This window comes from Polypterus senegalus, chromosome 9 (assembly GCF_016835505.1).
Source record: "Polypterus senegalus isolate Bchr_013 chromosome 9, ASM1683550v1, whole genome shotgun sequence".
NCBI lineage: Eukaryota > Metazoa > Chordata > Cladistia > Polypteriformes > Polypteridae > Polypterus > Polypterus senegalus.
In genome coordinates, this window is record NC_053162.1 from 116,725,764 (window position 1) to 116,869,942 (window position 144,179).

Below are 144,179 nucleotides of genomic sequence, written 5' to 3' on the forward strand. Positions count from 1 at the left end.
TCCTGAATCCGAAGTTCGACTATCCGACGGACCCTCCTCTCTAGAATAGGCTTTTCCAGGGAGGCTGAGGTATGTGATCCCTGTGTAGTTGGAACACACCCTCCGGTCCCCCTTTTTAAAGAGGGGGACCACCACCCCGGTCTGCCAATCCAGAGGCACTGTCCCCGATGTCCATGCGATGTTGCAGAGACGTGTCAACCAAGACAGTCCTACAACATCCAGAGCCTTAAGGAAATCTGGGCGTATCTCATCCACCCCCGGGGCCCTTCCACCAAGGAGTTTTTTTGACCACCTCGGTGACTTCAGTCCCAGAGATGGGAGAGCCCACCTCAGAGTCCCAGGCTCTGCTTCCTCATTGGAAGGCATGTTAGTGGGATTGAGGAGGTCTTCGAAGTACTTAACCCACCGACCCACAACGTCCCGAGTCGAGGTCAGCAGCGCACCATCCCCACCATATACTGTGTTGACACTGTACTGCTTCCCCCTCCTGAGACGCCGGACCGTGGACCAGAATCTAACATGCCTTCCAATGAGGGATGAGACAAAGAGCGGTTCAACAAACCTCCGATGAAGAATAAAAACCTTGGACGACGTTTTCCCTTGCCTGGACGCGGGTCACCGGGGCCCCCCTCTGGGGCCAGGCCTGGAGGTGGGGCTCGATGGCAAGCGCCTGGTGGCTGGGCCTGCACCCATGGGTTCCTCCTCCCCATGGGCTCACCACCTATGGGAGGGGCCAAGGAGGTTGGGTGCAGTGTGAGTTGGGTGGTGGCCGAAGGCGGGGATCTTGGCTGTCTGATCCTCGGCTACAGAATACCTATAAGGGGTGACATTCTTCAGAGGGGTGTGTCAAGGCTTCTCCAAGGTCCGGCTTCTGGTTCTTCAAGGAGTCCGTCATCCTATCGACTACACCAATTGTGGTAAATAATCAAGCCTTGACACTCAAAGAGGTTTGGGGCAGCTCCTGTATACTTGAATGTTGGCTGGAAATGGAAAAAAAAGGTCTATACAGACAAGAGTCCAAAACAGAACTGAACAGGTTAGGAAACATGGCGGATTTATATATAGTTGAACAGCAGGAAGAGGGGGGATCTTGGGACTGGAACCAGAAATGACATAATCAGGCTGTGTTCTTGGAATGTGAAACTGCAAGTGACGTCTCTTGGGGTGGAACCGGAAGTGACATCTTCTGGGGCAGAACTAGAATTGATGTCTTCATCGGAGCCAGACGGAATTTCTCGCATTTGGTCTGCGGGGAGATAAGAGAAAGGATTAATGCACACTGCCACCCCGGTCTGACTGGCCCCTTTTACTGCCTCCGTGCGCATGTGTGTGACACTGGTTAATAACACTTATAAAGAGTAATTTTAATCCCCAATTGAAATTAATTAAAATTTCAAATGTCACACAACAGATGCTTTTAATTTTCCCAAGATCTTTTACTGCTTTTTTAGATCAGTCCCAACTTTAAAGCTACCTTCATAATATTTGAATTCTCTTGAGAAAACATTTGTCCTGCTTTTGTTAGGATAACTTACATACGATCAGAAAGTGATCAGACTTTGCTATTGCTTATTACTGTGTATTAATGTAAAATAGTCACTGAACTGGACTTATTGCCAGTTTAGAACAGCATTTCATTCTCTCCACTATAATTGAAATATGTGTCATATGTGTTATGTGCTTTAGTCAAACTGTAGCTTCTGTTCTTTTCAGTTCAAAACAAAACTGAACCCCTGGGAAAAAAGTGTCTATTGCTGTCTTAAGAGAAGAGGGCAAATTAAATCTAAACAGGACAGGAAAAGAAGGGGAAGTCCCTGATGTAGAACTCAGTAAAAGGATAAGTACATCAAGAGCATGTAGTATGAGAAACAAAGACATTACAGATCCTCAGTTGAATTCTTCCTTAAATACATACCAAATACCAGTGCCATCTTCAACAAGGAAAAGATGATTCAGAGATGCTGGCCTTAAGAGTCAGGGTATTAAAGAAAAAAACCATATCTGAAGCTGGAAAATAAAAATTAAAAATTAAAATGGGCAAAAGAACACATACAATGGAAAGAAGACAACTGGAAAAGCATATAATAGTCAGCATTTTGGAATCACTTTTGTATGAAATTTTCAGTTTCAATCTGTCATATAGAATAACCTTGTAATATACAATTTTAAAGATTTAACTAATAACCAATTAGCATATATACATGACTAAATAAGAATAAGCTAAGGAAGATTAAAATTAGAAACTTTTGACTGGCATTGTGTGAAATCTAAAATGTGAGTTGAAAATTATGTACTGTATTATTCACTAATATTAGAGTTTCTACTTGGGAAATTTCACCTTTCTACTTCATTGTGTTCCCAGTTATATCCAGTTAGCCAACTAAATGCATTTAAAGTTTATTCTTCCAAGTACAATTCAACCACAAAAAATATTCTGACCGATCAGATTATTTCATTTTACTTTTTACTGTATATTTTTAAGTGAAAAGTCAGCATTACCTCACAATTCTGATAATTTGAGTAGCATTGTTTTTTTGCACATTGTCCAATCCAATTAAGGGCTTTCACTTCCAAAGGCTTTCATGTGAAATTTCTGACCGGGAAACTTTTATTCTTTTCAATTTGTCCTATAACCTGTGGACACAACAATATAGTGACCAGACACAAAATGAGAGCACCCATGAGAACTAGAAACACAAAATGATGCTCAGAATAGTGTCACCATCATAGTAGTAAATTGCAAATAAAAGAAAGTAAGACACACTATTCTTTTGTGTTAAAAATTCCTTTCAGTATATTTACTTCTCTAGGAAAATCAACAAGTACCTTCCATCATCAAGCTTTTTTCCAAAAGGGTATTAGATTTACATCTAGGAGGAGTGCAGTGGCTGTGGGTTTTCATTGCAGCAACTTTCTTAATTGGTAATCAATTACTGTTTCTAATGGAATAGACTTATTTTGCTACCTGGCTTTCCAACTTGTTCTTTGGCTGCTGGTTAAGGAAAATATAAAGAATGAATGTTTCTGAATATTTAAAAGCAAGAAAAGTAGGTTCTATTAGTAGCCTTAACTGGTTACTAATTGGGAAAGTTGCTGGAACAAAAACCTGCAGCCACTGTGTCCACCAGGATCTAAGTTTGATACCCTCAATTTATTTAGTGATGAACCTGCAAAGAGTTAAAATAACAACTCTGATAACCTGTTTTATCCTTTAATATTTGTGACACAAAATTATTTGACTTCAGGTTCATTAAAAAAACACAATTGAATTTAAAACTGCAATTTTGGCGTAAGTTAAGAGACTTGTGTGCACCCAAAGGTCCTGACAGGAGGGCCTTTAAACATTTCTAAGAGAAAACAATTGGATTTTTTTCTCTATTCTAGGGCAGAAGAGACTGAAGGTGATGTACTTGATGAAATGTGGAGCTCAGATGATAAAAAGGTTGATAAATTGATTCAAATGCTGATAATCATTGTGTTCCTTTGGGACCAGGATGGCCGGCCTCCATATACTGTAATGGGTGTGTCCCTGTGACGATGTGGGTTCTGGCTCCACACTCCCATTGCTATTGGAAGCACTCGAACCTCACACCGTCGATAATGAAACCGAGTGAGCTAGTCAATGGAGGCAAATTGAGCATCTAAGCAAGGGGAAGGTAAAAAGTGCAAAAGTGCTTTTATTAAAACAGTCAAGAAATCAAAAACAGTGTTCCAATAAATAGTGCAGTTCTTCATTAAATTAATAATCCATAAAACGAACACGTGGAGGTTAAAAATCAATAAATAGAAAAAAAACACATCCTTAAAAACGAGAGGTTAAAATCTTCTTGTGGAAGCAGTCTTTAAAACAACAACAAACAAATCCGGTGCATCATTTGTTAGCGTCTCACCTGCTAATCCCGTTTGGGCATCGCAGCAGGCAAGACGCTCTCTGCAGCTGCCCTCCTGAAACACACGCACGAGACTGGAGACCTCCCAATCCCTGGCTTCGGTATGGCACTCATCCCATTCCCGGAGAACTTGGTTTCCCACAACGGCCAGGTCGCTCACGTTGGGGATTCCCACCACCAAGTCTCCCGACTTCCGCTGCCTTTCAATGGCCTCGCGCCAGTCGCCTTCCCTGGTCACTCCCGCTACCTGATCGCTCAGCGGGAGCGACATCAACACCAACACGTGGGTGTCGGCCTAACACCCAGCTTCCATGCAGCTGTCCACGAGCGCTCATTCGCTCGCCCGTCCGCTCGCTCTTCGCGGCTCTCTCTCACCGACCTGCTTCCTCTACTACTCCCGATAACCTCCGTCCTCTCCTTTCTCTCTCCGATCGTTTCTTTTTTCCCCTTCAAAACCGACTCGCGCTTCTTTTTAAAATGACGAGGGCCACAGCAGCTGCAGCATTAGCCGCGGGACAATCATGAATGTGGGCAGTTCCTCACCTGTGCATTAGGTGAGAAACGCCCACACCCTACGGATCGTCCCGCGGCTCACTATGGCTAACGTCCCCTCGCTAAGCCGCGAGCACAATGATTATTTATTTAAAAATGGCCTTTACTCAACGAGCTGTGGACCCATATCACCACAGTCCCCAGGCCTTACAAATAAGCTTTCACATACTGTAATGTTAAAGTCTGGATGGCATGTTTTTACAAGCCTGAAAATGCCAAATGTTTTCGTGACCAAAGAGGAATTTAGAGCAAAAAACAATTTTAAATGTGGAGCAAGCAGTACATGCAACCCTTAAAACATCTGTAATGTCTAGTACTGCCCCATTTCAAAAAAACATTGCATTTTAAGGTTTTTCTTTCATATTTTCACTATCTACAAGTTTTATAGTAGCTGCAAACTATAATTTCTTTATGATATTTATGGGTCACACATAAACTAGAAGTATCACGACAGTAACAGTCTCACTAGGTATATTGAGAATGTTTAAAAGCACCAAAAAAGACCAAGCTTGCTGCCAAGCACTATTTTAGTCATTACTAGCAGACGCCCGTAGTATACGGCAGTGTAAGAATGGGAATGGAAAACGGTGAGAAAGGAATTCAGAAATCAAGAAGAAAGAAATCATTTTTGAAAGACCCAGTTATGAATAGGTGTTTTGTTGGAGACAACAGATAATGAGTCGAAACATCTAACCCTAGAAAAAGCCACGTACAACTGACTGTGGCTGAAGACTGGTTGTTGTAGATTAACGCAAATCTTTGCAAACGTAATGCAAAGCGTGATGTTGGAGAATCTTGGAAAGAGCTTGAATTTCAGGTTCACCACCATAAACTCCAGATGTTGCCATGTATTGATAGTACTCATGATATGTTGTGATAATTTGACTTGTGTTGGCAAGAACAACAGAAAGAACGTCTCCAAATCTGTCCCAATGTGATGCAACAAAATCTACTAGTGAGAGTGCATTGCCTAAGTCAACCATTTGTGTCAAGAAATAACCCACTGATAGAAACAGGCAGTTGCCGGATCCCGGAATAGAGATGATGTTGTACAAAAACCCGTTGACATAGAAGATACTGTCATTCATTTTATAACAAAGGCTTAGGAAACAATCGTCGCAGTAAAATGAAAACAGCAAGGAGTGAAACCAATAGCAAGGAGCGAAACCAATGACAATGGTCGAGAGAGTACCTTCCTGTAGCAGGCTATGGAAAAGACTCCCAGGCACACATGGCTGAAGTGAAAGGTCACGCAGTCAGGGTTGATATAGGGCGGTGATGTGACACCAATCGGGTCATGAGAAAGGAGCGGGGAACACGGTAGTCTGAAGGAGGAATAGGAATCGAGAAAAGCGGTGTGGGGGTGTATGAGAGGCCGTAGGCAGTCTGGGGAAGGGTTTGGAAGAGGAGGAATAGGAATCGAGAAATGCTGTGTGGGCTGCGTGTGGGGGTAAGGTTTTGAAGAGGAAGCAGGACGAACCAGAAGAGAAATATATATGAGATTATTACTGTCTTTATTTATCAATTGCCATGATTTATACTGCTGCTGGGATAGGCTCCGTCTCCACAACTCTGTCATGAAATAAACATATTTGAGAATGGTACAGTATGTGAAAACAACATACAATGTTATCTAGCCTAGGGTGACCAGATTATCAAAGTCCCAAACTGGGACACTTGTAGGCTGACCAGAGTGTCACGGTTCTAAAACAGGACACAGCTCAATCCAGCGACTGTGCTGTGCTACACACAAATAAAAATGAAGACCAGGAGGTTGAAGAACAAGTATTTTACTTGTCATTCTCATTTGCATTTGTACCTGTTTCTTATAAATTTAAATATCCAGTTATAATAACAAATACTGTACATTATAATATATTGTACTTCATAGTGAACACAATGGTTTAACCATACCGTATGCTAGTGATGAGGATTCATCCTGTAAAAGTGTTTCTAATATTTCAGTGCTAGTCACTAAACCACCAAAAACTATCCAACGTTTAATGTGCTTAACAAACATAATGAGAGACTGTACATGTCCCGACGGCTGTGTTACAAGACGGGAACCGCCACCCCACTCCAGTTCAGGACTAGGCACACCCATGTAATCATTCCGTACACAAGTAAAGGGACACCATAACAATCCTTCTGTTGAACCCAGACAAACGTTAATTGGCAAAAGACCTTTGAAGTTGTGAGCCAGCGGCGATAGCAGCTACGACAGTTTTAATATTTTAACGCTACTCATTGACCAGAAACGCACTAAAAGAAATTAACAACTGTTAAAAAAGTTAGAAGTATTATGTTAATGCTATGCCTTTAGTCAATACCAATCCTGGAAATTCCACATTCAAAATTTAAAAGACCCATATCACTGCAATTGTTTCTTCCTTTTTACTCGGCAGGTTACAGCAATATTACGGACAATAAGACCCAGAAAGCACAACGTAAAACTTGAACTCCAAGGAAAAGCAGAACTGCGAGGAGTGTGAAGGCGGAAAACTATAGCTTTCAAGACGTAAAGGTAAAATATAAAAAGACCATTGTTTATACCCTGCTTCCTAAACTATTCGCGTTTTTCATGTGTTGTAATATTGGGCCGCGCAAACAGTGAGAGTTAAGTGCTGGCATGTAGTGTTTTTCTTTCACATATGCCGTATATTGCATAATGCTTATTAAAGTGTGGTTTCTGCACTGAGTCCAGTAATTGAAGGTCAACTTAGGTCTTTATAATTCTGATTTTACAAAAAAAGTTGTGTTTTTAATCTCTCTACCAGCGAATTTATCAAATTAATGTGCATAGTTTTAAAAAAAGCAATTTAAACTCATGTGACTTTTTTTCTTAACTGCATTTAAGTATAATTCTCAGTTACCTTTCTGCCGTTTTGTGCTTCATGTAAAACCTGGTATCCTAAAATGATTAGATCGAGTTAATAAAGTTGCACGGGTTCAACGCTAACACTAGAAATTCCAATTCCGAGTTTGCAGTCCTGCCCTGTTACTGCCTGTCTGAATTTTCTCCATGCAGTCTATTATGTTCTCACAAGCAGTTGATGAGCTACTTGACTTTTTGCTGTCACAAATCAGCTCTGTGTTACCGACTGTGTTTTCTTGACTGGCGCAATTTGCTGCTCCGTAGACCTTGTCTTGGAGTTAAGCAGAAGCGTGTGTGTATGTTAAAAATAATGGTCAGGGGTTCTTTGTCTTCTTTTCCTACAGAACAGTACATGAGTCGTTTACGTTGTGTGTAGCATTTACGACGAGTTTCAGATTGCTTAGAACAGATATGTACCATTACATAACAGAAAGCTGAGCTGGCCCCGAGGAAGAATACGAACTGCGATGATTTCTAATTTAGTGCAGGCATCGCCAAAGACACTATTGTACTTAAGTATATTAGGGCCCCAAAAATAGAGACAGGGTGAAAGAAAGAACAAAAAAAAAATCAGGTCTTTCGACCTTAATTTTGACATTTCAGCTTTTATATTGTAGTTTATTTCGTTTCAACATTTCAACTTTAATTTTATAAATCATTTCGTGACATGATTTTTTTCTTCATTTGGTCCCTATTTTTTTTTTCTTGTCTGTGGCCCAAATACACTTCATACTATTAGTGTGTTTCAGCCTCAGCAAACTTAACAGGAAAATATAAAAAAAAACGATAACTGACAATGATTTACACTACAGGACCAGGGCAGGAGACGATTGATACAAAGCTCCTATTTCAGGGCAAATCTATGTATGTCTCTCATCTTTTCATTGCAAAGAATTTCTCCTATATATTTTTTTAATTTTTTACTTACAAGCAAACTAATACAATATGCTGCTTCAACAAAGCTGACTATACCTTACACTAGTGCTGTACCGACAGCCTCCTTTTATACATGTTCCAAATTTATAAATACCATATGAGCTGCATTATCACTATGCCCTAAATGTTGATCATGGTTATTTACTTTGATATTTTTAGCTACAGTACGTATATATTTTATCTATTCAAGCCCACTTGACAATACTTTCAAGTATTTATCTATGCCCCAATTTTAAACATACAGTATATAGGTCACAGCTATTTTCCTAAACAACATTGCCAATTATTTCTGATTGACTTATACATTAACACAATCTTTGCATTGTAAATGTGCTCTCACAATTCTCACTCTTGATGTTTTCTGAAATGGTATGTCTAGTTTATCAATAAAGTCACCTCCCTTTTCTGGTTGACTTGCTTTTATCATGCCCATTTCCACTTCCCCAGTAGGCAGTACGGTGGTTGGGGGCAGGAGTCGCAAATGTCTCCTTTTCATGCGAAGAATGCCGCTTTCTGTCTGAATCAGGTAAAACCTTGGTGTGGTATACTTTTGGATTACCTTTGCAGGTGTTGTCCAACCCTGTTTGTCTAGTTTCAGCAGGACCTCATTACTAGGTTTCTTTCTTTTGTTGTTACTTTGAACTTGATTTAGATCTGGCCATTGTAGAAGCAAGTCCTTTTCAAGAGTCGGGATGGGTGTCCTCAGGTGATGCTCAAGCCTTAACTGTGCTGGGTTAAAGCCAGTTGCTTGGAGGGATGTCCTGTAGGTCTATAACTCAGCAAAGCAAGAAAATGATCTTTTTGTTTCAGGATGTGTTTGATTGTTCATACAGCTCTTTCAGCCTCTCCATTGGCCTGCAGTAGGTGAGGGTTTACAGCAATATGTTGTAAAACGTAGATTCTTGAAAATTCTTGCCAAAAAATTGAGGGTCATTATCTGTCACTAAGATGGCTGGACATCCTTATCTTGCAGACATATTAATTAGGCAGAACTGCACAGTCTTGCCTGACATATTTGGCAAGAATGCTGCTTCTACAGTATATATCTGGAGAAACAGTTCACTACCACAAGATAATTAAACTTCGCAGAGATCAGCAGCAGTTCTCTCCCAAGGTTGACTTGGAGGGGTGTTGAGATGGGTGGTTCTCTCTTTTGTGATGGCCTTGTTGTCAGACAGTCTCTGCAGGTTTTGAGATGCGTCTTAATATCTTTGCTTGTGTCAGGCCACCCAACGCTCTGTTTGGCATGTTCATGGCACATGCCAATTTCCTAGTAACCATCATGAATTCTTCCAATGATTTCAGCACATAGGACTTGCGGTCACCATGCAGTAGTAATCCATCTCATGGAGTGAATATACATCTATGGCTTGAAAATAAGCCTTAATTCTGTAAGGCACTTTAGAAATGTAATTCGGCCATCCTCTGTTAACTAACTGTATAACTAACTATAATACAGGACCTTTTTTGTTTTGTAACCTTGTCAAGGTGTGAATGAGAGATGGGCCAAGCTGCCTGTATTTCTTCTTCTTGTGCTTCATCATATCCGCTCATCTGTCTCTATTTGGAGAGTGTTTGAGAGATATCATAAGAGTGGGTCAGCTTTCACTTTCTTGCTGTCAGGTTTGATGCCATGCTCATCCACACTTTGCCCCAGGATACGAAGCTGCTTTTGCTTTAGCAGACATTTTTCTTTTTTGAGTTTTAATCCAGCCTTGTTGATTGTTTGCAGAACTCTCCTGAATCTTCTCTCATGTTCCACTGTAGAGATAAGAATGTAATCCATGTATGTTTCAACACCTGGGTGATCTTTGAAAAGTTTTATCATCTGCTTTTGAAAATCTCAGGTGCACTAGTGATCCCAAATGAAAGGAAATGGAAAAAGAACCTTCCTAAGGGAGTAGTAAATATTGTGAGTTTGGCATTATCTTTGTCTAAAGGAATTTGCCAAAATCTGTTTGCTGCATCAAGCAATGAGAACATTTTGGCATTTGCTAGTTTTGGAAGTTGGCAAGATATATTTCTGTCTTTGTACGACCTTCTTAAGATGTTTAAGATGCACACACATTCTCACTAACCCATTTTTTTACCACTGGAAACACTGGCATACACCACTCTGTTGTTTCAGTTATCTCTTCGATAACTAGCCCAAGGTTAGTGGTCCCCATATAGCTCCCCTACTTGGTGTATTAGACCCATTGCGACAGCTGCATTGTGACCTAATAAGTTGCAAAGAGCTACCCTAAGCATGGAATCCTTCCTCCAGAACTCTCCAAAATTGCTCCAGTACCGCTTAACTGTGCCTAAATGTTCAGTGTGCTTAGTGTTGACTTAGATATTATTGATGTGTCTGCCACTGTATTTATTTTAAAATCTATTTCATTGTCCTGAATGATTAGCTGCACTCTCCACAGCTTACAGGTGTATTGCATATTAGTTATGGCCCCAAGAAAAATGTTTTTTTGCCACTCTGTGCATTACAATACAATAAAATACAATTGACTCTCAAAGAAGACAAAGGAAAAACTCCCAAAAAAACCCTAGTAGGGAAAAAATGGAAGAAACCTTGGGAAAGGCAGTTCAAGGAGAGACCCCTTTCCCGGTAGGTTGGGCATACAGTAGGTGACAAAAAGAAGTGGGTAAATACAATACAATACACAGAACAAAACACAAGTAATCCTGAATACAATATAACAGTAAAATAAAAAAATTGCAAGTACAGAGCAGAATTTAACAGTTGATGGTATCCCATGATATGATTTGGATTTGTTTAGAGTCCTGGAGACCTTGGCCATCAACCTGCCTCCCCCTGTTGGCACTTCCACAGCTGAGACAGCGCTTGGCCAGCCAATCCAATGCAAGGACCCCTCTACCCAATGTTTCCTGCAATCCTCCATTGGAGATGACTTTACCTTAGGGAGGCAAAGCAGCTTAGGAGGGTTTAGGAACTAGAGTTATGTGTTAGTACTTTCTTGTTCTTGTAATGATTCTTGCAGCAGCATTTTGGATTAACTGGAGGCTGTATAAAGAACAATTTGAACATCCAGTGAACACAGCTTTGCAGTAGTCAGTCCTACTAGAGATAAATGCGTGAATTAATTTCTCAGAATCCTGTTTATTTAGAAAGCTCCTTAATTTTCCAATATTTTAAGATGGAAGGAATATGATTTGGACAACTTTGTAATGTGTGATTTAAATGAAATGCTAGAGTCAAAGATAACTCCTAAGTTGCAGGCTGATTCAGTAAAATTAATGGTGATTCCACCTGAGTTAAATGTTGACAAAATATTGCTGCAATGAACATCATTACCTCCAATAATCAACATCTGTGTTTTATTAGTGTTTAAAGACAAGTAGTTCTCCTCCATCCACTCCTTTAATTCATTAACACAACTAATTAAAGACAATATCGGAGAAACTTCATTTGATCTAAAAGAAAGGTATAACTGGGTGTCATCTGCATACGAATGAAAATTATAATGTGATGTTTTTTAGTGATAGATCCCAGTGGAAGCATGTAAAGTGAAAACAGTAAAGGTCCCAGTACTGAGCCCCGCAGGACACCATATCTCACTTCTGTGTAATGATGGAATACGTCAGCACATTTCTGTACGTATTGGAATCGATTTGATAAATAAGAACTAAACCAAGCTAGCACAGTGCCTGTGAGCTCAATGTCAGTTTACAGCTTGTGCAGTAAAATAGAATGGTCAATGGTGTCAAAACTCTGTAGTCTAACAACATAATTACAGTGGAGTTTCCTTCATCAAAGGATATCAGAATGTCATTTACAACACTAATTAGTCCCATTTCTGTACTATGACCAGTGCAGAAAGCAGACTGGAATTTCTCAAATAAATTGTAATAGATAGATACTTTATTAATCCCAAGGGGAAATTCACATACTCCAGCAGCAGCATACTGATAAAAGAACAATATTAAATTAAAGAGTGATACAAATGAAGGTAAAACAGGCAATAACTTTGTATAATGTTAATGTTTAAACCCCGGGTGGAATTGGTAGAGTCGCATAGTGTGGGGGAGGAGCAATCTCCTCAGTCTGTCAGTGGAACAGGGCAGTGACAGCAGTTTGTTGCTGAAGCTGCTCCTCTGTCTGGAGATGATACTGTTTAGTGGTTGCAGTGGATTCTCCATGATTGACAGGAGCCTGCTCAGCGCCCGTCGCTCTGCCACGGATGTCAAACTGTCCAGCTCCGTACCTACAATAGAGCCTGCCTTCCTCACCAGTTTGTCCAGACATGAGGCATCCTTCTTCTTTATGCTTCCTCCTCCACACACCACTGCATAGAAGAAGGCACTCGCCACAACCGTCTGATAGAACATCTTCAGCATCTTATTGCAGATGTTGAAGGACGCCAGCCTTCTAAGGAAGTATAATCAGCTCTGTCGTCTCTTGCACAGAGCATCAGTATTGGCAGTCCAGTCCAATTTATCCAGCTGCACTCCTAGGTACCCTCTGCACACAGTCACCTCTGATGATCACGGTGTCCATGAGGGGCCTGGGTCTCCTAAAATCCACCACCAGCTCCTTGGTTTTGCTGGTGTTCAGTTGTAAGTGGTTTGAGTCACACCATTTAACAAAGTCCTTGATTAGGTTCCTATACTTCTCCTCCTGCCCACTCCTGATGCAGCCCATGATAGCAGTGTTGTCAGTGAACTATTATATAGTTATATTGGAAGTCCGATGTATATAGGCTGAATAGGACCAGAAAAAGAACAGTCCCATGCGGTGCTCCTGTGTTGCTGACCACAATGTCAGACCTGCAGTTCCCGAGACGCACATACTGAGGTCTACGATCCATGCCACCAGGTATGAATCTACTCCCATCTCTGTCAGCTTGTCCCTAAGGGCTCGTTTATACTTCATGCTCAGAACACGTACGCGCCCACATCATGGCTGCCACGCGTTCTCAGCGTTCATTTGATGTGTCCTCTGAGCAGGTCCTCAGAAATTAATGCGACACGTGTGCGAGTATCAGTACCAGCAAAAAGGAGGGGGGTCAGTGTGCTAAAAGTTGTGACGTCAGAGTCTCTGTTTACTATCTACATGTGACAGAAAGCTTTGCGGATCCTATGAGATCGGTGTGCGCGCTTTGATGTTTGATGAATGGTTCGATGTGGTCAAGCAAAATGCCGACAGATGTATTTGTGGTGCTTTTACATTCAAGCGTCACATATTCCCGATCGTTATGACACGATACATTTTAAAAGTCTCACATATCGTCTTCTGTGCCGTATTTTTTTTGCAAGTTCACAACAGCAACATAATGTAGAACTCTGTATTTGAGCCACTGAGAAAAAAAATTAAGGACTTGTTGAAAACGTGTATTTTGTGATTAAAGTGGAAATTTCGGCTTTAACCTCATAGTTTACTTTGTCATTAAAGCAGACCATCGTAAACGTCATCCCAGTTTTTAATTGCTACGGCAAGCAGCAATAGAACACCACACAGAACACATTAAATGTATGATATTAAATCTTTATATTTATACTTGATATCACTTTCATGATGAAATTCATTAAAGTGTGTATGTTACATTTTACAGATAAATCGTTAATTTCGTATAAATAATGAATATTGTTAATAATTACACACATGGGGGTGACACAGTGGCGGAGCGGTGGAACTGCTGTCTCGCGGGGAGTCATGTCACTGGTATTCCCTGCTTGGATTCCACACTGTGCACCAGTTTCCTTCCAAAGATATGCAGATTTGGGGATTTGGTGCTGCTAAAATGACGCTAGTGTATGTGTGTGGTTGTATTCACCTTGAGATGAGCTGAGGCCTCGTCCAGGGATTGTTTCTCACACGTTTCCAATGCTTGCTGGAAGAGACACATACATGGATTGACGGATTTAATCAATAAACATCATTTTCAGAGAAATTGCGGTAAGGTGTCATCGGAATTTAATGGGTGTTCTAGGCAATTCCCAACACAGAGAAACCGAACATGTTCTCACCATGATAATATCTCACACTGGCACCTGGTGGATTCCTCCAGATTTACGTAAAGTACGAGCGCAAGTATAAACACTACAATGCTTGCGTAGCAGGAGCGTCCGCTGCAGCATGTGTCGCTTCGCGTGAAGTATAACCACGGCCTTAGGAACAGAGGTTGGATGGTGTTGAAGGCATAAGTTCAATAAAGTTAACAAAAATATAATAATATTATTATTATATAATATAATAATATATATTATATAACAATAATAATAAGTTGAAGGCATATGGTGATGCATAAGGTGTGACTGAAGCTGATTGGTGACTACTTTTTCTAGTATTTTTGAGATAAAGGGTAAATTTGAAATGTGTCTATAGTTATTAAGAAGTTAATATTATTAAGTTGCTGTCAGCATTTACATTATTAACTTGTAGAGAGTGACATACAGCTACAAAGTGGACTCTTTCCGCATTTGAGGGACTCTGTATTTCTTGCTGCACAACATTCAAATGGTTGGTGCTGCCTGCCAAAGTATTTACATTTTCTGTAGACTGACTTGAATGCATTAAGCTGTCCGTGTCCTTGCTTCTTAGTGGTTCCACAGCTTTCACTCTTTTCCTTTTTAAATGCTGTCTTTGGTCAGCATGGCGGCTTCACATAATGCTGCACTTGTGCTCTGCTCTGGGATTTGACCTTTAATATGTTCAGTCTGGCTTGCAAATTTGCAGGCCTTTTTGAGTGTTAGGTCTGGCATTATATGCATTTTTTGTGACAACTCTTTGTCCAGAGCACCGATTACCAACCTGTCTATAATATTTTAATTCTTTGCGCTATCAGAAGTGCAAGTGTCCTCGAGATTGTGCAGACACTGTATGTATTCCTCCACAATGTCTTCCTGTTTCTGAATGCGCTGGAGGAACCGTGACCTCTCATGTATTATATTAACTTTCAATTTGAAACAACTATTCAGTTTATCAAGCACAATATCGTATTTATTCTCATCACCTTCGGCAGTATATAAGAATGTTTCCCTATTTGTTCTGGCTTTGACCCCAAGGAATACATCAGTGTGCCTACATGCACCTCTCCAGGCTGTTTGTCTTACTTAGTTGCACCAGTGAATTCACTGTCTCCATTCAGGCTTGTGCTCTGAGTGGCTGAAACCAAAGTTGTGTGGAGAAGTGATCTTCGCTATTTCAGTACTTCTGACACCATGTAATGCTCAGTGAAACCAAGGAGGCAAAATAATACAATAACAAAACCGAAAACTTCTTACTGACTGACTCAGTTTATACATGCACCAGCTTTAATACATAACGTATGTACTTCAGTATGAATATGCACTAAATAATCCATCACATTACAAGTGTTTCCACTTTTTATTACATAGAATTTCTCCTAAATGTTCTAGTTCCACTTACATGGGCCCCAAAGTTTGGTGGTTATAGGTATGTGCATGAATAGCTGTTTGAAGTTTAGCTGAGTACTGTTGCCACTGATTTTTGGTTAGTATTCTGTTTTTGTCAACTCTCTTATTATCTTTGACATCTGCTTAGATTTTTGAGTACAGTATGTCACTCATAAATTTTTACCATGAGTGACCCAGAGAAGGAACAGGGCTTTTTCATTTTGAAAAAAATTACAGGGGGAAGTAAAATACTTGCAGAAAAAAGTGTCTGGTATTACATTAGACCTTAATGAAAATATGTACGAGGTAATAGTCTCCCTATTCTTCTTCTTATTCTTTCAGCTGTTTCCGTTAGGGGTTGCCACAGCAGATCATCTTTTTCCATATCTTTCTGTCCTCTGCATCTTGTTCTTTTACACCCATCACCTGCATGTCCTCACTCACCACATCCATAAACCTCCTCTTAGGCCTTCCTCTTTTCCTCTTAGCTGGCAACTCTATCCTTAATACTAGAATTACCAGAGCCTTGGCTTGATCTATATCTAATCTATCATCTCAATCTTTATAATTATAACTATCAACGTAATAATAAGCTGCATGGCAACAACTCTTGGGGGAATAGGAAATTAAGACCTAAACTATTTCACTTCCAGTTAAGACTATAATATGACACCAAAAACTCAGAATCAGTGTCTCCATGATGGGACAGTTAACTTCGTAAGCTGGAATGTTAAAGGCCTGAATCACGAATTAAAGAGAAAGAAAGTACTTTCTCACCTAACAGGTCTAAATGCTAAAATAGTATTTTTACAGGAAACCCACTTACTAAGTAAGGATCAGTTCCGGCTGCAAAAAGACTGGACTGGCCAAATGTTCCATTCTAGTTTTACAAAGAAAACTAGAGGGGTGGGAATTCTCATACATAGAACAGTACCATTTGTAGCATCAGATGTAGTATTGGATCCTGAAGGGAGATATGTGATGGTCATGGGAGACTTATCTAACTGTAAAATGATTTTGATAAATGTTTATGCACCTAATGTTGATGATAAGGAATTTATACAAAATTTATTTGCATCCATTCCCAATCTGAACACTCATAAACTTATAATGGCTGGGGACTTTAATTGTGTTCTAAATCCACTTTTAGATAAGACTTCCTCCACAGGGGGAACGGCAACTAACACCGCAAAGATAATTACAAAGTTTATAACTGATCACAACTTATCAGATCCCTGGAGGTTTTTAAACCCAAATTCAAGAACATATTCTTTCTACTCACCAGTACATCATTGCTACTCAAGGATTGATTACTTCTTTATAGATAATAACTTCTTGCCTAAGATTAAATCTTGTAAATACGATGCTATTGTTATTTCAGACCATGCTCCGATGATCTTGGAGCTGAAATTACTAAGCCCCATACACTCACCCCAGATGGCGTCTCAATCCGCTTCTATTAGCTGACGAGAATTGTACTGAATTTATATCCAAACAAATTGAATTCTTTCTAGAGACAAATACATCCCCTGAGATCTCTGCAGGAATACTCTGGGAAACTCTTAAGGCCTTCTTAAGAGGACAGATTATCTCATATCTTTCCCACAGAAATAAATCCGCGAAGAAAGTAGCAGAGATAAAAGCGAAATTACTAAAATAGATGAAGAACATGCCAGACTACCAAGCGAGACTCTACATAAGAGGAGGCAGGCTCTACATTCAGAATTAAACCTCTTGACAACTAAAGAAACCGAACAACTAATTTACAAATCCAGACATCATTATTATGAACATGGAGAAAGCTAATAAGCTTTTAGCAACAAATTCACAAGCAAGATGCATAGCGCAACGCAATCTCGTAATTACTAACACGAATGGAGATAAAATCATCGAACACAAAAATATAATGTACACTTTTAGAGACTACTATAAATCCCTATATACTACTGAGTTTAAAGAAGACAATATACAATCTAATGCATTTCTGGATAAATTACAGATACCACAAATTGACGCTTTTAGTGTGGAGGAACTCGATAAACCTCTGTCATTATCAGAATTACTGGATGCTATAAAGTCACTCCAAGGTGGAAAAGCAGCAGGCCCTGACGGCTACCCTGCAGAGTTTTACAAGAAATTCTCCTCAGCAGCTAGCTCCCTCCTATTAGCAACATTTACAGAAGCCAGAGATAACCAATCTCTTCCACAAACCTTTCGCCAAGCACTAATCACTGTCTTTCCAAAACAAAATAAGGACTTATTACAATGTGCATCATACAGACCAATTTCACTTCTGAATAACGACGTTAAAATACTCTCTAAAATCATAGCTAGAAGGATGGAGAAAGTGCTCCCTCAGTAATATCACAAGACCAAACTGGATTTATTAGGGGCCGACACTTATCTTCAAATCTTGACGCCTGTTTAATGTAATATACTCACCAACTAAATCAAACACCCCAGAAATATTATTATCATTGGATGCAGAAAAGCATTGACATGATTGAATGGAAATACCTTTTACTATTTTGGAGAAGTTTGGGTTTGGCCCGAACATTTGTGCATGGATTAAATTACTGTATACTAACCCAGAAGCTTCAGTTTGCATCAATAACATTTGCTCAGACTACTTTAAACTAGAACGTGGCACAAGACAAGGATGCCCTTTGTCACCACTGCTGTTTGCAATTGCCATTGAACCACTGGCAATACATTGTCGAAATACTGATCAGATAAAGGGGATTAGCAGAGAAGGACTGGAACAGAAAATCTCATTATATGCAGATGACATGGTACTGTATATATCGGACCCAGAAAATTCTGTGCCTGCAGTCTTAGCAGCACTCACAGAATTTCAAAAGCTCTCTGGTCTCAGAATTAATCTGAATAAAAGTGTACTCTTTCCGTGAATTCAAGCATATAATATTAGATTAGACACCCTTCCTTTTATCATTGCAGAACAGTTTAAATACCTCGGGGTAAACATCACAAGTAAACATAAAGCTCTTTATCAACAAAATTTAATGTCTGCATGGAAAAAATTAAACAAGACTTGCATAGATGGTCAACCCTTCATCTCACACTAGCTGGAAGAATTAACACTGTTAAGATGAATATTCTTCCTAAGCTCCTTTTTTTATTTCAAAACATACCAATATACATTAATAAATCATTCTTTAAGCAATTAGATTCAACAATAACCTCATTTATTTGGAATTCTAAACATCCACGCATCAAAAGAGCGACCCTACAAAGAACCTGGACACAAATAGAAGAACATACACAGGCATGGACCGCAATAGAAGTAAAATCCTGCAGTACTTCTTTGTATTCCTTGCTTTGTGCTCCAATAAACACACGTTATCGGCAATACACTAATAACCCAATTGTGCTCCACTCACTTAGAATCTGGAACCAATGTAGAAAGCATTTTAAGACGGAGAAGCTTCTTTCTGTGGCACCCTGCAAAAGAACCACCTCTTTCAACCCTCACAAACATATGCAGTTTTAATATCTGGAAAAATTTGGAATTAACTTGCTTAGAGATCTTTATATAGACAACGTCTTTGCATCCTATGAACAATTACATTCCAAATTTAACATTCCAGCTACAAATTTCTTTCACTATCTTCAAATCAGGAACTTTGTTAAACAGAACCTTCCAGATTTTCCTCATCTTGCACCCTCATCCACGCTGGAAAGATTATTGCTCAATTTCAAGGAGTTAGACTCCATCTCTGCAATATATAAAATCCTTTTACAATCCCTCCCTTTCAAAGATCCAAGAGTACACTGGGAAAAAGATCTCTCAATTAATATATCAGAAAAGGAGTGGAAAGTAGCAATGCAGAGAATTCACTCGAGCTCCATATGCAAAGCATACAATTATACAACTAAAAATTATATATCGAGCACATCTGTCTCGACTAAAACTCTCCAAAATGTTTCCAGGGCATGATCCAACCTGCGAACGTTGCAACCAAGCCCCAGCCTCACTAGGTCACATGTTCTGGGCCTGCTCCAAATTAACATTATTCTGGACAAAAATTTTTAATTACCTCTCAGACAGTCTTGGACTCACAATCCCTCCTAACCCATTAACAGCTGTGTTTGGGGTTCTTCCAGAGGGGCTTAAAGTGGAGAAGGACAAACAAATTGTGATTGCATTTACTACACTGTTGGCACGCAGACTTATTCTGATAAACTGGAAGAACCCAAACTCTCCTCTTTTAAGTCAGTGGGAAACTGATGTGTTATATTATTTAAAATTGGAAAAATCAAATACTCAGTTAGAGGATCTGTGCAGACTTTTTTCAAAACATGGCAGGATCTAATCAGTAATATTTTGAAATGATTTTATAAAGCACAAAGAATTTGTTGATTTAGGTATTTTTAAAAGCCTTAAATTTTACACCGTTTGGCTTGCTCTCTCTCTCAAGGGTGGGGATCGATCTGTTCTTAGCATAATTCTTTTTTTTTTGTAAAAACTTGATTGCTATGTATTGATTGTAATAAAATTAATAAATAAAAAAAAAAAAAAAAAAAGAATTACCAGAGCCTACGAAAAAACTTGTAGATCCGTCCCACCTTAAATCGCATCACACCTCTCCATCAGCATCTTTTGTCCTGTAAATGTTTCAGCAAGCAGCCTACTATCACATCCCCCCACCGCCACACAGCTCGAGTTCTCAGCTCAAGTCTGTTTACCTGCGTGTTATAAATAAAGGTAAATAACATTCGATCTGGCTTTTATGTAAGTAACATATAAATAATGTTTTGGGCACATGCACTGTCCAAATCTAAACAGTAGAGTGGAGAGTCTATAGCTGCAGGTGGAAGCTGTCGTCGCTGTACTTTGTATATAAGATCCAGATCAAATGTTATTTACTTATTTACCTTTATTTATTTACTTACTTCCTACAGCGTAAAGTCACAAGCAGACTGCAGAGCTTCCTGTGTATATATACAAAGTATTGCGACGGCAAAAGTGCATTCTTTCTCCGATGTAGAACCGTCGTCATGATCTGAATTCACCTCTGTTAGTGCACATCTTTATGTGAAAACAGCAGTGTCAGATGGGGAGAGGGGTGGGATCGTGAATGCGACTGAGAGAATAAAACTGAATAAAAAAAAAACAAAGCTAACCTTTACAAGTATCATAAATTTACAGCGACTGTTACAGAATGAAATCAAATGTGTGTTTTTCTTCTAAGATAATAATAATAAGAGCAGCTCACTTCTCAAAATGGACTCATCCAGTCTCGAACCTGTGAAGTTTTGATTAGCAGTCAACAGTTGATACCGTTGCGCCACTGACGCGGTCATAGCAAATGCATGTCGATGTTGCACCCTAACGCGGGTTCTTTTTCTGCAGTTATATTCTCGGAATAGAATGCACTTGTTCTGTTATACAGTATTTATACCTTTTGTGAAAGTGTTTATTTGATATTTGGACTGAAAAACGTTTCTGTTTTAACGATGTGTTTACATAGAATGTTGTAGACACGGAACACACATGAAATGCATGTGTTCCAAATAACGATGTGGTATTTATAAAAGGTGTCATTTTGCTTGACTTCTCACTCTTTGCAACTCTAAGCAACTGACCTGCAGGTAAACAGACTTGAGCTGAGAAAACTATGTGGTGGTGGGGTATGTGATAGTATGCTGCTTGCTGCTTATTGACACATTTACAGGACAAAAGACGCTGATGGAGAGGTGCGAAGCGATTTATGGTGGGACAGATCTACAATTTTTTTCGTAGGATCTGCTAATTCTAGTGTTAACATTCTTTTCTCAATGTACTCAGCATCTCTCCTCTGCACATGTCCAAACCAACGCAATCTCGCCTCTCTTACTTTGTCTCCCAACCGTCCAACTTCAGCTGAACCTCTAATGTACTCATTTCTAAACCTATCCATCCTCGTCACACCCAGTGCAAATCTTAGCATCTTTAACTCTGCTACCCCCATCTCTGTCTTCAGCTTTCTGGTCAATGCCGCCATCTCCAACCCATGTAACATAGCTGGTGTCATTACTGTCCTGTTGACCTTCACTTTCATTGTTGCAGATAACCATCTGTCACAAATTACTCCTGACACTCTTCTCCACCCAGTTCACCCTGCCTCCACTCCCTTTTTCACCTCTCTTCCACAATCCCCATTACTGTATACTGTTGATCCCAAATATTTAAACTCATCCACCTTTGCCAGCTCTACTCCTTGCATCCTCACCATTCCACTGACCTCCCTCTCATTTACGTGTATTCTGTCTTGTTCCTACTGACCTTCATTCCTGTCCTGTCCGGAGCATATCTCCACCTCTCCAGGGTCTCCTCAACCTGCTCCCTACTGTCGGTACAGATCACAGTGTCATCAGCAAACATAATAGTGCACAGGGACTCCTGTCTAATCTCATCTGTCAACCTGTCCATCACTATTGCAAATAAGAAAGGGCTCAGAGCCGATCCCTGATGTAATCCCACCTCCACCTTAAATACATCTGTCACTCCTACCGCAGATCTCACCACTGTCACACTTCCCTTGTACATATCCTGTACAACTCTTACGTACTTCTCTGCCACTTCCGACTTCCTCATACAATACCACAGCTTCTCTCGAGGCACCCTGTCATATGCTTTCTCCAGATCCACAAAGACGCAATAGAACTCCTTCTGGCTTTCTCTATACTTCTCCATCAACGTCCTTGGAGCAAACATCGCATCCGTGGTGCTCTTTCTTGGCATGAAACCATACTGCTGCTCACTAATCATCACCTCACTTCTTAACCTAGCTTCTGCTACTCTTTCCCATAACTTCATGCTGTGGCTCATCAATTTTATCCCTCTGTAGTTACTACAGTCCTGCACATCCCCCTTATTCTTAAAAATCAACACCAGTACACTTGTTCTCAACTCCTCAGGCATCCTCTCACTTTCCAAGATTCTCTTAAACAATCTGTTTAAAAACTCCACTGCCATCTCTCATAAACGCCTCCATGCTTCCACAGGTATGTCATCTGGACCAAACGGCCTTTCCATTTTTCATCCTCTTCATAGCTGTCCTTACTTCCTCCTTGCTAATCCGTTGCACTTCCTGATTCACTATCTCCACACCATCCAACCTTCTCTCTCTCTCATTCTCTTCATTCATCAGCCTCTCAAAGTACTGTTTACATCTGCTCAACACACTCTCCTCGCTTGTGAGTATATTTCCATCTTTATCCTTTATCACCCTAACCTGCTGCACATCTTTCCCAGTTCAGCCCCTCAGTCTAGCTAGTCAGAACAGGTCCTTTTCACCCTCCTTAGTGTCCAGCCTCAAATACAACTTATCATACACCTTTTCTTTAGCCTTTGCCACCTCTCTCTTCACTGATGATAGTTGTTGTTAACCCAGGACTCGACCGATCCAGTATGGAATTTTGTATTGTTGTCCATATATTGATTTGGCAAAATTTTACACAGGATGCCCTTCGTGACGTAACCCTCCCCATTTATCCGGGTTTTGGACTGGCACGAAGAAACACACTGGCTTGTGAATCCCCTGTGGCTTGGTTGAGGTAATAGTCTCCCTTTTACAGGAAATAAATGCACTTAAGAGTACCAGTAGGGGATTTAAAGAGAACAAATGATTATGTTAGGAGAATTAGAAATATAAATAGGAAAGGCACTTAACACTCAAGTTATTGTGAAAACCAGAATATGCCTTTAGTATTGGAAAATGGAGCTTAGAATGTCAAATCTATTTAAAAAAATGTACTTATGGTATGTATTTTAAAAATGTACTTATGGTACCAGCAAATCTAAATAATATGCAGTATTCTGCACTTCTTGGATATGGGGCAGTAGAAAATTTATTAGTACAACTTTGTTGCAAGAGCTAGGTATTTGCCTGATCGTATTAAAAGTCAAACCCTGGGTAGTATCGATTGGGGAAGAGCCTATTGTTAGTGGGTCATGGGAATGCATATCTGCCCAATTGCAATTGTAGGGTTGCTCCATAAGGAAATACCTTTTTTGTTTTTAAACCATCTGTTCCTCAAATCATTTTGGGTATTCTCTGCTTATGTAAACATAATCCCATTATTGATGGGAAGAGCAAAAATATAAAAGCATGGATCACTAGTTGTAAACAATAATGTATTGATATACAGTTTAAGACTTTTGTTTTATGTATCCAAGAAAATTTTCTCCCAGATGAATATGTTGAATTTCAAGATGTGTTTAGCAAACATCTCCTCGTTGCAAAAATGATTGTGTTATTGAACTTTTACCTAATGCACCTCTCCCTAAGGGTAAACTTTATGTTGTCAATCAACCAAAAATCCAAACAATGGAAGAATATACAGTATACATTAAAAGCATATTGTTCCTTCTAGTAGTACAGTGGAGGCATTTTTTTTTTTTACAAATACAAGGTAATGCCATATGATCTTGCCATTACACCAGCAGTTTTTTTGTCATTCATAAACAACATATTTAGAGATGTTCTTGATCTGTTTGTTTTAGTCTGTTTGGAAGATATTTTTCTAAAGATATAGAAACTAAAATTCAGCATCTGTGGTTAATATTGAAGCACATTAGACATAATCATGTGTTTGTAAAGTTAGAGAAATGTGAGTTTGCACACAAACTGAGTATTGCACTTAGGATATGAAATTGCAATAGAGTCTATCCATAGATCAGTCAAAGATAGCTGCTATATTAAACTGGAGAGTACCAGAGTGTTAAGCAGTTCAGTTGTTTTGTAGGGTTGACTAATTACTATAAAGAAGATGCTCTCAAGGCTCCCATTTTAAGACACGCTAATTCATTGTATTGATTCTTTCTTGAAGATGACATATCAGGTAGTAGGGAGAGGGCAGTTTTGTCACAAAAATATTCAGATCAAGACCTTGTATATTTTTATCCCAAAAAACTGACTCTTGCTGTGCATAATTACAATGTGAGTAAATATGGGAGAACAGAGACACTGACATACAGGAGTGGACAAAAGTAGGTTTACAGTTGTTCGTATGGAAAAAGACATGCAGGTTATGATTATTCCAACTTTATCAACACAAATGATTTATTAACTTTAACTTAAAAGAATGCCACAATGACACAGTGCCCTTAGGCAATCTCATAAGTGCTGAAATTGTTGGCCTTAATTATTTACACATTCTTGTAGTCTACTTGCTACACTCAAGCACACTTTGGCACAGAGTTCTTTATGGTCATGAATTTCTTGCCATACTTCTCTTATGTAGCCAATCATTTCATCCATAGTACATGGTTGTTGTGAAAAGACGTCATCTTTGACAACACCCCAAAAGAAGAAGTCCATTGGAGTGAGGTCTGGTGAATGTACTGGCCATTCCACTGGCCGTCGTTGACCTATCCACCTGCTGGGTAATTGTTTATCAAGAAACTCGCACACTTTCACGGCATAGTGTGGAGGAGCTCCGTCTTATTGAAAGAAGACTTTTTCATTATCGTGCTGTCTCTGTAATTGTGGTAAAACGGTGTACCTTAGCATGTTTAGAGTTTTATGGATAAAAACAGATCGAAGTACTCCTTTACACGAAAGACCTGCCTAAACTGTAACCCCCAGCTGATTCAAATTCTTTTGTCAAATTTACCGCATATTCTGTAGAACTAGGGTATTGTACCATGTTAGCCATTATGAATGTAGAGAAAAGCCAAGCAAAATGACACCTTTTATTGGCTAACTAACAAGATTACAATATGCAAGCTTTCGAGGATACTCGGGCCCCTTCTTCAGGCAAGATGTAAAAAATAAGATGTAAGAAGGGGCCCGAGTTGCCTCGAAAGCTTGCATATTGTAATCTTTTTAGTTAGCCAATAAAAGGTGTCATTTCGCTTGGCTTTTCTCTGCATATTCTGCAAATTGTTTGACAACTTGGTGGAGATGTATGAAATTGTTCAGCCCATTGCTGGCGAACATTTTCAGCATTCTCGCTCTTCCAGTATTGTTTAAATATCCACTTTCATTGGTCGTTGGTTACATTGCCTGCCATCTTCACTTAAAAGAAAAATCATAAGTAAGAATACAAAATAATAATAAGAAGAAGAAAGAAACGGGCATGAGGAAGCTTGTCATCTCCTTATTTTTTATTTATTTATTTTTTTTGCAAAAATGGAGATCCCCACAGCTACCAAATTAGCAGAAGGCATACTCACTGCAGAAAATTTGCAGCCTTTATTTATCCAGTTGGCTTACTCACACAGAATAAGGCTTCACTGATTGGTTAAACAAAACATTTTCCATAGCGCAGTCCAGGCAACTCACTCACACAGAATAAGGCTTCACTGATTGATTAAACCACAAAATTACATGCTGTACTGTTTGTCTCCTTTACTCAAATTGTTTCTTCACTTTTTTCTGCGTACATGGCATCTAACGTATTTAACTGTTTAGGGTGAAAACACTTCATGTGGGCATGTGCACATCTGACATTGCCTTGTCCATTCTCCTAACCCTGAGGCTAGCCCCAACCTGAGCCTTGATCCAGGCCAGGCCCAGGGAACTGAGGACCCCCAGTGGTCCCCTTGTCAGCCCTCGCTCAGGGGAGAACCCTGACAAATCCCTGACGTTTGAAATTTCTCTTCCTCACCCGCTCATTACACTGGTTCTTCCAAGGGAGTCATTGAGGACCCTGGCAGCAGACCTTTGCCTCACCCTGCTCTGCTAATTCTGAAAGGTGCTGTGGTAGAAGTTGTATGTTCCCAGATGATATGTTCCTATGGATTACTACTTCTTCTGCCAGGTCATGTAGAAAAAGCGGGCAGTAGGTCATGTGAAAAAGCGGGGAGGAAACAAAATTTTCATGTGGGCAGAGGGTCATGTAAAACCGAAGTGGAGATCGGTATACCCGCAAAGGGTCCTGGACGCCCCTAGGCTGGGGGTAGGTTCGGAGAGGCCAGCCATTTCCTGCTGGGGCCTGGCGCCCTTCCCAAGTGGCTTTTGAGGTGGCTTGGTGGTGCACTGTCAATGGCGGGGAATGACCCCTAGCCATTCGCGTAAGCCTACCTTCCAGAGAGGGACCACCGGCAGTTGCAGGTTGGGGAACCATGCTCCATCTTCCTGGGCACAGTCTGGCATTTGGCCCAAAGCCCTCCCTGGGTCTCAGGCCTGAGCTGATACACTCCTGGGTCCTCATGCATAACGCTGTGCGTAGAATTCACACTATAACATGACATAAGCACAAAAGCTGAAATGTGCTTATGCACAGAAAAATCCAGATGCAGGAATCTGTGTGTTCGCCCACTTCCGCGTTCTTCCGCTATATAAATCTTGATCAGCGTGAAAAGTAACGCTTGTTCACGCGCTTGCTGTCCCACACCGTCTCCTCCCAGAATTACGCCTCTTTGAATATGCAAATCAATATAAATAGCCCTTAAGCTCAGTGTTCTGTGAAAAGACAATAGAAAAAGCAAGACGGAAAATGGAAGAATTTCAGCGAAGTGGAGGCAAGGAAAAACGTACTATTTGTTGGTTTAAACAGTGGTATAAACAACAAAAGGAAGCTGATCGATTGACATAGCGTGTCGGAGAAACTCGAAAGCTCAAGTTCACAAAGTTGCACAGTGCCCAAAATAAAAAAGAAGTTGTCACATATCAAAGTCGCCGTGAAAAGGCGAGTTGTAGCCCACCATCTGAGTGTCATATGAAAGCTTATTAGGGTACAGAGAAAAAAAAGGCACACAGTAGGAAAAAGCACGAAATGTCAACTTCAATCTCGAAATTTCCACTTTAATTACGTAGTTTATTTTGTCATTAAAGTAGAACATCATAAACTTCATCTTAAAATCGTTTAATTAACCAGTTTCTCAAATCACATCGTAATTCAAGTAGCACGTTAAATGCTTTGTTTTATATTTGTTCTTTTGCTCTATATGTGTGAATCACTACGTGCTTCCGCTTTCTCTTTCTCCAACAGGACACAGAATCCATTACATTCGTGAAATTACAGCTCTCTGAATAATTAAAATACTGAGATGTATACGTGATATCTTTTTCATGATGATAGGAGTTAGAGCATGTTATTAAACAGGGGAACACGGTGTGTGATTGTGCGCGACATTTGATGAAATTATTGTAGCAGTACTATCTCTTTCAAACGTACTAACCTCCAATTCCTGTGCTTACTTTTCTTTCTCCAAATACCCAATCGCCGCACAATCAGCTCTGTAATAGATGTTAAGCCATCTGTAAGCTTACAACGACGATTCTTGAAAACTTTTAAGGAACATTGAAATATCATTGTTGTACATGTTTAATTATTCTATCCATCTATCCTTCCAGTGTTGCGTCAGCCCCAGAAAGAATACAGCACAAGGTAGGATCAATCCGTGAACTAGCTAGCGCTGCGGAACCGTGTCCTCACATGTTTAATTATTAAATTTAATTATTAACAATACAGATTATTTAAATGAAGTTAAAGTTTTAGCTATATAATATAATCAACATATTTTGCTGCATTTCATCTTAAAAATGATATTGTCATCATACTGTATGTAAATACGCGCTTTATAAAGTGGCGCAGGTTGTGCAATATTATAACTGTAGTGCAAGTTTACAATGAGGTGATTGTACTTATAAGTACAAACAGTTCTACAAGGAGCACTTGATGGACTGATTGACTGTTTAAAGTTCTAGGGATGAAACTGTATCTGAACCGCAAGGTCCGTACAGGAAAGTCTCTGAAGCGTTTTGCCGTGGCTGAGGCAGCATGTGCTTGATGCCGTATACCGATCAGCTGCTGCAGTGATATAAATACTCCGAGTGGTGCAGTGAGAGTAATATGGAAAAAGATGATCCGCTGTGGCAATGGGAGTAGCCGAAAGAAGAAAAAGAAGGTGCAGTGAGAGTAACAACTCTAAAGCAGTTATGGTATTTGGAATACTATGGCTATTCCCTGGACCATTATATTGTTACAAGTTAATTACAATCAGATGCATTACACTAATAAACAATATGCGGTTAGTTTCAGTGTATTTATAACGCCGTGGCAGGAATGTGGATCTAAGAAATAAATAGTAATCACACAGGAACAGTAGCACTGCTTTGACGCTGGGTGCCGCCAGTCTGCAAAACCGAGCAGAGAACTTGCGTATGACAGAGTATGAGGTACCGTGGAAAAGTGCGTGGCTTTACGCCAAGTGTAGGTTTTATACATCACGATTTGAACATGGCAACATTTCTGTGCGTACGCAACGTTTATGCATGAGGCCCCTGGAGATTTTCAGCTACAAGCTTTTTAAGACCTCAAAAAAAATGACTAAGTCCCAAATGAATGGGAAATCCCATAGATCGGGGTGGGCAAAGTCATTCCTGGAGGGACGCAGTGGCTGCGGGTTTTTATTCCAACCCAGTTGCTTAATTAGAAAACAATCCTTGCCAATAATTACATTTCAGGGCTTGTTAGTGCTTTAACTCTGCTGTGTCAAGTCATTCTCATATCCTAGATTTTTTTTTCCATTCTAAGGATGTCATCCAAATACTTTGAAGTGTAAAACGGATGGGTAATTCTCAGTCCTTCACTTTTTTCTCTTCTCTTTCCTTCCAGGTATTTAATTAAACCAAATAGTGCACGATAAATACACATAGGTGTAAAGGGTAACAAGCAAAATGGATAACTGCTGGTTTCTTTTGACATTTGCATCTTATTGCTAATAAGGAGCAATTAAAAACTGAGAATGCAGCTATTTAAGACTTAAATAAGCAATAAGGGTTCAAAATCTTAATGAGGGATACAACTAAAATGAAGCAGAAGTGCTTCTAGAGCAATAAGTGCTTCTTATTAAGCAATTGGGTTGGAACAAAAACCTGCAGCCACTGCGGCCCTCCAGGAATGACTTTGCCTACCTCTGCCATAGATGGAAGATCCCAGTTGGGTTTTTGGTCTGATAAATGCACTATTCCTTCCCATGGCCCCCACCTCAGGCTGGGCCAGTACTCCCCCAAGGCACTTGGCCCCCATCTCAGACCGGGCCAGAGGATGGAGACCCGGAGGCCCATGTAACTTTGTCTGAAGTGTAGGAGGAACCTTTGGGCCTGAAGAACCGGCCTGAGCCGGCATGCCCAAGGTTCTCCCTTGTTGGACTCTTTGCACCCATCGATCACATCTGTGGGGCGGTCGTAGTGTCCCAGACCACGGGCCCTGTGAAAATGCCCTTCTGGCCTGCGCATAGAAGATCCCCACCTGCCCAACAACTTTGCTGAATCCCGGCCCACTCCTACACGGGCACGGGAAATGTGATGTACAGGAGACCACCTTCCCAGCGTTGAACGTGAGCCAGAGTCATCTTCTGATCAATACTAAACCCATGGATGGTGTGAGGCCAGTGGTGGTCCTTTTCATGCCGGGATTAGGTCACCTGAGAGTCAGATTGTTTGGGAATGCAGCCCAAAGTGGGTGTTAAACTTCATCAAAGGCTAAATACGAGCACAAGACCGATAGCCAACAAGTACTTTAAAGGAAAGTTGAAAAGAACCTTTAAGAGAGTTGAAGAGGGCATGAACCCACCAAGAGCTAAACGGGTGGGGTCTGTGCTGCCCTCCTGAAGTACTATAAATTTACACCAGCCGTTACAGACGCAAATGTATGTTTTTATCGTATAATATTAACAATAAGAGCAGCTCGCTACTCAAAATGGTAAATTTGGGAAGCAGCTGGTATCGAACGCATGACCTCATGATTGGGAGTCAGCGGTTCTTGCCATTGAACCACACAAACTGTCTTATCAACAGCCTACCCTAACCTGCTTTGTTTTTTTTCGGTTATATTCTTGAATAAAAGTGCACTTGTTTTGTTACACTTGTGCCTTTTGTGAAAGTGTTTATTTGATATTTGGACTTCAGGCTTCACACATTATACATTTCATGTCTACATTTTGTCAATTATTACTAACTAGCAAAATACCTGCGCTTCGCAGCGGAGAAATAGTGTGTTAAAGAAGTCATGAAAAAGAAAAGGAAACATTTTAAAAATAACGTAACATGATTGTCAATGTAATTGTTTTGTCACTGTTATGAGTGTTGCTGTCATCAAGGATTTGATTATCATTATTTCTTTCAATCAGGTTCATATTTGGAGGACGTGTTGTGTTCAAGTTACATTCCATGTTTGTCAACCGTTGTAAAGATAACAGGTTTCATTCATCAAAGTGTTCATTACCCAAATCGCTACTCGTGAATCTAAGATGTTTAACAGGCATTTCCGGTATTAACTTGTGGATTTGCCTGCGAATATTTAGCGGCAGCGTGTCTATTAACTTGTGGATTTTTCTGCGAGTATTTAGAGGCAGCGTCACGAAGCTGTTTCCGTCTAGCTCCATCAGAAAATGTACCCCAATGTTTGACACGCTTCCTTTTTACTGTTTTCTCACAGCTTGGATTACTGCTGACGGACAGCCTTATATGGACAGGCAGTCAATTACGTAGGAGGCGTGGGGATGGGGGACGCAATATAGGCAGGCAGCCAACTACGTGGGAGGCGTGGTGATGAGGGATGCAACTCCGCCTCACATGGTGACTGAGCTGCAGGCTATGGACGTACTGTATATATGTACATAAGCAGAATTCAGATATGACCGTTACGCGTAGAATTTCAAAATGAAACCTGCTTAACTTTTGTAAGTAACCTGTAAGAAATGAGCCTGCCAAATTTCAGCCTTCTACCTACACGGGAAGTTGGAGAATTAGTGATGAGTGAGTCAGTCAGTCAGTCATGAAAAAGTTTCTGTTTTAATGATGTGTTTACATAAATTTAGACACCGAACACACATGAAATGCATTTATTCCAAATAACGATATATTGTTTACCTTATACAACTCCAGGCAACTCACACGCAGGTAAACCGACTTGAGCTGAGAAAACTTTCTGCCTTTCAGACAAGCCACATTTATGTATGGTAATGAAATTCAAAAGCTGGTATCAGTACCAATGTAAGACTTGTAATAACAATTCAACGTTATATGGAGTTGATGCTGTTGTTGCTCCAGGTTCATGTGGAGAGTTCTTCTTGTGTTAAAGTGCACTCTTTCTTTTTTAAATCATGGTCCTTTGTTCATGGTGCGGTGTCCTTTTCTCAGTTAGGCTCCTTGCTAAATCTTTTTGCAACTTAATATGAAAAAGCATTACTCTTTTTGGCATGAGGTTTTAGATGCTGAAGTTCCCATACTGAAGTAATGGCTGCTTCTCAACTGGGAGATCAGTCACTGGTACAAAGCATTGCTTGGCAGGGTGGATTTCAGCTTTCAGATACCCAGCAAGAAGAGAATTGTCAGCTTTCAGCTACCCAGAGAGCTTTCAGTTTTAGAGAAAGAGGTGTTCATCAGTTTTTGGGCGTGAGAGGGATGAATGCAGCTACGTTTAAAGGAAAGTGTGACTTCTGGTAATTAAAGTATCTTCCAGTTACAGATTTGGGGTCTACTTATAGACACATTATTTTGGCTATCAAGGTTGCCACTCATTGATTTATGGCTTTTTGCTCGAACTTGGGCGTCCAACCCAGCCACAGAGGACGCACAAACCAGCGTGTTTCATCATGCCAGTCCCAACCCTGGATAAATGGGGAATGTTATGTCAGGAAGGGAATCCATTGTAAAATTTTGTCGGGTCAATATTCGGGCAACAATACAGATTTTCATACCGGATCGTAGTGCTGGGCGGTATACCTGTTCATACCAAAAAACTTTTTTTTTAAATTATGATATGGATTTTTCTTATACCGCAACACCAGTTTAAATAGCCTAAACAACGTTTGGAACGTGGCGCAGCGGAAAACTGTTTAAAGGGGGACCTTTTTCACTGCTGCACTGCAAAACACACATGCAACGGAGTACATGCATTAGTCGAGGTATTGAATGGTGAAAATGGACAGAGAACATTCCGAAACTGAAGCTGTAGCAGACAATAGAGTTGAACATGATGACACAGAAGAACTTTTGCCGAAAAAAGGAGCCATGTCTGTTGTCTGGAGATACTTTGGTTTTAAAAGGTCAGATGTGGACCATTATGTTCAAATGTGTGAATACTGTTTCTATACTACTGTAATACTGCAAGCCAAGTTGTACTTGTTTTATTTTTTTTCAATATTGCATAATGTACCCGGGTATTGTGTAATAGTGTGACGGCATGTTGAATTTATTCTCTAAATTTCCACTTTAATCTCGACATTATGACGAGAATAAAGTCGACATGTTGACTTTATTCTAAACAGTTCTACTTTATTCTCTCTATTTATGTTGAGATTAAAGTCGACATGTTTACTTTATTCTCGGAATTTATCATTAAAGTAGAATATTGTAGCAGTCAAGTGCCGCTAAGATTCACACCGTCAATGTGACGGTGATTTATTTTAGTGGTGGATTACCAGGGACAACCCCAGCCTTGGAACAACACAAACACACACACACACACACTACAGAGACCAATTAAAGCAGGCTGGGAACATTAAATGATAAAGAATATAATGAACTAAATGAAAACAATAATACCAACCCTGACCCCTTCGGCAATATTGCATTTAACACTAGAATTACCAGAGCCTACGAAAAAACTCGTAGATCTGTCCCACCTTAAATCACTTCTTAAAACGGTTCTCACCTCTCTGCCAGCGTCTTTTGTTAATCTAAATGTGCTGATAAAGAAAAGTTGCAAGTAGCCGGTTATTCCATCCCCCCCACCAACTTAGAACGTGCACAAACTTGTCCCAGCTCATGCCTTGATTGATTATCTGGGAGTGAAGTGGAATTTTAGAGTGGAAATAATAGATCATTTATCATTTAGCATTTCACGTGTGTTCCGTTTATACAGTAATCCGTGTAAACACATTTTTAAAACAGAAACGTTTTTCATATTGTAGGCATAAACGATATAATGTATGAAGCCTGAAGTCTAAATATCAAATTAACAGTTTCACAAAAGGTACAAATATAACAGAAAAAGTATGCTTTTATTCAAAAATATAACTGCAGAAAAAAAGCCGCCTTAGCATACCCCATTGACACATACTTATCATAACTGCCATGGTAGCGTAATGGTATCCGCTGCTAACTAGTAATCAAAAGGTCATGAGTTCGATCCCTCACGATTCTCTCTTGAGAAGTAAACTGCTCTTATTCTTACTATTTTAAAATAAAAACATACATTTATTTTAAGTGTGTAACAGCCAGTGTAATTTATGATACTTGTAAAGGATAGTTTTTTTTTTTTATTCACTTTTCATTCTCTCAGTCGTGTTCAAGATCCTTCCCTACCTCCCCCCCACCAATCTGACACAGTTGTTTTCACATAAAGATGCGCTGTAGCACTGCAGCGTACTTGTGACTGCATTCTCGTACCAATGTTTGCGAACTGCAGTGCCTGCAGGCACTTTTCGTGGCATTACACGTCTATTTTTTGAGCATACCTGTGTCACTCAAACACAGGAACATATGTTGGTGTACAAGTAAAACAAAACAAGTGCACTTTTATTCTAGATTATAAGTGAAGAAAAAATAAAGCAAATTACAGTAGGCGGTTGATACGACAGCTTGCGTGGTGCAATGCTGAGACGATCCAGACCCCAACAAACAAATACAGTCCAGAACATAATGATGATATATGGCAGAATTAACAGCAGTCCGACAGATAAACGCAATGCACAAATGCACCAAAACAAAACAAACTTTTTTTTCCTTCTTTGACACCTGCCTTCCTTTTAAACCACTCTGGCCACCTTTGACCCCAACAGCCCATGCAAGGACTGCTGGGAGATGCAGTTCTAACTACTAGTAGTATTGTTACAACATCATAAACTAAACTTCATCTTAAAATGAATATTTAATTTACTAGATTTTCTCAAATCCCGTCATAATTTATGTAGCACATTAAATGCTTTGTGTTAAGTGTTCCCCGAGACATGTTAATTGCTACGTGCTTCTTAAACTGACTTCCTCTTGCACTAAGATGCTGTAAAAATATGCTGCAATTTATTGGTATGTATATCCAAATTTGTGGCATTTTTAGCAATTTATATAGGTCTCCTGGAAATATGTGCCTTGCTGACATGAAAGGGTATCAGTAATACAATACTATAATATAGTATTATCGTCGAGTAGCATGATGTGAGCTGATAAAACTTCTAGTACAAAACACGAGTTCTTTCTTATGACCTTTATTTATGCACCAACCTTTCTATACCTCTCCTCTTTCCTTTTTTTCTCTCTACCCTGTCCCCCTTTTCTACTTCTCCACCCTTCAATTAAAACTAGGAACCAATAAACAGAACAGGGATCAGTACAGAACAACTCCTTAGAATAGATAAAAACAAAATTTAACTGAAGAGGGAATACATTAATTATAAAAATAAACAACTGAATTGGCATAATTTACTTTTTCACTCATACAATAGTGATTTATTAGATGGTTAAATAATAAAAAAGACTATCCACATATGTCTAACATGTTTGTTTCTTATTCTAACAGGCATGGACTTTATCGATCCAGTTCTGGGTATAGCTGAAAAGGTGTATTCCCTCTGTAATGAAGTGAAAGCAAACCGAAAAAAATGCCAACGGTTGGCTGAACGGATTAAAGCCTTGTCTGTACCAGTGCGTGTCATTAAGGTTAAAGGCCCAAAAGATGTACCGAAAGTAGTGCTGCATGGCCTTAAAGAGCTAAAGGATACTTTAGAATTGGCACAGGAATTTGTAACAAACTATGGCTTCCTACATAGGATTCAGAAGATGATAAAGGCATATGACATAGCTGATGAATTTAATCAGCTGAATGATCGACTCAACGATGCCTTTCAGGTTCTTGTACTTTGCCTTCATGCTGAACAGAAAATACAGCTTGAGAGAACCTTTGATGTGGCCAATCGAAAAAAAGAGGACCTGGAAGATGGCAAAGATGACAACAAGGAACTGGAAATATGTAAGAAAATGATACTAAAATATGATATCTTAATTTATACTTTTTTAGAATAAGGACAGTAAGCTCAGATGCATAAGTAACTTTCTTTTTTGTGCACTGCCTTAATGAGTCAGTTTCCATTTAGTGGCATGGTGTGTGCACAGCATCAGCTGGGGTTGGCTGCATGAATAAAAGGTAAGCTTGAGAAAAGTGAGAGCAGAGAGTGATGGCTACAGCTTTATGCTGGTTTATATATATATATATATATATATATATATATATATATATATATATATAATATATTTTTATTTTTTCTCTCTCTGAGAAAATCACGTTTTGTGTCCTTCCAACCTTCCAAGATTTTTTTTTTTTTTTAATAATAATAAAGAGATACACTTATCTATACTGATATGGACTGGGTAAAGTGTTAGGAACGAAAGGATGCCACATAGTTTGATGGAAATGAAAATGACACCCCGAAAATCAAAGTGAAAAAATTATGCAGCAGGACCAGGGAGGGCATCACTGAGGTCCTGAACAGTCTGAGGTGCAACCTGGCGGGGTCAGATGGACCGAAACATAATGTCCCAGAGGTGTTCTATTGGATTTAGGTCAGGCAAGTGTGGGGGCCAGTCAATGGTATTAATTCCTTCATCCTCCAGGAACTGCCTGCATACTTTCGCCACATGATGCTGAGCATTGTCGTGCACCAGGAGGAACCCAGGACTCACTGCACCAGCATAGGGTCTGACATTGGGTCCGAGGATTTCATCCCAATACCTAATGGCAGTCAAGGTGCCGTTGTCTAGCCTTTAGAGGCCTCCCCAGACCATCACTGTCCCACCACCAAACCGATCATGCTGAACGATGGTACAGGCAGCATAACATTCTCCAGACCCTTTCACATCTGTCACATGTGCTCAGGGTGAACCTGCTCTTATCTGTGAAAAGCATAGGGCGCCAGTGGTAGACCTGCCAATTCTGGTATTCTTTGGAAAATGCCAATCTAGCTCCATGGTGCCAGGCAGTGAGCACAGGGCCCACTAGAGTACGTCGGGCCCTCATGCCACTCTCATGAACTCTGATTCTGATTGTTTACTCAGAGAAATTCATACCAATGGCCTACTGGATGTCATTTTGTAGGGCTCCTGTTCCTCCTTGCCCAAAGGAGCAGATACTGGTCTTGCTGATGGGTTAAGGACCTTCTACGGCCCTGTCCAGCTCTCCTAGAGGAACTGCCTGTCTCCTGGAATCTCCTCAATGCCATTGAGACTGTGCTGGGAGACACAGCAAACCTTCTGGCAATGGCACATGTTGATGTGCCATCCTGGAGAGGTAGGACTACCTGTGCAACCTCTGTAGTGTCCAGGTATTGCCTCATGCTACTAGTAGTGAAGTGACCATAGCCCAATGCAAAACTAGTGAAAAAACAGTCAGAAAAGATGAGGAGGTAGAAATGTCAGTGGTCTCCACCTGTTAAACCATTCCTGTTTTGGGGGTTGTCTCATTGTTGCCCCTCTAGTGCACCTGTTGTTAATTTCATTAACACCAAAGCAGCTGAAACTGATTAAAAAACCCCCTCTGCTACTTAACTGGCCAGATCAATATCCCAGGATTTTCATTGACTTGATGCTATACTCGGACTAAAAAGTGTTCCTTTCACTTTTTTTTAGCAGTATATGTATGTATGTATGTATGGAACCATACAGAACCATCACATTTAATCAATGATATCAATCGTCACATCCCAATGAAAAGTTACAATTTACATACACTGTAGTGTATCTTCAAATCGGTTGAAATGCAATGAATGACCTAAAATGGTGAAAAAATGGCAGTAAATTGCCAGAAGTTTAAATTTTACATTTAGGGCGGCAAAAACTGAAAAAGGAAGTTTCGGAATATTACTCTTGGGCCTTCTTCAGGGAATAACTAATAAAGTACAACCTACAGATGTTCTGCAGCAATTAAGGTAAATTAAGCCTTGTAGGCTGAAGCAAACAATTTGCACAGGTGTCCCAACTTCTGTCGGTTACTTAAAATCCTCTGATGGTTACTTAAAAATCTTTTGTCTGTCTAAAAGCAGAGTTCTCATCATTACCAGATGATGAGTGAGAGAGGTAAAGACAGGGTGGCCAACTTGCCAATTTAAATCCTAGAACGGCGGATGCAGACATCTTTCTTGGTTCATCCAATCCTATTTCAGCCGAAATCTAATTCCAATGACCAAATGAATAAGTTTACCTTCCCAGGCAATTTATCAATGAAAGCACTCGGGTATAACTGATTCCGTGTGGTGCTATGGGTCCACAGCTCGTTCAGCAAAGGCCATTTTTTAAATAAATAATCACCGCGCTCGCGGCTTCGTGAGGGGGCGTAGTAGTCATAGCAAGCCGCGGGGTGATCTGCGGGGTGGGCGTTTCTCACCTAGTGCACAGGTGAGGGACTGCCCACATCCGTGATTGTTCCCGTGGCTAATGTGCTGCAGCTGCTATTGCCCCTCGCAATATAAAAAGAAGAGCGAGTCGGTTGGGGGGGAGAGAAAAAGAAAAGAACGGGAGGAAAAAAGGACGGAGGTTACAGGGAGCGAGAGAGGAAGCAAGTCGGTGCGAGAGACAGAGAGACACACACAGAGTGTGAGTGGGGTGAGCGAGCGAACGAGCACTTGAGGCAGCTGCAAGGAAGTTGGGTGTTAGGCCGATACCCAGGCATTGGAGTTGATGTCGCTCCCGCTGAACGATCAGGTAGCGGGAGTGACCAGGGAAAGCCGAATGGCCATAGAAGACAGGAAAGGCAGCGGGAATCGCGAGGCTTGGAGCTGTAGTCCTTGGTATGGGCTTCCTGGAGACCAAGGAGTCCAAGTCTCTGGTCTGGGATGAGTGCCAGACCGAAGCCAGGATCGTATTAGTGTATGGAAAAGGGCAGCTGCAGAGAGAGCGTCTCTCCTGCTGCAAAGCCTAGTCGGGAGAAGCAGGTGAGACACTAATGCTAACAGAAAAGATGCACCGAGCTTGTTGTTGACTTTTAAAGATTGCTTCCGTAAGAATGTTTTAACCTTGATTTTTAAGGATTGTTTTTTCTATTGTTTTAACCTCCACGTTTTATCTATGGAACTTTTTTGAAAGAACTGCACTATTTATTGAACACTGTTTTTGATTTGTTGGATTTCTAATAAAAGCACTTTTGCACTTTTTGAACCATCCCCTTGCTCAGTGATGAACTGTCTAGCTCATCGGTGACATTACCGACGGTGTTGGGTTCAAGGGCTTCCAAATAGCAGATGGGAGAATGGAGCCGAACCTGCATCGTCACATCCCCCAGCTGCTTTGTTCAGTTGTAGCCTGTTCTTGTTCAGTTTATGGCCTTCCTATGGGTGGATAGGCGTTTGTAAGTCAACACATAGTCATCCTTGCCAAACTGTTGTGATGCACGCTTAGTTTACATGACTTAAAATTGCCAGCCACATCAAGTTTAGTGACTGCATGACTGCTGACTTACTGTACCAGTACAGTCGTGCTTAGCCCTTTTTTTGACAGCCAAAAATGTGCTGCCTGACAGAGAAGGTGCTGATTAAAAGATAGAGCGAGTTCAACTGCAGTCTATGTCTTTTTCATCCTTTTTCCATTCTGTTTTGGTACGTAAAACACAAGATATCGGGCAGGCGAGCTTATCTTCTGTTCCTCGTTCCTTATTTCTCATCGCTGTATTTTATGCAGTATACTTCCAGCTGAGCACTCTTTGGTTCCCAACCCTTGCACACACAAAGTCCACCTTTACAACTTAAGACAAAATTGAATCTGTTTGATTTTGTCAGGTCAAGTTTCAGACTAGTTGGAGTAAGTTTGGATTTGTCACATTAGCCAGTCTGCTTTCCAAAATTGTGCTGCTGACAGCCTCCAACTCACTAAGATTATTTAAATAAAGGCTACTACTGAAAATCAATGGAAAAGTAGTGCAATATGACGTAGACTTTAGCTGTTTAATTTATATTATTCAAATATCATTTTCAAGATTTAAACCAATTAATAGCACAATGCCTTATATGTGTCTTAACCCAGCTTCTCATTATAACCAAAACATTCTAACAGTAAAATAATCTTGTGTTTGGCCATGGACTCTGTCTTTGTGAGCTTGTCTCTGGAATTTTACATTTCAAGTGGTTGTTTTCTCATAGCTTTAAGGTAGCTTAAGGCTTTAATATTCCAAAAACATTCTTCTCATTTTATATTTCACCTGCTCAAAATAATTAAATATAGTTGAAAATTTGATTGAACAGTGTTTTATTAGATTAGATAACTGTATTAATCCCATAGGAAAATTCATGAGATATCACATTAGCTAGAGTGACTGACATAAGGCAAGGCTTTGGAGCATATCTGATGAGTTATTTCATTCATCTCTAAAAACTGAATGTGTTACTCCTTGATAATGGTCTCTAGACTTTGTATATTATTGTACCATTTTCAAATTACATTTTTGTGGTACTGTTTTGAATCATATAACAATCAGCGGAATAAATTTAGTATTTTTGAAGTCAGTTATTTGTCATTGGAAATTGTAATCTAAAGTGAAGACTTCACTTATAAATTTAAATAAATAAGGCCCATGAGTTTCCATTTTAAAATTTTGTGACAAATTCTTGGCATTCTCTTTCCTATTGTCAGTATAGGCTCTGGTTAATTGTTTGTTTAAGGCAGACTGCTGTGTTTGGAGTATTTACATAAATAATGAAGTAAAACAGCATAACACAAGGAACATGGGTGAAGCAACATATTGCGACACTACCTTTCCGACAGAAAAACTGCATAATCAGGATTTGAGAAATTTTTTAAAAGTTTTATTTTTTGCAGTTTCCTTCAACTTCCTTATCTTAACTGCAAAAATCTGAGGTTATCATGCCATAGTGTCAAGCTGTGTATTTTCCACCTTTTGTCTCTCAAACAATTAACAGGCACAAACTATACCTATACCTCTACTCATGTCATCTTTTGCAGCTTTGCAATAAAGTTCATACTGTATTTTTACATTTTAAAACCGGTTACTGAAATACTATTTTGCTGTCTTCAGATTACTAATCCTTTAGTGAAAGTACAGGTGAGGTTTGTTTACTTGTCGGTTACCAAGGTATTTACTAGTCCTGTAAGTTCTCATTTATTTTAAACTTTTTAAAATCATTTTTATTTATGGAATTATGTCCTCAATTGTTTCAAGCTAATAAATAAGAAGAACTGCATTGTGCTGAAAGTGAAACAAAGTTAGAAACCTCCAGCAACTCTAATTGTACCTTCACATGTGGTGGCTCATTCAGTTTGGTGGCCATCCCATTTATTTAACCTCCTGACACTGCACAAGATCACAATTGTCTACCATTTCCCTCTTTATCTCTATGATTTCAATTCCGGGATGGGTCTAGAAATTCTGGATAACACCCATCTATAGTGCCCTTTCTCAGCCTTCTGGCCACTTGATCCCAAAGTTCCTTACTGAGCTAGCCCCTGGGTTATACTGTATAACCTCTTTAAGGTCAAAATTATCCTTCTGTTGCAGTCATGAGGAATAGGCTGCATTTTGCCACCTGGATAAGGTGTCTCGACCTTGTACCAATTTCTTGGATAAACCCACTAACAACATCCTCTGTCCTTTTTTTTATCATCTTTAGTCAGTTAGAGCTCTTCAACAGTTCATTCTGATTCATACAGATACATGCTGTGATCTCAAAGAAATCAAAGGAGGTCTTATACACAGGAGAGACACAGGAGAACACGAGTTGAATATCCAGAAACAAGTACAAAAGTCAAAGTAAATGGAGCATTTACAAAGTCCTAGCACTTATTGGAAACATCTTTTAGCCTTTACTAACATTAAGTGATGTGCCAAAATATACAAAAGAAAATAAGGCACAGAAAAATACATAAATGTAACATAATACTCTCAACTATATTTAATCTTGTTTAGGGTTTGGGGTGCTGGAGTGTATCCTTTCAACACTGCAAGGCGGGAACCCATTCTGGGTGGAGTGTCTTTCCATCACAGGACCCACTGCCACATACACCCACACACACTCTCAAGATGTAGGTATAAAACTTTGTCATCCGAGCCACTTGTTATGTTAGATCTTTTATTAATTTAATAGAAATCTGACCTATTAACAAGCTGTTAAAAAACAAAGAAAGCTCATTTTTAGTTTGCAAAAATATTTAAAATATACAGTATTGTTTGTAACATAACATTCTATAGTCTGGTTAATGCAGTTACCCGTAATATATCCTTGGAGCACTGTCAAGAACCTGAACAGGGTTCCATTTCAGGATAGGGCCCTATCAAGCACACTTACAAAAAAGGGCCAATTGAGAACTTGAACTTGAATGTGTGAGGAAAACCTGAGTACCAGGAGGAATGTCCATGGAGACGAGAAGAATGTGCAAGCTCCACACCTACAAACCACTTGGTATAGGACACTAGGTTTGTGAAGCAGCAGGGTTAGCCTCTGCTAGGTTTTGTAATGACTATAAATACTGGAGAAACACAAAAGGGACACTGAAATTGTTTTTTTCCTTCCATTAGTGATTGGCCTGCAAAAGGAAACCAATGATAAAATCTCTGCAGTGAAGGAGACTGTGGATTCTACACAGTCCGATATGAGAGAAGTAAGGAAACTTCTAGAGAACAGTGAGTGGATTTTTTGCATATTTTTCACTGAAGTGATCTTGATCAAAGCATTATGTTTAAGTAGGAAATATTTTATTTATTATGTATTGTTTATCATGAAGGTGATACGCATATCAGATATAACTAAATATAATTATTTCAAACATAGCATTTCTAACAAGTATATGTTTTAGGATGTATTTTTGTTCTTCTGTACTTGGATCACTAGACATGAATAAGTTGACTGTTGTGCTTCATTTTATGACATTTAATATATGTTGGAGTTCTGAAGCAACTTTGCTTCCTTGTGTTTTAAACCACCTTTTACAAATTGCACATTTGTTTTAAATTATGAATGTTTAATTTCAAAACTGAATGTGAAGTGTAATCTCTTTTTATGCTGTTCGCTGTGTATTTTTTGTTATGTATTGAACACATTAGCATGCCAGGTAGTTGGCTACAAACTGGTGTGTGATGTGGGGTTATATTAGTCTACAGGAAACTTGAATTGGAACAAACTAAAAAGCTTAATTCCAAATAATACACATTTTTTTCCATTTGGAATAACAGTATAGAGTTGCTTAATGTGCTGAACTATAATCAAAACTGACTAAAGCATGTTTTACACTCCCGTGAGAATGCAGTTGGGTATATTTTACTTGCATTAACTTTCCTTCCTAGTGTCTCCCCGATACTTGACATTTTTTGTTTTTACAGATTTTCTGTGACTAATTTCAATACGTCTTTCTTCTGACTTTTAAAGAAATTGTATGCAGTTTGCATTTATTTGTGTGTATACAGTATGAGGCATGATGGCTGACCAATAGTGTTTTAATTTTGCCACTTCTTTAGCAATACATGGACTTTGTGTTAACTTTTTTTAATAGCGACATATTACCAATTTTACTTTACCTGTAGTTTGAAATATTGTATTTGAGATGAAAAAATATTCATAAGCCCTTGTAATACAATTTGGTGTTTCAAGGGCTAGTACATGGCTTTATAACATTGGTCACAAATAAGGAAATGGCCCACTCGCACACAAACTCACACTACTTCTTGGTAATTTTGAATTGTGAAACATGAAAATGAGTACTTTTTCATATTTGTCTTCTTTCTTGCTTTGTTTCTTTTTCTTTCTTTCTCTCTCTCTCTCTCTCTCTCTCTCTCTCTCTCTCTCTCTCTCTCTCTCTCTCCTCTCTGGTCGATAAGAATTACCGGAAATTATGGTTTACGAATCAATTCCAAGGAATAGTTAATAACTGAGTGACTTTTCCTTTTAGATCACTGGTTAATACCTCTGTTATTGTATTATGTGAGATTCTCTATTTTTCAATTTGTTGCACATTATTTAGAAATAAGATGCATCAGTTAAGCTTTGATTCATATTAATAGGGGAGATTATTTTAAGTCTATGTAAAATTTCATCTTGATAATCACCCCCAACTTGAAACTGATTAAGTGGGTTCAAAGGTGGATGAATGAGTGAATGAATAAATAAATCATTGTACATGATATTTTTATAGGTCTTTTTTTTAAACCTTAATGATTTATAGACATATTTTCTAAGTAAACATATTAGTTAACCCTTTTCAGATTCAGAGAATCCGAAACATATAATTTATATTTGCCATGTGTTTATATTCAGTGAAGAAGCCAAGCAGTCAGGAGATGAATATAAGAGAGATCCTTTGGGAAGAACTTACACTTGAAGCTAATCCTTTTATGAGAACAGAGAGCTCGGTGGTCTACAAGGGGGAGTTCAATAAATTTACTGTTGCTGTAAAGAGGTACAACACAAGCACAGATTCAGAGTAAGATTCCAATATTTATGTTTACATTTTGTCCTTTTCTCAGAGATTTACCTGCTAGTGTACCTTTTAATGTTAATGTTTTCTCTTCCATAATAGGTGCATCTTGTATGTTAATTTTTTATACTGTGTGTATGTATATATGTATGTATGTATATGTGTGTATATATATATGTATATATATATATATATATATATATATATAAACTGCTCAAAAAAATTAAAGGAACACTTTGAAAACATATCAGATCTCAATGGGAAAAAGAAATCCTCCTGGATATCTATACTGATATAGACTGGGTAATGTGTTAGGAACGAAAAGATACCACATTGTTTGATGGAAATTAAAATGATCAACCTACAGAGCCCTGAATTCAAAGAGCGCCCCAAAAATCAGAGTGAAAAATTATGTGGCAGGCTAGTCCATTTTGCCAAAATTTAATTGCAGCAACTCAAAATTATACGCAGCACTTTTTATGGCCCCTGTGTTTTTGTATACATGCCTGACAACATCATTGCATGCTTCTAATGAGATGACAGATGGTGTTGTGGGGGATCTCCTCCCAGATCTGGACCAGGGCATCACTGAGCTCCTGGAAAGTCTGAGGTGCAACCTGGTGTCATTGGATGGACCAAAACATAATGTCCCAGAGGTGTTCTATTGGATTTAGGTCAGGAAAGTGTGGTGGCCAGTCAATGGTATCAATTCCTTCATCCTCCAGGAACTGCCTGCATACTCTCACCACATGAGGCCAGGAATTGTTGTGCACCAGGAGCCACTGTACCAGCATAGGGTCTGACAATGGGTCCAAGGATTTCATCCTGATACCTAATGGCAGCCAAGGTGCCTTTGTCAAGCCTGTAGCGGTCTGTGTGACCCTCCATGGATATGCCTCCCCAGACAATCATTAACCCACCACCAAACTGCTCATGCTGAATGATGTTACAGGCAGCATAATGTTCTCCATGGCTTCTCCAGACCCTTTCACTTCTGTCCGTGCTCAGGGTGAACCTGCTCTCATCTGTAAAAGCACAGGGCACCAGTGGTGCATCTGCCAATTCTGGTATTCTATGGCGAATGCCAATCGAGCTGCATGCTGCTGGGCAGTGAGCTCAGGGCCCATTAGAGGACATGGGGCCCTTGGGTCACCTTCATGATTCTTTCTGGTTGTTTGATCAGAGACATTCACACCAGTGGCCTGCTGGAGGTCATTTTGTAGGGCTCTGGCAGTGCTCATCCTGTTTCTCCTTGCCCAAAGGAGCAGATACTGGTCCTGCTGATGGGTTATGAACCTTCTATGGCCCTCTCCAGCTCTCCTAGAGTAACTGCTTGTCTCCTAGAATCTCCTCCATGCCCTTGAGACTGTGCAGGGAAACACAGCAAACCTTCTGGCAATGACACGTATTGATGTGCCATCCTGAGAAGTTGGACTACCTGTGCAACCTCTGTAGGGTCCAGGTATCAGCCTCATGCTACCAGTAGTGACACTGACTGTAGCCAAATGCAAAACTAGTGAAGAAACAGTCAGAAAAGATGAGGAGGGAAAAATGTCAGTGGCCTCCACCTGTTAAACCATTCCTGTTTTGGGGGTCATCTCATTGTTGCCCCTCTAGTGCATCTGTTGTTAATTTCATTAACACCACAGAAGCTGAAACTGATTAACAACCCCCTCTGCTACTTAACTGACCACATTAATATCCCATAACTTTCATTGACTTTATGCTATACTCTGATTAAAAAGTGTTCCTTTAATTCTTTTGAGCAGTATATATATATATATATATATATATATATATATATATAGGGCTGCCAACTCTCTTTTTCTGGTATTGAGGACATTTTTTGGTTGAAAAATGAAGACTTTTGAGGACGCCTTTCCCTATGATGCCATAATACGCCCTTTATACTGTCTTATTGTTTTTTAAAATGAACTTTTATTAGTAGTTTAGCACTATAATTATGATGTGGTTGCCACAATCACAGTCACTGGCAAACTAATAACCCATTATTTTGAATATGTCAAGCCTCTTAAATTAACAGACTTCATTCCTTCTATTCTTATTTGGATAGCTTAACTGTCGTAAACCTGTAAAAATGATACACATGGTAAATTTACTTCTAGTAAAATAAAATTATTTTTACTCTTTTCAATTTAGTTTATTTGCATTTATCTACATTCTTTTATATTTTTACACTATTTCTATATACTAGAATCTATTTTCTCAGTAAATCTGGGTTCTTGGATAAAGATGTATAGAAATCTTTACATAGCATGCTACTGAAATCGAATCTTGTGAGCATTAGCACCTCAATTGAATCTGTTCTGCCCTTTCAAAAACAAGGCTGCTGTTCAATTAGTCTGTGAACTTGCACTTTCTTTTTGGCATAATGGGTATTCCTGAATTTATGTAAATGAAAGAATTATGAAAATATTATTAAATTACTTGAAGTGACTTATTACTTGATCAGTTGAAAACTAAAACAATATTACATTTATATGACAGAATAACTGTGTGATTTTTTTTAATTAAGTGAAACTTAATAGTTGACTCATTCATTTACAATTATAAATCTATTTTGGAACAACTGGTGATAATAACAATATTTTCCATTAAAATATTACAAAGCAGTACCTCCTTGCACTTAAATATGATGGAATGTTCCTGGATGTAAGAAGTTTCTTGTTTAACCAAGCTGCTTAAAGGAAAATCTAAAATAAGATCTCACATAGAAAACATGAAATTGTAATTTCAATTTTGAAAAAATTCACTTAGTTATGGTGAATTAAAATTACAAAAAATTAAGGAAAGGAACAACATTTATAATGAAATGTCTACTCACCAAGAAGATAAAGCTGAATTCAAAAGATGAAAAGTGAAAAAGCTAAATTGGACAGACATTAACTACTCTTGTCAATATCTGTGCTGTTTACTACCGGAATAGAAGTAAGGATTCTGGGGAAGAAAGTGTGCACACTACTTCCGCAAATGCTGATTGGCTTTCAGTTTTTACAAATGATAAGGATATGGAGATTTTCAAATTTTAGGAGCCAAAATTCAGACATTTTAAAAATTTTATAAATTCCTCCTGGAAAGTTCATGGTGTGTTAAAAATGAGGACATGTTCAGGAAAATGAGGACGGTTGGCAGCCTCATGTATATATGATCAGAGGGAGCTAAATATTAACTTTGTGCTCTCCAGCTCTGTGTGTTCTTGGTTCAGAAATGCTTTTCTTTTGATAATTAAAATAAAATGTCACAAGAAGGTAAATATTTCATTTATACAGTAATTTAGTCTTTGAGTGCAAATATAATAGCATTGTGAAATTACTATTATTAAAGCTCATTCAAAACTTGAATACATAAAGTCAGCATCGGTATATATAAAGTCAAAACTTTTTTCTGAATATATAAAGTCAAAACTTGAATATATAAAGTCAGCGCTGGAATATATAAATTCAAAACTTGAATATATAAAGTCAGCGTCGGTATATATAAAGTTAAACTTGTTTCTGAATATATAAAGTCAAAAGTTTAATATATAAAGTCATCGCTGGAATATATAAAGTCAAAACCTGAATATATAAAGTCTAGTTAGATTTCGTCATCATTGCATAACTATTTCTTTACCATAGAAATGTAAAGACTAAATTCAACTTCCATTCCTACCAAAGATATTTCTGGGGACTAAATAGAATCTACTTATTTCCAAATTCGAGCTATTGAGCATTAAGCCTGCCTGCCTGAATAAGTCACCTAAACGCTCTTACTTTTTTACAGTTATTTAATCATGGCTAGTGGTGGAAAATTTATAAAATGGAAGGAGGATTACACTGAGTATGGCTTTACCAAAACAATTATTGATGGCGAATCGATTATTCATAAAGATTCAATTGGTGATCTGTTTTTCTTTGTTAACCTCATATTTTTTCATACTTCTTCTCAAACCAAGGGGGTGCGAGGGTAAAATGAATCGAGAAACGCTGATCAATGTAATCAGTGTACCAGGAAATCATGCATTGACAGAAGTTCCCCTTTGCTTGGAATTGAAAGTGTGATTAAATGCATTATTTTTTAATGCGGTATGGAGCACATGCATCGAAGCTTCTCAGCTGTGCTTGTGCTAAGAAAAGGAAACATTTTAAAAATAACGTAACACGATTGTCAATGTAACCTTTTGTAAGTAGTGCCTGGAGGATTCAGTTTGGAGAAACTCTACAGACAGCGTGTGTATTAACTTGTGAATTTTTCTGTGAGTATTTGGTAGCAGCGTCACAAAGTCACTTCTGTAAGACTGCGTTAGCTGTGGAGCTCAGCTCAAAGCGAAATGAGGTGAATGGGAGGGGAGATGATGATGTGACTCCCCCACCCGCCTTAACTGTCAATCCCCCACAAACACAGTCTCTTGGAATTTGCATAAGCACAGCCCTTTACCTGCAATTTTAACTTGGGTACAAAGTGATCAAAACTCTCGTTTATATCCTGTGTCCTCTCATTAAACTTGTATCCCGCATTACCCGTGGGCATGACAAACGCCAGCGCAGCGTGTCTATGAACTTAATTTAAACTTTAGGTTTACACCGTGCTTTGTTTCCGAAGTAGCAGCACTCATGAATATGGTTGTATATGTAACTCGCTCGCTTATTATTGTTTCGCTGCCTTCTCAATTATATAATGCATGTTTTGTTCAGCGCTTTTTGGAGCACTTCCTGGTTTTCTACGTACTGTGTTGACAGTCAGTTCCACGTGATTACGTGGGAGGCGTGATGATGTCACACGAAACTCCGCCCCCATGGCTTTCGAGCTCAACTTCATTACAGTATATGGGGAAATATACCTTCCAGTTATGACCATTACGCGTATAATTTCGAAATGAAACCTGCTCAACATTTGTAAGGAAACTGTAAGGAATGAGCCTGCCAAATTTCAGCCTTCTACCTACAGGGGAAGTTGGAGAATTAGTGATGAGTCAGTGAGTCAGTCAGTCAGTCAGTGAGGGCTTTGCCTTTTATTAGTATAGATGAATTGGAACAACCAAAAATTGTTTTTCAAGCATAGAAGTAAGTTACAGTCATAAGCGTGAGTAAATTAACAGCTGATAATGTGATCTCCTGCTTCTAGGATAAGTGCATGAAGTGAGCTGGGGTTTGGCAGAATGTCACACTGGATATATGCCATCTGACATTGGTGTGGGTAGCAGTGTACCATTAGAGTATGGTAAAAAATGGTGTTAAAAATAGGAAGTCAGGGTTTGGACCATTTAGATGCAATGAACAGTGTATTAATCACACTCTTTTTCTAGCTGTAGTCCATCATTAGAATCACATCTGACTTAATTAAATGAATGACAGAAACAGTAGCTGCATTGTAAAAATACTGTTAATACAGTAAAAAGACAAGACAATTTAAATACAGTAGTTATATCTATTTTTCTGAAAACCATGATGTGTGCAACCTGTCGTTATTTTGACTTTTAAGGTATATCTTCAGATTAATCCTGTGTTATATACCTATACTAATAAAAGCCCTCACTCAATCACTTACTCACTCACTCACTCACTCACCACTAATTCTCCAACTTCCCGTGTAGGTAGAAGGCTGAAATTTGGCAAGCTCATTCCTTACACCTTACTTACAAAAGTTGGGCAGGTTTCATTTCGAAATTCTACGCGTAATGGTCATAACTGGAACATATTTTCATCCATATACAGTACTGCAATAGACTGCAGCTCGATAGCCGTGTGAGGTGGAGTTTCGTATTAAAGCATTTAACCAATCACATTTCAACCATCATTTGTTGCCAGGCAGAGAGGCTTTTCACAATCTGTTGTGCAGACACTCTAACACAGAATAACCTGTTGCTTCAACCAATCAGATTTTGAGTTGGTGTCAGTAGGGCCCTCTAGCAGGCGTACGGCAACGTCACAGTAGTTTTTCATTATTCTTCCTCGATGGATTCTGGCACCCCCAGCAACAGCTGCTCGCACCCCAATATATAACATATGACAGCAACACTCATAACAGTGACAAAACAATTACATTCACAATCATGTTACGTTATTTTCAAAATGTTTCCTTTTCTTTTTCATTACTTCTTTAACACACTACTTCTCCGCTGCAAAGCGCGGGTATTTTGCTAGTTTATACTAATAAAAGGCAAAGCCCTCACTGACTGACTGACTGAATGACTGACTGTCTCACTCATCACTAATTCTCCAACTTCCCCTGTAGGTAGAAGGCTGAAATTTGGCAGGCTCATTCCTTACAGGTTACTTACAAAAGTTAAGCAGGTTTCATTTCGAAATTATACGCGTAACGGTCATAATTGAATCCTACTTGCATACATATATACATCCATAGCCTGCAGCTTGGTCGCTGTGTGAGGCGGTGTTGCGTCCCCCATCACCACGCCTCCCACCTAGTTGGCTGCCTGCCTATATTGCGTTCCCCATCCCCACGCCTCCCATATAATTGACTGCCTGCCCATATAAGACCGTCCATAGCTCCGGTCTCTTCATTCCCTTTTTTGCTTCACCACAGTATTCACGTCTCCCTGCTGATAACTGCAGCCTTTTTATTTAATCCACGGCTTCTCTGCTGTTTTATTGTTAGTTTATTACAATTATAGTTATTGTGTAGGTATTTTAGACTTAGTTTACTGTTCAGGTACCCATTTCCTTTATCGTTCCAACCGTACCCCCATTAACATATCTATCGAGGTGATCACCATTGATCAAAGAACTGTCACCGAGTGGCTTCCATGCCAGGAGATGCCGCCTACCTTTTACATTCTCTGTATTACGTATTGCACGGCCGTATCAGGCTCACTCTTGATATCCGGAGGAACATTGTGTCTTATGTATTGAATGACTGGGACAGGTTCAAGGTGTGGACTGATGACGGTACAGGAGATAATTATACTACACAAGGGCACTATAAGAGTGAAATGCTTAAGCCCTTCACCCATGCTTCTGCATGTGAGTTGATGGCTGCCGCTGAATTGTTCGGTTGTCACTTTGAAGTGTAACGAAATGGCCAAATATTTTACACCTTTGGAGAACCGCCAATGCCTCTTAAACATCTTAGATTCACAGGTGATGATTTGAGTAGTGGACACTTTGATGTTTATGAATGTTTCAACTCTCAAAAGCTGGATGCAATGTTATCGATGAAACCGGTTGTATGCTTACAACGTTTGACAGATGCCGAATGTCACTTCAACACAAGTCCTGCAAATAATAACGTAATTGAAACAAACCATGAAACTCAAACCGATTATGACAGCAGCAATCCAAGCTGTGAGAAAACAGTAAAAAGGAGGCGTGTCAGACGTTGTGGTACATTTTCTGATGCAGCTAGACGGAAACAACTTTGTGACGCTGCAGCCAAATACTCGCAGAAAAATCCACAAGTTCATAGACACGCTGCCGCTAAATATTCACAGGCAACTCCACAAGTTAATACTGGGAATGATGCCTGTTAAACATCTTAGATTCACAAGTAGCGATTTGGGTAGTGAACACTTGAGTGAATGAAACCTGTTATCTTTACAACGGTTGACAAACACAGAATGTAACTTGAACACAACACGTCCTCCAAATACGAACCTGATTGAAAGAAATAATGATAATCATAGCCTTGATGACAGCAACACTCATAACAGTGACAAAGCAATTACATTGACAATCATGTTACGTTATTTTTAAAATGTTTCCTTTTCTTTTTCATAACTTCTTTAACACACTACTTCTCCGCTGTGAAGCGCGGGTATTTTGCTAGTTTCATATATACACACAGTCAAACCAAAGGAACACATTTATTTAATCTGTAGAAGGAATGACATTATCAGTTTTTCTACTTTTAACAATATACCCAATGAATATTAAAATCGTAGTCTCTTTAATTTATTAAGTTACATTTTCCTTCCTTTCTTCAGATTCTAACTCTAATTTAAGGGTGATATGAGTTTGTTTTATTAACTTTTCAAACTTGAATGTGTTTACAAAGATGTGGTGATGTGGGATGTTGCCCATTTTGATTGCAAATATTGTATCATCCTTAAAATCTCAGGAAATGTTTTGTTAAAGCTATAATAAATTATACAAATAAGAATTTGTTGAAATGTATTATCTCATTTAAATAGTACCATTTCCTTTTCTCTTCTTCAGTGAGGTTCGAAAGGTCTTTGAAAAGGAAGTTAAAACCATGAAGCATTTTGAATCTCCTAACATACTTCGAATGTTTGGAATCTGTATATTCAATGAAGCGGGTGAGTTAAAGCTTCAGGTAACTTCTACTTCCTCTAGATAGCAGGGGTATTATACGTTAATTTTTATTCCTAGTGCTTGATAAATAATGTTCAAAAAAGTACACTGTATGATGTGGATACACAAATGGATTTTTTCCTTTATTTTATCAATGATTTATTATCTATAATGGTAATAAATATCTCTGCTACCGGATTTGTCTAGCTCTTTCATTAGCTATAGTGTGTTGCAAGGTTATCTCATTTTGTTTAAACTTTTACCTTAACCAGATATTCATATGCTATAGTAGTCCGAAAAGAAAAGCACCGCACATAAAAAGCTAAAAGTTCAATATTATAAGGGGGCGCACAAGTAGTGCAAATGGTAGAAGCATTAAAAGTGGCACATGATGTGTCCAGCGGAGGCACTTGCTCCCTGGAAGTGTGTTCTCTTTTATAGATGCAGGACACACATGAACAAAAGCGAAGACATTTGCATACCGTTTTCAGGGTCATGTCCATTGTCACGTTGACTTGAACAACAACCGACATAAAAGGTCATCCTTTTGCTAGGTACCTTACCCAATATGCAGACAGAATTCCTTACTTTCATTTTGATATTGTGTGGTTTCTTTTTTTGTATTGTCTGGTTACAACTTATTGTCTGTTATTTGTCTTTGATTTTGCCTCTCGTCTTGTTCACGGTCACTATGGTCTATTTTTATTTTCTTTTGTTTTGGCCTTTTGCCACTTCTTCCATTTTACTCACAAATTCAGCTCTCCAGTATTCTTACTGAGTCAGGACAGAGCAAGCCCAACTTGAATTTGAAAGCCTTCCTAAAAGGGGAGTTGTAAAGAAGAAAAAAAATCGATTGAAACGACTGTTGACTTTGAATGTACTGTTAAAGACTGATTTAGTTGAAAGAATATGCATCTCTTAAATAGGCATATATTAAAACTTTTGCTGAAACTCTGCAACTACTATCCTCAATTGTTCATCACCATCACTGATTAAAAATTATACTTTACACAAGTGCCATGTCTTGAAGTGCAATCTCCAAGCAGCTTTTTTTAGCCACCCCCTCTTAATGTGACTAAGAGATTTAATGCTTTTTTGGTGGGTAGAATCATGGTGTGCCTTGAGATTTTTTGGGTTACAAAATGTGTGCCGCCACAGAAAAATGGCTGGAAAACATTGCTATACCTACACCTTTGCTTCTGGCATACTAGAAAAAGATCTCCATAGCTGCTATCTCACTTCAAATCTGACACCATGTATTACTTGGATGGTTGTGTTGCATTCTTTGCAAATTCAAGATACAGTGGAACCTCGGTTTGCGAGTAACTTGGTTTACAAGTGATTTGCAAGACGAGCTAAATTTTTTAATAAATTTTGACTTGATAAACGAGCGATGTCTTGCAATACGAGTAGTATGGATACACTTTGTCTGCTGAGTGTCATGTGATCACAACTGAGCTGATGGTTGTTCTCTCTCGCGCGCATCTCTCTCTCTCTCCTTATCTCTCTCGCTCGCGCGCGCGTCTCTCTCTCTTTCTCTTCCTCTTCTCTTGAGGACAATCGTCTCCTATTCTTCGTCTGCATATCCGCAATCTTTTTGGATATGCTTATACGGCGAACTTCTACAGCTCTGGAAAACTGTGATTGCTTTGGGACACTCTTCCGCGTGTCATCCCGTTGGGTGGAATCCCACAAGAGTTTAAAAACTCACTCACACCAGCCATGATTCTTTTTAAAGGTAAAGTGCAGGTTAATTTGTTTTCTGTATTTTTACTTTATATTTTGTATTAATCATTTTTATATGAATAGTTTTGGGTTGTGGAACGAATCATCTGAGTTTCCATTATTTCTTATGGGAAATTCACTTTGATATCACGAGTGCTTTGGACTGCGTGCACGTTTCCAGAACGAATTATTCTCGCAAACCAAGGTTCCACTGTACTACAGACTTGAATCATGAGTAGGTGGAATCATTACACTTTGATTTCATAGAATTTTGTCATTATATCATGGAAGTCAGAACTATAAGCTACCTGGCAGACCAGTGAGTTAAATACAGATAACTTATTTAGCACTTATGTGATATGACCTTGATTTGATATTCTTATAGAAACATGAAATGAAAAAAACAGAGATCATAATTTGCCTTTGAAACTTTTCTCTAGCATTGCACCAGGACTTCTTTAAACACCCCTTCCCTTCACCAATGACAGTATGTATAAATAAAGAAAATGTACACCGGTGCTTTGCATAGACAAGAGCCTTATTATTGTGAATGGCGTAGTAAGACATTTTAAACCTTTAAATAAAAATTTTATTAAATAAAAAGGTGGAGAAATGAGGTCTTGGATGTGTGTGTAATCATTTAGGTGTACACTTAATTTTTTTGTATTATTGTTTTATAATGTTAAAAAATGCATTTTTGGCTCTGGATGTGGAAATATTTTTTAATTTGTTAAACAGGCCACATTAACTTGTTAACTTTCCCAGGCTTTATATATATGTATGTATGTATGTGTATGTGTGTGTGTGTGTGTGTGTGTGTGTGTATGTGTATATTTGTATGTGTGTGTATATATATATACAGTCATATGAAAAAGTTTGAGAACCCCTCTCAGCCTGCATAATAGTTTACTCTACTTTCAACAAAAAAGATAACAGTGGTATGTCTTTCATTTCCTACAGAAATCTGAGTACTGGGGTGTTTTCCGAACAAAGATTTTTAGTGAAGCAGTATTTATTTGTATGAAATTAAATCAAATGTGAAAAACTAGCTGTGCAAAAATTTTGGTACCCTTATAATTTTCCTGCTATCAATGCATGTAATTGCTCAATACTGATTACTTGGAACATCAAATTGGTTGGATTAGCTCGTTAAGCCTTGAACTTCATAGACAGGTGTGTCCAATCATGAGAAAAGGTATTTAAGGTGGTCAATTGCAAGTAGGGAATCCAACAGTAGCCCGGGATTCCCAGACATTTTTCATTCCTGCATTCCCGGGAATGAAACTGCTGTAATTCCCGGGAAACCGGGAACGGCCAAGTTCGCATATATAGCGTGTAAAAGTGTAAAAATCGATCAAGGAATAACAGAGTTATAGTTGAAAACTGACGACTTCATTGACGTCTGTCAGAAAACAGCTTTGAACAGCAACTTGAAATTGCAATGTGTCAGTCTGTTGCATCTGCATTATCAGTGCCAAGAAACTTGCCATCACAGAATGATGACAAGAAACTGGATGCATCAGTAACAGCTGAAATAGTGGTGTTTCACAGCAACGGCAAGCGTGGGCATTGTTTAGAACAAGTGTATCTGTATCTGATGACTGTGCTGCCTACTTCAGTGGAGGCAAAGCGTGCTTTTTCAGCAGCTGGCGTACACTGCACGAAGTACTCTCTCGCCTGGACGACCGCGCGCTTGACAATTTATGCTTTCTACGCTCTTATTACCCCAACTAACTAGATCGGGGTGCCCACAGTTTTTCGGCTTGTGAGCTACTTTTAAAATAACCTGGTCGAAATGATCTACCTACAGTAGAACGTCGTGAGAGGTTCAAAAACATTGGCTCGATACACATGCAGAGCAGATTAGAGATTATGAAAGTAATAAAAATCAAAAGTCTCAAAATGCTAATAGTAAAGATCACATTAACGCTAACACACAGAAATTATTACTCAGTGAAATAACGGAACAGTGAAAAGAGATCGAATATATGGACATAGGTGATATGGCAGAAGTATGTAGATATTGTTCGGCTTAAAAGTTTAAGTCGGAGACTTGTAGATCGTCTAATTTGAATATGCCATAAAAGAAAAGTAGTGTTTCTTCCCAATGAGGAAGAAAGAATTAAAAGATTTGTTGTTTGGTGGAAGTGAAATCCACAAACAATACAGGCAAAATATCCGAATCTACAATAATCTGTTCACGTTCGCATCATTCAATGCTCAAAACGTAGATTTACACGATTTTGGACTATACACTATGAGAATCTGTGGTCCCGCAACAATTAAAGCTACAACAAGTTTAATTTCAAAAATGCCCTAATTCGGTCAGGTTTATATTTATGATCACAGAGAAGCGATGCAACATAGTATCGAAAGAGTTAAATGATCGGACATATTAGAAATTCTACAGCCAATAATGGATACAAATCCATACGTCCAAAAGTATTGCACTTTACACAAAGTTTATCTGTCAAACATGGACAAAGGAGTTTTCTTGGATTTCTATATAAATCTGAAAGATCACAGTGGCATTTATAATAAACCAAATTGTGACGAATTGTCAGCGATAATAGTTTCAAAAGACGGAGATATCAAAGACAGAAGTTTAAAAGGTATTTGTGTGTTAATTTCAAAGCCAAACAGAACAAACACATATAACTCAACGAATACCTCTAACGCAACATGAAACATAATTTTATTTCAATTTATTACGTTTTATTATTTTTAACTATGGTTAATTACTCGCTGTAATGTAAAATAGCTCTATTATGCATTTGTAACAGTTCCCATGAAAATAACAATCTATTTAAATTGTACACCCGCTTACCCATACGTGAGTGGCAGAGACGTGAAGTGGCTGGTGCATAGTGCCCACCCAGGGGTTGGCGAGCGAAGCAAGCAGGGGGCAGAGCCCCCATATATATATATATATATATATATATATATATATATATATATATATATATATATATATATATATATATTGTCACTTGAGTAGGAGGCATGGATTGATTCGACAGCACCTGGGAAACCACTCGCCAGGGAATGGTGGGGTATTAACTTTCTCCCTCTGCTTCCTCATAGGAAAAAGACCGTCCTGCACCATAGGCATGGATGACCGCACGCGTATACTTCCGCCCTTCCTCCGCCATCTTGCCCTGGCGTCATCCTTCCCATCCTCCCTTGCGGTCCTTCCCGACATTCCTCCACTTCCGGCTCCTCCCCAATAAAATGGCCGCGACGCCAGGAGTCGGCGTCGCGCATTATGAACTGTTTAGTTTATGATTTTGACCTGTTTTTTTGTCTGTACAATATACGGGGCCGGAAAAACCCCAACCCTTGCTACTGTCTCTCTCGGTCCTTTACAAGTGGCGTAGTCGGCAGGATAGAGATCCCGGAATGACGGAGGGACAGGACCTGAACACCGTGCTGCAGGAATGAGCGCCAGCTCCAGGCCCTGCAGCAAGCGCAAGCCGCTACCAACCGGGAGCTGGAGGCCACGAGGCCAGGTTAGTGGAAGCCCAACGGGCGAGACCAGACCGCCCAGGCAGCCGCCTCATCCTATGGTGCCGATGGGGCCTTCGAGGACGCCGATGCCTACCTGGGCATGTTTGAGAGGGCGGCCACCCGAACAGTGGCAGCGGTCAGTGGGCGTCCATCTTGGCGCCATACCTAAAGGACCCGCTGCGGGCCTATTATGACCTCCCTGAGGAGGAGGCCGCTAATTACGACCTCCTCAAGCCCGAAATATTGGCCCGCTACGGCATTAGCCCGGGCCAGCAGGCGGCGAATGGCGGAACTGGGTCTTTGACCCGAAAAGCCCTTCGCGCCCAGGCGTTGAGTTCTGGGGCAAGATGGGCGCTGGCTACGGCCAGAGAGCCCCGACGGGCGGAAAGTCGTCGAGCGGGTGGCCTGTGAAGGCCTGGTCAACGCAATGCCCAGTTCCCTCGCCCAGCAGGTCCGGGGGCACGCCTATCAAAATATGTCGGGCCTCCTCGACGTCCTGGAGCGTCAGTTGGCGGTCCTCCGACTTGGGGGGTCAGAAAAGCCTGCTCGCGGAACGGCAGGGACGGGCGGCCACCCCCGAGCCCCCTCGACGCGCTGCAGAAGCGCCAGCCAGAGCCAAAGAGAGGCCGGGTCCGCGCGCTGTTTCAAGTGTGGCGAGACCGCCACCTGCTGCCAAACTGCCCCATCACATCGCCCGGAGCCTATGGACTGCAGCTGGACATCACGGAGAGGTATTGTACCCGCCGCATCCCTTGGCGAGTCGAATACGGGAGTGGTGTGGCTAAATGGGCACGCCGTGGTGGCTTTATTTGATTCCGGCAGCAACATTACCATTGTTGCTCGCCGTTTCGTCTTACCGCAACAGTGGTTAAAGCAACATTTGTTGGTTACCTGTGTACATGGGGGGACTAGGTCATATCGTTCCGCTCACTGCTATCTTACCTGGAAGGGGGAACCAATCCAAATGGCGGTCGCTGTGTTACCTGACCCCCCCTTCCCAGTGATTCTGGGACAAGACTGGTCGAAAAAATCAGCGGTAAGCCATTCGCGCCCCGGGGCCTCGTTGGATCTTGTCATGAGGGGAAAAGGCAACCTCCCGGCCTCCACGCCGTGCACAAGGGCAGGCCCTATGGGCGCTGGTGTCTCGGGGACCTTTCGTGGCTACGGACCTTGACCCGGAAGATTCCGCCGGAGAAGGGACTAGCCAGGAACTCTCCCCGGCCCAGGCCCCAAGACCCTCTCGGCGCCTGGACCATCAATTTCGGTCCACGCCGCCTCCTTTAAGAGGGAGCAGTGGAATGATGACTCCCTGCGCGCTTTGCCCGAACGCGATTGTTCTGCCTAACAGCTCGACAGCGGACGGATCCACACCGCTGGAACCCTTCTTTGTCCTTGAAATGATCTGTTGTACCGAAAGTGGCTACCCATGAGGGCGAGGTGCGGAAGTTGTTGCTAATTCCGCGTACCTTCCGGCGGGAGATATGCGAGTTGGCACATGCTCACCTCCCTAGGCCCACCTCGGGGCGAAAAACACTGGAGAGGATTAAGCCCGCTTTTACTGGCCTGGGATCAATGAGGAGGTCCGCGGTTCTGTCAATCCTGTCCGAGTGCCAGACCCGCCAGATTCCTAGGAGGGACCGTGCTCCTCTAGTCCCTATTCCCCTCGTGGACATCCCCTTTGAAAGGATAGGGGTCGATTTGGTGGGACCCTGGAGCCCTCAACCCGTGGCCACAAGTATATCCTAGTCATGGTGGACTATGCCACCCGGTACCCAGAGGCGGTTCCCCTGCGCCCGCTAATACTAAAAGCATCGCACGGAACTGGTTAACTTGTTTTCACGTGGGCATACCCAAGGAGGTCCTCACGGACCAGGGTACGCCCTTCACTTCGGATACGTTCAAGGAGGTGGCCAAATTACTGCAGATAAAGCACCTGAAAGCGCCAGTCTATCACCCGCAAACTGACGGGTTGGTGAGCGATTTAATCAGACGCTTAAGCAGATGCTCCGCAAGGTAGTCAGCGCTGACGGCAGGAACTGGGACCAGCTCCTCCCGCCGTGCTTTTGCCTACCGGGAGGTACCCCAGGCCTCTACGGGCTTCTCCCCTTTGAATTACTATACGGGCGACAACCCCGGGAATCCTCGACATCCTAAAAGAAGGCTGGGAGGCGAGGCTCTTCCCTCCTCTAATATTTTGAGTGCGTGGCGCAACTGCGCGACCGACTCACAAAGATCAGGCCCCTCCTAAAAGAGCACGTGACTCGTGCGCAAGCAGCGCAGGCCGGTGTTACAACCGCAACTCCGTCCTCAGGGAGTTCCGCCCGGGGGACCGAGTTATGGTGCTCGTCCCGACCTCCCACTCGAAGCTGCTCGCTCACTGGCAAGGGCCTTACGAGGTTAAGGAGAGAAAAGACTGCGTCGACTATTTGGTAAAACAGCCCAACGTCGACCGAAAGTGAGAGGATCTATCATGTCAACCTGTTAAAGCCCTGAGAGATAGAGAGGAGCTCCCAGCTCCGTAGGTCACTCTCCCTTTCACAAGCACAACTGCCCTTAACCTCGAAGAGCTGACCCCAAGCAGCGGCAGGAGTTAGCCCAAACACTCCGAGCCATCCCCGAGGTAGTGAGCGAGTCACCCGCCGGACCGCTGATTGAGCGCGATATAGTCACGGAGCCGGGGGTAATCGTCCGGGAGAGGCCCTACCGACTCCCGGAGGCAAAACGCGCAGAGGTCGAACTGGAGGTGAAACGTATGTTGGACATGGACATAATTGAAGAGAGCCATAGTCCCTGGTCCAGCCCTATTGTCCTCGTCTCCAAGCCAGGCGGCTCCTGGAGGTTCTGTAATGACTTTAGACGCCTGAATCAGATCTCCAAGTTCGATGCCTACCCCATGCCCCGCATTGGCGACCTCCTTGAGCGGCTGGAGTGCGGCTCGATATCTGACTACCCTTGACATGACAAAAGGGTATTGGCAAATTCCTTTAACGGCATCCGCAAAGGAGAAAACGGCCTTTAGCACCCCTAGCGGGCACTGGCAGTACAAGGTCCTCCCATTTGGGCTGCACGGGCCCGCGACCTTCCAGCGCCTGGTAGATAGAGTGCTGGCCCCACCAGTCCTATAGCGCCGCTTACCTGGATGACGTTGTCATCTATTCCGGCACCTGGGAGGAGCATCTACTGCAGGTCGCAGCTGTCCTCCGAACACTGGCTAAAGCCGCCTCCGCATAAACCCCCGGAAGTGTTTTTTTGGATTAAAGGAGGCCAAATATTTAGGCTACCTCGTGGGACAAGGACAGGTGCGGCCACAGAGCTCCAAAGTGAAAGACATCTTAGAATGGCCCCGTCCGAGTACCAAGAAACAGGTGCAGGCTTTCTTGGGGCTTGCGAGTTACTACCGCCGGTTTGTTCCCGTTTCTCCAAAGAGCAGCACCCTTGACTGACCTGACAAAAGGGCGCCCCTATACGTGGTGTGGACCGACAAAGCAGAACACGCGCTCAGTGACCTAAAGAAGGCCCTAACGCCGGCACCTGTGTTACGGACGCCCGATTTTGGGCTCCGTTTATTCTCCAGACCCGGCGCGGACACAGGCCTGGGTGCCGTGCTGAGCCAAAGCGTCGATGGTGTCGAGCACCCTGTGATGTACCTTAGCGGAAACTGATGGACCGGGAGACCCGTACGGCAGTGGAGAGGGAGGCCTTGGCCATTAAGTGGGCAGTGACCCACCTCCGTACTACCTGCTGGGTCGCGAGTTCGCTCTGGTGACTGATCACGCTGCACTTCAGTGGATGTCCCTGCACAAAGAGTCGAATCCGCGGGTCACCAGGTGGTTCCTGGACTTACAGCCGTATAAGTTCACTGTCACTTATCGGCGGGCACCCTTCAGGCCAATGCCGATGCCCTCTCTCGTATTCACGACCTCTCGGTTAGGTCCGCCCGACCTGACGGTCCTGGGCTAAGGGGGGGATCGTGTCACGCACGCGCAGTAGGAGGCAGCGGATTGATTCGACAGCACCTGGGAAACCACTCGCCGCCAGGGAATGGTGGGGTATTAACTTTCTCCCTCTGCTTCCTCATAGGAAAAAGACCGTCCTGCACCATAGGCATGGATGACCGCAGCGTACTTCCGCCCTTCCTCCGCCATCTTGCCCTGGCGTCATCCTTCCCATCCTCCCTTGCGGTCCTTCCCGACATTCCTCCACTTCCGGCTCCTCCCCAATAAAATGGCGCGACGCCAGGAGTCGGCGTCGCGCATATGAACTGTTTGTTTATGATTTTGACCTGTTTTTTTGTCTGTACAATATACGGGCCGGAAAACCCCAACCCTTGCTACTGTCTCTCTCGGTCTTTACATATATATATATATATATATATATATATATATATATATATATATATACACACACAGTGCATCTAGAAATTATTCACTGCACATCACTTTTTCCACATTTTCTTATGTTACAGTCTTATTGCAAAATGGATCAAATTCATTTTTTTACCTCAGAATTCTACACACAACACCCCATAATGGCAACGTGAAAAAAGTTTACTTGAAGTTTTTACAAATTTATTAAAAATAAAAAAACTGAGAAATGAATATGATGCCACAAGCTTGGCACACCTATCCTTGGCCAGTTTCGCCCATTCCTCTTTGCAGCACCTCTCAAGCTCCATCAGGTTGGATGGGAAGCGTCGGTGCACAGCCATTTTAAGATCTCTCCAGAGATGTTCAATCGGATTCAAGTCTGGGCTCTGGCTGGGCCACTCAAGGACATTCACAGAGTTGTCCAGAAGCCAGTCCTTTGATATCTTGGCTGTGTGCTTAGGGTCGTTGTCCTGCTGAAAGATTAACAGTGAGGTCAAGAGTGCTCTGGAGCAGGTTTTCATCCAGGATGTCTCTGTACATTGCTGCAGTCATCTTTCCCTTTATCCTGACTAGTCTCCCAGTTCCTGCCGCTGAAAAACATCCCCACAGCATGATGCTGCCACCACCATGCTTCACTGTAGGGTTGGTATTGGCCTGGTGATGAGTGGTGCCTGGTTTCCTCCAAAACGTGACGCCTGGCATTCACACCAAAGAGTTCAATCTTTGTCTCATCAGACCAGAGAATTTTGTTTCTCATGGTCTGAGAGTCCTTCAGGTGCCTTTTGGCAAACTCCAGGCAGGCTGCCATGTGCCTTTTACTAAGGATTGGCTTCCGTCTGGCCACTGTACCATACGGGCCTGATTGATGGATTGCTGCAGAGATGGTTGTCCTTCTGGAAGGTTCTCCTCTCTCCACAGAGGACCTCTGGAGCTCTGACAGAGTGACTATTGGGTTCTTGGTCACCTCGCTGACTGAGGCCCTTCTCCCCTGATCGCTCAGTTTAGATGGCCGGCCAGCTCTAGGAAGAGTCCTGGTGGTTTCAAACTTCTTCCACTTAAGGATGATGGAGGCCACTGTGCTCATTGGGACCTTCAAAGCAGCAGAAATTTTTCTGTAACCTTCCCCAGATTTGTATCTCGAGACAATCCTGTCTCGGAGGTCTACAGACAATTCCTTTGACTTCATGCTTGGTTTGTGTTCTGACATGAACTGTCAACTGTGGAACTTTATATAGACAGGTGTGTGCCTTTCCAAATCATGTCCAATCAACTGAATTTACCATAGATGGACTCCAATTGAGCTGCAGAAACATCTCAAGGATGATCAGGGGAAACAGGATGCACCTGAGCTCAATTTTGAGCTTCATGGCAAAGGCTGTGAATACTTATGTACATGTGATTTCTCATTTTTTTAATTTTTAATAAATTTGCAAAAACCTCAAGTAAACTTTTTTCACGTTGTCATTATGGGGTGTTGTGTGTAGAATTCTGAGGGAAAAATATGGAAAAAGTGCGCTGTGAATACTTTCTGGATGCACTGTGTATGTGTGTATATATATATATATATATATATATATATATATATATATATATATATACAGTAATCCCTCGCTATATCAAGCTTCGACTTTCATGGCTTCACTCTATCGCTGGATTTTAAATGTAAGCACATCTAAATATATATCATGGATTTTTCGCTGGTTCACGCTTTCTGTGGACAATGGGTCTTTTATTTTGGGTTACATGCTTCCTCAGTTTGATTGCCCAGTTGATTTCATACAAGGGACGCTATTACGGATGGCTTAGAAGCTACCCAATCAGAGCACGTATACATATTAACTAAAACTCCTCAATGATATAAGATATGCTTCCCGCGCCGTGCTTGTTTTCTTCTCTCTATCTTTCTCACTCTCTGCCAGACGGAGGGGGTGTGAGCAGAGGGGCTGTTTGCACAGAGGACACGGAGGCTCCTCTACAAAATGCTGCTTTATCGCGGTGCTTCTGTATACTTAAAAGTACGTATTGATTGTTTGCTTTTCTTAGCAAGCACTCTCTGACATTCTCTGCTCTGACGCTCTTTTGAAGATAAGATATGTTTGCATTCTTTTAATTGTGAGAAAGAACTGTCATCTCTGTCTTGTAATGGAGCACAGTTTAAACGTTTGACTAAAGGGTGTTATTTCATATCTAGAGGGCTCTAATAATGTTAACAGGGTGGGAGAGTTTATAAGGGCTTAAAATATATAAAAATATGTATGTGTATATATATATATATATATATATATATGTGTATGTGTGTGTGTGTGTGTGTATTGGAAGAAGGAAGAGCTCCCAAAGAGCGCTGAAGAAAAACGCATACAAGCTTATTCATAAGTGCAGCTACTGCGGAAACAAAGCACGGTATAAACCGTAAGTTTAAATTAAATTTAGGGACACGCTCCTGCTGCCGTTTGTTATGCCTTCGTCGAATACTTTATTCGCAAGATACAAGTTTAATGAAAAGACACGAGGTATAAATGAGACTTTAGATCACTTTGTAATGGAGTTAAAATTGCTGTAGCGAGACTTTTAAGTGCCGGGTCTTGGCTAACATTAAATAAAGCCGTGGACATCGCAACATCACACAAGAGTGCAGCTCACGTGAACTCGAACGCAGTACGAGTGATCACTTCCATGCATTAAACCTGTTCAAAAAACGCATTACACATTTGACAAGGTAGAAAAAGAATATGCTCCTAACTGAGCTCTACAGCTAACGCGGGCTTGTGGAAGCAACTTCGTCACGCTGCCACCAAATACTCACAGAAAAATCCACAAGTTAATACACACGCTGTCTCTAGAGTTTCTCCACACTCAATGTATTCCTCGCATCCCCGTTATACCCTCTGATCTCCCATTTCAATTCAGATGCCTCCAATTTCCAGTAAGGCTCTGCTGCGCGATGACAAATAATAAGTCTCAGGGACAGACCCTACAAAAGGTTGCCATTGATTTCAGGCAAGATTGCTTTTCTCCTGGGCAACTATACGTTGCATTCTCAAGAGTGAGCTCGCGCAGCTTCGTCATATTACAACCGGAGTGCTGAACTGACAACGTGCTATATAAAGAGAACTATAACAATCATAATAAACGAACAATAAAACAGCGGAGAACCCGTGGATTAAATAAAATGGCAGCTTCTTTGGTGAAGCAAGGAAAAAGTATGGCCTTATATGTTGTTCGTTTATAAAACAGTGAAGAAGCTGTGTAGAGGCTGCTTCACAAAAAACCAGCGGAGCGCCGTATATGAGCAGGCAGTCAGCTAAAGAAGGGAATCAATAAATATCTATAATCGTAATAAACGAACAAAAAATAGCGTACAAGCCGCGGATTAAATAAAGGAAATGGGTACCTGAACAGTAAAGCAAGTCTCAAATAGCTACACAATAACTATAGCAATCATAATAAACGAACAATAAAACAGTACAGAACCGCGAAGCAAGAAGAAATGACCGCCTATATGGCGTTCGTTTATAAAGCAGCGGAGAAGGTGTGTGAAGGCAGCTACACAAAAACATTCTCTAACCAGGCTTTAGGAGCTAACCAGCGTAACACTGTTCACCACCCCTTTCGTTGTTCCGGCCCATTGTTGACATCCGTGAGTAACAACAACGCACTAAACTGGAATGTGGTCTACGCATGCGTGGAATCCGCGGACAAAGATCAAGATCTAAATGAAGATCTCTAAACAATTTGTTTAGTTTGAATGTCTGTGTTTTGAGGTGTGACTGGAGTACTACAGTCTTCAGTAATAATATATATATATATATATATATACTAGCAAAATACCAAGGCAGAGGAGAAGTAGTGTGTTAAAGAAGCAATGAAAAGAAAAGGAAACATTTTGAAAATAACGTAACCTGATTGTCAATGTAATTGTTTTGTCACTGTTGTGAGTGATGAGTGTTGTTGTCATATATATATATATATATATATATATATATATATATATATATATATATATATATATATACACACACATATATACACACAAAAACATATATATATATATATATATATATACATACATACACACACACATATATAAACATATACATACATATCTACATATATACACACACAGCTATTTCGTATCAGTGCAATACGCTGTTTGTTAAAACGGTTGACTCCCGCTCTTACGTGCAATAACAAATCAAATCATTCAGTTGTCTTTGCTCATATGTCATTTTAGAGCTGGACGCCTGCCATCTTTTTTTGGCCACAAGTTCGTTTCTGTTTGGTGTGAGGTTCTGTGTTGTGGAGATTCTCAGGATGGATTGCAGGTGCTCATCAGTGAGGCGACTCCTGTGTGCTGTTTGTTAGTCTTTATCACTGAGAAGAGCTTCTCACACAGATATGTGCTACCAAACATGCACAAGGTTCGAGCCGCATGTAGACGGACTTTTTTTGTTCTTCAAAGTCACCAAAGCGCCGTGCAAACTCAGTGCAATAACTCTAGTAAGCGGTAACGCAAGGCAGCTGAAGCGCTGCATTATGGGATCTGTAGTTTATTGTGTTACCAGCGCTTCATATACCCGGGCTTTAATAACAATAATACAGTATATAAAATGATCTCGCGGGCCGGATATAATTACACGCCGGGCGGATGTGGCCCCTGCCCTTGAGTTTGACACATATGGACTAAATAGAACTTGAAAAGATATATTTTTCAAATGTGATCGCGCTAATTCAGATAGAGTTGACGCAAGACTACAGCCTGCATGCCTCAATGAGTCATCCTCCCCTCGCTCTTACTTTTTTACTGTTCATCTAATGAATACACTGAGTATGGCTTTACCAAAACAATCATTGATGGTGAATAAAGTATCCATTATTCGAGTATGTAGAGCGGGATATATATATATATACATATATATATACCAGCGATCGCAGCGGAGAAGTAGTGTGTTAAAAAGGTAGAAAAGAAAAGGGAACATTTTAAAAAACGTAACATGACTGTCAATATACAGTATTTGTTTTGTGAGTGTTACTGAGTGTTGCTGTCATCAAGGATTTGAATATCATTATTTCTTTCAATCAGGTTCGTATTTGTAGGATGTGTTGTGTTCAAGTTACATTGCGTGTTTGTCAATCGTTGTAAAGATGACAGGTTTCATTCATCGATTCGTTTCTTACTGCATCAATAAACAGCTCGTCTTCTTCTTTATCTGAGACCTGACACACTGCATGCACGGGTTTTTTACACTGTCTTCCTTTAGCGGGACATTGACTTTTTCCACCGTGTGCTTTGTTTCCGCAGTAGCTGCATTTATGAATATGCTTATCAGACGCTTCATTTTTTTTGCTGCCTTTTCAATTGTGTAATTCGGTTTTGTTCAGCGCTCTTTGGAACTGTTGCTTTTATCTGTGCACCGCGCCAGTTCACGTGAGCCACTCGGTGTACTTGCATCGAAGGTTCCCAGCTGTGCTGGTGCCATCTCGTGCTATGTCCATAGCTTTATTTAATGTTACCTTAGTCCTGGCACTTAAAACTTTCTCTCGCAGTTTCGCTGAGTTTGTGTCAAACACCACCCTGACCATCTCATCTTCTTCTCCATAAGCACAGTCCTTCACCCGTGAATATTTACCCGTGGCAGTTTGCTATTGGATTGCCGCTGACGGACGGCCTTATATGGGCAGGCACTAAATTACAAACGCCAGCGCAGCCTGTCTATGAACTTAATTTAAAGTGTAGGTTTACATCGTGCTTTGTTTCCGAAGTAGCAGAACTCATCAATATGGTTGTATATGTCACTCGCTCGCTTCTTATTGTTTCGCTGCCTTCTCAATTATATAATGCATGTTTTCTTGAGCGCTTTTTTGAGGTCTTCCTGGTTTTCTATGTACTGCGTGATTACGTGAGGCGTGATGATGTCACACGAAACACCCCCACGGCGTTGAAGCTCATCTCCATTACAGTAAATGGAGAAAAACTGCTTCCAGTTATGACCATTATGCGTAGAATTTCGATATAAAACCTGCCCAACTTTTGTAAGGAAGCTGTAAGGAATGAACCTGCCAAATTTCAGCCTTCCACCCACACGGGAAGTTGGAGAATTAGTGATGAGTGAGTGAGTGAGTCAGTGAGTGAGTGAGTGAGGGCTTTGCCCTTTATTAGTATAGATATATATGTATGTATGTATGTGTGTATATATATATATATATATATGTTGATATGTGTATATATATGTAGATGTGTATATGTATATATGTTTATATGTGTGTGTGTGTGCATGTGTGTGTCTGTGTGTGTGTATATATCTATATATATATATATATATATATATATATATATATACAGCAACACTCATAGCAGTGACAAAAAAATGACATTGACAATCATGTTACGTTATTTTTAAAATGTTTCCTTTTCTTTTTCATAACTTCTTTAACACACTACTTCTCCACTGCTAAGCACGGGTATTTTGCTGGTATGTATTTATGTATGTGTGTGTGTGTATCTATATCCATACCTATATATATATATATATATATATATATATATAAATTGTGAAAGGCACTATATAGCGCCTTACCTGACACAGGAGGCACGTGTAAAATAAAAGGATTTTTATTCTTCTTCAGCTGGAGGGCACGTCTTCCCCGTACTCCTCCCAGCCACAACACAGTCCCAAACACCAGTACAGCACAAACACTCTTCTCTTCCCTGGCACCACCACTCCTCCCTCACAACCTTGTCCTCCTCCACCCGACTCTGGCTAATGAGTGGTGGTTGCTGGCTCCCTTTTATAGGTCACCTGGAAGTGCTCCAGGTGTTTGATCGGCAAGATCCGGCGGCACTTCCAGGTGTAATGAAGCTGTTAGATTGATGTTAGATATGTTTGTCCCTAAATATCTTATTTTTGACATGCAACCCTTCCACGTGCTTCTCAGACTAGTTGAGTTCTTATTAGCTCTGAATTCTCATGCTTGGGCACATACATCTCCTTTTAAAGTCCATGCAGGGAGTACTTCCAACTTACCAAGTATAGCCTGAAAATATTTCTAGGTTAGATAAAGCCTCTGTTAAACAGCAAGGCTGCCTACAGAGAACTTGGAATCCATTCTGGGACTGCCAGGAGCAAGTTCCTGCCATCTTGTGTTCTGGGAAATATCCTGCTATAATGAGTTTTCCTTTCATGTCCCTTCATTGTTTCAGTGTCATGTCAAAGAAAGGTGTCTAACCAACATAGATAGGTTACCATGCACATCATATCATACCCTATATGTCAATAGACCTGGCCTGGTTCAGAGCACGTCATTGGATCTTCAGATCTTCCTCCACTTGTTTGGACCACATTTTCCTGACTGCAGTTCGCTGTATCCTCCACAGGGTGGGTCACTGTCTCCAGAGGAGTGTGGTAGCCTGTTTATGCCCATTCTGCACATGTGGCCAGACCACCTCAGCTTTCACAGCTAGATTTGTTTGTGGGTGGTTGGTTGCTTTGGACATCTTGCTTAAATGGTTTAATTGGTGATGTGATCATGAAGTGAGACACCCAGGATCTGTTGCAGACATTGTATTTGTAATACCTCAAGTTTATTCAAATCCACATGTTTCTGATCCAGAAAGGAGGATTGATCTGTCTAGTTCTGTTGTGAATGCCAGTTTCTTCTCCTGGACCAGCAACCCTAGGTATTTGAAGTCCTGCACCTGCTCAGTCCGGATATTTTCTGGATGGACAATGACCTGCCATGCTTCTATTGTCTGCACCTTGGTCATGTCCGTATTGATTTTCAAGTCGTACAGCTGGACGATATAGGCGATATCGTAGCAAATGTTCATGGTCATGGGATCATTGTCTTTGAAAAAGGTTCTATTGTTGGCAAACATGAGGTCAGTCACAAAGTGGTCCTCATCATATTGTACTCCACGTCAGTCCTGGAATACTTTTCTCATGATGAAATCAATTATGATTTTGAAAAGCAGTGGAGACGCAACATCCCCTTGGCAGACTCCAGTCTGAATTGTAAACTCCTTACATAGTTTATTTTGGATGTGACCTTGTCTGGTTGAGCCATATTATGTTGTTTGGAGAAGTGTGATGACATTTGGAGACAGATGTTCAATCTCTTGTGATCTCCACAGGGCAGGCCAGTAAACACAGTCAAAAGGTGACTTGAAGTCAATGAATACAATGACGGTTCGCTGCCTACAACAAATTCTTTTCTCCATTAGTTGATGAATGGCGAAGATCTGATTGCAGCATCCTCGTCCAGATCTTATTCCTGCCTGTTCTTATGAAGACCTTGCCGACAATGGAAAGGAGACTGATGCTGTGATAGTTCTTACATTCTCCTTCTTGTTGATGGGCACAACTATGGCTTTTCTCCTTATGAGTGGTACTTGTTCCATGCTCCATATGGTCTGGAAAAGTGAGTGAAGTCGTCAGAGCAAGCCGTCTCCCCCGGCCTTAATCTCTTCTGCATTGACCTGGTCCATCAGGTTCAGGCAGTTGTCTGATAACCATGACTGCGTTTGACAACAGGCACGTTGGCACAAGGGTTGGGCACATTCCAGGATGGCACCTGAAATCTGCCTTTTTCTTCATCTACATCCTCTGGCATGGCCAATGATGCAAAATGATTGGATAAGGTGATATGGAACTCCTGTTTGCGGGTAGTGTCCATCAACTGCTTCCAATCCAACCTAGCTAGCGGGAGTGCCATCCATTTTTTACGTTGTAATTTGAGTTTCACTTTATCCCCAATGAGGTAGTGATTTGCTCTTCAGTTGGGTACTCTAATACCACGGATATCCTTGAGTGATGAACAAAAGTCAGAGTTGATCAGTATTGTTGAGTCATTGCCTAATTGATTTTACCATGCAAGTCAGTGTTTTTTCGGATTTGGGAAGTGGTTATTCTCAATAATCAAATTGTTGAATGCGGCAAATGACAGAAGGGACAGGCCATTGTCGTTAATCTTCCCTTGGCCAGATTTGCCCATCATTGCCTCCCAACTAGACCTATCCGCGCTGTTATGGGCATTGTAATCTCCAGCCTGGATGGTCACCTTTGTCTGCGGGATTGAGTCCAGGGTATGTTGAAGCTGCCTGTAGAAGGCGCCCTTGGCCAGGTCTGTGCTGGTCTTGGTTTGTGCATAGGCAGAGATGATGTGGGTCTTGATGGTGAGGACTGCCAGATGATCTGATATTGGTTGGAAGGCCATTACGCTATTAGCAGCTTGAATGTCCACCCCAAATCCAGTGCCTGTTTCTCGCCATCAGAGTAAAAGAGTGTCATTGTTTCATCAATGGGTGGTGGTTGGATGCTAACTGTTCCAGATCCAGTAAGTCTCATTTCAAGTGATGCCACAATTATTAATTTACACTTGGATAATTCTCGCAAGATAATTTCCTTCTGACCAACGTGGTGTGTGGTTCAAATATTCGATGCGGCCACGTTAATTTCCATTTTTAGTGAGGCGAATTTCTTTCTTCAACCAGAAGTCCACTTCTCACCAGTCCACAATGCTGGCACATTGGCTGTTTTGGATAGAGTAGAAAGAGCAAATGAGTTTGATACTTTCCACTGCAACATATATTATGGTTCAGGTAAAAGGAGGATATTCTAAGATAAGCAGTTCTAGCCAAATTCTCAAAGAGTTAATTGGACCTTCCTTTGACTGCTAGCTAAGGTAGGTGTGATTCACTCTCTATAGGAAGATGTTTGCATCCTGCTCTGGATTATAAGTGACTCACAGACATGCACACATTCACACACAGCCATCTGGCACTAGTTTGATTTCTTTTTAGGTGGATTTTGCATGTGATGCTCATGTTTTTATGCTCATGCTCACCCTCTTTATGCGTTCTTTAGATTGCTGCCATTAGGCAGGAGGTATAAAACCCCATTGGCGCGGAAAAATGCATACAAGAAATCTTTTGTACCCTCAGCAGTATCTGTTCTGAATCAGATGAAGTAGGTTTTTTTTTTTTGTTTTTTTTATGGTTTGCTTATATTTGTATTTTTATGGTCTGTTTGTCTAATGAGCGTGTCAAAAGGGAAATTTCTGTGACCCCTTTGGGGCACAGACAATAAAGTCGTATCTATCTATCTTTACATTGGTTTCCTCTTCGGTCTTGGGTTCCATAGGTATAAGAAGGGATTTAACATCAACTGTAATAATAATGTCATACTGTACATTTAAAGTAGATTACGAAGCAAAAAGAGAACAAAATTCTTTTCTAATTTACATTGCTGATACTTTCCAGGTTTCTAACATTTACCCTTAAACTACAGATATCGGTTTCTCATTTTTAAATTTTTCTCCACCTGCTATGTTTATATATGTTTACTTTATTGGATATAGATGATTAAACTCAATTTAGATACATTTGAATATACTGTATTATTGTTTTTTTTGTAATCTATTTTAAATATGACTTCATTATTACTGTTATATTAAATATGTGCTTATTTTTAAAATTAGACTTCATTATAAACACATTTTATTTTTTGGCAGTTTTCTTTGGTGATGACTTGGGTTTCCTTCCACTGTTCAAAATTTTGATTCCAAATTGGCAGGTTTAAAAGAGCATAGTTAAATCTGTGATGGCATTCCATCCAACATTGGTTTCTCCCTTTCTATGGTTTTTCTCCACCATCAGAAAATATATGAATGAATTTGGACATCTTAACTGTTCATTGGTGGAGCTGAAATAGTTTTAAGGAACATTATTATAGAAAACCTGAGTCTTTCCTGAACCTCTGAAGTTATCCTTATATTTTTTACTAACATAATACTTGATTATATGCATTGATGATATTTTAACTACCTGAGAAATAAGTATGCTGCTTACTCAGAAAACATTGGAATTAGAATTCGAAAGCCTTCGTTGGCATTGTACCAATACAAAGAAAATAAAAATAAAAGAGTTGAATGAGTTTTTAGAGTTTAAAATTCGGAGGCCCAAGGATAAAAGCTATCAGCAAGTCTTTTTATTCTGCTTTTAATGCTTCTGTACATTGGGCACTGGAGATATCTTTCATAGAGGGCAGTGAGCAGCCATTGATTTTTCTCTGCAGTAGATGTTGCCCTTTTGTAGAGCTTTCCTTTCTGCTGCTGTAAGGCCAGCATCTCATGATGTAATACAGTATGCTAGAACACTCTTGATGGATGATTGGTAGAAGGTCAAGAGCAGCTTCCTCTTCAGTTCTACTTTCCTGATAAGTCTCAGGAAGTGCAGTTTCTGCTGGGACAGTTTGACCACCACTAGTGTGTTTGCTGTCCAGAACAGGTCCTCAGAGATGCAAGTTCCCAGGAACTTGAAGGAGGTGATCCTCTCCACCAGGTACCTGTTGTTTTATGGAGGAGCTGTCTCTGCTCTATGCCTCCTGAAGACAATTACCAACTCTTTAGTTTTGTGGGCATTGAGTAAAAGATTGTTACTGGAATACCACACTGACAACTTCTGCACCTTGTTCCTGTATGCTGACTTTTTTTTAATATGACCTTCTCAACATATATTTATACATATCTCAAACATGAATTAATTATTTCGCAGACATAGGGACAGGTGTCTATGGACTCTAAGTAGGAAACAACCCTGGAAAACCCTGCCAGTCTGTTGCATGACATCCATGAGCTCACACTCACAGAGAGCCAATTTAAATCTACACATCTTTGGGGTTGTTGGAGGAAAACATATTCATGTACTGGCAAAACATGCACACAAACAATGTCCAGGCACAGGTTTTGAACCCAGGACACCAAATTCATCAGTCAGCAGCACTGACCACTCCACTACTGTGCTGCCTATCACCAAACCAAATTATATGATAATATGCATTTTTTGCTATTATAATTATATATTTTAACTCACAATTGTTACTCACATAGTCTTTGTTGAAGGAATAGTTTTCAAAGGTTTGTGGGACTTGAGTAGTACAAGGAGTGTTTCCTAACTTAAGATATCAGAGGAGTATGTGTACCATTTGCAGCATAAATATGTGCTTTCATTTAAATTCTAGACTGATGCATATACAATTGGGGTCAAAACTACCAAAGCTTTTTAACTTGTTATAAAAAGAAATAACATAGTTTTTTCATTGTGATATTTTTTACTCGTCTTGTAATATTACAAAATGACTGTGTGAAAGGGATACTTAAAAAAACAAAACAATAAATTTTTCTTTAATTTTCAAATTCCTATTAGTTGATAGTCTTGCTTGGTTTTAATGTCGTCCAGATATGACAGGAAAGACATTCTTTTCTCACCCCTATTGACTATTTTAAATGTATAAAATGCCATCAATAATTATTTCATTGTCTCTCAGGCAACAGACCTGATTTTCTTATTGTCATGGAATTCTGTGAGTTTGGCAGCCTGCGAGAAGTCTTGGATGGCAAGCACAAACTTCCCTGGACCAGAAAGGCTTGGATATGCTTAGAAGCTGCCCGGGGACTTTACAGGTGAAAGAGGAATCCTATAGTATGAATCAATTTTCTGTCTTGCAACAAGGAAATGTCAGTCATTATTACTCTTTGATTTTTATAGCTTGATCAGGAATGTTATAAGGAAATGTAAAAGAGAGACTTACATGTACTGTATTGGTGCCCAGCTATGGGATTGCTTATGCTTAGCTGAAAAGAAGATCTTGATTACAGGGATCTTGGGTGCCACTCTGCTTGAGACACACAGCCATGTAAATACAAAATGTATCAAAATAATTGTTTTATTTGCAAAACACAAGAAATATATAAAATAAACCTAAAAATCAATCTCTCCCTAAAAGTATTGTTTTCTCAAAAAGATGCATACAGTTGACCAGTACCAATTAGGAATTGAAATGCTTAAACAGATTTTCTAGAGTATTCCTTATCTCTGTTTATTTTGGTTAAGTCCGGGTATGACTGAAAAAGTCACAGATTTCTGTTTGGAGTCTGTAACTCTTTAGGGATGTATCTCTATCTTGTACTTGTTCCTCCTATTTTCTATATCACAGTTCACTACAAGTGCCTTCCAGGTCATTAGAGTGGTGATCTGCTAATTCATGGAGGTAATTAAAACCAACAGAATAAGGGATTCCTAAAGGACAAGTCTAATATTCTTATGGGATGCTGTAGGATATTTCTAAAAGTATCTAGGCAATAGGAAGACTATTTCTGTAGCTACTGAAACATTTTTAGTTGGAACATCTGAGAAAAGGTAAGTACCATTCATTAAAGGTAAAACTACATGAAGTTTTTCATAGCAACAGAAAGTTTTTTACTTTTGGCATGTTGATGTATGAGATAGTGTTGACACATCATAGCTCTTAAGTCCTGTATTTGTGTCATGTGTTTTCTCTGTGTTGGTTTTCTTATGGGTACACAGTTTTCTCCCATTACCAAATATTTGCTGGTTAGGTTCACTGGTAACTCTATACTGTCTTGTAAAGGACTGCCACTCCAACTAGAGTAGAATTCTATGCTGCTTTTAATGTCATTGGGTTAGGTATTGGTGCATAGTGAGTTCAAGTTCAGAACTTCAATGATTAACTTTCAGGTATCAAAATACAGTAACTCCTTTCTTAATTAAGTTTTCTGTAATACAGGCTACATCAAACAGAGGAGAAGTTCAAAGTACATGGCTGTATTACTAGTAGCAATTTCCTGGTAGACACTGGATATAGAATTAAGGTAGGAAATTCCTTTTCACATAATGTAACTGTTTTTCTTTTTGTTATAACTATTTTTGCTTGATTTGTTTGTTTGATTATTTGCTGGCTATTTGCAGCTTTAGAACTACTTTTTGTAGTATTTTACAAGTAATGGAGATAAATAGTATTTGTCTGGATTAGGCTTTTTTAGAATAAACAGAAATTGCTATATTGGTGAGAGTCAGTGGTTGTAGTGCCCAACTTTTTTGATTTAGTTTTAGATTATTTTTTATTATTGTACTGTATATTGATGGTCAAACAACATACCTAAAAGGTACACCTTTGGATACTGTAATGGCATCTGGGAGATAGTAGAATGTACATAATGCAGGTTCATTAGTGTTTTCTAACGGTTCTTCATTTTCTCATTATTTCTTCCATCATTCACAAATGCTATGCCCGACAGGACAATCTAACCTATTGTGACACTTACAATAATGTCTTACAAGACATTGAAAAGAGTCGAGGTTAGGCCAACACTAATCCATTTACAAATATCCCTGATACATGACCCGCTACATCTGATAATAGATTACATAATCAAGCAATTTTTATATAACAATATTATTTTCCCAGGCCTCTTGCTATCCTAAAGACATAATGTTAGACTACAACTGGATTTCATAATAATAACAAAATATTACTTTCCCATTTAATAACTTTTTTGTATATTAAAGTTTTCTGGAGGGGTATGTTAGCCAAGTGATGTGTGTAAAGAGACATGACCATGAAGTCCATGTTTTTTCTCTTGAGAAAATATATATAAATTTGGACAGGAATACAGACACTGTAAAGTCAATGCAAACGGCAAAACATATTTATGATTAATGGATGTATGGCACTGGCCACAATTTGGATAGTCTAGTATGCCAGATGTATAATATATATGTCTGAAGACAACCGTGAGTGAATTTTGCTTAAGAAGGCTCACTGAGTGTCACATTTCTGAACCAATCCAACACCTTATGAAGGTGGTGCTCAAAGTAGAGGCAGTGATTTTGAACTGCAAAGAGCAGCAGTGCTCTTGTTAGCCTGGCTCAAGAGACAGCAAACTTCTGTTTACGATGAACCTTCTAAAGTCTGAATGCCTCCTGAAAAACTTTGTTAGACATATAAATGTGTGTTGCATATGCAGAGAGGACATTACATGTCATCAACATACACAACCTGTTGCAAAAGAAAAACATTTCATTAACATCAGATTATACATTGGCATTCAAGGTCCTCAATGAACAAGTTGTAAATGTGAATGATGTCACAGGTACTTTGTGTGTTCTCTGTTGATCAGTTACAACTATAGTGTAGGAGCCAATGTAAGGTTAAAAGAATTGGCGCAATCTTCATGAAAATATGAACAGCAAAATATGCATTGGAAGTAAACAATGTGTCGCACCCCTTCTGAAGGACTGCCTTTAAGAGAGTTCATAACGAAGAGCCACAACAGATGCAGATATCAGTACTCAAAATCTGCCTAACACCAGTAATGCATAGACGAGTCTGCACAGCACCCACCCTCTGTCCACGTCTAAACAAGTAACAAGGGAATTAACATTACTGTATAAGTGGAAGATCGAACATGCCATGCCAGAATATAACAGCTGCATTTTATTATATTTTATTATATATATCCAGACAGTAATGCTCATATATATTCTGTTTGCTGCTGTTATGCCATATAGTTATGCAGTAGTCAAAATGACAGGAAGATATCATAGCAGAAAGAAGCATGTCTCCGATGTATGGAGCCAAGTAGTTGCGGTGGCCTGTGTGTGTCTGTCTTTTCTGTCACCATGCTCATTACAATGTACATATTAATAATTTAGCTTCAGTTACCTTGTGCTACTGAGCTCCTGAAATGGTAACAGCAATTTTAGTTTTTTCTTCTGTCAGAGTCAGGTCATTTGTTCTGTTTCTTTTGATCTCTCTTAGATGTCCATGTGGTTTAAATTTCACAAACTGGCGAAAATGGGGTCAGGTGTTTTTAGGATAAAGTCTTGTGGTTGTTGCCTTTGCAGTGGGGGATTTTGCTGCTATTCTTTATGAACTTTTTAATGGGTTGTCCCCATACATGTATACTCTGCTTCCACAAGACTGCAAGGCAGGAAACACCTGTGGACAGAGTTCCAAGGTGTGCATGCATCTACACAAACCCACTCACTCGCATTGGGGCCAGTTTATTAGACTTTTCAGAGTTTACATAATAAACCAATAAAATGCCACAGGTTGAATTTACTTTTTGCCTTTTGTTTGTGAAAGTCAGCCTTACCAATATACAACTGAAAAATCACTAAGTAAGACGCATTCTCCCATACAGTATGTTCCTGTACAACTGATAAAAGAGAGATTACTTAGAGTAACACTCAAACACTGGTTACATTATACCCCAACTTTCCCATGTTGGTTTCATTGAATATCTGATGTTAGAAAGGTGAAGAATAACCACTCTGTGCTAATACATAAGCAAGAAAAGTTGAAAGATGGCACACAAAACTCAACAATAAAATCACGTTAGATCATTATGGTTAATCCATTAAACTCTGTCTTTCATTTTATGTCTAGCTAGGAGGATTTGAGCTAGCTGCAACACAGACCTCCTTGATGAAGAGCAAAACCAAAAAGTCAACTACTCTATACTACAGTTCTCCACAGCAACTGGAGAATGCCAATTGGCGTTACAACCGATCCTGTGAGATTTACAGGTAAGAACCCAGACTAAGCCTGGAAACAAAATAGTAGTTTTGGGGCTCATGCCTAGATAATGGAATTTTATGTACTAGTAGCTATTCTATATAGCTAAATACTTTATCTACTTGCAAATAATTAGGCATACTGGACAAATTGCATGATTCACCAGATCTTTAAAAAGTTAATTATGAAGTAAACAATTAAACATTTTAATGTATACTGTATACTTGATACAGCAGCTCCCATGTATGTTAGCCTTCATTGTTGTTTGCAAATGTTTGCTGCCTGAAAATGTGAGTAAAACTGAAAATGTGAGGAAGAACTCATCCACTTAGACACAAAGACACAACAGCAGCTGTTGGATTTGCACCCTTTGTCTCCCAGAGTGCCAGAGATAATTGCTGGGCTGCTAAGCGGAGCTATAGCATAAACATCGGGGGGGGATTTGGGAGGGAGGGGGGGAGCAGGTGCCTAACTTCATAATAAGAGAAGAAGATACAGACCTTATCTTCCTGTGATAAGGTCACTGGTGAATAAAATGGATGAGGTCTCGGTGCTTATCAGGAGCCAAAGGAAATACAAACTCGGCAGTCTTATGTGCTTCACAGAGAAAAGGCTGAGAGCTGAAACATCGGACTCTATAGTTGCACTGAATGGATTTAAATTGTGAGGACAGACAAAAGCTGGTGTGAAAGCAGCAAGAAGAAAGGGGACAGACTTGCCATTTTTGTGAATGAAAAATGGTGCATCCCTGGACACCATTACTATTAAAGCACAGTTATGCAACCCGAATATGGAACCTCTTGTGGTGGCTTATGACCAACCATATGTGCTGAGAAAATTTTCACATGACATTGTGCTGGCAGCTTACATCCCACCTTCAGCAGTCTCAGCAATCGCAGCAGACACAGTATGTTCTGTAATTAGCAAACTCACTACTGACCATCCAAGTGCTGTCATTACCATTTTTGGGGACTTTAACTATGTTTCACTTTTTTACCAGTTTGTGGTCTGCGAAAGAGAAAATAAGACCCTGGACTTGTATGCCAATGTTAAAGAAGCATATAAAACTGGTGCTTAATAATTTGCCATAATTTGGTACAGCTCATACCTGCATATAATTCCCATTGTCCAGCAGGTGCCAGTCACCACCAGGATCATGACAGAATAGACAACTTAGGCTGAGGAGGCTCTGAAGAATACCTTTGAAAACACTCACTGGGATATGCTTTGTGAGTCAGACGGTCAGGACATAGACAGACTCCGCCACTGTATCACAAACTACATAAAGTTTTGTTTGGGTAATACAGTCCCCACAAAGACAGTGTGCTGTTTTTTTCAACAACAAGCCTTGGACCATAAAAAGACATGAAGGCCCTACTGAATATAAAGAAAAGAGGCTTAAAGTCTGGAGATAATGATGAAATAAAGCAGGTGCAGTCAGAACTGAAGAAGCAGCTCTGTAAGGGGAAAGACCGCTACAGAGACAAACTTAAGCATATGTTACAGTAAATCAATATGAAAAAAGTGTAGAATGGGCAGAGGACTATCAATGGCTACAAGCAGGCTGTAAAACATGGAGAATAAAGGAACAAAAACAGAGCTAATGAACTGAACCAGTTTTACAACAGGTTCAGCTCATTCTTGTCAATACAGCTCTCCCCCCAACGCCACTGACATTTGTGTGCAAGCTGAGGAAGTTCCAGAACACCAACTGCTATCTGCATTCTGCACGACCTTCCTGTATAATGACATCATACCTGTGGTCTCCAGCTCTCCTCCACTCTCTGCTCTGCTCTCTGCTGATGTAAGTGAGGGGAGCTGGGAAAGCTCTTCACAAACAAGGCTTCTGAGCATGATAGAATCAGTTCCAGGGTGCTGAAAACATGTGCCAGTCAGCTCTTTGGAGTCCTTCAATACCTGTTGTTCCTTTCCCCAGCTGTGGAAAACATGTGTGGTCCCAGTGCCAAAGACAGGGCATTCCAGTGATCCCAAGGACTTCAGACCAGCTGTTCTTACTTCTTACATAAGGATGACCTTTGAGAGGCTGGTCCTAATACAGCTATGACCTCTGGTTACAGAACATCTGGATCCTGTGAAGTTTGTCTATCATCTGCACATACACACAGCCTACTTCCACTGGAACAATGCCGACATCACAGTCAGAATAATGTTCTTTGACTTTTCCAGTGCTTTTAACACCATTCTGCCACATTGACTGGGGGAAAAGCTCAATACTTTGAATCTTAATGCCTCCCAGATCTCCTGGATCATGGACTACCTGAACAACAGACAGCAGTTTGTGTGGCTGAGGGACTGTGTTTCAGAAATAGTGGTATGCAATAGTTGTGCACCTCAGGGAACTGTCCAGTATCCCTTCCTGTTTACACTCTACACAACAGACTTCCAGTACAATACCAGTGCTTGCCACCTACAGAAAGTTTTGGGTGACTCTTCTATTATAGGTGGCATTAGTGAGTCCAAGTACAGGAAGGTTGTGGAGGACTTTGTCTTGCTGATGTTGAGTTGCAAGTTGTTGTTCCTGTACCACAAGACAAAGGAGCTTGTATTGGACTTCAGGCATGCCAAGGAGCCTCTGAGACCAGTCACTACCCAGGGGGAGGACTTGAAAGTGGGGCAGAGCTAGATGTACCTAGGCACCCATATAAACAACAAACTGTACTGGTCTGACAACACAGTGGCTCTGTACAAGAATTGACTGAGTAGACTGTAGTTGTTAAGGAGACTCCAGTCTTATGATGTGTGCAGCAAGCTGCTGGCAATGTCCTATCAGTCCATACTGTAGTAGCCAATATGGTGTTCTATGATGTGATCTCCTTGGGAAGCAAACTGAGCTAAGCTTATTAAGAAAGCCCATCAATTAGTACGCTGTAGCACTTTCATTGGCAGAAACATGTATTGTAATGCCTAAGTTTTCCTATTAATTTCTTTAGGTTATTTTTTTCACTCTTTCTTTTCTTTGCAAACCGCTTGCAGGACAGAGACATTTTTTTTTGTCTGTCATTCACCATATGTTTTAAAATAACTCGTAAAATTCCAAAAGCTTAACCTTTCGTTTCTCTAAGTACTTGATGGGTGCTCCTGATCCAAGTCAAATAATATTAGAACAAACTCCATTTTAATGGCCTGGCCATTTTCCTGTAGAACCAATGTTAATAAATCCTCATTATCAACAAGTCTCTTTTATTTGCAAAATTCATTATAACATAGTCATTTTGCATAAAAAAGCAGCAAAACCAGTGAATTTCTTCTGTACTTGTCTGGAGCTCAGTTGAACAACTAACTAGACTGCACATTTAAGTCACTTGCAGAGGTGCGGAACTTGAGAAGGGTTAATGCAAACCAGAGCCATTGTGGGTGTATCTAGGGGCAGCATAAATGTCAATCAAATTTGACTTAAGCTGTACTTGCAGAGCTCTGAAGGTTTTTGGCTCACCCTTTAGCAAAAGTGCTGATTGTTGACTTTCCCATGTGTTTATTCTGCTCAACCAGTTTTCAATGTGTTTCATGCACACCATGATCTTCTCCATTTTTATAATTTGTTTCATTTGATTGTGTCTGAATTTTGAGCTTGTAAATTTATGCATCCAACAATTTGTATTTATGAATGTGACCTTCATTCCCTTGAAATTTTTTTATCATGATCTGTTATGTTAAGCTAAAGCTTTTCTAGGTTTAATTTAAAAAAAAAAAGACTCAAAATAAGAGACAGCAGCCAGAGGGAACCAGTCAATCCATTAGGAAAAATCACCTGAGGGGCAGCATTAATGAAAGTTAAAAGATTTGCTTTGGACACTGATGGGTGCTGTTTATGTAACTCAGGCAGCAATTGCTCCAGACACCGGAGGGGACCCCCAACCCCAGTCTCCCTGGACCTTAAAGTATAGTATTGCTGACTGTGCTATGGGTGCCATTTAAGAATAAAAAAAGTTTGGATCTTATTGCAGCTATTGATGCTAGCAAGAAGAAAATAGATGCTGCCATCGAGTTTGCCATTCAGCAGTCTGCTTTATCAACAGTAGACGCCAAAAGACCATGCATGCTATGTTCTACTAATTATTTTTTCAGTCCTGAGCACTTTGTTCTTACGGAATTTGTCCTGTGCATGTTTTCCTTCCTGAAATGTCTGTCCTATTGTACGCTGCAGCTTTTTCAATGAATAGCGTTTTACATACATTAGACACTGAATTTGATGCTTCTGAAAGGGTTCCTACCAGCAGGTCTTCTATGCACATTTTTTTTTCTATGGGTCATTTACAGAAATATATGGATTCTCATTGCATATCTCTTCAGAAAAGTAGTAGTTCTAGTGGAGATTGTTTGGTCTTTTGATATTTTCTTGACTTCGACAATTCCTTTTGACATCCATTTCTTAACACTTTTAGTGTTATGGTGTCTTTTGTTTAGCCTTACCCTGGTTTGTAAGTGACAGGCTTCTTACTTTTTTAGTCTTTACTCAGTGACTTAGAGGAGTCCATAGCTGTTGAGCACAAGTACAATGTGGAACTCTAGAATTGTCTCCATTCTACTTAATTTAACATTTAAGAATTCAATTAAATTTGGAGCCATTTGCAACTTTCTCATTTACTGTTTTGTTTGCTTCAGTCAAAAAAGCAGAAAATAAATAGAAATCGTGTATGAAAATGTGCAGAAATGTGCCATTCTTAACTCTGCACCAATTACATACTCAGGGAAACATGCACTTTTACCAGTGGTGCAAGTAACTGTATAATATAGAGTGTAAATTGTTACTGCTTACTTTACTTTTTTCTTTTTTTATTGGTAGTTTTGGAATTGTCATGTGGGAGGTAGCATCAAGAAAAATCCCTTTTCAAGGTAAGTATCACTCGTGATAAGTGCAACAAGTAGCCTGTTAAAATTTACTCACCTATTCAAGGTCATAGGCAAGTTAAAGTTTTAAAGGGTGAGTTTGGTATTTTTTAAATTGAAGTTATTTGTTCGAAATTATTACGTAGATTCATTTGCCACATAAAACTGTGCTCTGAAGTGAATTAAAAAAAAAAAAAACTTACAACGTAAATGGGTCAATATAGAACCTCGTGTCCATATGTAATAGAAAAGCCTTAAAACTTACCAAATATATGAGACTTACTGTAAGCCTCATTTTACACTTGCTCTTTCTGCTCTGTAGACAGCTACACAGTAATGAAGGAAAAAATCACACTTATGATTAAATGTATTCTTTCACTTTAAGGAAGACACTGGCTGTTCCAATTGGATTGATAAAGCATACATGTGCTTCACAGAGAGAGAATATTGAGCTCTCATAGCAGTTATTGAAGTGACAAGAGCTGAACAGATTTTATAGGCATGTATCCAATGATTTAGTGGGAGAAAGCAAGTACAGTATATCGGTTTTAACTGCCACATTTTAAGCCTAGCTTACATACATCCATTCATCTTCCTAACATGCTTCTCCAGGGCAGAGTCGTGGTCCATATGGAGCCTATCCCAGCAAGCATTGGATACAAGGCATGGCAACAATCAATATCAGGGCAAGCACACGGACACACACACACACACACGTGTGCCATTTCCGTAATGCAAGTTCTCCCAGGTTTAATCAGGTTGACGTTTAGTAAGCTGAGTATGAATGTTTTAACATGGGCAGAGTGGGCTGTCATTCCTGTTTTACAGTGCAAAGTTCTACAGTACATGGAGTCTGCATGTATTTACTGATTGAGTGACATCTGGGTCAATGAATTTACTTACTCAGTAAGTAAACTCGTGCTCAGTTCTTTAATTGTCGACAACAGTGACTTTCTATGTGTTGCAATGGTTGTGCGACATAGCAAAATTATCTTAGCTTTTTCAAAAATGTAAGACTTTTATTAAAATTACAACATAGTATAATCAATTCAGCTCAGATTTATTGTTTTTTGTAGAAAGTACAATAAATCTTTAATGTGCTAATTTTTTTTAAATACTTTGTTAAATCCCCAAGGGGAACAATATGCTGCCACTCACCTTGTATCTTGCTTCATTACTTAAAATAACTACACACATTCTAACGAGGGGTGGGTTTTGACATTGCGTTGTCATAACTCTACTACCGCTACAAGCACACAAAGGAGCAAGTAACATGTCCTTCCCCTAAAAACAGCGGACCAAATATTTTTATTTTATATATATATATATATATATATATATATATATATATATATATATATATATATATATATATATAATGAAATTAATATTTGTTGTTTCCTTCCATTAGTTTCTACCATGTATGGGCACAGCGTTATATAAAGGTTCATTCTTGGCTGCAAGAACAGGGAAATTATTTTTTTTAATTTATTTTTAGTAAAAGGTACACTTTAGAGCACAATTTTATGTGACACATCTCACATACAGTTATATGAAAAGTTTGGGAACCCCTCTTAATTCTTTGGATTTCTGTTTATCATTGGCTGAGCTTTCAAAGTAGCAACTTCCTTTTAATATATTACATGCCTTATGGAAACGGTAGTATTTCAGCAGTGACATTAAGTTTATTGGATTTACAGAAAATATGCAATATGCATCATAACAGAATTAGACAGGTACATAAATTTGGACATCCCAACAGAGATATTACATCAATGCTTAGTTTTGCAAATATAACAGCCTTTAGATGCCTCCTATAGCCTTTGATGAGTGTCTGGATTCTGGATGGAGGCATTTTTGACCATTCTTCCATACAAAATCTCTCCAGTTCAGTTAAATTTGATGACTCTCAAGCATGGACAGCCTTGTTCAAATCATCCCATAGATTTTCGACGATATTCAAGTCAGGGGACTGTGTCGGCTATTCCAGAACGTTGTACTTCACCCTGAGCATGAATGCCTTTGTAGATTTTGAACTGTGTTTTGGGTCATTGTCTTGTTGGGATATCCAACCTCTGCATAACTTCAACTTTGTGACTGATGCTTGAACATTATCCTGAAGAATTTGTTGATATAGGGTTGAATTCATACATATGCCGCTCCTTTATTTTTCTTGGCCTGCCAGACCTGGGTTTAACATCAACTGTGCCTGTGGCCTTCCATTTTCTGATTACATTCCATACAGTTGAAAGTGACAGTTTAAACCTCTGAGAACTTTTTGTAGCCTTCCCCTAAACCATGATACTGAACAATCATTGTTTTTAGATCTTTTGAGAGTTGCTTTGAGAATCCCATGCTATCATTCTACAGAGGAGAGTCAAAGGGAAGCACAGCTTGCAATTGACCACCTTAAATACCTTTTCTCATGATTGGACACACCTGTCTATGAAGTTCAAGTCTTAATGAGCTAATCCAACCAATTTGGTGTTGCAAGTAATCAGTATTGAGCAGTTACATGCATCCAACTCAGCAAAATTACAAGGATACCCAAATTTCTGCACAGCCAGTTTTTCACATTTGATTTAATTTTATACAACTAAATACTGCTTCACTAAAAATATTTGTTCTGAAAACACCACAGTACTCAGATGTTCCTAGGAAATTAAATACATACCATGATCTTTTTTGTGGAAAGTAAATTATTATGCAGGCTGAGAGGGTATATACTTTATATACCACGATTGTTAAGAAAAAAATTAACTTGAAAAATACCTAAAAGTTTCTAGCAAGCAAAAAGAAAAGTAGTGAGATTATTAAAACTTTATTTTCTTACATGCAGTCGTCATTTACACTAAATGTCCAGTTTTGTCTTATCTGGTTTTCTTTTTTTGGCACAGATGCAATTTATATACAGGAAAAAGACATGCTGAAACTGACAACCAGAACAGAGATCCATCTTCTTATAAAATTGATTTACAGACTATATGCTATGTGTGTGAATGCTCATTATACTCTTAAAGCTTTAATGATTATTTTTCCCAGTTCACTGTCAGTATCAGACACGTGATAAACATTATCAAATAGTACCTAAGTAAAATAGCAATTGAGTAAAAGTGATTCATAATATAAGTTGATGGTGTGGTGGGAGTTAACATTACCTTGACAGCTGTGCAGGTATAACTAATTATAAGATAAAGAAATAAAACTCCATTTATATTAATATAAGTGGGCCTGGTTCACTTGTGTTCATACTTGCATTGTCATTTAAAATTTAAAAAACCAAAGAAAGTTACTCTCCATCTTTTGTCATTGCCTTTGCTTATAGATATTGTTATGTTGTATTATAGGTATAACAAATAATTCACATGTTTAAGCTATTTTCATTCATGTCAGTTGACAATTCTGCCTGTATAAGCACAGGTCCTGTATATGTCACATACAAATACAGGCAAAAACACTCACACAAGAACATCTCATCCAAATAAAAAAATTACAAATGTGTTTTTTGTTTTGTAGTGTAAAGAAAGCATATCTGAAGTAATGCCATTTGAAATTAGATCTAGGTGGACACTTGTTACTGCATGATTAAATATTTATTTAGATTATATTTCATACATTATTTTATAAGTTGGTAGTGTAATAGGTTGATTGGTGTGACTGTGGGTGTTAATGAGTGGACCTTGCAAGGGACTGGCTCCCTGTCAGTGCTATTTCTTGCCTTAAGCTCAGTGTTGATGGGACTAGATTTGATTTTCTTCAACTTGGGGAATGTCGTGATTTGTTATTAGAACATTAAAACATTTTTAAAAAGAATATTCTATTTTTCTCAACAAGCTCACCAATCTTATTCATCTAGATTCTCCAAAATAACATTAAGTCAAGCTTTGATGGTCCATAAAGTTGTGTTTTTTTGTGTAAAGTAAAACTTTTTTTTGTGAAATTTGTCATTAACAAATGCCCAACTCTGCCCCTGTATTCTTGTTAAAGTAACAGCAGGGATACAGTGTATTAATCTCTTTCAAAACTTTAAATACTGTTTGTGTATGTATGTTATGTGACTTTCTCTGGGTGATAAAGTAGACCAGAAAACTTGTGGATATACCAAATGGCTTTTTCACTAGACTGAACTAATGAATTACTTTGTGCTGGACTTTGGAATGTGTTTACTCTAAAAGCCACAAATTATATGCAGTAAAGACCCCTTTTTCAGGGGTGTTCTGTTCTGCAAGTATATTCTTTTCCTTCCTTTTTCACTGTCTAATTTTTTAGTAATCACATTTGTGCCTTTTAAGCTGTACCATTCAAACTTTCTGGCTCAATTCAATGAATGAGTTGTGAACAGGGATTTTAATCAGCTGAGCTAATGTAATGCTATATATTTCACTCATACAAATAAGTACTTGGAAATATGTCACTGGTTCTGCATGGCTAATTTGTGTTGTATTAAGTCAATATAAACAAAGAGAAAGGTTTGGTAGTCCAGTCCATATAACTGAAACAAATAGCAAAACAACTGAATAGTCATTGAAGACTGAGTCCAGATGTGAATAGAGGATGATATAGAGGAGTGGTAGAGCTGGAAGTGAAGTCGGTGGAGTCGCCGGAATTGGGCTTTCCTTCTGAGGATCTGTAGAGGAAGAGGAAAAGGCATTAGTGTACACTGCCAACCCTTGGTCTAGCATATAAACACATTTAGTCAAGCTTATCGACTACCTCCCATGCTCACATGTGTGACAGTGCCTATTGTGATATCTTGCATATCCACAAGATGGAGTAGACAAGATGAGGAAAAAATCCTACTTGTAATTTTGACACATTTAAGCTGTCCTTTAACTGTATTTTTTCAAATTTTTATAATTGATTCTTAATTACAATATTGTTGTGACAGATAGAGGGCACTATCATCCTCTTGAGCCCTCAGACAATACGTCAAACACCTGGTAAAAGTCCAACAAGTTGACTTTTTATTAATTAACAGTGCACAAAGCAACCTCCTCTCCACAGTAATACAAATAATCAATAATACAATCCTCCACTACTCCCAGACACGTTGCCACTCTTCCACCCCGCTGAGCTCGACGTCTGGGATTTCCCATCATCCTTTTATAGTCCCTGACCCGGAAGTGTTTCCAATCCTAATAAGCAAGTGAAATTTGTGTGTTTAGTAGATTTTCCAGTAATTTTGACAGTACGTTTCCAGTAGATTATATATGCTAATTAAATCAGTTCTACTATGAAAAACTGGAGGATACTTACAAATCATGATGCTGATGCTTTTGTCCAAGGAGAAATACAACATTTTAGATACAATTGGTTAAATTTCCTTTGTTTTTCTAATTTTAGCACAGGTAGATGAAGTTACTTGCTCATGGTCACACATTGTCAGTAGCCGGATTTGATCCCTCAGGGATTAAAGTCCAAAATCTATGCCTGCCATTAGTAAGTAAAAATAAGTTCAAGCAAGTAAAATACTGCCTTCTTCCACTGTGCTAAACTAATCTATTGGAACATACGATGTTTGTGATCAGAACAGGCCATTCAGCTCAACAAGCTCATCCACTCTATTCACCTAGACTGTCCAAAATAACATTAAGTTGAGAAGGTCTATAAACTGCTGCTCTCTACCACACTACTTGGAAATTTATTCAGTGTCTATGGTTCTATGCATAAAGGAAATTTTTCTGATATTTGTAAGAAATCTGTCTTTGAGAAGTTTCCAATTGTGTCGCTGTGTTCTTGTTGCTGAATATATTTTCTGTAACAGCTGAATCTACTGTACTAATTCCTTTCATAATTTTAAACACTTCAGTCATGTCACCTCTCAATTTCCATATGATCAAACTAAAAACATTCAACTTCCTCAATAAATCCTTATAGCTCACACCTCTCTGTTCCAGAATCAGCCTAGTCAGTCTTCTCTAGATTTGGTCTAGTACTGTTACGTCTAATTTGTAACATGGAAGCCAAAACTGAACACAGCACTCTAGGTAAAGCCTTGCTAGTGCGTTATATAATCTAAGCATAACCTCCCATGAATTAGATAGATAGATACTTTATTAATCCCAAGGGGAAATTCACATAATCCAGCAGCAGTATACTGATACAAAAAAAAAAACCACAATATTACACTTCACTCATCGTGTTCTATAACTGAACATTCTACTCTTAATCACCTTTGTACACTGTCTGAATGTAGATAGGGATGACTTTTGGGTCCTTTGCATGAGGTGTACTTTAAAGTTTCAAATCTCTTATTGTGTATTCAGATCTAAGATTTTTTCTTCCTGTATGTAATATTTTACATTTGCAGTAGAACCCTGGTTGTCCACATCCCATTTACAGAGTTTCTCCATTATCCTAGGCAAACCTATAAGTGTAATACACTACTTAAAATTAATATAAGCTTTGTATCAAATACTGTACCAAGCGCCTTAATTACTATACCTTTAACCTTGAGCTGGTGACTGGAAATGTGGGTGTGACTTACTCACCCCTACTAAACTGCATCCCTTGGCTGTTGTCAGTGTGTCACCAGCATTGACCAAGTACATATGCTGTACTGTTTCACTCACTTAGGATTTTTGTGTTTATGCATTTCATAGTACTGATGAACCGCCAGTGGGAACTGTAAACTCGTGTTCTCTGGCTCAGATGTAAGTGATTTGCAGTGTGAGCAACATGAAGACCTCACTCTGTCAGTCGAGCAGAGCCTTTCACTGACCTCTGTGAGTGGTTCATTTCCCACTTGATGTCCACCAATCTGTCTCTGTCTCAGCCCCCACTACAGCAGCTCTCTGTTTTATCCATGTTTTCTGCTATCTGAGGTAACATCTGTCCACATTACCTTTGGGTAATTTGTGTTCTGTTGTTCATATATTAAATTTCATCTGCCCAAGCCATTATGCTGACCAAATCTCTCTGTAACAATAATGCAGATTCTGCATTTTCTGCCCTTCCACCTAGTTTGGTATCATCTGCCAAATTACCTAACTTATTGATTATATTCTTGTCCAGATCATTTATGTATATTAAAAAGAGCAATGTCCCAACACTAAGAGACATCACTTTTAACCTCACCTAATTCTGAAAAAGTTCCCTGAGTGCTACAGTTTGTTTCCTGTGTTCGAGCCATTTTTGTACCCATGTACAGACCATGCCCTGAACTCACACTTCTTTCAATTTGATCACTATGTTTCCATGTGGTACATTACCTTGATTTTCAGAACACTTTTGATAAATAGTATGTACACCTCTGTGATCTGTTGCTTCTTCATAGAATTCCAGCATATTAGTGAAAAATTACCTTTCCCTTCTGAACCCATGCTGAGTATTTGCTAATACTCCTGTTCTTGACGTGTGCTGCTCAGTCTTCCCATAGCAATCCCTTCTATTAATTTACTGTATGTGATGCATTAAAGTTCACTGGCCTATAGTTGCTTGGATCAGCCTGATCACACTGTTTATACAACGGGATAATATTTACTAGCCTCCAGTCTGTAGGAATTTCAATAATATGCAGAAACTTTTGAAAAAATATGTGCCAAGAGTTTATATAAGTACTTACTAACATGTTTAAGCACTCGAGGATAAATGTTATGTGGTCCTGGTGATTTTTTAGATATCATCCTACAGTATGTAATCCAAGCAGTACCTCTCCCTCAACAATTTTCAAGCACTAAGTACCTCCTTTGTAGTCTCTATTACTTGTGAGAGGTTAATGACTTCTTCACGTGCACAGCATAAACACCTAACCCTAACCTCCTCCATAACCATTCTTTTACTGCCAAAATACTGAAAGAATCTGTTTGGGTCATCTTTTGTCTTTTCTGCATTATTTCTCTCGTATAAAATAAATATGCAGCTACATGCAATTCCAACTTATTTATTTTATTCCTAATACTCCTAGCATTAAGGTAAACATTTTGTAATGTACAGTGTATTTCTCATTCTACTATGGCAGTTTTTGGGCTAGAAATTAAGTGGGCTATTAATACAGTATGTGTATTTGATGTTGCACTACTGCTTGTACCTTAATGTGAAGTTCTAAACCTGGTCTGTATTCAACTCCTTGGTTCCCCATTCCCTAGTTTAAACAATCCTCAGCTAACCTACTCAAACTTCTCCCCAGAACATTGGTACCCCTTCTGTTAAAAATTAACATGTCATGGAGGAACAGGTCCAATCCGGTGATAATTCAGTTCTGATATTAATTGTAGTTTTAGTTTTTATTTTATTTTATAAAATTTATTTTTATTTTTATTTCATTCTAGTTTTCAGTTGAGTCAACAATTTTTATTTAGTTCTTTGTTTAAAATTTTAGTTTTTATTTTATTTAGTTCTGGCTATTTTGCATATTAGTATATTAGGATACCAGTAACGACACACAGAACAATAACGTGCAGTAAATACACTTGACTTGAACATTCCTAGTTTTCATCCTCTTTCTCTGTACGTTTACCATTTGTTTGCTCAGACGTTGATACGCTTGCTGCTTCCTGAGCAGCTCTTCTTTTTTCCACCCTAGTGGCCCGCTTCTTCTCTTCTTTCATCGGCATCTTTTCACGATAAATCTGATTAAATCATTTTTTTGTTGCAATTACTTAGTACGTTTTACTTAATTTTTTAATTAAGCTGGCACTTAAGTCTTCAATCTGCCTCAGGAATGATTTAAGATATAAAGAGGTAGGGGAAGTGACAGCAAAGCAGGTAGGGATGAGATCAGCGCCCGCACGCATGTGCCACACTGCTGCCCTGCTGGCTGCTGCAGAGAGTTGATTCTACAATAAAATAAAATAAAAATAAAAAGAGTAATAAAAATCATCACATAGTATATGTGTACCAAATTTCAGCTCAATAAGTCAAACGGTGTGCGAGCTACAGGGGATTTAAAATCCTATACAAACAAACGCACAGCCACGGTAGCATATTATATAAAGATTAGTTTTTCTGTTGCAAGACCACAAATGCTGGCCTACACATATTTCAATGAAAGTTATGTTTCAGTCAACAAAATACACTCACAGTTCATAATGCTGTTAAACACAGTTTGACTATTCGTGATCAAACAGATGAAGTGGCCTAATGAGTATAATCAGCAAGATCAAATGTTTCAACCCAAGAAACCAGTCTGTGCAAGCACTTTGCTGTTAAGCTTAAAACAAGCACGCATTTTGAGAGATTTGTTCATGTTGTAATGACGTCCATTGCACAGATAACCACACAGTGAAAATATTCACTTGATGAGCACCTGTAATGCAGGTGCACAGATGAGGTCCTCAGCCACTGGTGCCAACAGACTGTATATTGACGATTTCTGCTGCTAGTACTGAAGCAGTGACATGCAGTGAGTTTCATGGCTGGTGAGGTACTGACTCCTTCAGAGTCAGAGTTACAAATATATGAACCAAAAACAGTAGCTATTCAAATGACAGCCAGCACACTGACTACTGGTTATGTTTCACATCTCATCAGCATTCTTTACACACACATAGGTAAGGTTCATATTTAACTAAGAAAGAACATTACATTTCTAGTGGCAAGAGAGAGAACGGAGAGAGTGCATGTGCTCTGCACCCTTCATGTGTTCTAAATTTGCTGTTGCAATTCCACAATTGATACTCATTCAATACAAATGAAAGTACAGAGTGGTGTACAAAAAAATGGATTTCAATTTTGACCTTAATTGAAATAGTGAGTTGTTTTTAAAAGCTTTTCCTTCTGATGCTTTAATCAATTTTAATACAGACTGTTCAACAAATGGATAAGAAAAAAAAAAAACAAAAGAATATTTTATTTAAGGTCAAATTTTAGTTTTTAAATATTGCATTTTTTTCTTAGTCTGATCCCATTTTTTATAAAATTGAAAACCATTTATGGTCTTACCTTTATTTGTAAATGAAGTCCATGCACCTATCCTTCTCCATGAAAATCTCAGTCAATCTATACTAATAAAAGGCAAAGCCCTCACTGACTGACTAACTCACTCACTCACTCATCACTAATTCTCCAAGTTCCCGTGTGGGTAGAAGGCTGAAATTTGGCAGGCTCATTCCTTACAACTTATTTACAAAAGTTGGGCAGGTTTCATTTCGAAATTCTACGCGTAATGGTCATAACTGGAAGCTATTTTTCTCCATATAATGTAATGGAGTTGAGCTGGATGGCCGTGGGGGGCGGAGTTTCGTGTGACATCATCACGCCTCATTCATAAGTATGTAGAGAACAAGGAAGACCTCCAAACAGCGCTGAACAAAAACGCCATTTCGCAATTGAGAAGGCAGAAAAAGTTTATGAAGCAATTGATGCATACAAGCATATTCATAAATACAAGCATATTCATAAGTGCAGCTACTGCGGAAACAAAGCACGGCGTGAACCGTAAGTTTACATTAAGTTTATAGACACACTCCCGCTGCCGTTTCTCATGCCTACGACGAATGACGGTATTCGCGACATACAAGTTTACTGAGAAGACACGAGGTATAAACGAGACATTGGGTCACTTTGTAACGGAGTTAAAATTGCTGTAGCAAGAAACTTTTAAGTGCCGGGTCTTAGCTAACATTAAATAAACACATCCTCCAAATACGAACATGATTGCAAGAAATAATGATGATCAAATCCTTGATGACAGCAACACTCACAAAACAATTACTGTATATTGACAATCATGTTATGTTATTTTTAAAATGTTCCCTTTTCTTTTGCATAACTTCTTTAACACACTAATTCTCCGCTGCGAAACGCGAGTATATATATATATATATATATATATATATATATATATTTTATATATAATATATATATATATATATATATACAGTAATCCTGAAGCATAACCCAGCGATAGGTGAAAATCCAGAAGTAGAAACCATATGTTTCTATGGTTATTTTATATATTTTAAGCCCTTATAAACTCTCCCACACTGTTTATAAATATTCCCGCAGAGTTACACAGCATAATCCTTTGTATTCTCTTAGATATTAGGTGAGATTCATTGAAATTATGTATATAAACACACTGTTTATATACAGTAAAACCTTAATATTTTTTTGAAGATATTGAGTGTCTCCGATATCACATATCACGATAGACATGCCACCAGCAATAAATACGTACAATGCAACAAAAATAGTATACAGTAAATGTGTGTGTACAGTGACACTAAACGTACATACATGTACTAAGTACTGTAAGTAGAAAATTAATTATGGTTACTCACCAACAATGACACGATGACTTGTCCGATAACAATGAGTTTTATTTTACTGCACAACAAAGGAGAGCGTTACAGCCCTTAAAGGAGCCACTTCAGGCGATTGTGCAGCACTGCCGTTGTTCTTCTTCTGGCAGTCTTCAATCCAAATCCCTAAAGCAGATTCCATCCAGACTACTGCCTTATTACATCCACTTACAACTTGTTTTGCACCCTGGTTAAAAGGACACTGCGCCGTAGATCTTATATTCCTTTGCTACTTTTTAAATAAAAGAATGGTAGCCTTCAACAAATCCAAAGCGTTTACCTTTCATCGTTAACATCTTCCGTTTGCTTGGGCACGGCCCCTGAAGCAGTAGCAGATCGTTTGGAGCCATAATGAAGGGCTTGACTATACACAAAGATAAACACAAAAAGCACAACTCTTTACACAGAGAAACACGTTGATGCTGAATGAGCGAGACGAGACTTCCTGGTTAACACTGCATTCAGCAAGCAGGAACTTAACTGCATGCTCTGATTGGTTAGCTTCTCAGTCAGGAGAACTTAACTGCGTGCTCTGATTGGTTAGCTTCTCAGTCATCCGCCAATAGCGTCCCTTGTATGAAATCAACTGGGCAAACCAACTGAGGAAGCATGTACAGGAAATAAAAAGACACATTGTCCGCAGAACCCGCGAAGCGGCGAAAAATTCGCGTTATATATTTAGTTATGCTTTCATATAAAATCGCGATAGAGCGAAACCTGAAAGTCAAAGCGCGATATAGCGAGGATTACTATATATATATATATATATATATATATATATATATATATATAAATATCCCGATCTACATACTCTCAAATAGACAAACCACACGCTGTGATGCAATGGTAGAGGCTTCGCCTCTAGCGCCGACATCCGAGGTTTGATTCCCGAGAGGGGATGCACTGAGTATGTACGCGCGCTTCCCGATTCATTTTACCCTCGCATCCGCATCCCCTTGGTTTGAGACGTATGAAAAAATTTGCGGTTAACGCAGAATCATGTTACGTTATTTTTAAAATGTTTCCTTTTCTTAGCACAAGCACAGCTGAGAAGCTTTGATGCATGTACTCCATAACGCATTAAAAAAAATAACGCATTTAATCACAGTTTCAATTCCAAGCAAAGGGGAACTTTTGTCACTGCATGATTTCCTGGTACATCGACAGTACCGCCGCTCCCTATACGCAGAGTATGCAGTCTGCGCAGGGCACCAACTCCCATGGGGGCACCATCCCAGCTGCTCAAAAAAATCATTTTTATATATTATAATAATAAATTAATATTAATAATATATATATATATATATATATATATATATATATATATATATATATATATATATATATACACACACATACAAATAAACAAAAATATAAACGTATATATTGCATTTTACGGTGAACGCAGAGTAGGCTAAGCACATGTGATGACGCGCGTGCCCTCACCTCTGTTATGGCTGCCTATTTGGCCAAAAATGATGATAATTGAACAATATGCCTGCTCCTGGAAAGAGACATCAACAGTCCGACGCCGAGAAACGAAAGAAAAAAAAAGCCCAAGATGAAGCCCGGGCATGTACCCAAATCTCTGGATTGCTCAGCGCATAGCAGTGACGCTCCCTGTAACTGCTGCCTCTGCTGAGCGACGTTTTTCTAAAATGAAGCTCACCAAAATGTACTTGCGCTCATCTATGGCACAAGAGCGCATGAGTGGTCTGGCAATTGTCAGCATCAACTCTGAATTAGCAAAGGTTTTATCATATGAAGAGCTCATTTACAACTTTGCCTCAAGAAAAAGCAGAAGTGTGCCTTTGTAAATTTTGAACTTTGGAAAGCTCCAGCAGATGACAGTGTTGATTTTATTTTAGTTTATTATTGTTTATTTTATTTATTATAAATGTTTTATTTAAAGTGTAATTTTAGTTTGTATTTTTTGCTTTAGAACTACAATTGTAATTTATAAATGATGCAATTTATTTATGTATTTACTTTTCTATACTAATAAAAGGCAAAGCCCTCACTCACTCACTCACTGACTCACTGACTCATCACTAATTCTCCAACTTCCCGTGTGGGTGGAAGGCTGAAATTTGGCAGGTTCATTCCTTACAGCTTCCTTACAAAAGTTGGGCAGGTTTTATATCGAAATTCTACGCGTAATGGTCATAACTGGAAGCAGTTTTCTCCATTTACTGTAATGGAGATGAGCTTCAACGCCGTGGGGCGGAGTTTATGTGACATCATCACGCCTCCCCGTAATCACGCAGTACATAGAAAACCAGGAAGACCTCAAAAAAGCGCTCAAGAAAACATGCATTATATAATTGAGAAGGCAGCGAAACAATAAGAAGCGAGCGAGTGACATATACAACCATATTGATGAGTTCTGCTACTTCGGAAACAAAGCACGATGTAAACCTACACTTTAAATTAAGTTCATAGACAGGCTGCCGCTGGCGTTTGTAATTTAGTGCCTGCCCATATAAGGCCGTCCGTCAGCGGCAATCCAATAGCAAACTGCCACGGGTAAATATTCACGGGTGAAGGACTGTGCTTATGGAGAGGAAGATGAGATGGTCAGGGTGGTGTTTGACACAAACTCAGCGAAACTGCGAGAGAAAGTTTTAAGTGCCAGGACTAAGGTAACATTAAATACAGCCATGGACATAGCACGAGATGGCACCAGCACAGCTGGGAACCTTCGATGCATGTACACGAATGGCTCCGTGAACTGGCGCAGTGCACAGATAAAAGCAACAGTTCCAAAGAGCTGAACAAAACCGAATTACACAATTGAAAAGGCAGCAAAAATATGAAGCGTCTGATACATAAAGCATATTCATAAATCCAACTACTGCGGAAACAAAGCACAGGTTGGAAAAAGTCAATGTCCGCTAAAGGAAGACAGTGTAAAAAACCCGTGCATGCAGTGTGTCAGGTCTCAGATAAAGAAGAAGGCGAGCTGTTTATTGATGCAGTAAGAAGCGAATCGATGAATGAAACCTGTCATCTTTACAGCGATTGACAAACACGGAATGTAACTTGAACACAACACATCCTACAAATACGAACCTGATTGAAAGAAATAATGATAATCAAATCCTTGATGACAGCAACACTCAGTAACACTCACAAAACAAATACTGTATATTGACAGTCATGTTACGTTATTTTTAAAATGTTCCCTTTTCTTTTCTAGCTTTTTAACACACTACTTCTCGCTGCGATCGCGGGTATATATATATGTATATATATATATCCCGATCTACATACTCGAATAATGGATACTTTATTAGCCATCAATGATTGTTTTGGTAAAGCCATACTCAGTGTATTCATTAGATGAGCGGTAAAAAGTAAGGCGAGGGGAGGATGCAGGCTGTAGTGGCGTCAACTCTATCTGAATTGCGATCACATTTGAAAAAATATATCTTTTCAAGTTCTATTTAGTCCATATGTGTCAAACTCAAGGGCGCGGGCCACATCCGGCCGGCGTGTAATTATATCCGCCCGAGATCATTTTATATACTGTATTATTGTTATTAAAGCCGGGTATATGAAGCGCTGGTAACACAATAAACTACAGATCCCATAATGCAGCGCTTCAGCTGCCTTGCCGAACACTTACGCGTTAATCAAGTCTACCTTATGATGCTGCAAGTTATTGCGAAGCTAGCTCACACGATGCTGAAGAGAAAAGTTGATTCTGAAAATAGAGCCTTTAAAACCGATGGGAGGCTGAGTATATGTTTACTGAACCCGTGTGTCTCATTTGTGGAGCTAATGTGGCTGTAATTACAGAATTTAATCTAAGACGGCACTATGAGACAAAACATCAGGGTAACCTGAATGCAATGCAGAAGATACAGAAAGCAGAATAATTAAATAAGAATCTGACACTTCAGCGGACGTTTTACCGTGCACAATCACAAAGTGATTTCAAGTGAAGCTGCTTTTATGGGAGACACAAATGCACCAGTGCAACTTGCCCCACTTTACCTGTTGCCAAGTAATGTTAAACCAAGTCGTCACTACGGTGTTCCCAAATCGCACTTTGCTGATAAACTGGCGCACTGCACTGAGTTTGCACGGCGCTTTGGTGACTTTGAAGAACAAAAAAAATCCGTCTACATGCGGCTCGAACCTTGTGCATGTTTGGTAGCACATATCTGTGTAAGAAGCTCTTCTCAGTGATAAAGACTAACAAAACAGCACACAGGAGTCGCCTCACTGATGAGCACCTGCAATCCATCCTGAGAATCTCCACAACACAGAACCTCACACCAAACAGAAACGAACCTGTGGCCAAAAAAAGATGCCAGGCGTCCAGCTCTAAAATGACATATGAGCAAAGACAACTGAATGATTTGATTTGTTATTGCTGAAAGGAACACATTTTATTTATATTTCCAGGTTTTGTTATGCAGCATGTTCATATTTGAATTTGTATAATTTTGACAGGATATATTTTTATGGAGAGCAAAATATTATAAGTTGTTTAAGGTTTGAGTTGATTTATTCAGGAATAATATTCCTGTCTGTTTTTACCATTCCTACCAAAGATATTTCTGTCGACTAAATAAAAATTCCTTCTATTTAAAATTTAAAAAGAACTTGAACAAATACGATAGTTCATAATATCCACGCAGACTTGCGCGTACTGTAAGAGCGGGAGTTATCCGTTTTAACAAGCAGCGTATTGCACTGATACTGAAATAGCTGTGTGTGTATATATGTAGATATGTATGTATATGTATATATATGTTTATATATGTGTGTGTGTATGTATGTATATATATATATATGTATTTGTGTGTATATATGTGTGCGTGTATGTATTTATGTGTGTGTATATGTATGTGTATATATGTAATATATATATATATAATATATATATATATATATATTATATATATATATATAATATATGACAACAACACTCATCACTCACAACAGTGACCGAACAATTACATTGACAATCATGTTACGTTATTTTCAAAATGTTTCCTTTTCTTTTCATTGCTTCTTTAACACACTACTTCTCCGCTGCGAAGCGCTGGGTATTTTGCTAGTATATATATATATATATATATATATGACAGCAACACTCATCACTCACAACAGTGACAAAACAATTACATTGACAATCATGTTACGTTATTTTCAAAATGTTTCCTTTTCTTTTTCATTGCTTCTTCAACACACTACTTCTCTGCTGCGAAGCGCGGGTATTTTGCTAGTATTTGAATAAAGTTTATTTTTGGCCCCTATAGTAGGTGTTTTTTTTATTGTTTTATTTTTACTTCCGTAATATTTGGGGGAGGGGGCACAAAAGTACATTTCTTCTTAGGGCACCCATTTGGACAGCAGCGGCCCTGTACATCGATTACATTGATGCACACTGAAAAGCAAGCAAAATTAGATGCATTACAGAAAGCGGACTTTGTGGCTCTTACTGGGGATCATTGGACTTCCGTGACCGTTAGTAATTCTAATTACAAAATGTTCAATGATCACACTGTTTTAGCCTAATGTACAAAATAATTTTGGCTAAGGTTACTCAGAGTTTAAAGATTAAGTTGGTCAAATTACCTTTATGTTTCTGACTTATTTTTTTAAGAAGAAAAACTGCACTTTTTGTTGAAATTTTGGTTATTATTTAAAGACAATACCATTCTGAAAATGTACTTAAAGTACTTAAAATACCACTTTATTTTTAAGTCTGCCCAATTTTAGCCAGAGATGATATTTTTGTTTCTGTTTTGAATTGAAATGCAGTTTAAAAGCATTTTTTTTTTCAGAAATTAAAAGAGCTTTTACAATATTCATGTCCATGTCTATTATTTGATTCTGTCGCCCACTAAAACCCTTTTAAATTAAAAAAAAAAAAATTTTGTGATTTGGGGCAAATTTTCATGTGTGATTACATACGATTAATCAAGATTACAGTGGGATGCAAAAGTTTGGGCAACCTTGTTAATAGTCATTATTTTCCTGTATAAATCGTTGGTTGTTACGATAAGAATTGTCAGTTAAATATATCATATAGGAGACACACACAGTGATATTTGAGAAGTGAAATGAAGTTTATTGGATTTACAGAAAGTGTGCAATAATTGTTCAAACAAAATCAGGCAGGTGCATAAATTTGGGCACCGTTGTCATTTTATTGATTCCAAAACTTTTAGAACTAATTATTGGAACTCAAATTGGCTTGGTAAGCTCAGTGACCCCTGACCTACATACACAGGTGAATCCTATAATGAGAAAGAGTATTTAAGGGGGTCAATTGTAAGTTTCCCTCCTCCTTTAATTTTCTCTGAATAGTAGCAACATGGGGGTCACAAAACAACTCTCAATTGACCTGAAGACAAAGATTGTTTACCATCATGGTTTAGGGGAAGGATACAGAAAGCTGTCCCAGAGATTTAAGCTGTCTGTTTCCACAGTTAGGAACATATTGAGGAAATGGAAGACCACAGGCTCAGTTCAAGTTAAGGCTCGAAGTGGCAGACCAAGAAAGATTTCGGATAGACAGAAGTGACGAATGGTGAGAACAGTCAGAGTCAACCCACAGACCAGCACCAAAGACCTACAACATCATCTTGCAGCAGATGGAGTCACTGTGCATCGTTCAACCATTCGGAGCACTTTACACAAGGAGATGCTGTATGTGAGAGTGATGCAGAGGAAGCCTTTTCTCCGCCCACAGCACAAACAGAGCCGCTTGAGGTATGCTCAAGCACATTTGGACAAGCCAGCTTCATTTTGGAATAAGGTGCTGTGGACTGATGAAACTAAAATTGAGTTATTTGGGCATAACAAGGGGTGTTATGCATGGAGGAAAAAGAACACAGCATTCCAAGAAAAACACCTGCTACCTACAGTAAAATATGGTGGTGGTTCCATCATGCTGTGGGGCTGTGTGGCCAGTGCAGGGACTGGGAATCTTGTCAAAGTTGAGGGGCGCATGGATTCCACTCAGTATCAGCAGATTCTGGAGACCAATGTCCAGGAATCAGTGACAAAGCTGAAGCTGCGCGGACTGGATCTTTCAACAAGACAACGACCCGAAACACTGCTCAAAATCCACTAAGGCATTCATGCAGAGGAACAAGTACAACGTTCTGAATGGCCATCTCAGTCCCCAGACCTGAATATAATTGAAAATCTGTGGTGTGAGTTAAAGAGAGCTGTCCATGCTCGGAAGCCATCAAACCTGAATGAACTAGAGATGTTTTGTAAAGAGGAATGGTCCAAAATACCTTCAACCACAATCCAGACTCTCATTGGAACCTACAGGAAGCGTTTAGAGGCTGTAATTTCTGCAAAAGGCGGATCTACTAAATATTGATTTCATTTCTTTTTTGTGGTGCCCAAATTTATGCACCTGCCTGATTTTGTTTGAACAATTATTGCACACTTTCTGTAAATCCAATAAACTTCATTTCACTTCTCAAATATCACTGTGTGTGTCTCCTATATGATATATTTAACTGACATTTTTTATTGTAACAACCAACGATTTATACAGGAAAATGACTGTTAACAAGGTTGCCCAAACTTTTGCATCCCACTGTAATTATTACACAGCCTCTAATTTATTAGATTAATTTTTTTAATCAAATCCCACCCCTAATATATATATGTAGATATATATATGTATATATGTGTGTGTGTGTGTGTGTATATATATATATATATATATATATATATATATATATATATATATATATATATACATATGTCTATATTTGTATATGTGTGTTTATGTATATATATGTGTGTGTGTGTGTGTGTGTGTGTGTGTATATATATATATATATATATATATATATATAAACACTGCTCACAAAAATTAAAGGAACACTTTTTTATTGGGCCTGGCATGAAATCCATTAAACCTGTCTGATAATTTTCTGGTTGGTTAAGCAGCTGAGGTCATTGTTAATCACTTTCAGCTGTATTGGTGTTCATGGACTTAACGACAGGTGCACTAAAGTGGCCTCAAAACAGGACTGGTTTTACATGTGGAGGTCATTTCAAGTTTCTCCCTCTTGATCTTTTTTGGCTGGTTTTCCACTCGTGCTAGTTTTGGCTTGAGTAATTATCTCTACTGGCAGTATGAGGTGATTCCTTAACCCTACAGAAGTTGCACAGGTTGTCCAACTTCTCCAGGATGTCACATCCACACGTGCTGCAAGCAAGTAGGTTTAACGTGTCTCCCAGCACAATCTCCAGAACATGGAGGAGATTTCAGGAGACTGGCTGTTATTCTCGGAGAGCTGGACAGGGCCGTAGAAGGTCCTCAACCCATCAGCAGGACCGATACCTGCTCCTTTGTGCAAGGCGGAACAGGCTGAATGATCTCCAGAGGGCCACTGGTGTTAATGTCTCTACCCAAACAATCAGGAATAGACTTCATGAAGATGGCCTGAGGGCCCGACGTCCTGTAGTGGGCCCTGTGCTCACTGCCCAGCACCATGGAGCTCGACTGGCATTTGCTCAAGAACACCAGAATTGGCATGTCCGCCACTGGCGCCCTGTACTTTTTACAGACAAGAGCAGGTTCACCCTGAGCAGCTGTGATAGACGTGAAAGAGTCTGGAGAAGACAAGGAGAACGATATGCTGCCTGCAACGTCGTTCAACATGACAGGTTTGGTGGTGGGTCAGTGATGGTCTGGGGAGGCATATCCATGGAGGGACGCACAGAGATCTACTGCGTAGGAAATGGTGCTCTGACTGCCATAAGGTATCGAGATGAAATCCTTGAACCCATTGTCAGACCCTACGCTGGTGCAGTAGGTCCTGGTTTCCTCCTAATGCACGACAATGCCCGGCCTCATGTGGCAAGAATATGCAGGCAGTACCTGGAGGATGAAGGAATTGAAACAATTGAATGGCCTTCACGATCCCCTGACTTAAACCCAATAGAACATCTGTGGGACATTATGTTTCGGTCCATTAGGCGCCGCCAGGTTGCTCCTCAGACTGTACAACAGCTCAGGGATGCCCTCATACAGATCTGGGAGGAAATGCCACAAGACACCACCCGTCGTCTCATTAGAAGCATGCCCCAACGTTGTCAAGCATGCATACAAGCTCGTGGGGGCCACACAAGATACTGAAAAGCATTTTGAGTAGCAGAAATTAAGTTTTTGAAAAATGGACTAGCCTGCCACATCTTCATTTCACTCTGATTTTAGGGTGTCTACACAATTGAGCCCTCTGTAGGCAGAAAACTTTTATTTCCATTTAAAGACTTGGCATCCTTTTGTTCCTAAGACATTGCCCTGTCGTTATTTGTATAGATATCCAACTTCATATTGAGATCTGATGTATCTAATGTGTTTCTTTAAAGTGTTTCTTTAATTTTTGTGAGCAGTATATATATACACATGTGTGTATATGTAGATATGTATATAGATATGTAGATATGAAGATATGTATGTGTGTATATATATATATATATATATATATATATATATATATATAATGTATGTATGTGTGTGTGTATGTATATATATATGACAGCAGCAATCCAAGCTGTGAGAAAACAGTAAAAAGGAGGCGTGTCAGACGTCGGGTACATTTTGTGATGCAGCTAGATCGAAAAAAACTTTGTGACGCTGCCGCCAAATACACAAAACAATTACTTGACAATCATGTTATATTATTTTTAAAATGTTTCCTTTTCTTTTCATAACTTCTTTAACACACTATTTCTCCGCTGCTGCTGGTATATATATATATATATATATATATATATATATAAATATATATATATATATATATATATATATATATATATATATATATATATATATATATATAGATATATATATATAGATATATATATAGATATATAGATATATATATAGATATATATATAGATATATAGATATGAGAACAACACTCATATCAATGACAAAACAATTACATTAACAATCATGTTACGTTATTTTTAAAAATTTTTCCTTTTCTTTTTCGTACCTTCTTTAACACACTACTTCTCCGGCTGCGAAGCTGCGGGTATTCTGCTAGTATATATATATATATATATATATGCCAGCAACACTCATGAAAATGACAACTTCCCTTTGCACCGGAAGCACTCCGGGCGTCCCTGGTAGGTTCCTCCGCCATCTTGCAGAGTATGGCGGAAGTAATTGTCTCCAGGTTCCTCAAGGATTAAGTCGCCCCCTGGCGGAGGCCACGGGTCCAAACAATCCAGAACCCTTTTTCTCCTTTCCCGTGGTCTTCTCCTGCTCCAGGGCGGTTGCCCCCTTGTGGCCCGAAAGCTATTCTTATGACCTTCCGGTCCATTTAGGCGTCCCTGCCGGTCAGAACTCCAGTCGTCTGTGACAATATATATATATATAGATATATATATATATATATATGACAGCAACACTCATAACAGTGACAAAACAATTACATTGACAATCATGTTACGTTATTTTTAAAATGTTTCCTTTTCTTTTTCATTAATTCTTTAACACACTACTTCTCCGCTGCACTGAGTATTTTGTTAGTTTCTTATAAAAGTCCTCCTTATTTTCCATCCATCCATTTTCCAACCCGTTGAATCCAAACACAGGGTCACGGGGGTCTCCTGGAGCCAAACCCAGCCAACACAGGGCGCAAGGCAGGAACCAATCCCGGGCAGGGCGCCAACCCACTGCAGGACACATACACCCACACACCAAGCACACATTAGGGACAATCTAGAATCACTAATCCACCTAACCTGCATGTCTTTGGACTGTGGGAGGAAATTGGAGTACCCAGAGGAAACCCATGCAGACACAGGGAGAACATGCAAACTCCACACAGGGAGGACCCAGGAAGCGAACCCGGGTCTCCTAACTGCGAGGCAGCAGCGTTACCACTGCGCCACCGTGCCACCCTCCTTATTTTCCTTTAGTTTTCAAAGTCTTAGTCTTCCATTCTGGTAGTCAGTCAGAAAAAAAAATAAAAGTAAACATACCGCTGCAGTGCACTTGACATTTTGATATTGCAAACTTATTGGCGCCTCTGCATAGAAGAACAGCAACAATGTGCACCTGTTGGGCTCACATCCACCCCCTTCAGGGCGGCACGGTACTGTCTGCCTCACCTTGTGCCTTTTCACTACGGTTTTATGTCTGATTAGCAAGACTAAATATGCCACACACATTCATTAAATATATTAGCCAGACTGTGGAAAGTCAGGGTGTATAATAAACGTGTCTGCAAACACTATATTGGTGACATACAGAGAGACAGCAACAGGCACGCGTCAATTGCATGCATCACCCCAATGTGTGAGGGAGAGCGCAGTCTGAGGTGAGGTGAAACTCGTCGCTGCCTCATTTCTCCCCTGTATTTGAACATTAAAAGTGCCAATTTAGCAATTTTGACTCTAAAAGTGATCAAAGCTATTGGAATCATACAGAAAACAAATTTATACCACAGATCAGTGGACAAATTATTAGTTTTTTTTTTTTACTTTTCATGATGAAAGGTGAGACTGCATGTCCCTGTATGAAGTGCATTCCTGGTGCCAGAGAAGTGCTGGACTTTCACGAAGTACTGATTGAGCTGGTCCTGCACTGAAACTCCGAGACTCTTTTCTTCTTCTCGCATGCTACATTTGCTTTCATTATCATCTATGCTGTAATTAAAGCACTTCCAAATGTTACTTTTTCGCTTTCTATCTGCAACATTGTCAACCAGAAGTGCTTACTGCTTCAACCCTCTGAACCAAATGTGCTTAACAAACAAACAACGGTCTTTTACGGAAGTTGTGCCACGTGACTATAGTAAGCCCAAGACAAGATCACCGCATAGTGAACAGCGCAATGTCACTGTACGCTCGGGGCAACCCACAAACAATCCCTCTGCACGACTGAACCAGATTGAACGAAAATGCTATTGCTGGTTTTTTTGTTTTGACTCAGTTTCCGTTCTCATTTTAGTCCATTCACATATCACTAATTTTTATTTTTACTTAGTTTTAGTTTTTCTGTTTGCCTTAATTTTAGTTCTCATTCTTGTAAAACGAAAAACAATATTTTTAGTTCTAATTCTCATTTTCATTATGAAAATACCACTGGTCCAATCTGTTCTAAAAGGAGTCTAAATGACCCTCTCCTACACCAAGATTTAAGCCACATCTTTGAAGTTTTACTCTCCTCAATCTTACTTGGACTAGTGCACGGGACAGGCAGAACTTCAGGGACAACCACCTTGTCAGTTTTGCTTCTTAGCTTGGCACCTAACTCTTTAAATTTTAATTACAAAACTGACAGCCTTCCCTAATGTATATCATTTGTTCCAACATGGACAATAATAATGAAATAAATCCCCACTTTGGCTAAGAGCCCATCTACCCTTCCAGGGAGGACTCTGTATTACATTTTAAATCTGTGTCCAGCAAAGAGGTACTAGATTCGCCTATGAATATTGATGCAGAGCATGTGGAAATGTACTTGAACATACCAACATGTAAGCAGCCAAGCACAGGCTGTGGAGAACGTGAATAAGTCACTAACCTTACTGATGGTGGCAATAATCTTTCTCATTTAGGGCCTGTTCACACCCAAGAGTTTTTCTCGCGTTTTAGCACTAGACCGGAACACTTCTAAACCACTAGAAATGTTTTTTCTCATTATTTTCAATGACACTGTTCGCACCTAGAAGTAATTGTTTTTACAGCAGGTGGGTTAGAAAATTCCTGTAGACAGCAGTTTTTGAGTGTTTTCAGCCATACACTTGTTCCATTGAAATCATTGGTAATTTTTATAAAACACTGCAGGGGAAAAAGAGCATTTTTAAAGTGTTTTTACATGAAGCAGCTTATTAAAGCTGGAAAAAAAATGTTAGTGATGTTGTGCATGTGAATGATTCAGTCATCTTGTGACAGCTTTTTACAGAAAGTCAAATGCACACATATGTGGTAAACCGTCTGCCAGGCATTACCACTTTAAAGGAAAAAGGTCTAAGAATAGTGTAAAGAAAATTTACATGCAGAAAAAAAGAAAAACACTGTTTTAAACCGTCACAATGTGAGGGTACATTTGCGCAAGGATTTTGGCATCAATAGGTTTGTGAAGGTGGGCGCTGGCAATGGATTGGGCGCATATCCACTTCAGGCCTGTTGGACACCGCATGTCTGCCTGTCAAAAAGGAAAGCATCTACATAGCTACCTGCCATCATCAAAATAAGAAGTGCAGAGTGTTTAGTTTGTTAGGCATGCATGCATTAGTTTTGACAAGGGGATCCCAAGAGAAACTCCTGAGGAAAATGTCACTTTCTAAATGTCACTTGTCCAAGGGAAGCATGACATAGATGCACTTGTGACCGTTTGCATGCATGCAAGGTCACCAGCCTGTTTAATACACGCCTTTCAGGGGTTGAGCGCAACGGCGTCAGCAGTTAGGGCCAGTTTATACTTCACGCTCAGAACACGTATGTGCATGCATCATGGCTGCCGCATATTCCCAGCATTCATTTGACGTGTCCTCCGAGCACATCCTCAGAAATGAACATGACGTGTGTGCGAGTTGCAGTACCTGCAGAAAATAGGTGGGCACAATGTGTTCAAGTTGGAATGTGACATCAGAGTCTCTGTTTACTATCAACATGTGACAGCAAGCCGCTTTGTAGATCCTACAGAAGCATTGTGCATGCTTCGTTGTTTGAAGAAGGGTTTGACGTGATGAAGCAAAATGCTGACATACAAATGTATTCGTGGGGATTTTGTTCCCCATCATAATGACACAATGCATTTTAAAGGTGTCACATACCATCTTCTGTGCCATCTTTTTTTGCCAATTCACAACAGCATCAGAATGTACGGCAGCATATTTAAGCCACAGAGAAAAAAATTAGGGACACAGTGAAAAGGTCTGTATTTTGATTAAAGTGGAAATTTCAGCTTTAATCTTGAAATATTCACTTTAATCTTGTAGTTTATTTTGTCATTAAAATAGACCGTTGTAAACGTCATCTTAAAACCAACCCAGTTGTTAATCGCTAAGTGCTTCTGGGGCTTCCTCCTGCACTGGCAGCAACAGCAGGTAGCAATTGCCATACAGAACACATTAAATTTATGATATTTCAGCTCTCTGCACGTTTAGAATCCTTAGATTTATACTTGATATCATTTTATGATGAAATGCATTAAAGTATGTATATAACATTTTACAGAAAAATAGTTAACTTCATTTAAATAATTAATACTGTTAATAATTTACACTTGTAGGGGTGACACGGTGGCAGAGCCATAGCGCTGCTGCCTTGCAGTAGGGAGTCACATCCCTGGAGTTCCATGCCTGGAGTTTGCATGTCTTGTGTCTGTGTCTCCTTGTCTGATGTCTCAAGTCTTGCCCCTGTCAATCCCAAACTATAAGAAACCCAGAGTGTAGTCTAGTTCCAACCTTGCCACTACACAGGGTGTAACAACATACCTTCCAATAAAATGAGTAGAATTCAACAAAAGTACAGGTATACATTTAAATTTGATCAGGTTAAAGTTTAGTACAGATGTTTTTAAAATATATAGTCACAGTGGTATTCCAGAGCTGGTATTCATGCTTTACAGTGCCAACTGTATGGGATTTGCATGTTTTGCCCATGCATTTTCTGAATTGATCAGTGTTGATGTGTGTTTAACTGAGTATGATTACCTATTTTAAAACTGAATACTGGAAATGTGTTAGTAATACTTTTCATTTAAGAAAATATGTTTACTGCTTTGTGAAGTGAATAATATACAACCCCTTTTTGTTTCCCCATACCTACGGACATATTGATATCCATGTGTAATCCTGGAGTTTTTCAGGATGCTGTCTTCTTCTTAGAGAGTCCAGAATTGTCCTCTTGACTTTTGACCTTTGCTGAAGAACCCAATATGTGCAATCACAATGCTGATAATACCTCCTCTTCAGTACTTTGATCACCATGTCACAGGAGACATTCTGAAAAAGCAATGATCACTTAAAACACATCAACACCTCACAGCCTACAAAATGGAAATGATTTTGATACCACACCACCAAGTGGTCCATAAAAACATCAAGAACAAAAAAAAGGATAGAAAGAAATAGTAAAGGTGGGTCACAATGACATTCACAATTAAAATTTAACACACAATAAAGGGTTCCTGCGGTGGGCTGGCGCCCTGCCCGGGATTTATTCCTGCTTTGCGCCCTGTGTTGGCTGGGATTGGCTCTAGCAGACCCCCGTGACCCTGTGTTAGGATATAGCAGGTTGGACAATGACTGACTGACTTACACAATAAAGGGCAGTTATATGATCTTTAAAGCAATATATTGAGCTGCACTAGCAGCCCTTTAAATAGTGAGAGATATAGTAAGGGGGTCTTTAAATTATGATTTCAAGGCTGACCCCAATGAAGTATTCTTTATTTTGGAAGGTATATTACTGTAATCTTTATTTGACAAGGAAAATGTAAATATTGTGTTCATGCTTATTGTACATCTAAGAATATAGGCAATAATGAGTTCTGCAAACTAAAATGAAGAAGAGCCATTTATGACTTGATACATTATACAGTAGGAAGGTTTGAAATAAGATAATGTAGAGACTCAAGAAATTTAATTCTTAATTAGAATCCTTCCCATTATTTTACCTTTAGGATGCTCAAAAGAAAAGATCTTTGAAAAAGTGTGTATTGAGAAATATGTTGAACCCCTTCCAGATGACTGTCCTCGTGATCTATCTGTCTTGATCAATCAATGCAGGGATTTTGACCCTTTGCTTAGGCCAACTGCTGGAGGTATAGTATATGAGAATTACCTGTTTGTGTGCCTTTTGTTCATGTTTTACCTTTGTTTGATTCCACTTTGTGCTACAAGTTTTTTATAGAAGGACCATGTTAATGTAGCTTATCCTGAATCACCATTTTTTAGCGCTGAGCAACAAACTATTACACAGCAGGTGAAACATAAGTTAAAGTATTAGGGACTACTGACATAACACATAGTATCACTCTCACCTAATATTCCTGAACCACCAGTTGTGATAGTTGGTTTAATGAGACAGTAATTTCTCATAGCTTGTTATGAAGGGAAAAACACGAAACATGTTTATAGTAAACTAAATAGTGTCTTTTTATTTTATTTCTACAGTATTATCATACAGTATATACTTTAAGTCTTTGTACTTTAGACTGTATCTTGTTGCCTTGAAGTATATTTAGGTGTGCTGTGTGAAATACTTGATCTTTAATTTTGATTGATTTTTAGATACCTGAAATGATGGGCAGTAGTTATTTATTGTTTTATAGTGTGGCAAGGATGAAAAGCACACTTTCTCATAGGCTCTAGACAAAAAATAGAATGAAGAAGCATACAGAAACTTCCACTTATTTTCTAGATATTAAGAAACAGTAAAAATTCTAAATTATACTTTAATAAGTATTTTTTTTATCAAATACTATACCAGTCAAAGTTTGGAAACATCCAGAAATTTTAATGTTTTTGATAGAGATACATTATTTTTGTAAAGATACAATTAAATTGATTTATAAATACTGTCAAGACATTACTAGTATTGCTAATGGCAATAACTGCTTGAAATGACTAACTTTTAATTTATTATTCACATGTGCAGCAAAGCCCCATTTTCAGCAGCCATTCATTCAGTGTCCTATTGGTAAACTCCCTTAGTGGATCCTTAATTAGTCATTTTTAAATGCTAATTGGTTATTAGGGAAACCTTTATAATTACAATATAGCACTGCTAAATCCCTGTTATTTTGTTCACTTGGGTTCCAAGGTACTGGCATTCCACAAGTTCAGTTCTAGGTATAAAATTTCCAAAATAAAACAGCCTTCTCAAGAAACATGTCAGTCTTTTGGTTTTTGTGCAGAATATTACATATATTAGAGGAGTATATTTTAATTAAGGACCACATATAACTTCTTATTTATTAATGCAACTTTCTTGTAATTTATATAGCATTAAATTGAATAAGGTATCTAGGATAATTTTGTATTTATTAATTATTTTTATTTTTCTGTTTTATGCAGCACTGGTTGATAAATTGCTGAAGGTAACAAAAACTTTAGAAGAAGAAGACTAATGATGTTGAGAGTATTATTCCTCCAGTTTGACCAAACTTTGTAACATTGTTTGATCTGCACGGTAACATGACAGAAGCTACATCTTATAAATATGACACATCATTACTTTCTAATTTCTTTTTAATAAATATACCTAATTTGTTGGGCTGCATCTTGGTTTGCTTGTCCTTACTTTTAAGTTATATATAAGGTAGACCAAATATACAATTTTAGTGTCTCTTTAAATAATGACGTTAAAATTCCATCATGAACATGACTAGCACATACAGTATCTATTAAATACTGTATTAAAATACAATATATCACACGTCAAAACATAATGATGAACATGAAAGAACTGTCATCGCTGAGAAATTGGTCAGAACCACGTCTCATATTTCAAATCCTCATATGGAGTAGCTAGCCATGAACCAACCCTGGACCACCAAAAGTCAGTAAGTGACAACTTGTCCAGCTGAGCTAAAGGGAATTCCACCTGCCCAAATGAGCAAGAAGACTTCAACTGCAGTTGTGATGGTATAATATTATACAGTGGCAGGTTCTGTATTCCTGTCTGTCTCTCTCTATTCCACCTTACTGCAAATACAACCACTGTGTAGTATTAATACACTTCTTCACTTGTCCATTTTTCAAACCCACTTATCCAGAGCAAGGTCTGATGGAAGCTGGTGCCTATCCCAGAAAGCATTAGCTGCAAAGCAGAAACAGTGATTTGGACAGGGTGCAGGCCATGAGGGTGAGCGAACACACACACACACACACATATGAGGGGGCAACTTAATGTTGCCAGTCCACTTAACACACATGTCTTTGGGCTGTAAGAGTAAATTTGAGCACCAGAAGTAACCCACATGCACATGGGGAGAATATGAGAATTCCAAGAAGAGAGCATGTGGGACTTGAACCCCAGTTTCTATGTTGCAAGGCAGTATGCTACAACTGCACCACTCTGTTTATGTGGTTGATGGTAAACTTCTTAGGTGTAAATGACTGCTCCGGTTGCTGGTAGGTGAGGAAGTGATGACGGATCCTATTGAGGATGACCCTAGCAAGGACCTTACCCGGCCCCTGTAAGCAGGACATGGGTCACTAGACAATAAATGGCCGTCACTTGCTCACAGATTCCTCTAACAAATGCCTACATATCTGCCCTCAGAGCCCTCGAAGCTGTCCTTCTCAGTTCCCAGTACAGACCAGAGTTGCCATCAAGCTGTGCGCTGCGACTTCTCTCAATGATATCCAGAGTGCCATGCAAGATGAAGCACCTCCTTTTGGGAACACCGGTAACACCAACACAACCCTCATCAACCTTCAGGGTATTGTCACGGACGGTCTCCTGCATCACAATAAGATCGGCAGTCACACCCTAAGTTCCTCACGCAAATTGCATGTAAACTCACTTAGAAACATCCTGATCTTGGAGTCTGGTCAGGTCCAGCGTCATTTTCCTAGTAGGTGGTAACCCACTAGACCTAAGCTGGATCTTCAGAATAGCAACAACAACTATGTGGTCAGAATTCACAAATTTGGCACTTCTGTAGACCCTACAGTTTTGTAAGAGCCTCCAGCGTCTTCCCACGAGGTTATTTTGGAGTACCAAGTCCAATGGTGCGGCTCAGGGCACTAGAACCAATGATTCACAGCCCCTGAACTTTTGCAAAGTCAAGAAATATGGAGCCACTTTCACCATGGTCACCAGACCCATGAGGACCAAGACAATCCTCATAGCCAGCCCTGTCAGTGCCAGTGGCTGCATTGAAGTCACTTAGCGGGCACCCATCAAGTACTGAGCAAAGTTGTCAATAAAATGTCTCCCACACTAAGACATCACTTTCTGCGTTTGGAGCATACATTGAGACAACAGACATGGCACCCAGAGAGTGCCGTAATCTGAGTCTCATAACACGCTCATTGAAAGGAGTGACATAAAACACCTTCAGAAGAAGCCATTCCACTACAGCAACTTCTACTCCTGAGTATGCCAGTCATCAGAGCAACCAGACCAATAAAAGGTGTACCCACCTACAGATATCTGGCCAGTCCCAGAACTGCGCACCACAGAGAGTGCCGCCACTGAAATGAGGAGTTTACGCAGTTTCTCCAAAAGCAGAAGAAGATGGTGTCAGAGAAACAAGATGTCCCATGCACCTATCCTGATGGGCCGCCTCAAATTGGTCCCCGAGTGCTGCTGTGCAACAGGTGACACACCTCAGCACCACACCAGTTCTGATCCCCAACTGGCCTGACCACATTGGCTCTCCAACGGTTTGGACTCTTCTGAAGATTGGACTCCTGAGGGCTTTTCCCCATTCCCTTCATAATGCAAACAGCTTTGCTATGGGCAGCTGCAACAGAGCTACTCCTATGGAGAGCAAAAAGGAGTCCTGGCTGTCATCTCAGAGCTGTGTGAAGTTTTTTTTACAGTGACTGGAGTGCCAATCGTGCCACCAACCCCAATGATTTCCCAACAAATTGGAGGACCGTTTGCAGGGCCAGATGCAGTTTAATGTCATTCCTAGTTGAGCAGTGGGTAAAAATGGAATGAATCCAGGCATACCCAAAACAAAAAAAAATGAAAGCTATTTTAAAAGCATATGATGAGCTACATTTTATAACCATTATCTGAAGTTACAGTAAAGCAATTAGTGAGTGAAAAGGATCTGAAAGTTACCTTATGTCTACAACATGTGAGAATGTAAAAGATTCTGAGAACATAAAGTAGAAGAAATTAATATTTCTCATAATCAGCACTGCTATCACTGCTGCCTAAGGAGCTCTGTTACTCCTAGGCATCAACTTCCTCAAGGATGGAAAGGGCAAGGATCTGGAGCAAGAATAAAAATAAGGGTGGAAAGGTTTAAAAACTTGCCTTCTTCCATATAATGAGAAATGTTTAATTTTTTTCAAAGTTGAATGAACTCTCACATCTAATGGCGAGTCACAACAAGTTCAGGTACTGTGGCAATTTGGTACTGTTGAGGAGCAGCATAAACTTCTTATTTCAGGTGCATTTAATGCTGGATAGATTTCATCTGGTAAGATCAATGGAGTGGAAAAGGCAAGAGGTGAATTGGTGATTTATGTGATGGAGTAACGGTAAAACAAGAGCACACTATAAATAAAAGTTACAAATGTGTGATCTGGACATTGAAACAATGACTGAATTCGTCCACATTCATGCCTAAGTGTTCTGCTTCAGGCAGGGTTCTCCCAAGGGCTGGGGTTCAAATTTATTTTTTGTCTGCTTTGTTCATTTTTGATTTTGATGTTACATATGTTTTGTGGATGGTTCGCTGGTGAATTCTTGTGATTATTATTATTATTATTGTGCTTGTGGATTCACTGAATTTCTGACCTCTTGCTCTTTTTTTGACCTTTTCCTCTAGAGTTGTGTGTTTTACCACTGGATTGCCTATTTTTATGGAGGCAACTCTGCCTGTGCTTTTTGTGCTTTAGAGCTTTTGTGATACAGAGCCTTTTTGTGTAAAATAAATCTTTTTATTTTACAAAGATTCTTTGTCTTCCTTATTGTTTTTGCATGTCAAAAGTAGATGGATCCTTCCACTTGTTAGGACTTTTTCAGGGCTATTTGCTCAGGTATTCTCAAGATCATGACACTAGGGAGATAAGTTGCATCATCCTGGTTAATGTTTATAAACTCAGTAACAGAAATGATTCACTCTGTTGCCAACACTATATTGATAATAATAATAATAATAGATTTTATTTGTATAGCGCCTTTCCCATGCTCAAGGCGCTTCACAGAGTCTTAGAAAAAAAAACAGAAGGGTATATGTAACATTGGATACAAGGATTTTCTTGAATATAACAATGAAACAGATAACAAAGCATTAAATAGAATAAAGAACAATAAACCAGAGTAAAATGCTAAATTCAATACTTCTAGAAAAACCTAACAAATAACCTAATTTGTGATATAACAGACACAGAAATTATCCTTAGCACCTGGACAGAGAGGTTAACTAAAAGAAAGGGCAGAATGTTAAGTTAAGTTAAAAGCCTTCCTAAATAGATGAGTTTTAAGTTGTTTTTTAAAGGAATGGATGGAGTCAGCTGATCTAATTAATGTCGGGATGTCATTCCAAAGTCTGGGTGCTATGGAGCTGAAGGCCCTGTCACCCTTAGAGTTCAGGTTAGTGTGAGGCACAACAAGATTACCAGAATCAGAGGACCTTAGTAGGCGAACAAGAGCATAGTGATTTAGAAGGTCCCTGATGTAGTCCCATGCAAGGCCATTTACAGCTTTATAGGTTATTAATAGAATTTTATATTCAATCCTGGAAGACACAAGGAGCCAGTGAAGGTGAAGCAGGATGGGTGTTATGTACTTGCTGCTGCTGGTTCATGTAAGGACTCTTGCAGCCGAGTTCTGAATAAGCTGGAGCTGTGATACAAGATTAGAGGGGGAATCATAATCGATGCAGGATGTGATAAAAGCATGGACATGTTTCTTAGCATTAGAAAAGGAATGGAATGAGTGAACACGGGATATGTTACGGAGGTGAAAGTAAGAACATTTCTTAATGTGATTTATGTGGGCAGAATAAGAAAGGGAGGAATCAAAAATGACACCAAGATTCCTTGCATCAGAAGAAGGTCTGATGAGATCACCGTCAAGAGTGACTGAAAGGAAGCTAATTTTCTTAAGTAGCGCTTTAGTGCCAGTTTGCAGGAGTTCAGTTTTGTTACAATTCAATTTTAAAGAGTTAAGCTCCATCCAGGTTTTAATTTCACTAAGGCAGGTTGTGAGCTGAGAAAGCTCGGATGAAGTTCCACTTTTAACATTGAAGTACAGTTGAGTATCATCTGCATAAAAATGATAGTCCAGTCCATAGCTATGAATAATATGGCCAAGGGGAAGCATATAAATACAGAAGAGAAGAGGGCCGAGGACAGAGCCCTGAGGAACTCCTTGTGTGACTCGCACTGAGCTGGATCTGCTGTTGCCAAGACTAACAAACTCTTGCCTATCAGTCAGATAGGACTTGAACCACTAGAGGGCAGTGCCAGAGATACCCAACATGTTCTCCATTCTGGACAGTAGAATGTCATGTCTGACAGTGTAAAATGCTGCACTGAGGTCTAATAGAATTAATATGCTGGTTTGTCCAGAGTTTGCTGCCATAAGCAAATCATTGGTTACATGTAGCAGAGCAGTTTCACAGCTGTGCCGCGCCCTGAAACCAGACTGAAAGGGTTCCATCAGGTTATTAGTGGTTAAGTAATTGGTGAGCTGGGAGGCTACAACACACTCAAGAACTTTTGACAGAAAAGGTAAGTAGGAAATAGGCAAAAAATTGTTAAGATTGTCACCATCAAGACCAGACTTTTTTAACATTGTGATTACAAAAGCGATTTTAAAAGTGAGAAGCACAAAGCAAGTGTCAAGGGATGAGTTTATTATTGTTGTAATAGTCAGGATTATGGCATGAAAGCAGGATTTAAGTAGTGTGGTAGGGATGGGGTCCAGTACACAAGTAGTCGGCCTCATCTTACAAAGCAGGTTATTAACAAGCAGATGTGACTAGCGAGAACTTAGAGAAGGAGCTGGATGGAGTGGAAAAACAGGGAAGGATATAAATGGAAGATGGATTTATGTTAGTTGAATTATTTAGATCTTTAATTTTATTGCCGAAAAAGTGGAAGAATTTTTCACAGACTTCAGCAGAACAGGTAATTGGGCCAGTAATTTATTAACTACAGAGAACAAAACCCTTGGGTTTTTATGGCCACTTTCTATTATTATTATTATTATTATTATTATTATTATTATGAATCATTCTGACTCAAGAATGCTGGTGGCTTCAACCAACAAACAAACTTCTATCAGAATGTTCCTTTTGTGAGTACAACAGGCTAGACCTGCTCTTTTCAAATCTTAATGCCTTTAAATAAACCTGTTGTACAACTGGGCAGGTCTGATGACATCTTACTACCACCTAGAAGCCACAGCTATTTTATTATTTTATCCATAAGTTCTTATTTGTATTTGAGGAGTTGTTTTTAATTATACATTTTTTTTACATTTTCCTTGAGGTTTTGTAAAGCTTTAATTTCTCCTTGGGGACAACTTTATCTATCTATCTATGTATCTATGTATCTATCTATATATATATAAACACAGAAACACAACACTCATTGCACCTAATATGTCGACTAAAGTTATCCCGTCTTTGACAAAATGTAGAGGTCCTGAGCTCTATATGGTGGTAATAAGTAATCCTTAACCCTGTGTTATCTAGGTAGTGCAATATCAGATAATATCTGTTAAACACACAATATTAAAACTGCTACATATAATTCTACTCTATTAGTGCAGTAAACTGCTAGCTTTAGTGTAGAGGCAACTGACATAATGTTAGGTAGCTTACTGGAAGTTAGACTAATTTAGATTTCTAAACACACCTACAAGTGCAGCACAAACTGCTTCTTCATGCTTTTGTTTATTTGTTTGCTTGTTTGTTTGTTTCACTGTGCTGCTGATTGGTGTTGATTTAATGCAATCTCTCTGCTTGTTAATGGAAAGTTATTACAACAAATGACTGTCAATGACATTAATTTGACAATTCATGAAACAGCTATAACACCATTATGTTCAATCCTCCCCATCAGTTCTTTGATCACGGCCCCATAGGAAGGGACAGCTCTGTTCAGCATCTTCATTAAGTCATCTGCTAGTACATGCTAAATGTGTGTGTAAATGCAAGCTAAATCCACCTGTAAATATAACAAATAAATTACATATATATATCTGCATAATCTTTTAAAGCAAAATTCACAGTGACATTGATTATTTATTACTGCTTACTGTATTTGGCAACCAAAGTATAAAGACTTTCAAGAAACATGTTCATAGCTGAAGGAGTATAGCATAGAAATTTCCTGAATCTAGGAAGTCACTCCTATTCAAATCCACTATCTTCATTTACAGTAATTAAGATTAGATTAGGATAGATTAGATCAGGGGTCCTCAATCACAGTCCTGGAGGGCCGCAGTGGCTGCAGGTTTTTGTTCTAACCCGGTTGCTTAATTAGGAAGCAATTGTTGCCAGTAATTTAATTTCATGCCTTGTTAGAGCTTTAACTCTGCTATGTCAGGTAATTCTCATATCCTAGATTGTCTTTCCCTTTCTAAGGATATCATCCCAATGATTTAAAGGCTAAAATGGATGAGGACTTCCAAGTATTTAATTAAACCCAATAGTGCATGATAAATACACACTGGTGTAAATAGAAATAAGCTAAATGGAGAGCTGCTGCTCTCTTTTGATGGTGGCGCAGTGGTAGTACTGCTGCCTCACAGTAAGGAGACCTGGGTTCGCTTCCAGGGTCCTCCCTGTGTGGGTTTCCTCTCACAGTCCAAAGACATACAGGTTAGGTGCATTGGCAATCCTGAATTGTCCCTAGTGTGTGTGTGTGTGTGTGCCCTGCAGTGGACTGGCGCCCTGCCCAGGGATTTGTTCCTGCCTTGCACCAAGTGTTGGCTGAGATTGGCTCCAGCAGACCCCTGTGTTAGGATATAGCGGGTTGGAAAATGAATGGCTGACTGCTCTCTTTTGCTATTTGCATGTTATTGCTAATTAGGAGCAATTCAAAACCAAGAATACTGCTGTTTATGACTAAAATAAAGGTTCAAAATTTTAACGAGAGAGGCAACAAAAATGAAGCAGAAGTGTCACTTGAGCAATAAGTGCTTCTTATTAAGCAATTGGGTTGGAACAAAAACCTGCAGCTACTGCGGCCCTCCAGGACCGTGATTGAGGACCCCTGACTTAGATAAACTTCATTAATCTCATGGGGAAATTCAGATGCATACAGCAGCAGAAACATAAAAAACAAGGATACAGACTGATAGGACAAATAAAGTCAATCAGTCGATAAATAAATAAATGTATTTGTAAAAACAGAATTAATAATTGAGGAATTACCAAGGATAATGCAATAAATGCTGATATGAGGAGCAATTAAAGATGTTAAAAATGGCCCTTTTCAAGAGTTAATATTAATGTAACCAAAAGAGTTAAGTGCCGCCCTGTAAAAGTATGTCAGTCAGTCATTGTCCAACCTGCTATATCCTAACACAGGATCACGGGGGTCTGCTGGAGTCAATCCCAGCCAACACAGGGCACAAGGTAGGAACAAATCCCGGGCAGGGCGTCAGCCACCGCAGGACACACCCACACACCAAGCACACACTAGGGACAATTTAGGATTGCAATGTACCTAACCCGCATGTCTTTGGACTATGGGAGGAAACAGGAGCACCCAGAGGAAACTCATGCAGACATGGGGAGAACATGCAAACTCCACGCAGGGAGGACACGGGACACCATGCCACCCATAAAAGTATGTATACAATGCAATTAAATACAATACAATTTATTTTTGTATAGCCCAAAATCACACAATGAGTGCTGCAAAGGGCCTTAACATGCCCTGTCTTTTGACAGCCACCCAGCCTTAACTTTCTAAGAAGACAAGAAAAAACCTCCCAAAAAAAACCTCGTAGGAGAAAGAAAATGTAAGAAACCTTTTGTTGTTTAGTTAAAACACAATGAAAAATGCATGTGAAAAAAAGAATTTCAGCGAATACGAAGTGGAGGCAAGGAAAAACATACTATTTGTTGGCTTAAGCAGTATAAACAACAAAAGGAAGTTAATGGAGTGATACAACACACACAAGTTCAAGTTCAAAAAGCCGCACAGTGCCTGAAATAAAAAGTAAAAAAGTGGTCAGATATCAAAGTCAACGTGAAAAGGCTAGTCATAGTCCACCATCTGAGTGTCATATGGAAGCATATTAGGGTACAGAGAAAAAAAAATAGGGACACAGTGAAAAAAAGTTAAAAAGTCCACTTTAATCTCGTAGTTTATTTTGTCATTAAAGTAGAACATTTTAAACTTAATCTTAAAATCAATGTTAAATTTACTAGAGTTTCTAAAATTTCATCATAACTAAATTAGCATGTTAAATGCTTTGTATTCTGTTTTCTTCTATGTGCTCTATTTGTGTAAATCACTACGTGCTTCTTAAATGGGCTTTCGCGTACACCAACAGAATACAGAATACATTATATTCATGATATTACAGCTCTATATGAACAATTTAAATACTAAGATGTATACTTGATATAAATTTCATGATGAAATGAATTAAAGCATGTTATTAAACATGGGGGTAGGGTGGTGAAGTGGTAGCGATGAGCTGGCACCCCATCCAGAGATTGTTCATGCCTCCTGAAAGATGCTTGTTGTGCCGTGTGCAACCTTCGATGGAATAATTTAATGCAGCAGTATTGTCTCTTTCAAATTCACCAACCCCCAGTTCCTGTCCTTTCTTTTCTTTCTCCATGTAACCAATTGCCACATGATAAGCCCTGTAACAATGTCAAGCTATCTGTAAGCTTAGAACGCAGATTCTTCAGGATTTTTAAGGCACATTGAAATATATTTGCAGTACATGTTTAATTATTCTATCCATCTATCCATCCAGTGTCGTGCCAGTCTCAGCAAGCATACAGTGGAACAACGGGGTGCCAGCTCATTGGTGCCGCTGCGCCACCTTGCTAACACGTTTAATTATTAACAGTATACATTATTTAAATGAAGTTAGAAATTTATCTGTAAAATGTAATATACATACTTTAATGCATTTCATCTTAAAAATGCTATCAAGAGCTTCAAGAAGATAGCTCTTGGAAATCTATATCAACTATAAACCAGTCGTCATCATCTGTAAATATGCGCTGTCTTCTATTGAATTGAATTAAATTCCTTTATTGGTATTGTAGGGTACGATAAGATTCAATATGGAAATCCTCCATAAACTTTTTTTCCTATAAAATGATAAAATAACAATAATAATAATATGATAAAAAAAAATAAAAATATACAATATGAAATCATAAGTACAATATACATGTGCATATAGTGCAGATAGTGCAAATGGTTCATAAAGTGGCTCGGGTTGTGCAATATTACAACTGTAGTGCAAGTTTACAGTGAGGTAATTGTAATTGTAAGTACAAACAGTTCTACTAGGAGCACTTTATGGACTGATTGAGTGTTTTTATAGCTCTTGGGATGATGCTGCTTCTGAAACTTGAGGTTCATGCAGAAAAGGCTCTGAAGCGTTTGCCGAATGGTAGAAGTTCAAATAGACTGTGCGCATGGCTGAGGCAGTGAGTGGTGCACTGAGAGTAACAATGCTAAAGCAGCTATGGAATTTGGAATAGTTTGGCCATTCCGTGGACTGTTATATTGTTACAGGTTGATTCCAATCAGAAGGCTTAAATTTATAAATGATACAGTATGTGGTTAATTTCAGTGTATTTGATCAAGCCGCATCAGGGATGAGAATCTAAAAAAGAATGGGAAACCACACAGCACTGCTTTAATGCTGGGTGCCAACAGTTTGCAGAACCGAGTGGAAACTTGCATATGTGCAGGTTAAGGCTGCCGTGAGAGTGTGCTTGGCTTTACTCAAAGTTTAGTTTTCATACATCTCGAAGTGAGTGTGGATACAGGCGTACACAACATTTTTGTGTGTACGCACTATTTATACATGAGGCCCCAGGTATGTTGGGTGTGCAGTGGGTGTCAAGAAAAGTGGGTAAATATATTACACAGAACAGAACACAGTAATCTGTACTAATAAAAGGCAAAGCCCTCACTGACTGACTGACTCACCCACTCACTCATCACTAATTCTCCAACTTCCCGTGTAGGTAGAAGGCTGAAATTTAGTAGGCGGCTTCCCTGCGCTAACCGAAACCGATGTACGTACTTATTTCGGTGGTATGACGCCACTGTCAGCAACCATATTGAACTTTCCAACGTCAAAAATTCTCCAACTTCCTGTGTTGGTAGAAGGCTGAAATTTGGCAGGCTCATTCCTTACAGCTTACTTACAAAAGTTAAGCAGGTTTCATTTCAAAATTCTACGCGTAACGGTCATAACGGTCGACAACGTCCGTCATGTTGAACTTTCTTATTTATGGCCCCATCTTCACAAAATTTGGTAGGCAGCTTCCCTGTGCTAACCAAAACCGATATACGTACTTATTTCTGTGGTATGACGCCACTGTCGGCTGCCATATTGAACTTTCCAACGGTCTTTGTTACTTATGGGCCCATCTTCAAGAAATTTGGTATGCGGTTCCCAACGCTAACTAAATCCTACTTACATACAATTACATTGTTCAGGTACCCGTTTCCTTTATCGTTCCAGCCGTACCCCCATTAACATGTCTATCGAGGTGATCACCATCGATCAAAGAACTGTCACAGATTGGTTTCCATGCCCGGAGATGGCACCTGCCTTTTCCATTCTCTGTGTTACCTATTGCATGGCCATATCAGGCTCACTCTTGATATCCGGAGGAACATTGTGTCTTATGTATTGAATGACTGGGACAGGTTCAAGGTGTGGACTGATGACGGTACAAGAGATAATTATACTACACAGGAGCACTACAAGAGTGAAATGCTTAAGCCCTTCACCTATGGTTCTGCATGTGAGTTGAAGGCTGCCGCTGAATTGTTCAGTTGTCGCTTTCAAGTGTACTGAAATGGCCAAATATTTTACACCTTTGGACAACCACCAATGCCTCTTAAACATCTTTTCACAGGTGACGATTTCAGTAGTGGACACTTTGATGTTTATGAATGTTTAAACTGTCAAAAGCTGGATGCGAAGTTATCGATGAAACCGGTTGTATGCTTACAACGCTTGACAGATGCCGAATGTCACTTCAACACAAAAAATCCTGCAAATACTGTCGTAATTGAAACAAACCATGAAACTTAAACCAATTATGACAGCAGCAATCCAAGTTGTGAGATTTGAGGCAAGACTGCTTTTCACATGGCCAATTGTACGTTGCATGTTCAAGAGTAAGCTCAGAGCACAGCTTGGTCATATTACAACCGGAGGGCCGAACTCACAATGTGGTACACAAAGAGATCCTTAACAAATAATTATTGGTATATTTTCCCTCAGTTTAAAAAGGTTTACTTTTCTTCTTAATTAAAATTTTAAGGCAGTACTTCGCTGCTGCAAAGCGCGGGTATTTTGCTAGTCCTCAATACAATGCAATAGTACAATAGTAATAGTATAAGTACAGAGCAAAATGCAAGAGAAGGTGATATCAAATAATATGATTCAGAGTCCTGGAGACCTCGGCCATCAGGCTGCCTCCCCACTACTGGTGTAGAAGGAAAATTTTTTATGAGCATAAGAGAATAGCAAAATTAACATATAGAGCCATAAAAAGTAATTAAAAGCTTCTAAAACATTAGATTAAGCATAAATTAGAATGTTAAGCAAATAGTTAACTAAAAATCAGTTATATTGCATTATTTTATAGGCTTACATTAAAATTTCCAAAGTAAAGAAAAGAACAGCTAATTGATACAGCAAAACCAGTTTTGGACAGGATAAGAGTTTGAGAACACCTGTGATTCAAGGCTAGGAAGGGATAACATACAGAAGAGGCCTCTAAGAGCAGCTAGATTGATGAATCAGCAGAAAAGCTTTTACTATAAGCAGGGTCACGCTGACCTAATGCATGAAGAGAAAATCTTAGTAAATGCAGGCATTAGCAAAAATATTATAAGAATATAATAGCAATTAACTTTAGTGTAGAAATTAAGACAAATTAAGCATTCCAAGCAATGATCAAATGAAAGCACATACTATACTTCTTTTTAATTAAAGCTTAAAAGCTTCAGGTCACTATTGTAAAAAGTTTGGAAGGCTTAAGAGAGGAAACCCATATATGGATTTGAAGCCTTGGCCAGTTAGAGAAAATGGAAACAGAATAGAAAGATTACAAATTCCATAAGGGGGCCAGTAATAGGAAAAGTAAGGAGATAATAATGGTTCCCATGGAAACTCAAGGTCCAGCCGGACAGGAGTAGAGGGTAGACAGAGGAGTTACTGGGAGGAAACCATCCACCCAGTCTTAGACCAATCAAAATAGGCCAAACAGACACCAAGAGGAATAATAGACATTAAACCAGGTGCAGAATGAACTAATCAAACGCAGCCAAAATGATAAAAAATTGTTATAAATACTTCAATTGTTGTAATGATCAGGGCTCAATCACATTCGGCCGAATTGGGAGTCCGTGTGGTTGATTTATTGCAATAAAGCCTTAAAACTCTGTCTGTCTATCTCGAGTCCTAATAGCCTTTATTTTTAGGTAAAAAGACTTCTGATGATGAATTTTTTCGCAACGACATATTGGGGACCTTCCGACGTGATAGACTAATAAGGCAGCTGCGTGAATCCAGAGCCAGGGGCAATGCTCTACGAAACGGGCACAGTTGGTGGCCACCAATAAGGTAAGCGATATTTTCGCTAAACTAAATTGTGTGAAGTTTCATAGAGCATCCGCCCCTCCAACGTAGACAAGCAGCATTTGGCCTTTCTAAAACGAACAGGTAGGAATAAAGGATGGGCAAACATACTTCAATAGAATGTGTAGCTTATATGAATGCATATGTATGAATGGTATGATTGAGAGTGCAGTAAAATAATGGAAATTTAAGATTTGTGCAGCAAAATAATGCCCTTTTGAGTTTTGGGCTTTTTGCAGTAAAGTAATGAGAATTTGAGTTTTTACATTAAAATAATGGGAATTTGAGTTTTATGCAGTATAATAATGGGAATGAGTTTTTTACAGTAAAATAATGGGAATTTGAGTTTTATGCAGTATAATAATGGGAATGAGTTTTGTGCAGTAAAATAATGAGAATTTGAGTTTTTGGTTATTGGTATTTGGTTATTAATAGAAAACGCCCTGATCCGGCGGACAGGGGACTGCACGGTGCAGAATATACAGTAGCTCCCTCCGATCCGGGGAACAGAGGCCTGCATTGTAACGGGTGGTGTTGAAATCCTATCAAATACGAGGGTTGCACTAGTAACGGCGAACCGAGAGTATACTAAAGTTGCTATAACGACGGCTTTCCGAGTATAGATAGGTGTGACATTCCTGAGCTAGCATCTGTTGCTGTGGCTTTATGTTCTCCAGTAAGATGAGCGAAATGTCGTAAAATTCCCGCTTGTCTCGAGAGAGAGACAATCTTTGGGAAACGCTGACAGCAGTTCCTTCTGATTGTGCCACAGTAAAGGAGTTAATCCAGGTGCGCTTGGAGACCTATCGTTGCTGCCCTGAATTAAAGAAGGGGATTGGCTAACGTATAGGCAGAAATTCCTGTTCGGATAAACGCTTTCAAGTTCGTATAGAGAGCTGGTGAAAGGGATCCGTGTGGTAACAGGTGGAGTGAGTGTGCTAGTACAAGGGACAGATAAGGGAATTAGAACTTTATTTTATTTTATGATTTCTCTTTTGATAGGTTAGGGAGGCACACAAGTACTATGTACTCAAGTGCTGTGTGAATGGAGCGCTTTTTTAGAAAAAAGCGTCGCGGCAATTGTTGAAGCACATAAAGGTGCGCAGAATGCTTGGAGCGCTTTAAAAAAAAGCGACGTGGTGAGTGAAGCACACAGGTGCAGATTGGAGAAGAATGAATGGTACAGAGGTACAAAAACTATTTCAGGGCAAAACAGGGCATTAGGATATGGGATTAGGACACTAGGTGCTAAAAAGTGTGATTGAGTATGAATGTGAATTTTTAGGGTGTAACTTTTTATGTGTAAAAGAGAAAGAGGTCTTTTGTTTATATACTATATAGTTTTGACCTTATATACCATTTGGAGACGTGTATGGAGAAAATTTTATTGCGGAAGATATAAGTTGTGAAATAAAGAAGACAGAATAGGATCGAACATTTTTACAACGTGTGTTCGAAGGAGAATAAAAGAACAGTGCTATAAATAGATAACTATATACGTAAGAGTGGAGGAGAAATAAAAATATTGCAGATTATTGAGGAGAAACAAGAAAAATATCAGGAGCTGTAGATCGAATTACAGGAAGAGTGCTGTGTAAATACTGGAAGGTTGACACTCAGGAGAGGGATAGTACAAGATTTATTACTGTGGTTGGAAGTGGTGGAAAAGTTAGGCAGCAAAATCTATGGAACAAGAAAGGTCCTGTGTAAAATCAAATCTAATTTAAATAGAAATTCAAAATTAAGATTGGCGATAGGAAACCCACGGCTACAGGGGGTTAAAATGAGTGCGAGCAAGTTGCCCGTGGATATACTGGGGCGTAACGACCCCCTCCACAAAGATCTTATTGAAAAATCATCTCCAAAATGGCATAAGAGAACAAAAAGTTATCAAAACCGCTGGCCCCGAAAAGGTTCATTTAACATGGAACTGTGCAAAGAAATGATAGAGCACATAAAAAATCATAAAATAGAAGATGTTAGCAAACAGATAGAAAATAAGAGGAGAACCGAACTGAACATAATGCAAATGTTTATGGGGGAAGCAATGGAAAGAAACATATTAGAAAGAGCGAGTTGGTGCCTTGGGAACGGAGAGATAGGGGGTGAAATCTCATTGACGCTACCTTTAGGTGTGTCATATGTGTTTCCCCTGATAGAAGGAAAAGGAAAATTTAAAGTACAAATAACGGTGACAAATAAGGGGGAAGAATTAGGAGAAAAGAAAGAAACGGGACATACAATAAAGTAATCAGGCACATAACGAGTGTGAGTGAGATTTTATAATCAAGCACTTTTTACATAAAGATACAGTGAGAGATTTTTCATCAAGACGGTATCACTGTTAGGAGGTACAGCAAATAAATATATGAAAGCCAAATTAGTGAGTTAAGAGGAAATAAATTAAAGTTCAGAGAGAGTATATTATAAAAATACATCCAGAAAAGCATTAACGTAGTTCAAGTGACATAATTTCTTAAAAAATAAATTTAATACCATGATTTAAGTACTTTTAGTTGGCATGGGGTTCCTTCCTTGCAGCAGTAGGATTTCAAAAATTATCAAGAAAGCGTAATTAACGTAAATATAGACAATTAGAAGAAGTGCGAGCTTTTGGTAAATTAGAAAAGTACTATAATAAGAATTCGGATATTAAAATGTGAAGTTTTGAAAAGGTTAACTTGATTCAAATAGTTGTGCTTCATGTTGCTCCCTGTTAAAAACAATTCGAGCCGATTTTATATTCTGATAAGTAAAGCAGCCTTCAGAAAAAAGTAGGAGGATAGCACCAAAAAGAAAAATTAAGCGATAGAAAAATGTTTGAGTATATAGATTTGTGTGTAAATATGTATATATCTGTACTTTTATTTCTGGGGAAAGAATAACAAGTGTTGAAAAGAATATCATGCGCGAAAAAAGAAAAGTGCACTGTATTTAACTTCAAAGGTACCTGGCGCTCGCTAATGTCTGTGTGTGTGAATATGTCTGTGCTGGACTTATTCAATGTGTGTTCATGTATATTATGTGTATGCGTGAGCGTTAATTGTTCTCTGTGTGTGTGTAAATATGTTTGTGCTAAAAATGTGTGAGCGTGCCTGTTATTTGTTCTGTGGGTGCGTACGTGTGTTTGGGAGTAAGAAAGCAAAAACATGGAGACTTCTGGGTAATGTAGTTCAATTATGATTTGCTGAAACTGCCCTGTGCATATAAGCTTCCAGAGCTCTGAGTAAATATGGGTTAAAATAAATGTGAGTATGTGTAACATTTGATAAAATGAAAAATGCATTTACTTTTAATAATAAATAATGTTTATAAAATATGCGAGGCATCTTTCCTTCGGAACCTGATCAAGTCTTAAGGAAAAGTGCACTTTTGATAACTATAACATTTAAAGGAAACAATGTCTTTCAATTTACTTCTGTCCTTTTCTTTTTCTTGTGATGTGTGTATGTGAAATTGTGCTCTATAGGGAATATTACAGTGGAGTGTGTGGTGGCGCAGTGGTTAGCACTTATGCTAAGATTCGAGTTTATTTGTGATTTGTGTTGAAGTTTACATGTTATTTGTTTTGAGTTAATATTCTCAATGACCGTTTAGTCTTTTTGCTGGGAGTGCCTTCTTGCTGTGGTATCGAACCGCGTGATTTCTCGATAGTTGGATTTGCCCTTATTGTCGCAGGAATAGGATCGCCACGGAAGCAATTCCTCGTTGTCGCTGAATCATTCCGCCAATAGAGTCTCCTTGATCTAGAAACCAGCGCCGTTTCGAGCTGAGTAGGATCGTGTTATATTTCCTAGGGTTAACACCAGCTAACGTCATGAGAGGCTGTTTTATATTCGTTTGTCCTGATTGGTAATGTTAAGTGAGAATGGAACTTTCTCTTCTTCAGAATTCATTTTCTCTTTCTGATTCCTTTGCTGCATTGTTTCCAAATATAGTAAATAATAAGTAATAATAAGTAACAAAACTGGGGTAAGGTTGACTGTATTAAAACAATGGTTTGGGTGATTTTATGTATGTTATATAATGTATTAAAGGGATCCCTATGTGTGTATGTTAAATAAGTTTCAGTGTGTTTAAGAGTATGTGTAAAATATGTGGTGTTGTTTGCAAGGATGAAATAATTGATATTAATATGTGTGAGAATGTGAATGTAAATGTTGAAATAAAAAGAGTTCTTAATTCTAAATTAAAAAAAGATATGAACAAGTGGTGTAAAAAGTCTCCAGATTAGGCATGATACTATGTGAGCACCCCTTTCATTTGAGTACTGGCCAGACTCTGATGGAAGGGAGGATTTGAATTAAAAGGAATAAAAATTCAATTGAAGGTGACATTCTTTAAACTAGTAAAATGAGGCTGAAGAAAAACAGTGGCTTTCAGTCCAGGTAGTGTTCCATGCTAAAATATGCTAAAAGAAAGAGGGAATAAGGGGGGTTAACTAAGAGAAAAACAGACTGTGCTCTTCGGAGTTAACATTCTGAAAAACATGTAATAAACATCTGAAAGATAATAATGAAAGAACGTGCAAGATCAAGTGACTTTAGCAGTAGGTTATGAGGAAACGAAATCAGTGTATATAACTGAAGTAGATTTAAAGTATTTTCTTAGTTTGAGATTCTGGGAAAAATTTACCTGATAAAGAAGTGGGTTCTTCATTCTAAATATGGCTAGGAATGTGCAAAATTCTTAGAGGGCCTTATAGTAAATAAATAAAGGCACAATTTGCATTATAGGGCATTCTGATATATTGATTTCTTTCCTCATTTCCTTTGTGTGTAATATTGACATGTTTGTGTGAAATATAGTGGAATACTGGGATCACAACAAAACTAATGGAAGGTTCACTTTTATATTTTTGATGCATTAATGAAATATTGAATGAGACATTTTAATAATAATAATAATTTTATTAAGATTCTAAACTAAGATCCAAATATATGTGGTATTTTAATTAAATAATTAATAATAAAAAGAAAGAAAGAAATATTATTTGGGATACATTTATAGAAACCTTAAGCTTTTATAAGGGGTTAGAGATGAAGTCCAAGATTATTTTTTGCTGCTAAATAACCTTTGAAATAATTTAAGGGCCTTTAAGTGGGAAGGGATAAAATATTTTACTTCACTGACCTTATTAATCTTAGATATGGTCCAAATATACTCAAATGTGAACATCTTATGTAAAAAGAAAAATGTTTTTAGGACTTTGTACATTTGAACAATGCTTTATAATTAGATACATGGGAGAGGAAATATGGAGCCTAATTTTTTTTTTTTAATATATTTAATGTCAAAAAGGAAAAGTAATTAAGAATTTACCCGTCCAGATTGTGGATTTCTTTCTTGACTCTACTTGCTATGCTAACTATGAGATGTTCTCTCGAGGTTGCTGGTATACTTGATGATCATATAAGGGAGGGGTACAATGAACACTAAGACAAATTTATTATAATTGACTGAAGCCTTCTTGATTTTTACACCAACCTCCACGGAGCATGGCTCTTTAACTAATAAATACTCAACCTTCTCTTTGGTTTTGTTTGTTCTCTATCCCTGGACGTATTTGTCTTCCCTGTAAGGGAGCTATAAAATTTGGCTTTTATTATTATATTTAATGGGATCAGTTTTAGTTACCCTCCTGCTCCACATCTCCTCTACTTGTAAAAATAAAAACAGCAATATTGACACAAGTGTCAATAAGGGGGGAAGGGTTGGTATAATAAGTATTGGTAGAAGTATGTTTAATTTTGTTTAAATTTTACATTTTGAAACCAGTTTAAATCTTGGAACTATTTTTTACTTATTATGGAACAAATGCAGATAATTTGAATATTATGGCAATATTATTGGGACCAATTTTTGTAATGATTTATTATTGAGTACTTTTCCTTTTGTAATACATTGATTGACTTTATTTTTATAATGACTTGGGACATGTTTTTTAATTGAGTGGAAATTGCAACCACAGCCAAACTGGAAACAGCTATAAAGGAGGACTTGAACATTGTGCTTATCAATTTAAACCTTTACTCTGACTGTTTAAAGACAAATTGACTTAGACAAGCACAGACTGGATTGAAATGACCGTTTGTTTCACTGCTAGCAATATTTTTAATAGGGGTACCCCCAACGAAACAGATCTGACATCTTATGACATATTGTTTTTTGGATCCATAAGTAGCTACCAATGAAGAATTAATATGCTGACTATTTAAATGAGCATTTTTAAGTCTTTACGTCTGCAGGTGAAAGCTGTTTTTTCCTAGTGCATCATAGATGACATCATTTGAAGTTGAACCAGAGATTGGGCTGTGATAAAGGTCTGCAGATAAACTAATTATCTGACTCCAAGGAGAACCCAGTCATACCAAAGAGGGAATCAAGTCATGAATCAGGCCATCGATCAGCTGACTACTGGACAATGCACCTTGATTCCAGTTCCAGGCATCATGGATACCTGCTGCCAAGAGCTCAACTGTGCTGGTGATGTTTGAGCCCAAAAGATCATCGTGGATTCCGAATCATAGATGACATCTGCCTACTTGTGTCCTTTTTGCTTGGGATGTTGGACCCCAACACCTGCTTTGCTCCTTATTAGAGAAGAAAGTCTGTCACACTTTTACTCTGCAGGGCTCAATGTTCTTGCTGGAGCCTGTTTTTCACTGTCCACTTGTTTGACAAATGGCAACATATTTTAAATAAAAATATTTGAACTGTAAAGTATGAACTGCGGTGGGTTGGCACCCTGCCCAGGATTGGTTCCTGCCTTGTGCCCTGTGTTGGCTGGGACTGGCTCCAGCAGACCCCCGTGACCCTGTATTCGGATTCAGCGGGTTAGAAAATGGATGGATGGATGTAAAGTATGAAAGCAATAGAAGAGAAAGCTAATTATTTGTAAGCAAAGCAGAATATAGGAACTCCTAAATAATATGTATTTAATGAATGTTTGCAATAATGGGAATACTACATGATTATTATGAATTCATAGTGGTTAAGAATAGATATTTTTAGATAAATGTTTTGATATGCCTTGTGTTCCCTCAGCTGGGACGCCCAGGAGGACCAGAGGAGGGCTTGTGCCTCCTCCAGACCGCAAGGGGGCGATTGCCCTGGTTGTTTTGGGGGCCACGGGTAGAGGGCTTGGAAGCCCAACCCTGTAGGGGCCCGTGGCTACCGCCAGGCGGCGCCCAGGTGCCTGAGGAACCCTGGAGCCCAGCATTTCCGCCACGCCAGTAAGTGCTGGGGGGAAGACGACAGGGGACACCCGGACGGCTTCCAGGTACGCAGCTGGCACTTCCGCCACACTGGGGTGTGGCCAGGACTGATTGCCGGGAAGCAGCTGGAGCCCATCCGGGTTCCCATTTAAGGGGCTGCCTCCCTCCAGTCAGCAGTGGATGTCGGGTGGAAGGAGGACGGGAGACGGTCAAAGAGAGAGGCACAGTGATTGAGAGGCCTGGACTTTGGGGAATCGGTGCAAGAGGCATTGGGGTGTGAGTGCACGTAATTATTGTATATAATAATTGTAAATAAATATTGTGTGGTGGAACTATGTTGTCCGTATGCCTGTGTCCGGGTCCCAGTCCACAGCCTTCTGATATTTAGTATGAGATAATAAGTCACCTTTAAGGACCAATGATTTTGTTATTTGTAAAGTTAATCAGAATTGAGTCTAATATAACATAAGGGATCTATTAGAGATTGTTAAGTGATTGTCATTGAAGGGACAATGCGTTATTACTAGTTAGGGTCAGTCCAGTTTAGATATTCTAGGTTATTGTTTGTAGTATTGTAGCAAATAATATAGAGCTTTACATTTAGGTACATTTATTTAATTGAAAAGAATAATAGTAAGCATATGGGATGACACACAACTAGTATTTTGGGGATAAGGGACACCTACTATATGTCAGGACATCCATAGCTTTTAGAATAGGATAAAACAGTTTAGGCTAGCATGTTGATGGTGATACAGGTCAAATGATTAACATCATGGCTTGATGAGTGTATATGTTATAGAAATCAGTGAAATGAAGTAATAATTTGGCCCATAGGAGATGGAGTGTCTTATACATACAGTGGTGAATGTGTGATCTGTGAATTAATAAGCCCAGATGAAGTCTGAAGATCTCTGAAGATATGAATCCTTAATAAAAAGCTTGGGTATAACCCTTGAAATTGAAATTGAAATGAATGTGACCTCAAAATGACCCAGTGATTTGCATTTTGGAAGGTAGTGCTGACATCTTCCGAAGGGAGGATTGATACCTACTGTCCACAAAATGGCTGCATTAATGTGGTAAAGGTGGCTCAAGGTTGAGACCACAGCTGGGTGTATATTTGAGCAATTTTATGAATGAGTGTGTTAAGATGTGAGCATGGTGAGGTGTGTAAGGACTTTATCTCTGATTATCATTGTGCACAGTGGTGGCAACCTAAAACTGAGAACTTTTGAGTTATTTAAGATAAATATTTATGCCATATATTTTAGTGTAAATCCATCTTAGGAAGGAAAGGTAAAACCAATATAATTAGCATTAGCTTTATTTGAACCTGGGAATCATGGGGGTTCATGTTAGTGAAGCAGAAATTACTCTCTTAATGGTATTGTTATATTTTTGAATGGTATTATGTTGATTATTACCAGTTTTCTAATTAGTTATTACTAGAGTTGCTGTCAAACAAGTGTGCATCCAATTTCTTGAACCATGGACATCTTCAGTTAAAGATTTTTATTCTTTTCTTGATGACAATGTGGATGATGAAATATCAAATCAGAAGAAACTCCTTGGGTGATGTGCTAGTAACCGCTCCCCAGGGAGAGGACCCTCTACGGTGCGCAAAGTACCTGGGTTGAAGAAAAATGTAAGTTCACTGGAAGTATATTTCTCCAAGCGAAGAAAAAGCACTTATTATGGACAATTGTTTTATTATCATTATTATTATTTTCTGCTTTATTAATAACACTATTTTGTGACTTCCATGGATTATATGATATTCCTATGATGTTTAGATTTATCTACACCTGTGATTGATTATGTATATTTTTGACTGTTAGGGTAGGACCAGGAAGTCTTTTACTCCTCTTAGTTGATTGATGGGGGAGATGTTTGGCTCCTGTGCCACCAGAGGAGGGGTATGGGTGTTGGAGATTGAGAAGAACTGTGAGGGGTCCATATTTGGCTCCAAGGAAGAACTGAATCAACATCCCCTACCTTTCTTTTGGAATCAGGTTAGATGTTGAGGTTTGATTAAGTCTCAAAAGGGAGGAATGTAGAAGGAAATTTTTTATTAGCATAAGAGAATAGCAAAATTAACATATAGAGCCATAAAAAGTAATTAAAAGCTTCTAAATCACTAGATTAAGCATAAATTAGAATGTTAAGCAAATAGTTAACTAAAAAATCAGTTATATTGCATTATTTTATAGGCTTACATTAAAATTTCCAAAGTAAAGAAAAGAACAGCTAATTGATACAGCAAAGCCAGTTTTGGACAGGATAAGAGTTTGAGAACACCTGTGATTCAAGGCTAGGAAGAGATAACATACAGAAGAGGCCTCTAAGAGCAGCTGGATTGATGAATCAGCAGAAAAGCTTTTACTATCAGCAGGGTCACGCTGACCTAATGCATGAAGAGAAAATCTTAGTAAATGCAGGCATTAGCAAAAATATTATAACAATATATAAGCAATTAACTTTAGTGTAGAAATTAAGACAAATCAAGCATGCCAAGCAATGATTAAATGAAAACACATGCTATACTTCTTTTTAATTAAAGCTTAAAAGCTTCAGGTCACTATTGTAAAAAGTTTGGAAGGCTTAAGAGAGGAAACCCATATATGGAATTGAAGCCTTGGCCAGTTAGAGAAAACGAAACAGCATAGAAAGATTACAAATTCCATAAGGGGGCCAGTAATAGGAAAAGTAAGTAGATAATAAGAAATTCAAGGTCCAGCCGGACAGGAGTAGAGGGCAGACAGAGGAGTTACTGGGATGAAACCATCCACCCAGTCAAAATACCCGCGCTTTGCAGCGGACAAGTAGTGTGTTAAAGAAGTAATGAAAAAGAAAAGGAAACATTTTGAAAATAACGTAATATGATTGTCAATGTAATTGTTTTGTCACTGTTGTGAGTGATGAGTGTTGCTGTCATATATATATATATATATATATATATACACACACACATATATATATATATATATACACACATACATATATATATACATATACATATATATATATATACACACAGACACACACACATATATATATATACATATCTTACGTACGTACATGAATTGTAAAATAATAAACTTTCTTAACATTAAACTTAGCCTAACACTTAACATTACGTACGTATGATTTTTTACGCTAATCATCTGTTTTTGCCTTTTTGGCTGCACTTTCGGCACCTTCACTTATAACAGTTTCAGTTTTAGTATAAAGATACCTATGCAACGACGTTTGCTTTTGCCTGCTTTTTAAAAGCTTACGGAAGTGAGCCAAGCAGGTGTCATCAAAATTTGCTGCAGAATGACTAGTTGCCACTTTTTCTGGATGTTTCTTTTTAATGAAACTTGTAACCTTCTCCCACATTCCCAGCACTTCTTTAATTTCACTTGTTGAAATTTCCTCTGTCTCGACCTCCTCCTCACTAACGCTGATCTCTTGCAGAGCCTCCGTACGTTGCATGTCCTGCAGCTCAAGCAGCTCCTGTGTTGAGAGTTCCTCCTCATGTTCCTCGACAAGCTCGTTGATATCACCCTCGTCAACCTGCAGACCCATCGACTTGCCGAGGGACACAATTTCATGCACTGGATCTACGTCGGGCACGTTGGTCTCGGTCTTGATCTCGGTCTCAGTATCAAGACCAAATCCTTCAAAGTCCCTCGCTGCAACCGCATCAGGCCATAACTTCTTCCATGCAGAATTCAGTGTTCTTCTGGTCACTTCTTTCCATGCCAGGTCAATCATGCGTAGGCATTGCACGATGTTAAAATGTTCTTTCCAGAACTCTCCAAGTGTTAGCTCCGTATTTTCTGTCACACTGAAGCATCGTTTGAACAGATGCTTCGTGTAGAGCATTTTGAAATTGGAAATGACCTGCTGATCCATCGGTTGCAGGATTGAAGTCGTGTTGGGTGGGAGGTAGAGGACTGTTAAGAATTAAAAGAATTCTTAAGAATTACCTCTCTCATGCTTTTCTGTAATTTCCTGCTTCAACTCGACTGACAGCATCCTTTTCTTCTTGCTGCTGTCCTTTCCACTTTCTACCTTCTTTGAAGACATGGTTAATGCCCAATATGTATGATATGGCTCTGGGTAGAAGGGGTAGAGGTTTCCGGGTAAGAAAGGCGAAGCGGAAACTAGCGGTGACGTATCGGAGCTCGGCTCGTAAAATAGGCATGCTTCGTAAACCGGGCAGAAATTTTGCTCGGATTGCGGCTCATAAACCGAATTACTTGTATACTGAGCTTCTCGTGAACCGGGGTTCCACTCTGTATATATTGTGGAGCCAATCCGGACACAGACAGGCGGACATGTTGTTCTTTAACCACCACACGTTTATTATACAAATAATATTTACAAATAATGGTCACTCAGACCCAGTCCAATGTGCACCCAACCCCAAACACACAGTCCTGGCCACAAATGCCTCTTCTTCGGGCTGCCTCCATACCTGTCTCGTGCCTCATCGATGTACCAGGAAATCATGCATTGACAAAAGTTACCCTTTGCTTGGAATGCAAAGTGTGATTAAATGCGTTATTTTTTAACGTGTTATGGAGTACATGCATTGAAGCTTCTCAGCTGTGCTTGTGCTAAGAAAAGGAAACATTTTAAAAATAACGTAACATGATTGTCAATGTAATAGTCTTGTGACCGTTATAAGTGTTGCTGTCATCAAGGATTTGATTAGCATTATTTCTTTCAATCAGGTTTGTATTTGGAGGACGTGTTGTGTTCAAGTTTATTCCGTGTTTGTCAACCGTTGTAAAGATAACAGGTTTCATTCATCGAAGTGTTCAGCACCCAAATCAGAACTCGTGAATGTAAGATGTTCAACAGGCATTCCTGGTAGTAAGTTGTGGAAATTGCCTGTTAATATTTAGCGGTAGCGTGTGTATGAACTTAATTTAATCTTTTCCAGTCCTGCAAAGTCAGTTGACGCAAGCTGCTCGGATTACATGCATCGAAGCTTCTCAGCTGTGCTCATGCGATCTCGTTATGTCCACGACTTTATTTAATGTTAGCTAAGACCCGGCACTTCAAAGTTTCTTGCTACAGCAATTTTAACTCCGCAACAAAGTGATCCAAAGTCTCATTTATACCTGTGTCTTCTCATTAAACTTGTATCTCGCGAATACCATATTCGTCGTAGGCATGACAAACGGCAGCAGGAGTGTGTCTATAAACTTAAACTTACGGTTCACACCGTGCTTTGTTCAGCACTCTTTGGAACTGTTGCTTTTTGTCTGTGCACTGCGTCAGTTCACGTGAGCCACTCGGTGTACATGCATCGAAGGTTCCCAGCTCTGCTGGTGCCATCTTGTGCGATGTCCACGGCTGTATTTAATGTTAGCTAAGACCCGGCACTTAAAAGTTTCTCTCGCAGTTTCGCTGAGTTTGTGCCAAACACCACCCTGACCATCTCATCTTCGTCTGCATAAGCACAGTCCTTCACCCGTGAATATTTAGCGGCAGTGTTTCTATTGGATTGTCGCTGATGGACAGCCGTATATGGGCAGGCACTAAGTATCAAGCAGAAGTCTATTATAGTATATAGACGAAAAAATAGGTTCCAGTTATGACAATTACGCATAGAATTTCGAAATGAAACCTGACCAACTTTTATAAGTAAGCTGTAAGGAATGAGCCTGCTAAATTTCAGCCTTCTACCTACACGGGAAGTTGGAGAATTAGTGATGAGTGAGTGAGTGAGTAAGTGAGTGAGTGAGTGAGTGAGTGAGTGAGTGAGTGAGTGAGTCAGTGAGTGAGTGAGTGCTTTGCCTTTTATTAGTATAGATTAAGCAAAAATTATTTTACGATTAAACTTACCCTTAAAAATTTTACCACACAGCCTTTAACTTCAGAGACACTCATCTATGCTTTCTTCTTACTATTTGAGAGATGGAGTAAAAGAGCAAGAGGATTGGTGACAAATCACTATTCCAAAAAATCATAAGTAGCAACTCAACAACCCCAGTCACTGTAAACAGGGATATCTCACATCATTTAGAGAGTTCATACAATGTGCATTTTAAACTAATCAGATTCCTGTTGTGCATACAATGGAAGGTAACTGAGATTTGACCTAAGGAGTACTGTAGATTCAGTGATAATCCTGGAATGGAGAATGCTGGCCATTTCTCAAAGACCTTCTTTGACACATCCTGTCCAAAGAGAACCTTCAGATCTCGATGTATTAATATGGAGAAATTAGGCAAAGAGAATTGATGAGGTTTGTTGGGCTAAAGGACCTGTTCTCATCAAAATTGTTCTACTGCTCTTGTGTACTACAGTAATTTAACCATCCACTTTATTCATTTATGTATGTATTTATATATTTTTGCCAATATTAGTTTATCCACAAACTGTGGGAAGATATCTAAAATATGTCAAGAATCATATTCTGCCTTTCTTTGTCAAATGAACATTTTAGGAAAGTAGTTGCTCCTTTGCACTTATCTCCTGACAACTGTAGGGAAAAATGGAAGAAACCTCGGGAAAGGCAGTTCAAAGAGAGACCCCTTTCCAGGTAGGTTGGGCGTGCAGTTGGTGTCAAAAGTAGGGGGTCAATACAATACAATACACAGAACAGAACAATTCCTTAATACAGCATAATAATAAAAATTTTAGAAGTACGGTTTAACAGTAGATGATATGACATAATTAGGTTTGGATATTTTTAGAGTCCTGGAGACCTCATCCATCTAGCTGCCTCCCCATTTGGCCATGCCATGGCTGAAACGTTGCTCCGATGAAAGGACCCCTCTTTCCCATGATTCCTGTGATCCTCCATCAGGGATGACTTTACCATAGGCAGGCAAACAACTTGGCAGGTGGCCGTGGCACCAATTGCCACATTTGGGTACCGAGAAAAGAAACAGAATAGGTGAGGGTTAGTATTCAAATATAATTATCATATTACTTATGTTATAGTGCTAATGACTAACAACAGAGATGCAGTCTGTACAGTTAATCAGCAACTCTAGTCAAGATATGCTAAACTGAAGTAGTGAGTCTTCAGCCGGGATTTAAAGGCTGAGACTGAAGGGGCATCTCTTATGGAAGAAGGAAGACCATTCCACAGTTTAGGGGCCCTGTAACTAAAAGCTCGACCTCCCACTGTTATTTTATTAATCCTTGGAATCCTAAGCAGACCGGCATCTTGAGATCTTAATGTGCGCTCAGGTTTGTAAGTCAGGATAAGTTCAGACAAGTAAGCCGGACCTTGGCCATTTAATGCTTTATATGTTAAAAGGAGGATTTTGAAATCTGTCCTAAACTTAACTGGGAGCCAGAGTAAAGATTTAAGAACTGGAGTTATGTGTTCATATTTTCTTGTTCTTGTAATAATTCTTGCAGCTGCATTTTGGATTAACTGGAGGCTGTATAGAGAACAGTTTGAACAGCCAGTGAACACCGCATTGCAGTAGTCAATCCTACTAGAGATAAATGCATGGATTAATTTCTCACAATCCTGTTTATTTAGAAAGCGCCTTAATTTCCTAACATTTTTAAGATGGAAGAAACATATTTTGGACGACTTTGTAATATGCGCTTTAAATGACATGCTAGAATCAAAGATAACTCCTAGATTGCGGGCTGATTCAGTAAAATTAATTGGGATTCCAACTGAGTTAAATGACGACAAAATATTGCTGTGATCAGCGTCATTCCCTCCAACAATTAACATCTCTGTTTTATCTGTATTTAAAGATAAGTAGTTCTCATTCATCCATTGCTTTAATTCACTAACACAACTAATTAAAGACAACATCGGAGAAACTTCATTTGATTTAAATGAAAGGTATAACTGGGTGTCATCTGCATACGAGTGAAAATTAACATTATGTTTCCTAATGAGAGATCCCAGTGGAAGCATGTAAAGTGAAAACAGTAAAGGTCCCAGTACTGAGCCCTGCGGGACACCATATTGAACTTCTGTGTATAACGATGGAGTACTGTCTGCACATTTCTGTACATACTGGAATCGATTTGATAAATAAGAACTGAACCAAGTGAGCACAGGGCCTGTAAGCCCAACATCGTTTTCTAGCCTGTGCAGTAAAATAGAATGGTCAATGGTGTCAAATGCTGCACTTAAGTCCAACAACATAATTACAGTGGAGTTTCCTTCATCAGAGGATATCAGAATGTCATTTACAACCTGTGTTAGTGCCGTTTCTGTACTATGACCAGTGCGAAAGCCAGACTGGAATTTCTCAAATAAATTGTAATGAATCTTACACACCAAATTTTGCTGCAACTTTATGGAGCAAAAAAATATTAAATATGTAAGAATTAGATAGAATGCCTAATGGATGTTTAGATCTATTCAGATTTATGATGGAGTGACTGCTGTTTACTATTCCTCACAAAAATGTCACAAGAACAAGAGTATGAATCTATAACTATTGGTCTCATAAACATATGTTCTTTGATTTCAGAATACAATAGTTGCAAATATATATAATCTATTTTATGAAGATATTAGTGTCAAGTGAAATTCAGGACCAGGGGATTTTTATTGTTTCTTCCAATATATAAAGTAAACATTTTTAAAAATGTCATTTTTATTTATTTATTTTTTGTACAGTAGCTACAGTACAGTATATACAGTAGTATTAGGGCCACTTCTGGGCATAGGCTGTCTAGGCAAGAGCCTAGGGCGCGCTCAAGTGGTTGGGACACATTACTGCAATCCTCTGTAGAGATTCTTGTCTTTTGTTTAGAAGAGCACATCGCACCCATCCTGCTCTGTCTTCACTGGCTACCTGTGTCTTACAGAATTGAATATAAAATCCTACTAATAATCTACAAAGCCTTAAATAACCTTGCACCAAACTACATCAGTGACCTTCTCCATCACTATGTGCCTGTTCGCCCACTAATGTCCTCTAATTCTGGCAATCTTGTTGTGCCCCACACTAATCTACACTCCATGGGTGACAGGGCCTTCAGCTGTATATCGTCCAGACTCTGGAATGACCTACAGAAATTAATTAGATCAGCTGACTCCATGAATTCATTTAAAAAACAACTCAAAACGCATCTGTTCAGGAAGGCTTTTAGCTCTACCTGACTTTATTACCCTTCTCTCAGTTTACCTCTCTGTCAAGATGCTCATGTAACCTGTATGTGTGTGTGCTAGACCATCAATTATGTTGTCTGTTATGCTTTCTTCTTCTTTTTTTTCTCTGAATTCACTGTCGTAATCTTCTTTATTTATTTATTTATTTATTTATTTGGTTTGTACAATGCTATATACTGTATACCCTGCTGTTCTTATATTCTGTAAGTGCCTTGAGCATGGGAAAGGTGCTATATAAATAAAATGTATTGTTATTATTATTAAGAATTTGTCCAACCAAAGCACAAAGAAATGTTTATGGTTGTGCAGTTGCATACACTAGGGCAGTTTTAAAATGTGAGCTCGAGCTCCCATAGCACAGAGTCTGATGTGTGGTACAGAAAGTAGAGCTGAAGATGAGGATCTGAGTAAGTGAGAGGATTGTAAGTCTGTAGGAGATCAGTGAGGAAGGGAGGAGCAAGGTTGTGGAGAGCTTTAAATGTTAAGAGCAGTATTTTGTATTGTATTCTGTAGTTAACAGGGATCCAATGAAGTTGAGAGAGAATTGGTGTAATATGTTCAGTGGATTTAGAACAGTAGGTTATTATCCTGGAAGCAGAATTTTGAATAAGTTGTAAGCGATGGATACGTTTTTGTGGGATGCCAGATAGAATAGCATTACAGTAATTACGTGAGGTGAGTCGGGCAAAGTTTAACCAATACTTTAGTACTGTGTTGCCTAAGAACAGGACGAAGTCTAGAAATGTTTCGGAGATGGAAGACTGTGGTCCGAGAAATGTTACTTATATGGAAGGAATTATTTAATAATAATAGTAATTATTATTTGATACTTGCCATTATTAGTGTATAAATAGATATAAATAATTGCATTTAAACGATTCACCAAAATCTGTTGTATGTAAACGATACTGTTTTAAACGTTATTGTTTTTTCTTCAGAAAACCCGGTTTCCACGTCTACCTGTATTAGTTTAAATGACACTTTTGCCACTCGCGAGAGGGCGGACGCGCTGACGTATCGTGTGGACTGGGCAACACAGTGAATGCGGCGTCCACCTATATATGTCTATGGCTGGTAGGACCAGGAGTAAGGACTGTCGGACACACAATTGGGTCCCAGTCCCTTCTTCCTACTCTTCAGTCACGGCGCCATAGCATCCTTTATAATATAATTAGAGAGATACACGGAACAGGAGCCAGTCCATTGTAGGGTACACTCACGATCACCTCAAATTCACTAGCAGACCAATTAAAAGTCTCGCTTCGAACAAACACAGACGTCTTTGGAGTTGATGAAGGAAACGAGGGGTACTGGCAGAAAAACCAACACTGCGTTACTGCGCTAGCCATCAAAAAACTTAAATCATTAATTTTATCCTATATTGATTAACACAAAGCAATCATTTAATTTACTGTAAAAAAGTATGGTCTCCGATCAGACGTGCATGCTTGGCTACTGTTATGTCAGAAAACATTTCTGCTGGACATTGCTTTGCTGGAAACTTGAAGTGTGTTGTGTGTTTAAATAAAGTTAAGAACGGTTAAAAAAAAAGAAGAGGCGAGTGAGACACTGATCATTTTATAAGGGAAGTGCACATTAACATTACTCTGCTTTTCTTTAAATATACTTCTAACTTTATTCATACCTTTATCTCATGCCACATGTGCAGCACAAGTCCCTTCGAATACGACATACACTTAGTACACTGCATGTTAAAGCTAACACCGCTGGCCTGCGTTTTTGTTTAGTTTTGAGTGACTGAAATTGACAGAATGTTAAGCCAATAGCTGTTGGTAGCACAAACTCGTTAGTAGTCCATTTTTTTAAGGGAGGCGGTGCAACACTGAGCTCTATCCACTAAGATTATTTGACGTAAAAGGGGAGGGGCCGCCAATGATGGCGGGGAGATTCAGTTCTATGGAGAATTTGTTTCTAGTAAAATCATTCCGTCTATTTGTTGTTCTGGAGGATTTGTTAACAGAAAAATAGTATGGACAAGCAGGATTAGGCAGTTGGTGTTAACAGACGTCAAGGAGTGTGGTACAGAAATGATCAGCCTCTCGGTTTAAAGTGAGTAAATTATTGTCGACAGTTTCGATAACAGCATGTTAATAAAAAAATGTTTATGAGACCAACATTTAACTGCTACTTTAATTATGGTATTGTTGCTATACTGTTATTGTAGAGTCTAACGCCTCAAAATATTGCATCTATTGATTGCTTTCGACTTGCCAACGTCAAGATTTTAGGAATATAATAATTTAAGCTCATGCGGCCTAGTCAACGATAGGAAAATGTAACCGAGTACTTTTTTCCTCCGCTAATGAATTAAGTGAGTTATCAAACTGTTGTGTTTAAAGACGGTTTTCTAAATTTGAAATGTTTCCATCAGTGTAAATTATCATTAATTAATCAGTTGTACTGATTAAATCCCAAGCAAGCGTTTTGTAGTACCCTCAATGGATGGGCCTTTTACGACACTTTTTTCAGTCCCCAAATCGGTAAGACATGGTGCTAAAACATGTACATTGTGTGTTGATTTTAAACTGCAGCACATATCTCTATTTCACTAGTTTCATAGCTGGTTCACCGGATCTGTATTTACTAAGAGATGAAGTGAAGAGTTTAAAGCCGTCTGCTTATCGATGGTTTTACTTAGAATCGGCCGCCACAAGGAATGATCCCGGCAAAATAATCTGAACAGTTGACTCCGCATTAGACCGCGGGGGACATAAGCGTCGGTCAAATGTAGGGGTGTTCCCTTTTTTGTCAATTTTAAAGTTTCAATGTATTTTAGTGCATATTTGAGATATGCATTTCATTTTGAAAAATAAAACGTTGGATCTGTTATACAACTAAGAATATTTTGGCCAAAAGCATCAATTCTTATTCAGTGTCTCCAATTATGATTTCTATATAAACATATTTAAGAAACATCAGACATTCCCAGGAAATTCAGAGCTTGGTAAGAATGGGTTCTAATTTGTATTGTTAGCTGGAGTGTAGTTGAGCTTGTTAAAAATGTGCAGAATCAGTAAAGAAATTACCAATTACTTAT

General features: G+C 39.2%; 2 protein-coding genes and 1 long non-coding RNA gene across 5 annotated transcripts in view; 2 read left to right on the plus strand and 1 right to left on the minus strand.

The window, feature by feature from the left end:
- Positions 1 to 1,033: 1,033 nt before the first annotated feature.
- On the minus strand, positions 1,034 to 7,857 carry LOC120535652. Its single transcript, XR_005634953.1, has 4 exons — positions 7,316 to 7,857; positions 2,500 to 2,634; positions 1,916 to 2,007; positions 1,034 to 1,246 (listed from the first exon to the last, which is right to left on the minus strand). It is a non-coding gene; the product is annotated as an uncharacterized LOC120535652 (long non-coding RNA).
- On the plus strand, positions 6,584 to 111,565 carry LOC120535651 (mixed lineage kinase domain-like protein). 2 transcript variants are annotated; one of them, XM_039763607.1, is made up of 12 exons: positions 6,584 to 6,732; positions 6,848 to 6,966; positions 35,104 to 35,553; positions 42,097 to 42,201; positions 43,829 to 43,994; positions 52,160 to 52,260; positions 74,175 to 74,310; positions 75,435 to 75,519; positions 78,099 to 78,238; positions 83,032 to 83,081; positions 109,965 to 110,105; positions 111,361 to 111,565. In XM_039763607.1, exons 3-12 carry the CDS (start codon positions 35,106 to 35,108, stop codon positions 111,411 to 111,413), a joined length of 1,425 nt encoding a protein of 474 aa, XP_039619541.1. In that variant the 5' UTR covers positions 6,584 to 6,732; positions 6,848 to 6,966; positions 35,104 to 35,105; the 3' UTR covers positions 111,414 to 111,565. The 2 variants fall into 2 exon arrangements, with proteins under 2 accessions (XP_039619541.1, XP_039619540.1); XM_039763606.1 differs by having other exon boundaries at positions 6,584 to 6,966.
- Positions 111,566 to 143,002: 31,437 nt separating this feature from the next.
- rfwd3 (ring finger and WD repeat domain 3) overlaps positions 143,003 to 144,179 on the plus strand; it is a 131,036-nt gene continuing 129,859 nt past the window's right edge. For both annotated transcript variants that reach the window (XM_039763609.1, XM_039763608.1), the window contains exon 1: positions 143,003 to 143,191. The gene's annotated coding sequence lies outside the window, so the exon portion shown is untranslated. The remainder of the gene's footprint in view (positions 143,192 to 144,179) is intronic.

Coding starts and splice junctions, on each gene's coding strand:
- LOC120535651 (XM_039763606.1), top strand. CDS start 35,106: ATGGACTTTATCGATCCAGTTCTGGGTATAGCTGAAAAGGTGTATTCC. Junction 42,202..43,828: donor AAGGAAACTTCTAGAGAACA/GTGAGTGGATTT, acceptor GTTTATATTCAG/TGAAGAAGCCAAGCAGTCAG. Junction 75,520..78,098: donor ACACTGGATATAGAATTAAG/GTAGGAAATTCC, acceptor TTTTATGTCTAG/CTAGGAGGATTTGAGCTAGC.